Source organism: Desmodus rotundus, chromosome 1 (genome assembly GCF_022682495.2).
Source record: "Desmodus rotundus isolate HL8 chromosome 1, HLdesRot8A.1, whole genome shotgun sequence".
Taxonomy (NCBI): Eukaryota; Metazoa; Chordata; class Mammalia; order Chiroptera; family Phyllostomidae; genus Desmodus; species Desmodus rotundus.
Window position 1 is genome coordinate 206,177,829 of NC_071387.1, and position 144,179 is coordinate 206,322,007.

General features: G+C 38.7%; 1 protein-coding gene across 1 annotated transcript; it reads right to left on the minus strand.

The window, feature by feature from the left end:
• Positions 1-5,066: 5,066 nt before the first annotated feature.
• Positions 5,067-85,539, minus strand: FGF10 (fibroblast growth factor 10). Its single transcript, XM_024571977.4, has 3 exons — positions 83,994-85,539; positions 14,057-14,160; positions 5,067-9,534 (listed from the first exon to the last, which is right to left on the minus strand). Exons 1-3 carry the CDS (start codon positions 84,328-84,330, stop codon positions 9,337-9,339), a joined length of 639 nt encoding a protein of 212 aa, XP_024427745.2. The 5' UTR covers positions 84,331-85,539; the 3' UTR covers positions 5,067-9,336.
• Between the last annotated feature and the right edge of the window lie 58,640 nt (positions 85,540-144,179).

Sequence of the window (144,179 nt, forward strand, 5' to 3'; positions counted from 1 at the left end):
TAAAAATGTATTTCCTGTAATAATCATGTTTTGTATTTCATTCTGTATTTCTGTGCTCATCAGAATATAAACTGGCCAACACTAGTGTGCTAAATGACCACGTGGGGGCCCTTTGACTTGTGAGAAGCGCTGTACCTCGTTTTTTTGATTGCTTTTTGCTGTGTGGTATTTGTTAGGGAAACATCTGCTCACTGTCACATACTTTAGTATCCGATCTCATTGCGTGACATTTTGTTCTGTGACATTTAGTTCCCACTTGGGACTTGGAATTGGAAACCTAAAATTAAGTTCCATTTCCAACATAATAATAGGGAATTGTCCTGGATAATGATGTTTGAGGTTCCCAGTAATGGAATTTCAACATAGCACTTTGGAAAAAAATAATAGCAAATTGTTATCAGTGATTTTCTTTATAAAATACAAATACTTAGGTCCCAGAAACTGTTTGGATGGGATACGTTGGAAGTTTCTTAGTTTTGAGAATATTATTTTTTGCCTTTTGGCCTCGTGGTAAATTGAAGTAGAGTTTGTATACATACACATCTCTCATTTACTGTTGATACTGACTTTATTTTTCCTGTAAGGAAACATTTAGGAACTGGTTTTGTATGTGTGTGAAATGTTGAGTATACTTTACTATCTTTAGGTTATCCACAATGGAATTGTCTGTTATACTGTTTGCTGGTTCTTTCATAACATCAAAAGAGAAAGATTTCAGACCATGGCTATTTTGCCTCTGTCTCATGTTGGCACTCAGCTCAGTGCCCATTGCCTTCGGTTCCCAGCCTGGCCCTAGACTGGCGATCCCATTCTCACTCTCCCATGCTGTTGACACTTGCCAAGCTGGTCCTAAGCATCTCCCTCATTGGTCTGTTCCTTGGAAGCATTGCGTATCCAAACTCTCCCATTGGCTTTGTAAACTCATACACTATTTAAGTTAAAACAAAGGCAACCATCATTCAGAAGAAGGAGTAGCTGGTTTGCTACAGTTTGTCAAATTGTCCCCACCTTAAAAACAAACCAGCTGCACATATGAGATGCCTTGGTCTAGTTCCAGAGGAAACAGACTCTGGGATAGAGATTGGCAGGGAGGAAGTTTGCTGGAGAGTACTCAGGGGGTCAGGGTGGGGAGTGAAGGAAGCAGGGTCAGGCAGAGGGAAGAGAGATGATATGAGATGCAGTCCCAACAAATGTCTTTGTTGACCCCACAGGGGATGACCCCATGGAATTATCCCCGATTGAGCCAAGGGGCAAGGCTTTTCCACCTGACATGGAGCTGTCACTGGCTGTGGATTCCGTGGAGGTGGGGGTAGGGTGAGTCATGCAACTTGCCTTCAGCAGCTAGGGAATGAGTCCTAGGTCCTGAAAGGGGATCAGGGCAGTGTGCCACCCATTTCTCCACAGGATTCTAAACGCTGAATTGCTCTCTTGGAAACACATTCTCAATATAGTCACAAAAGGAGTAAGAATTCAGTAGAAGGTGCCACACAGTGCAGAATACACAAGGTCTCCTTGCCTGCTTTTTGTACCCTCTATTCTTTGTGGGTTGGACAATCACCACTTCCACTGTTGATGAAAATGATGCTTTGTATTAGTTGGTTAAAAAAAAAGGCTGAATAATTGCCAAACTGTTGCTCTACTGAGACATATAACTTTTCCAGAAATGTTCACTCCTTCCTTTCAAGGAAATATTGTAAATCTCAGTCCACAGACAATGCAACCTCCCTACCTGCAGTGAGAAAGCTGTGTCTTCCTGGGTTCTTTCCCTTTATCTCTGCCCGCTGTGTTCTGATGCCTGAGGAAGCCCACCTTTCCGGGGGGTAAACTGTGGTTCAGACACATATTCCCTCCTCTGAGCTGACCCTGAGCCCAGTATCCACAGTGCTGAGAAGTAGGGTTTTAATATGCAGTCACTGATGGTCTGATCAATGGTCAGAAGAAAGAGATAAGACATGAATTGAACCAGATATCTTGTAACAAAGTCATCTCAAGTGAATGTGGAGATATTGAAGGTGACTCAGTCATTAGTTTGTCACATGAAGACATTTTTAAAATAAATGTTCATAACTGACCCAAAAGAGGGCAGAAAATTAGCATGCATTGAAGAGTTATTGCTCATTAGCTGTTATACAAAAACAGTTAATAAACATGGTAATGCTCAATATTTATGACGGTGTCAGGTGTATGCAAGGGTCTCAGTCATTCATTCTTATTTTAAATGAGGCAGCTTTTCAAAGTTTATACTGCTAGAAGCGGCAGAGCAAGAATTAAAAATCATCTCTCTGATGGCAAGAATTAAAAATCATCTCTCTGATGGAAAAAATACATGCTCTTCCTCCCAAAAAAGTACTTATAAAGAGAAATGTGTCGCTAAAATGAAACAGCTTCATTATCCTTAGAATTATATTTCTAAAAAATTGGAAAAATAATTGGGCTGTAAATGGTATCATTTTAATTTTTTTGGTAGTGTGCCCATATAATGGAGGGAAGAGTGGTATTGGTGTCAGGAGACCTGCATTCATTACCTAGCAGTGAGTTCTGGGAAAGGAAACGGTCTGTAAATTTATTATTTATAAAATCGTGGTATAACTTTAGAATGACTGAGATCCACATTTTAACTAAGTTACTGCACTTGGTATAAGAGACAAATTTTGAACAAGTTTTCCAGTGACAGAACTCTGGTGAGCCTCAGAACCATCCTGCGATATTTGGAATGCCGAGAATCCATGGTTATTGGCAGCTCTGACTTAGCATGGAGCTCTCCCACAGTAATTATATTCTGTTGGGGGCCTGCTGGCTCCTTGCTTATTTAACTACCAGTTGTGCAGGATGAGTATGGAAGCTGAGATGGTAAAAAGTGGGGGTAAAATACGGAGCACCGTAGGAATCCTGGAGATTATTGGCTTCACTGGTAAATGGTTAGAGGGAGAATGAAGAAATGAAGAGAGAATGTTTGGCAAATGTGTCTATATTTACAGAAGATCCTTATCCATTTTTAGAAGTGGATTTACTTGAGGTTTTGGAGAAGGAGACCCTTATTATCCAGCTGTCTTGTGGCTTCACACAGTAGGATCCTAGGAATCCCGTTCAGTAATGTATTTGGATTCAAAAGTTGGTTCTGCAATTCTACTGGGAAAATTAAGACTGAAAAGATGGAGGCTGGCATTGTAAATCAGTGTGAGTCGGGGCCCCACCTCTGGTGTGAACGGCCACGAACGGCAGGGGTCAGGACGTCTAACCCACCACAGGCCCTGTGGCTGCATTTTGTATGTGTTTTTTCCCCAATAGTAGGAATGAATAACTAAAATGATTAGAAACCATGAATTTTATCACTGGGGAGTATTTATATTCATGGAGAGAAACATGATTAAACAATATAGACCGGGGCCCTGGCTGGTGTGGTTCAGTGAACTGAGTGCCAGCCTGTGAACCAAAAGGTCACACCGGTTTGATTCCCAGTCAGGGCGCATGCTGGGTTGCAGGCCAGGCCCCCAGTTGCGGGCATACGAGAGGCAACCAATCAATATACCGTTCACACATCGATGTTTCTCTCCCTCTCTTTTTCCCTTCCTTCCCCTCTCTCTAAAAATAAATAAATAGGATCTTAAAAAAAAACAAACTATAAAAAAAGACATAAATAGGAGGCTAACAATAATTCCAGGTACCCAATATTAATTAATTGCCTCCATTAATCTCTGCTAAGATGACTATTCATTTGAAGTAGCTCAAGTAGGTATTAGTCTAAATAAAGTCTACCTTTTCCTTGTGAGTCTCAAGGAAACAGCTCTCACACAGCTATTTGATGTCACCTGGAGTTACAAATGAGGAGAACGAGAAAGAGAAACTCTTCCAGTGAAATGTGCTGATTTGACTACTTGTCAGGAGATCTCGGAGGGCGGGATGCAGAATTCTCCGAGGGAAGATAAGGAGGAATGATTGCCAAACTGACTTAAAAATACTATTAAAAAATTCCTATTTAGTTTCTTTTTTCCTGCATGAGGCTAAGCTTGCATCGATTGTAAAGTGCACTTTACATCCGATAGTCAATTTATCAGGAGAACAAATAAGATATTGTTTGTGTCTTTACGTGATGCCATTTCTGTGTTTCTTTTTCATTTTTCTTAGTAAGAAAGCTCCCCCAGATATTTTCTGATGTAATTTCTGTAGACATTGGCTTATGGCTGAACATTTTGATCATGCCTGTCCCCCCCAAAATGGCTATTGACAAGTCTGGTGTTTAGAGACCAGCTGTTAAATATTTCTAATGTTGACCTGAATCGATAAGTGACCCCTAACCTAAATGTTTCCTGTAACCATACAAAGCAGTCTTTTTCTGATTTACAGTACCTCATGAAATGCTGATTTTAAATCACTCTCCTGAAAGACTTCTCTGAGAATATATGCATTGTTGGCAGCTTAAATTGACCACAGACGCAATAACTAAATCATTTAGAAAATTGTAAGATTCTTTGGGCATTTAAGACATGTGTAAGGTAATTAAACGCAAATTTTAGGAGGGTGAGGCTTTGCCGCACTTGGTTTTGTGCAGCTGGGGCCACTGCCTGAGTTGTGCGAAGGCGTGTGTTCCGTTTACGGTTGTGCGGAGGACACGGGATGTTTTGATTCTCCGTTTGCTGCGGTCACCTCTGGAGGACGCAGCTGCATGTATTAGAACATGACCGTAGACTGGAGGATAATAAAAATATGGTAGATAATACTTGCCACATGAATATATGGTTGACATATGGCTTTCTCTTTGAGTATAGAACTATTGTCCTAGGCTGCTATTATGGAGCTGCCACCTGGAAATGTCCATGATTAGCCACTTAGGAATGAGATTGGCTACCCTGATCTCATTGGCTTGATCATGAATATTCCATTGTAATAATATAGAGGGTTTGCAGAGGCGTTTTCAGTCAATTATTCACTTATAAGGGCATTTGTGTTTTATTACTTTCTAACCAGCAAAAGAACAGAAAAATGCATGTTATAATGTTTTTTTTTTAAATCTCATTGAATGTACACAAGACATAGTAAAAGAGATAAAGCAGATTTTTTCTTTTTATTTTTTTATTTTACAATTAAAAAAACAAATGACATTTCATTTTTAGATTTTATTCTACATGTTGATATACTTGAAAATACTAGTACATACTCTTGGGATAAACTTAAAGAAATACTTATACTGTCATGTTGTGATACAGGTTGATACTTAGTAGAAGGACCACCTTTTTACTTAGTGAAAACTTGCACTCATCTCGATCATTCTGTAAAGTTTGCAGAATTACAGTGAGCCTGGCTCTCGTCAGGGCCCTAGTCTTGGCTTTAAAACAAAACAAAACAAGACAAATCCAATCTTCCCCATTAAAAAAATGCATAATAGAATAAGATCTTGAAATCTCTGATTTGAATAAATAGGTGAAGGGTAATTAGAATTAGTGAGAAATGCAGGATTTAAAGATGGGTACATCAGTAGTCTCATTTAAGCAGATGTAGGTAAGGGCCGTTGTGTGTTTGCACTGCCCAGCACTGCCCTTTGGTCCACCGCCTTCCCTTAGTTCCAATTGCAGAGGGCGCCAAAATCCACACCTTGTCACCCTGGCCACGTTACCGAAGCTTGGTCATCACAATGCCCGTATCCCTTGTCATACGGATTGCTCTAGAGGTTGGTGTGTTATTCAGACTTGGCCCATGTGAGTCATACCTAGGATGTTTCCATTTTAGGGCCTTGAGAAAAGGTTCTGGGTGTTGGAGTTGGAAAGAAGTAAATCGGACGCAAGCAGTAGCCAAGCAAATAAAGCCAATCAGAGATAAGAGCAAAATGAGAGCCTGAAAGGAGGCGGGTCTTAACTGTGTCATGTCCTAGTCCTGGTGGACACAGAGCTGCCCTTTCTGTCCAGTATTCCTTCCAAAATGCCCCCCTTCCTTTTCTTACTGCTTAGGGTAAGTCGCTGAAGTCCTGTGCAGTGAAATAGAAACGAATTCTTCACCAACCTGGTATTTGCATGTAAATATGCTACTTCTAATGAACTCGATGTCTTCCCTGAAATATATCATGGCTTCCTACAGTTATCTGTATTTAAACAAGGATAAGGAAAAGATAAATTTTACATTTGCGGATAAGCATTAACCCTGAATTAACAATATCAAAATCATTAGATCTGTGCAGCATGAATGTTTATCTATTTAAATAGTGTCAACAACCTTGCGTGGGCCCTGGATCCAAGTTATTCTGTATTTTGTTTCCTCTCTGCTTTCCAAATCAAAGTCATTGGCCTGCTCTACCCCCTTGAAATCAGATTTTGCAGCCCCCTGGCTCTCCTCCAAAAGTCTCATTGTTTCACAAGCCATCCTCGTGTTCAATCCATCCTCCTTTGCCCACTGTGTAAACGAGGTGGACCTGAATATATAGGAAAAAATCAAAAGCATTTGGTTGTTATTAGAGTACGGATAGCTGCCTCACACATGTAAAGCATTAAAGAAATCTTACAAATGTTTGAGTGATGTTTTCTCGGTTGTTGTTGTTTGGGGCTGCGGGGCATTAACCACATCCTGCCACACACACGACACAGGAGCGTCTGGCTTTAGTACCAGGCGAGGTTTTAGGCTAATAAAGCAAACAAGGACGATATTTGTGTTTTCCTTTCCCAGCATTTTTATTAATTTATTTAGATGTAACATGCTATACACTGTTCAGCTGTTTGGGAGGTGGGAGGAGGGAGGGATTCTCTATCTTTATGAGGAGTCTCCTTGGGAGCCCGCACTCAGGTGGATGCACGTTTCTGGCTGATGTACCTTGACATTGTGGCAGGGGGCGGGGTTCGGGGAGGACAGTTCCCACAGAGGCAGAGCTCCCAAAATCGTGATGATTTTTTAAAAAATTGTACAATGTTCAGGGCTGGAACTGCTTTTCCTCCAGTAGCACAATCCAGCAGCAAAGAGGACCTGAATTCTGTCTTAATAGCGAGCAAAGATGCCATTTTTAAATGCAGGAGAACCTCATTACTCCTTATCAGACTGTTTCTGCATCTCTTTCAGTGTGTGTGTGTATGTGTGTGTGTGTGTTGGAGGGGGGAGAGGAAAGGGAGATGATTTTTGTTTTTGGCTTCTGCAAGCTTTGATGCATGTTGCTAGAAGTTGTTTTGCTGTTTTGAGTACATAATGAGGACTGTTTACACAGTCTCTGTGGTAATCTAAATGGCTATGTGAAATAGGAACCCCGTTTGTGCCCTATCTGCCATTGCCATGGTCATCCAATACTGTATTGGTCTCATCAAACATTTAACTTGGGTTGTGGGTGGTCCATGTTCATGTGTCAGGTGCAATTATTATTTTAAAATAAAAGACCAAAGGTAATCTAGTTCTGATAGGAATGCATTACACTATAGCTCCCAGACTCAGTTACCAATTCAATTTTAACATGCAGGGTCCAACCGCAAAAATTAAACATTTTTAGTATCTCATTTGTCAAAAAGCAAGTTGGAAGTCAGGTTCCATGAAATGCAACTTAAGCCATAAGCCAAATTACTGCTTCAGATGCATTTCTTTTGAAATCCCAAAATTTTTAAGGAATGAGAAAAATATGACCTTTTATAGGATTACTCTATGGGAAAGTTTCTTAATAAAGCTAATCCTTCAATAACAGATTAACTGGAAGAGCTGGTTAAGCATTGACACAATTAAGTTATGAGAGAAGATCACAAACCACCAGCCTTTCTAAGAGGTTAAACTTTAGTAAAATGACACATTTAGTGAGTCTTTTTTCTTGTACCAAAATATCACGTCCAAACAATAAACAGACCTTTTCAAAACAAGAAATAGGAAGATAAAACTGCAGCATCAACATACTCTTATAGTTATCACTTGAAATACTTAGAACAAATAGTATGTTTCTACATTTTTAAAATCACTACAGACACTGCAAATAAGGCGTATGTATTTCTTTAGCAGAATACAACGTGGTGTACTGTTTCCTATGCCTGCTCTAACAAAATGAATTTCAATACGGTTACATTCTTCAAATTTACAGAAGATAAGTTGTGTTTGGTTGTGTAAAGACTAGATCGTACGGCTGGAACAGGTTTCAGTATATGGTTACACATATACTAGGATACATCTGCTCAGATTAAGCCCCTGGGAAAGTTGCACTTCATACCAGGTTCCTTGAGACCTCCCATGGGGAAGATGCACCACGGGGGGACTTAGCGTTCTAATGTACGAAGACAGCCTCCTCGTCACCTACCACTGTGACACATGACAGGAAATCACTAGTAAATAGTAAGGCTAGGCTACTAAGGTGTACTTAACAATTAATTTTCCTTCTTTTGGTATATTCTTGGAGACCCATTAATGTATTGGAAGAGAAAAGTTTAGCCTTCGGGTCTATCTCTTAGGAAAGGAAGACTTCTGGTCTATTTCTCAGTGATACATTTCTAAATGATGGGAGACACCTGTCACTCAAGCCATGCCACAGCACTATCATACAGGTATGGCTGATGGTTCTCATTGTGGACACGCTGATTAAGTCAACGGATGGCCCACGGGGCACTCACTCTGCTTCTGCAATGTCAGCTCCTAGTCCGGAAGTGTTTGCCGAGTTCTAGAGACGCTTTGTCATGTACATGCATGTGGTGGGCTGAAGAGAAAGAAAAAGCCAATCAGGGGGCAGCTGCTGAGGATACTCTTTAAAACCCCGAAAGATATTTAACATCCTATTAAATAAATAACTTAGAAGGAAATAGAAAGGGATGAAGGCAGAATGCACAAGCATACCATACTATTTGCTTTGTTAGAACAGTTTTACACTAACTTGTGTACATTTTTTAGTCCTATCCAATGCTTCCACGATGCCACACCCAAAGCTCCTTTGGTTGTGCACGTAACATCGCCCAAGAGCTTTCCCGTACGTGCTTGCGTGTCTTACTGCTCATTGCATCATTAGGCTTGAATGGGCAAGGAAGGTCTTTGATATGAGTTCATATTCCATAAATAACTTTTCCAAAGATCATTCAACAGGTTGTTTCATGTCCTTTAAGTTCTATCTCAGATGTTAAAAAACAAAATTCAAGCAAAAACCTAGCTGTAAGGTTGTTCACTTGGGAATAACTTCCATCCCACTTGATCCACCTCTATCTCAATTATAAGGCATGATACAGACTAAATAAAAGAACATCATATGTCAGCAGTGAGTACAAAAACCATCCAAGACTCTCTTTCTTTTGAGCAAGCAGATGTCTGCTGTGCGTCTTTGCCTTTTGAGTTACTGTCTTCGTGAAGAATACCCACTATTCCTGGCCAAAGAGCCTTTGGTTCTGCTGCACCCACAAGCGCCGCCTTCTATGAGTGCACCACCATTGGAAGAAAATGAGCTGAGGTGTTTTTCCTTCGAGTTTTCTGTCCTCTTCGGGGAGCTCCTTTTCCATTCAGTGCCACGTACATCTGCCTCCCATTGTGCTGCCAGTTAAAGGATGCGTAGGTGTTGTATCCGTTTTCTTCTATCCTCTCCTTCAGCTTACAGTCATTGTTAAATTCTTTCTGCAAAGAAAAAACAACAAGATCTTTTATTCCTGTGATGACAATACTTGAATTCATTTGACACAAACCATCTATAGAACCCCAGTTCAAGGCTGTGTTTGCTGTAGACATTTGCTCATCAGTTGTGCAATTAATACACAATGTCTACAACAGAAGAGTAAAACTCACAAGCGTGAAGCAGATTCTATGTTTGAAGGCACATGATTTGTTTTAATGGGCCATCATAACCACATATGGGGCCCCCTTAAACAGCTGGCATGCCTTGAATATGAGATGGTGTAACTGCCTATGACGATTATCATGTTACAAACATGCCACTCACAATATTTGTGATGAGTCAATGATAAAGAATAGTGTCAAAATCTCTTTTTTTTTCAGAGTAATAACTAGGGTGCCTCATGGGAAAAAGGAAATTACACACAAAGGTGGACTTTTCAAGTTTTCAAGCTTTACCTGTAAAGCCACAGTGAATACACCCACATTGACGAGAAAGCGGATCTCAAAGCAAACCACCATAGATCTAGGTAACCACGAGGCCAGGTGGAGGCAGGGGTGTCGTCCTCTCTTCTAAATTCCAGATTTCTCAATTTTGGAAATTATTTACAATTTTCCATAATTTGGAATTTGGATAGGTTTTATTTTGAGATCTAGGAATGATTGAAAGGTAGGAAATGGAGCACCTTACTCTGTAAATTACCATATCAAAGAAATTATAAATATGGTGACTAGCACTGCCTATATTGGATAAGCCCGAAGACTTTGATCTTGGGAAATTCCACTCTATGGCTGTCACGCTTTGGCTTCGTTTCAAGTGACCATGTGTTTCTAAGGGGGTCTTGTGGGACAAGGATTGATGTCTTATTCATTCCATAAAGCCAGGATCTCACTCTGGACTTAATAACAAAGGGAAGGTACCTCACTAATCTCTAGACTCTGGCTTCAAAAATGTCCTCCTTCCCTTCTAGCCAAACTATAATTCTTGAGTTAAGAAGCTCAAGAATTGGGGCTTTTGCTCTTCTGGCTCTGCCTTCTCCATCCAAACCAAAGGCATTAAAGGCAAATTTCAACTGAGGTCTCTACTGGGCAGTTCAAATAGTTTCTCTCATTTTTTGAAGTTTCTACTTAATTTACCATTCCTGAACATATGTATCTTAAATATCCAGGTTTCTGTGGGTTAGATCATAATTTTGAAAATTGTCAGAAACATCCTAAACAGCTATAGTTTATTTTAATGTGGTTAATTTAAATTTTGTTACCTGGAATTAATTTATCCTGTGTGCTTCTCTCGTATAAAGTAATATTTAAAAGTAACATTCAAATGATGATTTGGTTAAAAGTAAAAAAAGGTAGATAGTTTTAGGTAAAGATTTTAATATGATAAAAATTCTGCATTTTTAAATCATTAGTAGGGTTTTTTCCTACTTACTCATCTTAGTTTGCTTAAAACTATGTGGTTTTCAGCCCTGGTAGGGTAGCTCAGTCAGTTAGAGCATTGTGCCGATGTGCCAAGGTTGCAGGTTCAATCCCTGGTAGGGCACATAGAAGAATCAACCAAAGAATGTATTGATAAGTGGAACAACAAATTGATGTTTGTTTTTTTCTCTCTCTCTCTCCCTCTCAAAATCAATACATTAAAAAATAAACAAAACTATATGGTTTTAAAAGCGAAGATTATTTTTTACATGGATATTATATTAATTTCAATATCCTGGGTACAGTTTAGACACTGGGGGGATTAAGATAATTTTAAATAATTTTATATTTGAAACAGCTGTGTATAGAAAAGTAGCAATGGATACTTAATTATTTTTCCTCCCTGAAATAAATGTGTAGGTCAGTGCTTCTTAAAGTGAGGTATACCTGTAGCAGACGCCTCTTTTCAGATGTTTTTAATATTTAGACCACAGCTCAAATGCTATATCAGAATATCTGCAGGAGGGGCCAAGGAACTAGGTTGTTTGTAGCATTTAGGTAAGTCATAAGTAACCTAGGCTAAAGGAAGATCTCAAAGTAGAGCCTTAGTTTAGAAAAAGGTCTTGGATTTCTTTGAGATACCAGTAAATTTCTTCAGCCCTTCCATCATGCCCTTTGAGGGTCTGTTCTGTTTAAATTCAGTTTTATAATTTATTTTCTTAATTCTGTCAATCAAGAGAATACTAATAATACAATAGATGCATTGTTCAGAAAATGAATAATGAAAATATGAGAGATACACATTTTCCAAAAGGAAATAGAGGAAAATACCCAAAAGAGGATAGAATAAGGAGCTGGTTTAATCAATCACTCTGGGTACCTAATTGATATTTTTAAGAAGGCTTATGAAATCAATGGAATTTACCTCCCTCCAAAATGAAGGCAGGAATTACAAGCGTTGTCACATGGCATAAAGAATTATATTAGGTGTGTACTCATGTATTTTGATGATATACACTTTAGATCGGGGTGCCAAACTCATTTTCACCAGGGGCCACCTCAGCCTCATGGTTGCCTTCAAAGGGCTGAATGTAATTTTAGGACTGTGTAAATGTAACTACTCCTTCACAGTTAAGTGAGAGGTCAGAGCTGCCACTGGGTAGAAATGAGGTGCCGGCCTGGATAAAATAAGGTGGAGGCAGGATTCGGCCTGTGGGCCTTGTGTTTGCCACCCGTGCTCTAGATGCTAAGTTCCTATTCCTATTCCATCCTGAAGAGGACATTCAATTTGACGAGATTTTCCACTCAATTTGAAAAGTTATACTTTTTCACCCTTCCTGATGGTAGTAATGCAGAATCACAGGACAGTGCACTATGGTTAGAGAATGGGTTTCTTTCTGAGGCTGGAAGTGGAGAGCAGAGATTGTAATGGGCTGAGCTAGTTGGAGAGGTCGTTAGGTTTGAGCTTTGCATAACTCTGTGGAGTGTGTGGTCCTCAGTGCTGCGAAAATGGCAGAGGACAAGGCAGACCTGCCGTCTTGAAGTTCACCATCTACTTTATATGAGAAGAGAGTCAACTAAAAACATTAATGAGAGAAATACCTGATAAGAGCCATTGCAGATCATTAACATGGGGTAGTGTGGTAGGAAGCAGCCAGGCACCTACTTTAGGTGGAGAGAGAGGATGAAATAATTCATAGACCTCAGAGCTCGGGAGGAAGCAGTACACGCACCGAGCTGGAGCAGAGGAAAGGATGGTGGGAGTGGGAGGAACAGTGTTAAATACTTGTATGACATGGTTAATTTGAGAGTTACTTATTTCTCCTTGGTGTCACCTTTTTAAAAAAGTGTACTTTATCAATTAAAAATGATATCGATCTTTCAATGCAGTTAATTTTTTACATTTTCTCTTTAATCTAAATTCATAGCAGCTGACTTTAAAGCATTGGTCTTGACTGTGTGTATGTGTCAGAATCTCTTTTTACCCAGTAATTCTGGTAGTAGGAGATTAAGGAGGGAACTGGGCACGTTCATTGAAAAAAGAGAAAAAGGCCTCAAAAGTGATTATGATGTGAACCCCCAACTGAAACTACTTTTTAAAACAGTCTATTACTCTTCTAGGCTCCTTACTAGAGCAACATATAATGGAAAATTTAACTAAAATTCTTCTGACTCCCCCTCATCCCAAAAGTATTTACTCCAGCCAAAGGGACTGAACCAAAGTACGTCTGACTCTCCGATTTTAAGTGGACCTGATATGATGAAATACAAAACTATTCTATATCCAGACCAATTATAGAATCAAGTTCCCAGGGTTGGCAACTTGTGGTTGCCAAACCAGTAGCATCGGGAACACCTGGGACCTTGTTCAAGTGCAAATTCTTAGATCCTACCACAACTTACTAATTCAGAAGATCTGGGAATGTGTTTTTATAAATCCAGTGATTTATTAAATCCATACACATACTCAAGTTTGAAGCTGCTGGCACTCCCATCCTATGTTAATCAACAAAATAAGTTTATTTACACATTTTAAAGTGACATTTCTTAATACTTGCTATGGAACACCAAAGCACCCGCTGTCCCAGCTCGACGGCAGAATTAGGCTCCATTGTCTACTGTCTAGGTAAATAAAATTCTGGAACTGATTCAATAGCACATGAAATGACGAGTTTCTGGCTACATCTCCCCATTTCAGATTTTAATGGAATACAAAACATCCGAGTCCCTGTTTTATCTTCAGCTGTAACCCACACATTACATGGTTCTCTACTCAGTTCAAGATCTTTGTTTTCAGTAGTCTTGTCTGAGTCGTCTGCAGTGCCCGTGCCAGTCTGACTCGATGCTTCCGGGAGAGTCTGACCGGTGAGCAATCCAGAGCATGGACTGATGGATGCCAGCGGCAGCCTGTGTGGCACCCTGATGGGTGAACAACAGGGGGGTTATAGAGTTGGGAGAGCTGCCCTGCCAGCCCTTGAAACTCTGCCGACCAGCCCTATTTGCTAGGTACAGAATGATAACAGAGCTATTCAATGTCTGGGGGGAACATTCCAAAGCTCTGGTAGTAATTCACTGCAGTGAATTTTGAAAATAAAAGCAGAATACTTACTGAGCCATAGAGTTTCCCCTTCTTGTTCATGGCTAAGTAATAGTTGCTGTTAATGGCTTTGACAGCAACAACTCCGATTTCCACTGAAGTTATCTTCAGGATACCTAGAACATACAATTAAAAAAGGCCATGCTTAAAGAGTCACATGAAGTTAGCTGAGAGAAAGGAATACCAGAAGAAACTAGTGGGTTTGTTTTTGATAGTTCTAAAATCAAGAGACTTTTAAAAATTGGAAATAAAACCCCAGCCTCTTTCAATGTGTCTAAAAACCCAGAAGCTATATAGAAAAAAAGTAGTAGTTCTTTAAAAGAATTCCCCTGTATTTTACTCTGAGCATATAGGGGAAAATATTGTTTTAATTAAAATGCTTCCTTTGCTAACTCTGCATTTTCAACCCCATAAATATTGAAACAACTCTACTCATCTTAGCCTAGATTTCACAAAAGCTTATCAGAGCACACATCTGTAGTATGGTATTAAATTAAATCTATAGCATATGCCAATAATATGTAAGGTTTACCTCAATCTGTAAAAACAGTGGTAAGCTATTTCTTCTTTGTAGGACACTTAGATAAACTACATATTTTGGCTACATTTAACTGATCAATTTATTTTTGGCAAATGTGTTGACATTTCAAGGTACAGAGAGGCTAATCCCACATCCACATTGTCTTGAAAATAGCAGAATCACTACCCAAGGTTGGGAGAATACCCATCAGCATTTTTAAAGTTTTTTTTTTCTACAAAGAATGGAAAACTGAGGGAACTAGTAACTGATAGAGAAGACACCATTCCCCTTAATACCCAAGTTTTGGTTGTTGCATCTAGAGATCATTTTCTCTGGAAAATTTGTAGGAAACTAGAGAAAAGGCATTTGATAGTCTACTCAAAATATTCACCTATTTTATGTCAAGAAGACCTTGGATACTAACTACCTACTTCTTACTTTATAACTCTTGGGAAAACTTCCTCAGGGTAGGGGAGCAGCGTGGTGATTGTCAAAGGCCTCGGGATCCAGCATGGTTGGGTTTGAATGCTGGCTTTGCATTTATTGGTGCATGACTGGTATAGAAGTCATTAAACTGACTGTGTCTTCATTTCATTTGCAAAATGGACAACAGTAGTACCACCCTCTTATATTGTTGAGACAATCCTCAGTCTTGTTGTGAGGATTAAATCAGATATACATATTAAGTAACTAGAAATTGCTCAGAGCTTAGTGACTTCTATATTATTACTACAAGGAAGTTTTCCTCCAAGAGTTCTAGATTTTGGAACTTCTTCATCAAGTTGGTAGTCCTGAACAGAACCCACAAATTTCTATTCATTTAGCCCATAAAATCTGGAAGTTGATCGTATGTTATCATTCATCATATATTAGCTATCATAAGAAATACCATCCTAAATATGGTTGACAAATTGTGTGTTTGTACTCTTCCCAGTGGAAAACAGTGGCTTGTTCTCCAGACATGAATGCCTCCTTTTCTGTCACAGGTGATAAGCCATGTGCAGGTCAATAGAAATGCTCGAGTTTCCCCATTGCAAAATTGACATAACCACAGAGACATGTGCAGAACTGCACGCCATGGACCATTCTGTCTGGGTATCCTGTAGGAAGCCTCCGACCTAACACAGTACACATTCTTATTAATAGAGTAGGATAGCTCTCGATTGACAAGCTCAAACTATGGAAAGATTGGAAAGGATGAAGGAGACATTATCTATACTTTTAATATCCATTTTCTTTATGCTGGTAGTTACCTTTAAGGTATAAACTCATAAACACATTCATTTGCATATTATAAGAAGTGCTTTCTTGTTTATTGCTTTAATTTTCATAATGGTCCTATAAGGAGGTATTGTTATTCTCAATTGAAGATTTAAAAAAATGGAGGATACTGAGGTTGTATAACTTACACACAGGTCAGTTATGATCGATGCAACATTTATGCCTTGACTTTCAGAATATCTTGCTCTCAGTCTCTGACTATTCTGCCTCTATATCATATTTCCCTGCTCTTTCCTATTCTGACAAGGGAATCCCGTTGGTAAACCATGTGACAAAATGACTCGTTGAGATAATAGTCTTCACCAGGCATTCAACAGAGGACAATGCCTGAGTTTCAGAGAAGGAAATCTAATAGACTTTATAGTTATGTCATAAGCAGAAGTCATAATTTTCACGTAAATCCTCTTTTCTTTTAACTTGCAGAGTGTATTATATTTGATGAACCCTCGAGAAGTAAACCTGAGGTGGTGGCCATTCACAAGTATCTTTTCTAGTTTATGCCTTTTCTTCTCCAGAAGAGAAGCATCTGACCCCATGCTCCCCAGCCATCATTGGGCCATGATGATTTGGGCTATTAGGATAAAAAAGCTATTGTGCCTGATAGTAACTTCCTCCTTAAATATTTTTTCATAGGCACAACAGGGCAATGTAAAAGACAAAACTTTAATAGAACAGATATAGATGGGGAAGCTAGTTTAAAAAATAAATGCCGAGTCCTATTGTTCTCTTTCAGAGAAACAGAATAAGAATATAAAAGGAATCCTAAACATTATCCAGCTAATACGTATTAAACACAAATGTGCAGGGTTTGTGTGAGCTCTCGCTGAAGGATGCAAAGACAAACAAGACACAGTCTTTACTTTCAAGGACTTTTAAAACCGGGTAGGATAATGACACAATTAACTAAAATAATTACAATACAAAATAATACATTAAGTGCTAAAAATGTATTGTCAGGGCTGTAAGTAGTAAGAGGTCATCCTGAAAAAGATACTGGCATTTGAGATGGCCTTCCTGGGGTAGGATTTGAGGGGAAGAATTGAAATGGGTGGAAGTTTCTAGAGTTGAGGGGAATGTTCTGGGCAGAGAAAAGTCAATGAGTAAAGATGGGCCTGAGGAGGGAAGAGAGCTCAGTGTGTGTTGGAGCCACAGCTGGCTTTCCTGCCAGTGGGCCTTCGAGAGCCACTCTCGGTAAAAGGGCTCTGCTTTGCTGAATAACAGCGGTGCTTTCCCAGGTGAGGAATATACTTTTCAGAAAATTAGTTGTGAAATTTGGAAGCAGCTCATAAATGTCAGAGCCTCATGAATTCAGGATCAGTCACGTCTGTTCTTTTTCTCTAAATATTTTAATTCACAATAGATTATAAAGCTCTATAGTTTGATAGCGTTAGTCAGTGTGCTGAAATATATCATGACCAGACAAACGTAATTCACCAACCCTAACCTCTCTAAGATAACTCTTTTTCTTCCTCATGAATTGTTATCAGTGTCCTAAAAAGGTCTAATACATTCTAATGTAGGAAAACCCATTTGCTCCATGAGGCTGCCGTCACATTTACACTCTACACGTCACTGATTATGTGGCCATACCCAAGGGTGTGGGGCTGAATGCTCCAAATGTGGTCTTCCTTTCAGAATCATGGTGGGTCTCATCTCTTCAATTGTGGGCCTTCCTCAAAGTACCTTAGCAATTGCAGCTGTCTTTATTTTTTATTAGAACAGTTCATAGTTCATAATCTGTGCTCAGTATATATTTATTGAACAAATGAATCAATCAGTGACGGGTCCTGTGACTGGCTGAGTACAGGAAGATTGGGCATTCATTAAATGCAGAATTTTTTTAGAGAAGCATATAGTTTCATCAACACAAGGGGATTAACTTTTATGTAGATTAATTTTCCTAGGTTAACTAAAGTTTCACCGCTCTGTGACTTTATTTAAAATAATTTGGAACTTAAATGTTTAAGTTCCCTTATTTCTTTATTCATACATAGAGGTGATCATCAAAATTTAATGTTTCTCTTGATGACTCAGTCATCACAATTAGCTCTGATGCCCTTCTCTGCTGTGAAAATAGAATGCTATCAGGAGCTCCTGAGTACCTACCTTAGAACCAGCAGATAAACTAAATATGTAATCTGATTAGAATTAATCCAAAAATACGGGCAAATTATGGTAAAATTCTTTTCTGAATAAAGGACATGAGGTTTAGTGTGGAAACCCTAATATCTCTTTTTTATAGGTCCTCCCATACATTCAGAGAATGCACATCAACACAAATGTGATGTTAAAATTCTAGGGGAAATATAAAAATATCTAGCTTTAATATCTATCAAAAACTATATGTTTTATCTTTCATGTCTGTGACAAAACAGATGTAATTTTCCTATGTTGTAAAAATTATAATAGATAATTTGCAGATGATCAAGTGGAGTACAATATGGCTTCATAAACATTGGTGTTGACAAAATTAAACAGCAATTATTTCTTTTCAGCTGGTAGTTAGCGCATTTACACCCTGGAATTTGTTTCAAACATGACTCCGCTCATGGCTCTTGACAGGCAAGTGCTACTTTACATTCAGGAAGTCCAGTAGATTCCAGGTTTATTGGATCATGTCCAGAAAAAAAATGTGTAGTAGTTTTCAATATCATAATAATGAGAAATATTGAAAATACCAAATGTTTTCACCTCTCTTTAAAGTGAAACAGAGCTAAATTAAATGAAGCCTCAAAAAAATTATGTGAACTGTCGGACTCCCACACAGCGCAAAGGGCCTTCCTGGACATCGCACTGAGACTTGGGCAGACTTTAGCCTGGCCACCATCTTCACCAGGCCGTGTCCCCAGAGGCTCCCCAGCCCTCATGCTGAGCCTTTCCTTAAGACAATTCAATGCTGCCAAACTGTGGATTGTACATCGCCCCAACCCACCCTGCCCAACCACATTCAGTAGTTCTCCACTTACCCCATTCTGTGATTCTTCATTTCTGCATAGCCTCTAGTCTCTTTTGTCCCACCTGTTTCAATTCCCCATGATCCCTCTTGGTTCCCTATCTATTCTCCCTTACCAACTGCAGCCACTTTTTTCTTAGTTGGAGTTGAGCTCTGTTAATACTGCAGTCTCTCTCCCTTACTGCGGTAGTCTGAACAAAATCTGCTTTGTCGCCTTTAATGAGCATCTGGTGCTGGTTTTTGGTTTATTTGTTTGTTTGCTCGACAATTACGTGAGCTCAGAAAAAATATCATGGATATTATGGAGTAGAAAACTGTCACCAAATTCATGGGTAGCATATGCCCAGTAAAATCTTCCACAAGTGGCGCATGCAAAAAGGAAGAAGAGAATGGGTATTTGTAGACTAGGGAAGGAAAGCACCTACTTGTGTGGTAACCGAACTGTATTTGTATTGCTTAGTTGAAGGACCCCCACGTGCTTTAAACCTGTGTGAGATTGCCTATTTGCTTGACTCAACAATTTCAAAAACTGCATCTAGATCTAGCTGAACTCCCTCGAGTGTCAAAATGTACCTAATTTTCGTATTATGTACTTATTTTCCTCTCATTTCTCTCCACCCTGCTGCCCATGTCTATTTGTCTCACTCTCAATCTTTCTCTCTCTTCCCCCCCGCCCAATGACGCCGGTAATGACCTCACACAAATTTTTAAAGGAAACAGCAGAGTCACATTTCGTATGATGAAATTTATGGAGGAGCTTGGGTGTGAATGAGAGGGAAGAAAGAGGTCTCTCTAAAAGAGCAGAAGACCTTGTCTTAACATCTCAGCTCTGTTACTTAACTAGCTGTGTCGACTTGGGTAAGTCAGTTATACCCCCAGAGTCTCAGTTTCCTTGGGGCTAATTGCCTGTAGCTCACAGGATTGCATAGAATCTCAGTCATGGATACTGAATAGGTATACTTACTGCGTGCTGAATCAGAATGGCTGGCAAGTTCATCAGTCTTTTAGACCAGTGGTTCTCAAACTTGAGCCTGTGTAAGAATCATCTGGAAGGTGCCAGAGAGTTTGACTTTCCAGCAATTTCCCAGGCAATGATGATTCTGCTGGGCCGCAGACCACACACTGTTCTATAAACTATGACTCAGAGACAGAGCAGGCCTTTGACATAAAAAAGTATTGACAGAGACATGTGCAGAGAAGCAGAACCACAAACAGGAATAGACACAAATAGTTGCAGCAGCTTAACATCAAAGAACAATTTTTAAAGAATGTGGAAAGAAGTACTGGGTCTGTGTTATGCTTGTTTTTGATAAGTGTGGGACTTTAACATCTGCATCACTGTGATATCTGGATGTGGAATTTGTTTACAAATATACTACATTGTTTTTTATAGTCAGTTTTTCAGACTTGCAATGAGATTATTATCAGACTCTTTATTTTATTCTCCTTAATAAGAGTGTGGAAGTGTTGGTGGGAGCTTAATTGTCTTCAACTACCCCTTTAAGTATTTTATAGACATTCTTATAGGATAACTGTGTTGACACTAGGAATTAAAGGTGTACAAGGCCTTTAAACTATTCTCAGGCCAAGAAATTGCTATAAATCAGTAAGCATTCACTTGATCGCCAACCCACTATCCAGAATTAAAGGCATACACTTGCTCTAGAATGATCTCACCACCTTTAAAAGGAGGATAGCAGAGTGGGCTAATCATTAATCTATGTCTGGTCTACAATGAACTATGATAGACTCCGGTTGCCTGTTCAGCATAATGCAATAGAGCTATTTAGTTTCTGTATTAGCCACAGTTCTTTCAGATACCCTTGACATTCACTTAGAATTGTGCATAGGAAAAGGACCTGCATTTGCAGAGTATCCTTATCATTTCTACATGAGAAGATATATCTTCCCCACTATGCTAAAGACCAAAACGACCTTTTACATTCTCAACTGGTACTTCAAGTTGTAAAACAAATGCAGTGATTGTTAGCTTTATTGATATGCACAGTGGCATATTCTACAATTAATCTCACCTTAAAGGCTCTTTTAATTGACCATTGTTGTAATTTAACTATCATCATTGATCTAATGTTAAAAGTATCAAAAACTAACCACACACTCTATGAACAATAATCCCTTGTTGTAAATAAATTGTTAAAGTGTGTTAAAGATTAATATTCTGTGGCATCTTTATTGCAAATGAAATGGGACTTGGGTTCTTTCATGTTGATCATTAGTCAACAAATATTTGCATATGACGGTCTCGTGTGTCTCCTTATGACACTGTGCTAGCTCAACGGATGTAGTAAACTCACCACCAGCAGGGACGTTATTTGTCCATTTGACTTGATTGAACCATGTCAAGAAATAGATAAGTATCAGCATTACAACAGTGCCATGTTTTCAAATATTATCTTCTGTGTTCTTAGATTATTTTCACAATGAGACATAAATTACATGTTTCTAAGAATAAGAATTTATTTGAAATTCTTGAGAATTGTCCATAGTAAGTGCTGATATACATATGCCTTGGCTGGCATTGTTCAGTGGAATGAGCACCAGTCTGTGAACCAAAGGGTCACTGGTTCAATTCCCAGTCAGGGCACATGCCTGGGTTGCCTGCCTGGTCCCCAGTAGGGGGTGCTCAAGAGGCAACCACACATTGATGTTTCTCTTCCTCTGTTTCTCCCTCCCTTCTCCTCTCTAAAAATAAATAAATAAAATCATTAAAAAGTAAATTTAATTAACTTACAAAATGAGAAAAGATTGTATGTCTCATTTATATGACATGAATACCTAGAAAAGCTTGTGTGTCCCTGGAGATAGGACCTCTACCCCCAATCCCAATCATCAGCAATCCAGGAGAAAAAAATGCTGGAAATACTTACATGTTTGAGTCATTTGCTATGACTCAAGGTAATTGACATTGGATCCCATTTAAATTTTTTTAATTTATTTCTATTCTTTGCATTTTTTCTGGTGTTCAAGTATAGTGGTCTCCATTTGCCTGCCACCACTTTCCCCCATCCCACCCATCCCCACCTCCTGCCCTCAATCCTCACCCCCTCCCTCGCTGGCCCTGGGTTTCCAGGGGTCCGTGATCACCGCAGGGCATCAGGGGCATACCAAACAATCCCTAGGTTTCATCACACTCGTCTCTGACTCCACAATTTACTAAAACCTAGCTTTATCTTAAACCTCCAATGATCTGAACTTTTCTCACTAAATAAATGAGACTGAGTTTTCCTATTTAGTAATTTTAGTTGATTTTGAGTCTTTGAAATCTGTGCTTTAAAATTACACTGATTAGAAGTTTTGATTGAATATAGTCGACTTCTCAAAATAATTTATATTGACTTAGTCCCTTGAGGAAGGAGGGAGAAAGTTTTGCAATGGACATGCCTCCCAATGCCTCCCAATGCCTCCTTGTCACAGGAGATCTAATTTAGGGAGTTGGTTGGCTTCCATTAGAGCATGACACCTTCCTACTGTCATTCCGAATTCTCTATAGATGTTTCCAGCAGCAGTAACACGGCAAGGGTTTGTCTCTTATGTCTACATGGTTGGTTTTTAAAACTCTTCCTACACAGAATGGCAGATTTTCCTTCCTTCCCCTCGCCACGCTCAGAGAGGAGAGACAAGCCACACAGATTTCCTCAGGCGTGTTCCCCAAATGGGAGATGCAGGGGGTGTAATCAGAATAGGGCCAAAGTGGGGTGTGGCCAGGCTGCCCAGCCCAACAAAACAAAGCAAAACAAGATTTCTAAATTTCCAGAATTTTTTGAAGCACTGATTTCTTTATTAAAAAAAAAAAAACAAGAGGAAAGGCAAAGCTAATAAAGAGCTTTGTAAAACTTTATATACAAATATATTTTCTGATATAAATATAAATTTATCTTTTAAAAAATAATATTTTCAGTAATTACTTGCTGCCTTGCTCCTGACCTTATTACCATTAAAGTAAAGTGTGCTGGGCTTTTCTAAGTGTATCTTCCTCTTCCCTTTCTAAACTCTTCTGCTTTATGCTATTTCTCCCCATCTATCCCACTGCAAAAGTGGCATCCATCCAAGCCTTTTATCTTATTTTTAGAAGATAAACATATATTTGTATAAGAAAATATACTTGTATATAAAGTTTTACAAAGCTCTTTATTAGCTTTGCCTTTCCTCTTGTTTTTTTTTTTTTTTTAATAAAGAAATCAGTACTTCAAAAAATTCTGGAAATTTAGAAATCTTGTTTTGCTTTGTTTTGTTGGGCTGGGTAGCCTGGCCACACCCCACTTTGGCCCTATTCTGATTACACCCCCTGCATCTCCCATTTGGGGAACACGCCTGAGGAAATCTGTGTGGCTTGTCTCTCCTCTCTGAGCGTGGCGAGGGGAAGGAAGGAAAATCTGCCATTCTGTGTAGGAAGAGTTTTAAAAACCAACCGTGTAGACATAAGAGACAAACCCTTGCCGTGTTACTGCTGCTGGAAACATCTATAGAGAATTCGGAATGACAGTAGGAAGGTGTCATGCTCTAATGGAAGCCAACCAACTCCCTAAATTAGATCTGCGACAAGGAGGCATTGGGAGGCATTGGGAGGCATGTCCATTGTAAAACTTTCTCCCTCCTTCCTCAAGGGACTAAGTCAATATAAATTATTTTGAGAAGTTGGCTGTATTCAATCAAAACTTCTAATCAGTGTAATTTTAAAGCACAGATTTCAAAGACTCAAAATCAACTAAAATTACTAAATAGGAAAACTCAGTCTCATTTATTTAGTGAGAAAAGTTCAGATCATTGGAGGTTTAAGATAAAGCTAGGTTTTAGTAAATTGTGGAGTCAGAGACGAGTGTGATGAAACCTAGGGATTGTTTGGTATGCCCCTGATGCCCTGCGGTGATCACGGACCCCTGGAAACCCAGGGCCAGTGAGGGACTTATCCAAGCACCTCTAGGTTCCTTCCAGCCTGAAATAAATAGTTCGTACACATTCTTCCTGGTATACACCGAGGCTCCTGTATACATCCATACACTGTTGGCAGCCAGGCAAAGATTTTACACACCTGCTTAATGTTTCATAGGCTGATTTATCTCGTCCATTACACAGAAACAATTCATCCTAGTGGAGCTCAACCACTGCATTTTATTAAATAAGGAAGAAAAATTCAAACGCCAACATAAAGGGTTGGAGGAATCACTCTCTGGCGACTTTTGCTAAATGGTCATCATGGCCATATATGAGGGCCATATACCCTCAGTGTGTTCCTATAAAGTGTCTGCCACGTTTACTCACGTTCTCATGACTTGCTTTAGGACGACTAAACATCATATAGAATCCCCATTCTCCTCAGTTTAATGAAAGAAATAAAGTGGTTCAGTAGAGCACATCTTGATATTGGGTTTCTGGCAAGAAAAAAACTTACCTGATGCACCGAAGTGTTCACAATGAGCTAAGCATGAACAGCACTCAGCAGTTTAAAATGCTTAATGTGTAGCAAGATTTAAGGTGCAAGCTCAAGGCTCACTTTGCACAGGTGTATTGTAAATTTGCCAAGCTTTCAACACGTTATGGAATAATATATAATCAGCTTATTCACTCTTCCAAGGGTTCTTTCCATAGTCACTTAGAGAGTGAGTAATTATGATACTTGCTAAGAAATACAAATACTACTATCGGTTTGTATATTTTTACTTGTGCAAAAGGCCAACAACCCATATATTTGCCACAGTGAAACATTAAGTTGCCATAGATAAAATAGTATGTTTCTGTAACTCATGATTTTGAAATAAGAAATTCTGCCTTTCCCTGAAAAGGGGAAGTTTAATCAAGACACCCATGAAGATCAGGGTCCTCTGGACTGAAGACCGCCCTGGTTTGGCCACACACCACGGCAGAAGTGACCCTGTACCCTGAGGTGTATGGGGGTGCCTGTCAATGCCACAATACACCGCTGGCAAAGACAACGCATCTCCAAGGTTGGCACTAGGAAGGACAGCGCCACCCATTTCTAATCCCTAGGAAATCACACAGCCAGGATTTTGCGGAGTACACTGGAGGGGATAGTTTCATAGAAACTAAGGTGGAGGTTTTTTTTTCTGGTACTTAGAATTATGTTTTGAGACAGTACGAAAACAAAGATGGAGTGTCGGTGTAAGGGTAAGACATTCCAGCAGAGACAACCCGGGGAAAGCGACGCTGGGCTGGAAAGAGACACTCTTAGAGACTATTACCTTCACCACATGTGGGTGGGAGGAAGGTATTATCCCTTCTTTACGGACAAGCAACTACAGATTGATATTAGACCCAACATATACCCTTTATTGCTCTTGGTGATGATGCATGGGAAATGGAACGTTTGAACTCTTGATGAACATTTTTGTTGTTTCATTAATTCTTAAGTTGATAAGTATCTTTAAAGAAATTACTAGACAAAAAGAATTCTATCTGACTCATGATATCTGTGTTCCCATGGTGGACAAAGACTAGAAATTATCTTGATATTACCTCTTATTTAAAACCAGTGCCTAAATTGGTTCAAAGCAGTGAGTTCTCAAGACAGCGCACAAATACTGTAAGAGAAATCATCTATCTGATCCAATTTTGAATGTGAAAACTGATGGCTAAGGGAACATTATATGTAGGGGGTGGTTTCAAAGAATCGCTTAGTGTTGGGACCAATCCGGAGAGCTTCAAAGAATGTTGAGATGGAGATAAGTGGAAAAATATATATATATTGCAGGCAAATGTTATTTCAGAGTAGCCTTGGTTCAAGTCTTAGCAAGCTGTTCTGAATAAAACGTGCTGAAAGTCCAGCATTTAAGAGTAGAAGATCAATTACAATTACTATGTACTTGAGTTCTCATGAATAGAAGGTATTTCTGGGATCCAGATTCCAAGAAAAAGACATAAAAAGGAAACCAAAACCCACATGTTAATAGGGAAGAAACACTGAGAGAAATAAAATTACTGGACTAATTTGATTTTGTACATCTTGCATTAAAATATGCATTCAAACCATGCTGATTATAAATGTCTCATTTTACTCAATTCATTTTTTTCCAAAATTGTTAAAACCTTTAAAAATTCTGGGGAAAAAAGAACAACATTCAGAGAAAAGTTATCTTAAACTTCTTTGTGTTATATCTCAGTTCAGTTGGATAAAATTCTACTGAGTTTGAAGAAATGTTTCCATTTACATATATTTGTCAAAATTTGAAAAAGCATTTCCCCTCAAAGAAATACACTTTTAATATAATTTAATTCATACAATCAGTTGTAAGAAGGAACTTGAATTGACTTGCTCAATTCTGATAAGCTTGCATTGTCAAATAATTAAGCTCACCTGAAGTAACATGAGTAATTTATAATAATTTATGGTGATTAAAACTTTGGTGCATCAGTATGGGATAGGGAAAAACAGAAGCTACAAAGGACCATAAAAATTTGGAAATAAATTTGTCAAATTACCATCAACATGGCAAAAACAATTCTCAGTAAAGTGTCTGACTTTTCAGCAAGCCAGGTTAATAAATTAATGGAAACATCTATGGAGAAGAATGAGCAACATTCAATAGTTTCATTCAATTGCTCTTTCAAAGGTTTCCTCCTCTACTACTGATTCTACAAGGTCAGGAAAAAACTGTGATTGTGCTATAATTCAATTTAGTAAAAACATTGAAATACTTCAGTGTAGATTATTCTTGGGTAAGATTCAAAGTAAACCCTATTTGTTTTCCTGTAAGTATCTTTGTAAATCGTGTCCAAATAGATGTCAAATTTAGTCTAATATAATTTTAGAAGGGAATATACTCGAAGTTTCCATATTTTATGAAAACAGAATCAGAGATCAGGACCCATTATACAGAATGCATTTCATAGTCATGCTATTAAGTAGGTGCACGTCTGTCTTATACAGACAAATCGGACAGAAAAACAATTTTAAAAATTAAAAAAACCCCTAATCAAACAGAAATAAATACAAGTAGCCATGCCCTTACAAAGTTTAAAAAGATTGATTAAACTATGGGAGACCATGGAAAAAGAACTCAGGATAGAACTGTACTAAGCAGTTTTATGGGTAGGGTACAGCTACTGTGTAGCTGAACTTACTTCCTTATGCATTGATACAAGATCTAGGTGTTTTTATATCAGGGAAAATATTCAGTATGCAGATATCAGATTCTTTTAAAAGTCTAATCTTTGATCACTTGGCAGAAGGGAGGACTACGGTGAAGCAAGAGAAGAGAGAATGTGGCTGGAGGTGGGAAGAGACTCAGCTTGCCCCTAGTGTATTGAAAGCGTGGCTCTTCCATTTCTCCATACGATCCACATGGCAGGTATCCATACAAAATCATGGAACACAATTAATTAGTTTATCTGAAGAAAGTAATATGCAAAGTACCTTTTTCAACTTTGGCAAACTTATTTTCCTCTGGAAAGAGGAAAGGAAAACTAATCTCCATTGGCAGCTATTCCCTCTGTATCTGAACGTGCAAACTCTTCTCAGAGTACTCAGTGGGGTAAAATCAGGAGCCACAGAACACAGAGGAGCACACTACTCTCCCTCCCACCCCCTGTACCCCGATTGGTCTTGCATCCTCAGCATGGTCTCTTGCCTGAAGACTGATGCCTCACATTATTTTGTGTATGTGTATGCAGCTCAAAGATGTGAGCACATACCCTTAGGACTGGTTACCAAATGTAACCCTATAAAAATCACATTACGTGAGCGCCATCAACCAAGCATAAAAAGAGCCACTGTCACTCGTTACAGAAAGAGAAGGAATAAAATGGAGTCCCAAGCCTAAATCCAGAATTATTCTGCTCAGTCCTTCCCTACTAAATTCCACTTGCTTCAACCACAACAAAATTCTAGGACCACTTTGTTCCCCTTCCTTACATAGGTGTGCAATCAGAACCTGTTTGAAAAGGTTTTTAAAAGAAGTACCCTAACCATAAAGCTTCAAGTCTTTGCCTCAGAAGCTTGGTCAAGGATGTCGAGGTAATGCGGTCCGTTGCAAATGTCCAACTATAAACAATTGCTTGTTGACTCTAACTCCCTGATGAGTCTTTTTATCTTGAGTGCTTAACAGCTTTCTGACTGGTGGGAGATCCCATCTTTAGCCCTGTAGCCAACAAACAGCCCCCTCATTCCTCTTTGCTTTCTCAGTCAATGCTCTCAGTCTGAGAGGACGAGAGGACGAGGAAGTCTGTTCTTTATGTCAAGACAGAAAAGCTACCGGGTAGACTACGACCATTTCACGCGCTGCCTTGTTCATCATCCTCAGTTCCTCTGTATTGTTTCTCTAATCTGCCAGTCGACAAAAACAGCCGCTAATAATTATGTTTGATGTACGAGTTATGTGAGCTAATTGCACAGACTTGTGCCACATGTTTTATCCAATTACACCAACTCGATTTCCCAAAAGAGAGCTTCAGAGACATTTTCTTAGCTGTCTTCACACTCAAAACTTCAAGGGATGTGCACTCTATACTGCCAAATGGCTAGACTTGAACGTGGTTTTCACTGTGTTTTTCTTTCACCTTCATTCAACCCCTCCACAGATGCCGGCATCCCTGTAGAGTGAGGATTGTACTACTCATTGGAATCTGATAGGCTTCTTTTTTCAATTGCCCTTGCTAGCTAACTACTGTGTAAGGCAATCTGCATTGGGAAGTCAGATATATTTTTGACTTTTAAGATGAAGCAAAATATTGACACACTAACTCTTTTGGGAGACAAAATTTTCTGGCAAATTTATTAGAGGACAAAAAAATATGAGTTATCTTCCTTGCAAGACACTTGCAAAAAGAAAATATTCTGTACATTTCCTTTATCCCTTACCATAATCTGACAATCTCACGCATGTTAATAAATACTTTTAAACAGTGTAAGAGAAAGGCATATAAGGAAAATTATTTCAAGTAGACTCCCATCCAGAATAACTTGACATATTTGAAGAACTGATGTTACTGAAGATTTGGCTGTTACTGCTAGCAAATAGGTACATTTCACTGATTTCTTTTGACTTTACCAATTCTAGTTTTTATGTGTGTTGAATTATCAGATCTTAATTGGCTGACATATATTGATCATAGGCTTTTATGTTGATATATGTCTTCTCCATCAATACCTCCAATTTAAACCAGCACTCATATCCTCATGAGAATTTAAATTAAAAATACCAGAAAATGGTCATGTACCATATTAGAAACTTTCACTTTCACATTTAGGGCCCAGACCTTATAAATACTGGTAGTTCTGGGAAAATTACTATCTGGTCTCCAACAAAGACAAGCTGTTTGTTTTAGGTGGCAAGATCAAGTCCAGCTAAAGCACCCAACCCTGAAGAAGGGGTAATTGGCGAGATCTTGCTCTAAGACATCTTCAGTCTCTACTGAATCTGAACAGACAACTGTGCCGCTGTACCAAAGGCCTCCTCCTCTGATAGGTAGCCTGGCTTCCCACAGAGACAAGGAGTCTCAGCACCTTTGTATCCCTGGGGGATCTGCCCGTACAAAGCTTGTCTAGGATGAGCTGCATTAATAGTAGTGTCTTCTTGTTATTCTTAAGCTGTCTTTTTATACTTATAAGCTCATACTCATGAGTTAAGCATTTTTGCTACTTCAATATCTGTCTGATCCTTATTCAAAAACTGTAAGTTCTTTAATCTCTTAGTGAGTAAGCTTTTTAGCACTGACGGAAGAATTGGATTTTCAAAAGAAAGTTGGTTCAAAGAGCGTGATAAACAAAGTGCAAGGACCCAGTGGTAGTTGATACTTCTCTTTCTCAACATACGGCTTATGTTACACCTGAGCAGGTGCCCAGCTTTTATGTCCGGGAGCTGTGAGGTTGACTGCTTATAGGGTCTCATTGCCTAATTAATCCTTACTTAAAATTCTCTCAGGTAAATCTCACATGGATGGGAAGTCGGTTTCTGTAGCTGTTTCACCTCTCACCCTGCCACACATCTGGGAAATATTCAGTTTAAAATCAGGTCCAAGTCTTTGGGCATTAACTACCTCAAAACATTTAGATATCACCAGCAATTTGCCTCCACCTCAGAGAATTAAAAGCATATTTGAGATATAAGTATGAGTATACCACTAATATTATAATAATTGAGAGCCATTCTCTTATTATAATGGGGAAAAAGGGATATTATGAGATGGAATGGGTAGGGTAAGGCCAAATCGTTATATTGCTCTTCTAAAATAGCTGCATATACATTTTTATAGGAATGCTAAAATGTAAAGTTTATTAAATGCTACTGTTTTTCTTTATGGTTGTTGTAAAGTTGTTCTGGTAGAGAAAACATACACCCTATATAAATAGTATATAATCTGGTCTATTTTTAGGAAAGTCAAATTTATAATTTAAATTTTTTTAATTATAGATTATGATTACTAGATCAATTCATCAGACATCATTGTTTTTTGCTAAGATCATTGCCTATTGTTTTTTCTAAAATAGAAAAAAAATACTTGGATATTTTACTTCAGACTCTAATCCAGTCTCAGTGACTATCTTTTGCATTTATAGTCTCCATAATTAAAAGTGAGCTTGTGGGTAACTGACTATAAGCAGTTATCGCTGGTAAAATTATGACAGTTGGTTATGGCATCATTTATGAACTGTAGCTAAAAGTGAGAGATGGGAAAATGGGGCATGACTATGAAAATTTATTTGGGAGCTATGTTTAAATTTCTTTGTCAAGGTAGAAATTAAGCAAGATTAGCTGTTCCTTAAAACATTTACATACTAATTTTAGGAGCTTCTTTGTTGCTGGGGTACTTTACAAAGACTTTGCTTCAATACGTTTTTCATCTTGGAGTTTTGCTCAACTACTGGGACTCAGTCTAAGAAACTGCTCGCATTTTACCCATCAACATCTGAATGCTTGCCTACTCATTATATGTGATTTCAGTTTTTATTAAGTAATTGCATTGATAAATAAGAGAAAGAAAAAAAGGCAGAGAAAGTTGAAAATGTAGTTCTTTGTTCTTTCCTTGGTGATTTAGAAATTTTTCCCTTGTGATTTCCATGTTTGGCTCAGTGTTTTCTTAAAAAGCATTGACATTTAAAACATTCTTTAAAAGGTCATCTTGAAGACATGTGAGCAAGTTGTAGTAAGGGTGTTGTATGTGCAATTAGGGTTCCTTTCTTTGTGAAGCCTTCCAGCTTCTCAGATGAATGAGGATCCACTAGCTCAGTTTTCATCGCCTTCTGTGTTCTTTGGGTCTGTGACACAGTGTTGTTGATCCCATTTTGCATGCAAGAAGACATATGGAATCGAGAATTAAAAGCAGTTAACAGCCAAGCTATTGTAACACCCATAACCACAGACCACCAAGAGCAGAAATCATGCTAGCATCATGCTAAAAGGAATGTGAAGCTGTGCCATGGGGCGTTATGGTTACTCAACACTTAGTGATTGGTTGATATTTCCATGAGGACATTTTGGGGCTTGAGCTGAAGACTTCTAGGCTGTGTTCGGATGTAGTGGAGATCAATATAAATAACTGAAGAAAAAAATGACGAATGCCTCTGTTTCTATCTCCCTCCTCTTAAGAAACAATTAACAGTATTAAAACCTGTAACGTGTAAAAGACACGTATGAACTCCATTTTACCTAGGAATACTACAGAGATATGTTTAGCAACTTGTTAAAATCTCTTTCTATTCTTGGTGGGGAATCTGGCTTTGGTTTGGCAAATTGTGAGCTGCATGAATTAGGAAGGGCCAGTTAACCTCTCAGAATCTCCTTCCTCGTCTGTAAAATAAGGAGGTTGCCCCAGAGGTGATTATCAAAGCATTTCCCTGCTTTACAGTTCTATGATCCGTGAACAAGAGCCAGCATTACAATTTAGGATTTGGCACCTGGTTTTATGCTTTGCTAGCACCATAGAACTGCTTATTTCATTAACCTCACATGTTGCCTTTCTCTGTGTAACCTGGTTTGACTTTGCTGTTTTTAGTTTAGAGGAACTAAGCATACTATCCCTTTGGCAACTGCGGGTGGTTCTTAAAAGAACTTTTTATCAAACTTGAAATAAATGGAATGCCTAGTGATGATGCCCTCTAGTGGGTGAAACCATATCTTCCCTAGATATGATAAAGATAGAGCTTCTCAAGCTTCACACAGATCCCCAAGGCAGATGGGTCTCAACGTCTGAATTACCAGCTCCCAGACATTTCAATGCTGCTGGTCCTAGGACCACACTTGGAAAAGCAAGCGTTGGACTGGTGAGTGTTCTTTGGTACATACTTGTTTCCAGTAAGGAAGGAAACATATTCAGCATGTGCTAAGTACTAAGTTTCCAGTTAGTAAAAGAAGAGGAAGAAAGAGGAGTAAAAGAAGGACATGAGGGTAGGAAGGAGAAAAAGGAAGAAAAGGAGGAAGAGGAGGAGGAAATCAGCAGACTGAAAGGGCTCAGGAGGCAACGCCACCCTGCTCATGGTCACCGGCTACCTCCAGAAAGTTTCTAAGTGCAGCCAGGCTTACTATGATGGGCTAGGCTTGCATTCAGACGGTTATGTGTCCTTCTAATATTTTATTGTAGTTTAGTAAAACTTAGTTAACAGACAGGCCTACAGAAAATTAGAACTAGTTGAACCTAAGTCAATTAAAATCACTCTCGACAGAAAATATTCACCGTACTTGTATAATTTATTGTAGAAGTAACCTGCGTTGACGGAACGATGAGTAAATGTGGCCAGGTGCACTGGACTGTTGCACAGTTGGATTTCAGCAGAGTGAATTAAATTTAGCAGCAAACAAAACAAAGAAAAACAAACCAAAAATAAAAAAAGCAAACTATACCTATGTACGTATGTTCAAAGCGCTGTGCTAGGTGCTAAGGGTCTAGACCTAAACAAGGAAGACAAAAGTATTCTTTTCTCTTGAGTTCATTTCACAGAGCGGAAGAGGGGAAATGAATATATGATAAAGTGTAGGAGATTACCAATAGCTCTGATTTATGAGGTTTCACTATGTACTTGACCCTGTGCTAAGCACACTCTGGTCGTTACCTCTATAGCCCCATTGTGCATCCCATTATATACACACGAAAGGTGAAATTGAAGGAGCTCAGAGTCAAGATCCAAACTCTTACATGACATCACATGGGGTAGGCTCTTAACCACGAGATCATGTTGCGTTTCACTGTTTTCCAAAATGCTACCTCCAGTTGACTAAGAGATGAAGGAAGGGAGTGCTTTCCCTCTGCATGATTTGATTTTCGTGTTCTCAACAGCTGTCTCGTTAGTGCAGTGAAAGGAGATGACGCTGAGACTGCCAGTTTGAACAGTAAATGATGTGTGTCTGGGTCCCACTATCTCTGCATTTGTGTTCTATGTGTGGAGATTATGACGGCAGGGAGAGGGAGGAGCTAGCGGGAGAGAAGGCAGAGCCCCCTGTATTTTAGATCTGATTCCTTCACCAGAGCTTTCTTCTCTGACACTATCGCCACTCGGCCTCACTCTCTTCCTTTCCAGAAAAAAATGGTCACAAGCTGCAAAGAAAGGTGGTTTTCATTTCTTTTGCTCTGACAACCAGGAATGGCCACCACTTTTTTTTATAATAGTGGTAAACACTATTTCAAATTTATATTCCCACTGTTTTGCCTCAGTTATCTTGAAGGTTTATGATGTCCCAAATCATTTTTCTGTATGAGAATAGAAATGCCCTATTGCTATGCCCTTAACTAGGTTTTCCAGCTTCTTCCATTTTACCCGATTATGCCAGCACTCTAGGGTACAGGTGGCAAACACAGGGCCCGCAGGCTGAATCCAGCCCTCCACCTTGTTTTATCCAGCCCCGCATCTTGTTTCTATCTGGTGGCAGTGCTGAGCTCTCACTTAACTGTTAAGGAGTCGTTACATTATACAGTCCTAAAATTACATTCGGCCCTTTGCAGGCAACCACAAGGCTGATGTGGCCCCCAGTGAAAATGAGTTGGACACCCCTGATCTAGAGTGAGAATCTATTTTTAAAATACTACTTCTTCTAGCCCTTTCCTTACGTGTGTTTGGAATATTTCTAGGCCTCTTCTACAGATTTATTAAAATCGAATGCCATCATAAGATTTCTTTCAGTTCACTAAAACGTAATGTCTGCCACCTTCTCAACCTGCTACAGAGAGGAATATGGTCACTTCGCACACACAAACACACACACACACACACCCTGAATATAGAAATGCCCCAGAAGCGTATCAGTAGGAGTGCTATTAGAGGTCAGATCAAAGAATGTCAGTAATTTGGATGGGGTGTACACAATGCTTAAATGAAACACCTAGCTTTGTACAATGGGTGCTTTGCCTAGGTTGTCTTCAATTCCAGCTCAATACTCTTTCCACTAGCTCCAGAAAAACGATACTATGCAAAGTAGCTTCCATCTGTGATGGTCATGACGGGAGAACAGGAGAGCTGACATCTGACATTGCTCAGGGTGCTGGAAAAGGAGTATGCTGGCTGTGAACAGACCTGGGAAGGCTCCGTGGAAATCGATCATGAATGCTGGGGGAAATCGTAACTGAGAATGAGGAAGGTCCTGTAGCACAGGAAAACGTTTTCTGTCTCTCTCTCCTAATTGTTTTCATTTGAATACTTCGCCCTATTAATGATACAGGATTTTTCAAGATATAATAATATTTGGTGTAATTTAATCTCTCTCAAATAGTGCCTGATTCAGAATCTAACTGCAGCATAAAGTATGGTGCATAACAGTGAGAATAAGTTAAAAATAGGTATAGTTTGTCTTTTTCTAACCATCAGTTGTAAGGCCTTAGGCCTCCAGGTGGGAATCTGTGGATCACAAAGTAACAATGATTTACAGTGGTCACTCACCGAGATACACTCATGCATCTTAAGGGTGAGAAGAAATGCCTGACCACATCTTCCCTTAAGCAAGTGCTGTTAGATTGGAGAAGTCTCCAGAGTTCTTTTTTTGTATTGAGAAAATCTGATCATTGAAGAGCTTCATGTTGTCTGCATTCTCCAATCCTGTACATAGCTAGTGTTCTACTCAGTATATATCTTAGTATATATTTAATGAAACTCTCTTTTAATATTCAGGATATTTCATCAAAATAAAGGAAAATGTAAACAAAAGCCTTGGAAACTCTACCGGGAAGACACATTCAGATTTTGTGATCACAGAGCTCATGTCAAATATAATTTCTGCCATGCTAAATTTATTCATTGATTAACACCTTGAGGGTGGTTAATAGAGATCAATGCAAGTTCTATTAATTTAGGCCACTATTTGAATTCATTGTTTAATATAGGGATGTTGATCCTGGAAAACAAGGCCTTTGCACAAAGTCACCTGGTAGTTAAGCCATGTGCTTAGACTGCTTCTGTGTCTAGCTCTAATTTTGTTTCCCTCCCTACTGACCACACACGTTAGAAAAGTACAGATTGTGAAAATAACAAAAATGTTCTGTAAGCCACCTTTATAGAAGATGCCATATTACAAATGCATGCCTATTTTAATAACTTATATGACTTGACCTTCATGAATATTAAAAATGTCAGAATATGACTAATGAGTGTTAATAATGATAATGATGCAAATATCCTTGGAACCCATGTTCTTCATCACCTAACTCAGACAGAGAAAAGGGTCTATCTTCAATAAGATAGAATACCACCATTACCGCTGCTGACATTGTAAAATAATTCCCTGTCCTAAAATGGCCCTAGGATCTAATGGTTATATTTGTGAATGTTATTACATTTTCTAAACAGGTAAGCACATGCCGTGTTAATAATCCCAACTTAGTTTTGCAAAAAGAAGAACCTCTGACATTAAAGTATGATAAACAAAGAAAGCTACCATTGAATCCCAAATGAAGTAATACTTAATTAATCATCAGCTTAATAGTATGGCATAGGAAGATGCCTATGGTCAAATGAGATTGATCTAGCAATTCAAATACAGTTTAATATCAGGTAAATTACTGCTACTAGCACAACCAGGATTTAACATTAATCAAGAAGTTTGGGTCAGTGTACTACAGCATGAGACACAAATTAAAAGAATCAGTATTGAAAAGAGGAAGCCACACTTTCATTACCTTCAGATGACAGGATTACCTAAAACACCAAAATACCCTGCAAACCTTAGTTTTTTACGTTGCTTCAACACAAGATTTAGAGTTTTAAATATCAGTTAAAACCACTCTATAAAATAAAATGAAGATCACAAATAAAACCAAAAATAATTACAAGCAAAGTACATAGGACTTATAGCAAGAAACAAAATTTCGAGAGATATATAAAACACATATAAAGACATATGAATGTGATAAACACTTCAGATTTTAAGTTAGTATGTACTTAATGCAATTTCAATGTTTTAATTTGGTAAAGGGACCTTATATTTTATTGGAAGAAATAGTTTTAAAAATCTAATTTCACCTTAAAATACATCGTTTTGAGGCAAACACTTTACTCCCAGATATAAAATATACTATACAGATATAATAATTTAAACAATAATAGTGGTGCAAAGAGATTGATGGGCAGAATAGACAGCTAGGACACTCACTACCCTGCGTACAACATGTTTCTTCAAGCAGAGGGGCAGTGGACAGGTATTCATGAACACGACAGGACCTCACGATACCCGTCAAGTGGCTCGAGACGATGCCCGTTCCACCCTCACTCTCCAACTGTTCCTCCTTGTTCTGCTCCCAGCTGGCTGCGCGAGGGGCGCCCCAAGGACACTCAGGTTGAATATTCTGGAAGGTGTGGCTACTAAATGTCTTCTAAAGGTAAGAGTGTTAAAAATGAAGAGGGATGTGAAATCCATTCTTACAAATATGATTTTTAAACTATTCTTGAATTAAACTCACCAGCAAGTCAAAGCCATGGGTTTTAAAATGGTATATGTTCGTATAAAACAGGTTTCTTTGTTCAGTGTTGCTCTGTTATAAAAACATAGAAAGAATATATTTCACCATATTACACAGTGTCCTCCTTTATGGCTAATTGAGCAGATAATTTGTGATTTTTTAAACATTATTTCTTTATGCCTGTGAATCGTGAATCTCATAACATTACTAAACTTGCCTCTTCTCACCAGCTGCTGAAAACCTAAGAGTCACTATTTATGGTTCACTTCTCATAAATTGTAACAATTGAAGGGTGAAAATTTGTCCTGACTCATTCTTAACACCATCTACATTTCAATTATTGTTTTTCTTTGCTTCATTTTACTTATTTATTTTATCCATTACCTTTTCTAAATTTTTATTTATTTATTTATTTATTTTTAGAGAGAGGAAAGGGAGGAAGGAAAAGAGGGAGACAAACATCAATGTGTGAGAGAAACATCGATTGGTTGCCCCTCACACATGCCCCAACCAGGGACAGGACACGCAACCCAGGCACATGCCCTGACCGGGAATCGAATCCACAGACTTTCGCTTTGTGGATGAAGCTCAACCAACTTAGTCACACCAATCAGGGCTAACCATTATCTTTACATGCTTTCTCAAATAATTTTTAGCAGGGATAAATACATAATGAACAATTATTTAGTATGTCAAATATAATTTATGAATATGATAGCTGAAAAAATCAGAAAAAGATTCATTATAGCGTCCTACGCAATTACCTAACTATTTGGGCAACAAAAGAGTTTTGGTTGGATCCTTTGACAACATCAATAATAAAATCCAAGTTAATGAAAGCATTACCCTTGAAAAATACTACCCAAATATAATCAGCAGTAGAACTACAGGGAAATGCCCGAGTCTCAGGTATGAGAAAACAAAACACAAGCGTGTGCTCTCAAAGTGAAAATTTCAGTTTTCAATACACAAAACACATTTGTCCATCAAGATACAAACTTCATAAAAAAGAAAAGATTTTTAAAAGGTAACATTTTTTACCGTAAGTCTGACAAGATAACCCCAGTCCATTAAGAGCTCATATAAATGAATGAAAAAGAAAAATGGAGAGGGGATAAACGGTGATGGAAGGAGACTTGACTTGGAGTGCAAACACACCGTACAGTGTACAGATGATGTGTTCTGGAACTGCACTCCGGGCCGCGGACCGGTACCAGTCTGGGCCTGTTGGGAACTGGGCCGCACAGCAGGAGGTGAGCTTGAAGGTAATGCGTTCAAATTATCCGGAAACCATCACCCCAACCCGGTCTGTGGAAGAATTGCCTACCATGAAACCGGTCCCTGGTGCCAAAAAGGTTGGAGACCACTGCTTGAAACTGATAAAACTTTATTAACTAATGTCACCCTTCTAAATTCAATAAAAAAGAGAAAAATTAAAACTCCACAGAAAATTGGAAAAAGGAGAAAAATACAATTTAAGAGAAGATACATATAGGTTTTAGGGATACAAAATATTTAACCCTTTACTGAGTAAAAGAAATCCCAATTAAAATAGAAAAATATTTTGCTTACTGACTTAAGATGAAAATAACTAATAACCACTATTGGTATGGGTTTGGTAAATTGCTGATAGGGCTGTAAATTGTAACATTTTTAAAACAAGTAGGCAGCTTGCTAGAATAGCCTTAAAATTCTTATTTCCTTTCACCAAATAATTTCACTTTTAGAAATCCATGCCAAAGAAATAGAGATGCCAGAAAAGGCTCATGCATTAAAAAGTACACAGAACTCATTATATGTAATACGGACATGCTGAAAACCATCAAAATGTCCAACTAAGAGTATGTTTTAAGTAAATATTCTAACATGAAATTGTTATATTTCCACTAGCAGTCATAGAAAATGTTAGAAATAACATTATTTAATAATTTGAGGAATTGCTAATAATGCAAGCTTTAAATATGATACTTGAGCATCACAATTCTATAAAAGCTGCAATTTGATATATATATATATATTTCTACTATATATATATATAATCTCACATATATATGTATCCCAAAGTAGAAAGATAATCTAAAATAACTGATTATTTCTGAGTGGTGACTTTCTTGGTCATTTTTATTTTTCTGTATAAACATCTATTTTCTACAATGAGTATCTACAACTTTTTTTTCTGAGTACAAAATTGATTTTTAGAAAAGATGACTTACTGACTAAAGTGAAGGGACCCGGAAAGAAGTAGGAATTGGGCAGGTCTGTGTACCTCCCCGAGAGTTCCCTCAGCGACAGGAGCGCCCTTTGCCTTCAGAGGCATGAAGGCCACGTCTCGGTGGGATGAGGGGTGCAGATTCCATTCAGATTGACAAAGGCATCTGTCCGGCATTCAGCTTCCGAAGGCTTTGATGTGTTTAAAAGATCAGCGAAGCTTTCCCCTTGCCTCCCCCTCTTGCAGTGCAAGTTCAAAGAAACATTTATTATAAAGAGACTAAATTGTAACGAAAGCCTCTCCCCAGTTTTGGATTACAATGTGAAGTTTATCTATAACTTTATTTATCAGAAATGCCCTAACAGCTGAGTTAAAGTGCCCTTTAACTTTCTTAGCCATTTGTGACTGGTGTGCTCTGTTTCAGTATCAAAGACAATAGAGGCATTTTGCAAGGAATGTAAGAAGATAATGGAGAGAATTAATGTAGAAAAGCAAACTATATTTGGATTGAGATTACCGAACTAGCTATTGTACTTAACAATGAATTTAAAGCGTGCTACGAATGTCAGAATGTGGGTATCTGTTCATGGAAAGTCAAATCAGTGCCTCTAATTTCCTGTCCATTTAGGACTAAGTATATTTAATTTTTAAAAGCCTCTTTCCTTTTGCTATTTTTCTTTCCTAAAAGTGATCAAAGCAAGCAATGAATGTGATTTAAAGAGGTTGTTTTTTAAAAAATTTCCAAAGTATCTCATCTGTCTCAAAACAGCACAAAGAACATCTTAAAAATGTATTTATTTTCACTTGAAGCCTGTGCATCTTAGTTTCTAAGTTGTAAAGTGATGATTCAAATAATTAAATCATTTCAGGATCCAGTAATACAAGTGAGTATAATTAATCCCCCCTCAAAAATGTTACACATATTAACATTTAGTTGGTGTTTAATTTTTAAATGTACAAATAACAACATCAAAAAGCAATGTGGGGTTGAGGAAAATAAAATACAAAGTGCAAAATAAAAATAATTCATATAAGTCATCCTAGAAGAGAAATTATCCTTCTTTACATGAATGGACTATGTTCCGTCCTAGAATTTTCCATGTTGTGTATTTGCTAATTATCTAAAATGCAGCGATAACCTCCTATCACCACTCCAGAGATGAACCAGCGACCTTATTAGGCCCACACTGAGAATTTTCCACTTACTTGTTTTTTCCACTTTGAAATTCTTTAACTGGTGCCCTCTTATCTTAAAGGTTTCCTCTGGCCATTTGACCCCTATCTTTAACATCTCGCTTTCTGCTCTTTGCTCTCCAGCTTCTCACCTCCTTACTTGGGACTGCAGCCTCCCCCTCTTAAGGGCTCCTCATCATCTTGAACAAAGGATTACGGCTCTGGGCCATCTGCTTGGTTCTGTTCCTGCCCCTATCCACACCCAGTTCTTGCCCCTGCAGACTTAGGGCTCCATTCTCACACGCCTCTAAAAATAAGATGCAACCTTGTTCCTTTCCCGTAACATTAAGTTTCTTTCTTCACTACCTGGTTAATAGGACAGACAATGCTAAGAAATCAGAATTTATGGGAGACTGGGAGAGAGGAATTTTAGACTGTAGCCATGTCTTTTCCTCCCGCACCATCTGCCACTACTGCCCAGTGAGCAGAAGTCTCCCACTTCACACCTGTCTACTACCAGTTTGGACCGTTACGGAGGAGTGGCAATAACGAAGAGAGGGAATATATACAAAGGCAGGAGCAGATGAGACCGAAACAGTGGAAGCAAGGCCAAAAGCAGGAGCATGCATCAGCACAGAATTCAGAAGGTGGAATGGGAGTGGCCGAGAGAACCGGAATGACATTCTTGGGTTTGCTTCTTCCCCCGTAAGAGTCATAAACCTTTGAAATCTGCCCCTGTACCCATAAAGCACCCATCTTTTCAGTCTCTTGATGCCCTCCTTTAACTCTTTTTTTAAAGATGTTATTTATTTATTTTTAGAGAGTAGGAGGGAAGGAGAAAGAGAGAAACATCAGTGTGTGGTTGCCTCTTGAGTGCCCCCTACCAGGGACCTGGCCTGCAACTTAGGCATGTGCCCTGAGTGAGAATTGAACCAGCGACCCTTTGGTGTGCAGGCTGGTGCTCAATCCACTGAGCCACACCAGCCAGAGTATAACTCTTTAAAAACCACTCAGCAGTGACCTAATATCAAAATACGTGAGCCGTAATAAACTTCTGAAAGTCCGAGAACATGGCCTATGCAGCAGGCATTAAGATGAGTGTTACTCCCAGGACAGTTCAGTGTTTCTTGATCATGGTGGCTACAGATACCACCTGTCGTCAGTGTGATCGTTTACCTTGTCATTACTCTGACTGTACTGACGTGAATGATTGCTGGCCTGCAGCTCTCACTTGACGGGTGAAGGGTGTCATTAGCAAATATGAAATTTTGAAAGAGAGTGTCTTTTGAGAATTGAGGCTCCAATGGAGTAGCTTTTTTGACACACAGTGTCTTCTCTTTCTAGGATTTAGAATATATCCCTTTGGGTAAATTCAGGAAGGAAATGAGAATTAGCCTTTACCTGGCCCCCCTCATAGTGTGCCCCCACCCTGAATGTGGAAGTAAAAGATACACTCAGCCCAGGAAGGAAAAATCCACTTTTCTATATAAACTAGAAATCAATGTGAGAAACACCCTGGATTAAGGATGGATTTATATAATGATCTGAAAAAATATAGTCCATCTAGTAAGAGAAAAATTTGTTCTAATAAATGTTTCCTTTGCTCCTATTTTTGAGCATCTCTGGGGCCTGTCCAATCATTAGTTTCCAGAATAAGAGTCTGAACATAGATTCTTGGTGAAATATATGGTAATATATACATTTGTTAATCTAAGACATGTTATACTGCATGTTTTTATAATAGAATTTGCTTTTCTATTTATATTATGATGATTTATTGAACATATCTTTTTAGAAATTTGATATATGTAATAAATAGTGGGCTAAATAAAGTTGGTTAGGTTTACCTTTTAGGGAATTGTTAGAAAGGAGAAAGAATTTAAAGTAAAACTACATGCTTGGTTTTACTTGGTTAAGTCATGGATCTGATTTACTGAATAGAATGAAAGACCAGCATAATACGGGTCATTATTTAACATATTTAGACAGACAGACAGACAGAGGTCTGAGTTATTCTCACACCCCCCCACTGCAGCATTAGGAAATAAGGACATAAAACTTACCAAAGTTTGCGAGTAGGTGAGTTACTTGGGACATTGGGCCCAAAACAAAATCTATGAATGTCCACATTATAGGCCACCCTTATTATAAGGCAATCACCTGGGAAGAGATTTCCTGCCATTATTTGAAGACCTAATTCAAGTGGGGCCCTGCCAGGGTTGCTTGGACTGGTCTCTAAGGACCTAAATGTAAGAATAAAGACATTCCTGAAAATCACCTGAAGGGACTGGGACAGTGGATCGATCATAGAATTTGAAATCAGATAGACCTGAACCCCCAGGTCTGTCTTTTATTATTTTGGGTGATATCAAACAGCCCTCTTTCATAACATTTATATAAGAAATAAGTTATCTAATGCATGGAAAGTGTTCAACAAGCAATAGCTATTCTTATTCTTGTATTCTACCTAGTCCAGTAGGCTCTGCAGAGAACCATTGGTGATGAGGGAGGCAGCGTTGCCTTTTCTAAGGTAAGCTTTCAAAACTAGGTCTATATCCCTTCATAAGCCCATTGCACTTTTAATGTTTGTGAATTTAATCCCACTCAGAAGTTGGTGAATTTATATTTTCAGCCCGTGTCACCTGTTGCTGTTTATTTCTTAAATATTTGTCTCCTATATGAAATCATTTTAGCTTCAGGTTTGATCTTCATAAGCACTACAGACAAATCAATGACTACTTGGCAAGTACTGCACATGTATTATTTACTGCAGGGTACAAAGAAGTGGAAGTCACATTCCAGCATCCAGACCAGGGGTGTCAAAACTCATTTCACTGGGGGCCACATCAGCCTCGTGGTTGCCTTCAAAGGGCCGAATGTAATTTTAGGATTGTATAACTATAACTATTCCTTAATGGTTAAGCAAGAGCTTGGTGCTGCAACTGGGTAGAAACAAGGTGCCGAGCTGGATAAAACAAGGTGGAGGGCTGGATTCAGCCCGTGGGCCTTGTGTTTGCCACCTGTGCTCTAGACCTTACTCTTAATTCAGCCACTGAAATTCACTGAGTGCTGTATTAGGCACATTCTGTGAAGAGGCGAAACATTTGTGAAAACTTAATAAAGGTCAGTTATAGATGTCACAAATCCATCCATAATATATGTTTCTAAATAAATAGTATGAACAATCCATTCAGTGGGAGTTTGAGGGAAAAGGATTTTGGATTGGGAAAGTTACGAAAGGTTTTATGGAAAAAACAGACTCCATTATTCAAAGTATTTACTGACTGCCAGCTTTAGGTCGAGCATGCTAGTAAAACCGAGACAGGAGGAGAAAGCCAAGGGATGTTTACAGTAAAGGAAATGAAATTCTTTATAACTTTGCCCACATTGAAGTTCATCTACATGTTAAAAAGGTCAATTACACACTTAGAGATATTCTAGTCATTTAGGTGAGGGACTGTTTCTCCTTAGAGGAGCTCAGTGATGTCTGTCCAACCAAGGATGCCACTTTTTACTATGTTAAGAGCAAAAAAAAAAACCGTGCTGCAAGCAGGCAGATTGGGGCAGGGCTGTGCGTAAGGAAGCAGAAAGAGGGGCGGATCTGGATGCAGGCATCGGGGCCAGGAGGACAAGATTTCTACCAGGAATCTGGGCAGAGAGCAAATGAAGGGACATCCACAGAGAACAACCAGACAGGGGAGGTTGACAACACAGGAGAGGAAGCTGCTTTCCCAGCCCAGGGTCCCCGGGCAGTTCCTGGTCAAGTCTGGTTCGGAGGCTGAACCAAACTTCCCCACTTCAGGCCAATGATGGCACCGCTCAATGGAAGACAGACTGTTAGCAAAATAGCGTTTGGAGCAATTGTACTTCTCACTAGGTTGCTATAAAAATGCAGGATATATTTGAAAATTAAAAAAAAACCCCAAAGATTAAAAGAATGCTTTTTGCCTCCTAAATTTAAAACAAACAAAATAGTCGCAGGGATGTAAAGTACAACATAGGAAATGCAGTCAATAATATTGTGGTAACTCTGTGTGAGGCCAAGAGGGAAGTGGGGACTGGGAATATCGGGGGACGCTCTGTAAAGTACGTGATTGTCTGACCCCTGTGCTGTACACCTGCAACCAACACAAAAACAATGAACGTCAACTGTAATCTAAAAAAATTAAAACAAACAGTGAAAATGTAAAATGTGAGCTGAGTTATAATTTGGGAAAAAGTCATTTTTTCCCCCAAACTAGGGTTGTACTGATCTTTTTCCTGACTCTGACCCAATTCTGTTTCTAGTTACAAATATTTTGTGTTTTCAATACTTAGTATTGAGAGAGTACAAGTGTTCCGTCAGGATGATTTTCTGTGAAACATTTGCTAATAATAACAGTAAGTTTCAGCATTGTTCTGATTTTATGGTGTGTACTGGGTCAGTGGTTTCTAAGGGTCAGTAAAGGAAAGGAAGTTTTTGGACTTTCAAAGGATTCCATTTGAAAAATAACTTTTTGAATTTGGATAAAAGCACTTGTATGCTCTCACTAACTCCCCTGATCCAGGCTACAGTGGTATATATGGTTATTTGTTGGCTGTCTTCTTTTCATATTGTGTAAGAACCCCCAGCCTGTGCACTCGGATGCTTGGAGGACGTCAGTTACTGTGATCCACGGTTACATTCCACACTGTGCATAGCCCAAAGAAGTATCGTATCTCACACATATATATTATTTTTCAAACACACATGGAAATTTTGCCATGATAAAATGATAAATTTCTCAAAGCATTCACACTAGCTTTTCATCATTATGTAAGCATAGTAATTCCATGTGGGAGTCTGCAGAATAGCTTAACCTTAAACATAGTCTTCAACTGACAACCAGTTGGGAATTACGGACATATATTATTTATTTTATCGAAAAATAATGAATGATAGAATGAGCAAATGAGAGGATTTGAAGATACATTGGGGAAAGCATAAGTAAAATGAAACTGAAGATTGTATTTTCTGAGGGCATCAGATTTCAACCAGATTTTTTATTCTTCTGTTTATAAGAATATTAATGCATAAAAATTTTAATGATGATTAACTTCATCTCAGCTCAAGTGAATGACCATTATTATCAGTTTCTGCCCAAACACAGAATCATTCTTCGCAATGTGTTTGGCTCTCTCTCATCTTAAAAACAACTTTCCTTTGACTTCAAGTTTTTTTTCCATCTTTTTCTCCCCTTCTCAGCAAAATACAAGTTGTCTCTATAGCCCCATTTTCTTGCTTTTCATTCTCTTCCTCAACCCCATAAATCGGGCTTCCACTGGGCACTGTACCATCAGGAACCCACAGTTGCCATGCTGCTAAGTTCCAGTGGTGCACCCCCCCCCCCCCCAGTAGCGTTTGAGACAGCTCTTCCTCCATACTACTGGAAACAGTTCTCACTTGTCTTCTGAGATACCACCCTCTCTGGATTTCCCCCTATCTCTTTGGCACCCTTTCTAAGTGACCATTCTATCTTCTGCCCTTGCCCTACTCAATATGGAGATACCTGGTTGACTTTGGACTAGACCCAGGTGTCTACTCTGGCTCCACAGGGATCCCCCAGTTTATGACCTATGTTACACACACATGAGGGTGAAGCCCAGATATACGTCTCTATCCCTGATTTCTAACCTAAACTTGTCAGCTACAGCCTACTTGTCGGTTGACCTTAAATTTTAATAGTGATCCTAGTATCTACACAAATCAAACAGCTGAATTTCTCCCCAAAGCTATTCCTTGCTCCCGTAGGCTTCCCCATCTCAGTGCAATGCAGTACCATTCACTTTCTCTCACTTCTTTACCTCTCACCCCCCATAACAGGGATTTGTTTGTTTTACCTCCAAATTGTGTCTCGACTCTACCACTTTTCTGCAGCTCTGTTCTTAGTGCTGTCCACAGCCATCATTTTCTTCACGTGTATGATGCTTTCATTTTGCCCTCTTACTATCACGTGTCCCCCAAACAAAGTGATTTAAAAAATGTAATTCACATCATGTCATTCATCTATATTCCTTCCCTGGCTTCCTATTAAGTTAGGATAAATGCCAGACTCCTAAGCATGGTCCAGAGAGCCACAATTGACTTGAAACTTTCCCACCACTCTCGCCTTCATGCTCCATTCTCCAACTCTGCTGGCCTTCTTTCTCTTTCTTGATGTAAGTCCTCAGGACTCTTGCAATTGTATCCTGTACCTGAGCTTTACTTCCTATAATTTTGACATGGCTGCCTCTTCTTCATCCTTTAGGTTTCAGTGCAAATATCATCTCCTCATAAATTAACAAATCTTCTAGGAAGAAAGTTTCTTAAAGTAGTTCCATCCTTAAGTTTCTGCAGCAACAGAAATGTTCAGTAATGTAGGCTGTCCTATATGTAATTATTGAGCACCTAAAATGTGGCTAGTGATGTCAAAAAACTGAATAATTTTACCTAAGTTTCACTAATGAAATAATTTAAATTAAAATAGCTGCTTGTGACTAGTGGATACCATATTGAGAATGTAGTTCTAGGATGCATTTAGGTTTTTAAAAAAAATAAAAGCATATTTTTCAGTTTTGAATTTATTAATCTACATTGAAAACATTATTTCTCTTTTCTACAATGTAGACTTCACAGAGCAGGGACATTTTTATTTGTTTGCTTCTATACACTTATTGCCTAGAAGAGGTTCCTGCACGTAGTAGGTACTCAATAAATATTTGCAAAAAAAATGGACAAATGAATGAATGGATGAACTCATCCTCTCTGCTTCTGGCTATAGTTAGCCCTGTGCCCTAATGTCTCTGGTTTAGACTATTAATAAAGTGCTCTCCCTAGACTCCCTTCAAAAACCTGAAGGGATACTCTACGTGAGGGCTCACCCATGGCAAAGCTTCCTTCCCTTGTTGGGAATCACTCCTTAGTGTTTTCTTTTTGTGCATCTTTTATACCATGCCCTCATTTTGATTGCTACATGAGTCTACTATACTTGGTTTCAGACACTGTGAGTCACTTTGCACCGAGCAGCAGCTCTGGCTGTGGCACTTAGTAAGTGTTCCATTAATAATTTTTCATTAAATCCAGCCTGTGTCCTTACTGCAGGGTCCCATTGTACTGGGATGGGGCCATGGGGTGCTGGCTCAAGGCTTTTATTGTTCCTATAGAAAAACAATTTCCTTTTTCTTTCATTTTTCTTATATAAAACAATTTTAGTGTCTGTGTAATATGATTTCATTTATGTTGGGGCCAAGAAATTATATTTTTATTGTATTAAATATAGGAGTCTGCATACAACCATTCTGCAATATATCATTTTTCTTAAGACTGTCATGATTTGGTGCAAAATGCAAATAGAAAATATCTTACAAATATGAGGATGGTTAACAGAAGATCCCAAGGATCCACCTGCCTTCTAGCTGTAACCATGGATGAAGAGGTTAATAAGGCATCGCTAGGCTTGCAGGATTTCTCTAAGGAAAGGTCTTAACTATTTTGAAGAGTTGTACATTTAATGGTGGGTCAGCAATGCTATTAAAACTGTAATTTTCTTTTATGAAAATAATAGGATGCCAATAGTGGGATGAAATATGCTATAAGTATTAAACAAAGCGAACAGTAATGAAACTCACCAGTGGAATTGTCCTGCCATTATTGAAGAAGAACTAGGAACAGAGAAAGTGTAGTATCTTGGTCTGGTTGGGCTACTATACCAAATATCATAGACTGGGTGACCTATAAACAGCAGAAACATGTCGCTCATAGTTCTGTAGGCTGGAAGTCTGAGGTCATGGTCAGGTGAAAGCCCTCATCTGGGTCGCAGACTTCTCCTTGTGTCCTTACATGTGTAAGGGACTAGGGAGCTCTGTGGAGTCACTTTTCAAAGGGCACTAATCCCTTTCATGAGGGCACCAGCCTCATGACCTAATCACCTCCCTAAGTTCCCGCCTACTGATACCATCACCTTTGGGGCTTAGGATTTCAACATGCAAATTTTGAGGAGACACAAATATTTAGATCATAGCAGGTACTTAACATGGGATCTGGACTTTACAATCATTCTGACAGTAACTGTACATTTTGTGTTTACCCTATCCCCTGAGTTGTACAGAAAATTTGGCACAAATTTCAATCACTCCCATCTGAGATAACATAGAACCTGTCATTCTTCCCATTACCTCTGGACGGATTTAGGAGTAGGTTGCCAGACTTAGTGAATAAAAATACAGAATGTCCAATTAAATTTGAATTTCAAATAAACAATGAATGGATTTTTTTTTTTAGTGTCTACATATCCCATGCAATATTTTGGACACATTTATACTAAAAATCATTTATTGTTTTTTTCAAATCATGTTTAACTGGGAGTTCTGCATTTTATCTGGCAACCTTACTTGGGGAGAATTCTGGGAGGTAGTGACTTATGCATCTTTTTATCACCTCTGGATCTAAATTTTTGCATTCACCAAACTGTCAGTCTTGTATGTCCACTAAAATCACAGTCTTACTTTTCACGAATCTTTGTTTCTTTATGAGAATACTGGGTGCACTGTGAGACAGGGCTTCTTTTCTGCAATGGTTTTCATACATATATATGTGTGTGTGTGTATATATATATATGTACACATATATATATCACTATTATTTTGGTGAAGTCATTTTATTTCCCTTGCTGGAATGCAATCTCTTTATCTTGAAATTAAGGTATACTTGGCCTTGTTGTATATGTCGTCTCAGTTTGACTCATTTTGGTTTTGAAAATCATTTGATATTCTAATTTTGCTCTGGTTAAATGTCTTTAGAATACACTGAAAAGCTGTTTGGGAATATGTGTCAATAACTTAAAAAATTTGTATATCTTTTTACCTAAAAAGTCAGCTTTTGAAGACTACAGTAAAGTTGAGTGGTTAACTGCATAGTGTTGGGAACCATATAGACTTAAGTTCAAATCCTAGTATTATCGTCTACTAGCTACAGAAAATGAAAGTCTCGTTTGTTTGTCTGAAGCTTTCAGATACCAAGGATATTAAACTAAGAGAATTATTTTTGAATATTTTTACTCTTGACATGCATATATTTCCTAAATACATACAGTGAATATGTATCTTATATCAATGGTTAAGTAAACCATGAGATGGCTGTAAGTCAGATCTTATAGGAGTCTTAAACTAATATTTATAAATATTTTTAACAACATCAAAAGTGTCCACAAGAAAAACAAAACTATAACCAGAATAAAATATATTATTCTCAGTCTGACATCCACTAGGAGTAGCTGCATAATCTAGAATTACACAATCATAGGTACAGAGAAAGGGGTGAAAGGAAATTGATCAAAATAGAACAGCAGTCACCTGTGGGTAGTGGGATTAGGAGTAATTATGGTATTGAGGCCTCTTTTTCTTCCACATTTCTAACAGTGGACATGTAATACTATTGGCAGTAAGAAAATTGTATGTGTATATATGGAAACATATATGTATAACACATGCAATACATAAGTGACTATGTAATATATAGTCTTAAATTATATATTTGGATTTTATATGTATTTTATATCTCATTTAAGAAATATATTCAGTTTAACATGATCAATAAGAATTCTTGAAAATGAAAGAAGAATATTTTTATTCTATCCTTATTTCATTGCATTAAAAGAAAAACAGTGTCTGGGTTGAACAAAGAGCTTGGGAAATAACTATAGTCATTCTTGGTTTTAATTCACATTTTTAGTGGAAGTGCAGTTATTTTTTTTAAAGAAGAATACTGATTTTAGAAACTTCCATGCTGAGGAAACTTGTTTGTATTTGCATCATTAGGTATTTTAGAAAATAATTACCAATGAAAATTGCTCTATGTATTTTATTGCATTTGCCTAATAATTTTAAAATTAATTAAAATACACAAATATCCATTTTTTGAAATTAATCTTCTCAGGTTAGAATGCTGACTCTGACATTAGTAAATGTTAAATTAGTTAAATTAGTAAAAATAAGCTAATTGAGTTTAGGCCATGCTGAAATTTGAATTATCTTGGATTTTAAAATCTCTTATTCTCTTTTTTGAGAGCAGATAATAATTTATGAGCTTTTAAAAAATTATCTTATTAAAATACACTAATCAACTGCATAGGGCATACTTTAAAGACATAATGGTACCTATCAATTTTCTTAATGAAGCAAAAAAGAGAAAAACTCATGGATAATAGTATGGTGACTGCAGGGAGAGGAGTGGGTGGAGGTGGAAGAGGGCATAAGGGGGATCAATGGTAATGGGAAACAAAATAAAAATAAACTATTACTTCCTTAAAATTAAAATTGACACAATATATAGATAGAATGAAATCATATAGCTTCAGTGTTCTCATCTTATGGAGATAATACTACTCATTTCATAGAGATCTTGTGGTAATTATGGATTAAATTACGCAGGTATAGTACTTAGAACAAAGTCTGGCCAATCTCTCTTCTTGTTAATATTAGTTTCCAGATCTGTAATCCATCCTCCCTCTTCAGCATCCACGAAAAAATCCAATGCCAAGACTTATTTTTATTGACCAGGTGAACTCTCTGTAGTTGTTAGTTTTTCTTTGTTTTGCTTTTTTTCTTATTGAGAACTATATGCTTTGTTCTGTCCCCGCCCCCCTTCATGGTTCAGTAAGGTTAGAGTTAAATGTTACATTTAATAACAACCCCTAACATAGTTTCTAGTAAAACTATTGCAATTGAGCCCTTATTACATAATTCCTATTTGTATTTCCTTATTTCAGTTTTTAGTTTGCATTTACATTTTATTTTAAATTGCTTCAAGTCCTTTAGTAATTACGTAGAAATAAAAAAAAGAAATTCTGAGGGTACTATCTAAATATCATGATGAGTGTGTTTTAGATACCTTCTAATTGGAAGATTCTGTTCATAAAATTGGATATATCTGAATTTTTTTTTCAGCAACAGAAATTGGGAAATAAGGAAATTTTTAGAGGTTTTGTAGACTCTTCCTATTAGCTTTACAATTAAGTGAACTGTCTACTAAGTAAGTCATCATTGGGGAGAAAGAACTTAGTAATTTCTCATGAAGAAAAGGTTCTATTGCCCTGGCTGGGGCGGCTCAGTGGATTGAGCGCTAGCCTGTGAACCACAGGGCCACTGGTTCGACTCCAGGTCAGAACACATGCTGGGTTGCAGGCCAGGTCCCCAGTTAGAGGTTGAGAGACAACCGATACGTGTTTCTCTCGCACATGGATCTTTCTCTGTCTCTCTCTCCCTCCCTTCCCCTCTCTCTATAAATAAATAAATACATATCAGAAAAACTATCTAAAAAGAAAAGGCTCTATTTTATTTGCCTGAATACGACTTAGCTTTAAAGAGCATTTCTAATTTGTCCAGCTAGGTCATATGGTTCTATTTCTGAAATAAAAGGAAATTGTAACAAAGGTAGTTATTTCATAATAATTTGAAGATTGTTTTCTTCTATTTTTGTATCTCACACTGATAGCAGTAGGCCTAGGTAATAAAGCAAAGCTTAGAATAAGATGGTGAATAACAAGCTATAATTCTCTGGGACTCTTTTCCTAGTTTAACTGAAGCAGAGTAAGATCTACCTTGCCTTTTGAAAGTTAGAAAGTTCCCTTTTCTGAGGAGAATACAAGGAAATAGACTGCTTAAAAAAGAACATGGATTTTTAAATTGCATCTCTAGTAACATTGAAATCTTCTTTTCAAGTAAACCTCTTAAATAGAAATTAAAAAATTGGTGGCATGTTAAATGTCCATGTTCTCAGTTCTTACTAACATGTTTTTGCCTAATACAGTTGCATATGTTGCCTTAATGTTGTAATTATTGGCATTCTGCAGGCCAGCTAAAAAAAAGGTATATTTTTGAGTAGAAGTGCTTATTAAGCATTAATATAATATAATCTGTGTTATATTTAATGTATCTTTCCCTGACTCTTCAACTACCTCACCCTCCTAGCCAATTACATTGGCTTTTTAAAGTTAAATAATCAATTTACTCTTAATTCTAAGCACATCTGAGGACCATAAGAGCCCTCAAATTTTGTTTATTGTCCAACAGAGCCATAAACATCACCTAATGGATATACCCAGTCTTTCCATCCTGTTCAGAAGGTGTCTACATAGACCCCAGTCTCCTTATAAATGTTAAAACTGCTGAGAGTGGTGGGGATGCTCGGTTGCGGCACCAGGTCATGTATGGGAACGCATGGGAATTTGTTCCATTAGAAAAGTTATGATGCAGCTGCTGCTTTTCTACTAAATCTGCGGTGGATAAAACCCAGGACTACTGGTTCAGCTACTGCCTGCCCTGAGTCACACTATCTCCTCTCCAAAACACATGTAACATATTAACAGTCTGATAATTAGTGCACATTCCTTTCTGCTCCTTAAAACCTCACTCCCAGATGCGGCTTGGGTCGGGTCTTGGTTTTATTAGCTTTCATGATTCACTGTTGCAATAGCAGTTGCCTTTTCCATTCATTAGGCTTTCTATCTGGCTAGGAGGGTGGATGTAAACTTCGACCCGAAAGAGGCAGTAATGGCATCCTCTTTGCATGTACCCGGTCCCCAGGCGATGATGGGTCAGAGAGGGCAGCAGTGTAGCCACCATCACAGGAAAAGGAAGCTAGGACTGACAAGAACATGATTTGACTTGTCCTTGGAGTGGCAAAGATGGGGTAGGAAAGACGACGATTGATTTAGGAAGCAGAGCCATTGTCCCCCAGGCTCTTCAAAGGCCTGATATTTAAAAAAGAAAACTCTGAGGCACGTGGCCCCACCTAATACTACAAATGCTCTTCCAGAGTGGTTATTTATAGAGAAGTCAAAGTGTATTCCTGTTCTACTTTGGATAACCATGTCTTTGTTGGGGACATGATTCAAGAATGAACAGAAAGAGAACACAGTGCATCGGGATTTGCTATGAATGGACTCCAGTGGAAAAGGAAGTTTGTTGAGAACTCCACAGTGTGGGTGTATCCTGCTCTCTATAGTTACAATCAGCATTAAAATGGAACCACTTCCTAAGAAAGTAGCTAACTAACAAGCATCTCGGATTCCTGAACTCACAACAAAGTGTGACTAATTAGGTGTTAGTGTACAAAGGTGTCATGAAAACAAGGACAATCCAGGGGCCTATTTTATCCTACAGTGCTTTAGCAACACTACAATAATAACAGTAACTACAATGTAGCATAAAAGACTTCTTATGCGCAACTCTGCATGGATGTTATGGGAGTAGGGCTCACTTACATTTAAAGCATCATGATTCAGTTTTCCTAATCTGCATTTGTAAGTAGAATAAATTGAGATAAATTATCTTAAGTGGTACTTTGGGCCAAAAACTCAAAACACATCATTGCCTTTCCCAAGAGGCTTGGTCCACTAATGCTTTAACAAGGGAATGCTGATCAGACAATTCTCTGTGTCAGGAGAGGGTGGGAGGTGAAGTTGTTACAATTTCCCCTAGGAAATCAATGATGAGAATCTAAGGATTGAATTTCAGTTCCATTCCTAAACTTGCACCAACTCTATTGCAGCTCAGCCTTCATAGGTCACCAATAGAGCCAATAGGGACAATAAAAAATATTCTTTGCCAACTTAGTTTTAACAAATCTTGAGAATCAAAATCAATTAGATAATGACCATTAGCAATTCAGTTGAGATTGGCCAACTTCTTCCACTGAAAGAGAGTGGTTCCCAAGGGCAATATCTGGAAAAGGGATCTCGCCCCCTATTATTAACAAAAAGTTGGGTATGTTTCAGTTTATCAAAAAGCCAACTCTCTTTGTCCTCTTTGGGGAAGAGAATTAGACCCAAATTCAACTGAGATTTAAGTCTAAAAGAAGTAATTTTATTAGCAATCTACCTAACACTTTGTTACACAATGCATTCAATGTTGTAAACATGCTTTTTGGCAATCTCTTATTTTAGTTCAGGAACTCGGTTGGAAAACACTGGACAACATTTGGATAATGACAATCTCGTCTTGTCTCTTTGGAGAGCACTAATGTAAACAAAATGAGCTCTTTTACTGGCAGCCAAATGCACTGGAGTTCGTGTCTGTTCCTTTTCTAGTCTCTGCGTCTCAGGGATATCGTCTGAATGCAGAAATGCTCCCTATCTTTACTCCCTGTAAGGATCTGATACGGCACTGTCAACGGCTTTTCAGTCAAACTCTTTGGTGAAAAGTATTTCTCAAGAAAATCATTAATTTATCTGCTATTTTTAAAAGCAGTTCTAAAGCTCTCTGATGCTTTAAATGGAGGGAGTGTCCATGGAAAGGTGTCCAGGATGGTTTTAGTTGTTAGAAAGGCAAGAGGCCCTTATCACACTGAGGCGGTATTACTCAACCGCTGCTCTGAAGAAGCAAGAATGAGGTGAGAGAGAAGAGAATTACACACTTCAGACTAACCAGGTGACCTGGTAACCTTTTCCCCGCAACATACTTGACTTTCCGAAATCTAATGTTTCACTTCTTCCTGCTCCAACGGCCAAAACTTTTAGAAAAAAAAATCTGTTACAAAAAATATGCATACATAGGTGAGGGATGCCATTTAGATCACTAACACTACCTATAATTTCCCAAGATTTTATTGAAAAACAAACATTCTAATTGATTATATAAATGTCTAACCACTCAGTTATCCACCTGGATCTAATATAATATAGAATGTTAACTGTAATTGAAAACTTAAAAAAATAAAGAAAAAATAAATTCTAATGCAATTTGGAAACACGATGAGTTATTTGGCCTTGGCACCCATAAAACTCAAGTCGAAGTAACTGCATGTTAGATCTAAAAGGGGCCAAGGTAGCGATCTACCTCAACCTCCTCATTTTCCTGCGGAGGGAACCTGAACCTGAAAACATCCAATCACATAGCTTGGCAGTGCCAGGGTAGGAAACAGATAATCTTGGACACAGTGTGCATTTATTTTCTCATTAGTTTACAGGTACAAAAATTGATCTATATGTAAGGGACTAACAGTGAACTTGATATCAGAGAAAAGGATGTACTGGAGAATTTCCAGTAGAAATTTTGTTTAACACTTATATGAATTAGCCATCTAATGGCTCTATGAGTGAGATGCTATTAGTATCTATTTTGCTGAGAAATAAAAAGCATCTGAGTTCGGTGACCTGCCGGAGGTCTCCTGCCCTGTTCAATGGTGAAGCCAGGATTCAAAGTCAGTGTTACATCCGTTGTCTTTTATGCTGTTTTGCCTCTCTTTGTAAGGTGCTTGAGGAGTTTAATGACAAAGATGGCAATGTGGAGCAAAATTCTCCTGCCTTCTCAACTTCTTGGCGACTGTAGGTTTCTCTCTATGGCTAAGTATGGTGCATTTTCACGTGTAAGGTTATTTGGACCCTAAAGCTTTGTAATCTTTTCTGCCACAGAGGTACTTAGGAGGCCCTGTAGGAATTGCTCATATTCTTCTATCTCCTTCAGAATTTACCATACCCACTAAATCATATGATGACGAGGCAGAGCCCATGTGAGGAAAAGTGGAGCTGGTGCAGTTCAGAGGCTGGGCAATTTCAGAGACTCAGTAACTTCAAAGTCCAGAGACTTGATGGGAGGCAAAGGCATTTCTGGGTCATCTTAGACCATTGGGCCCCAGTGTGTTTCTGCCCTTCCTTTGTTCGAGACTGAAACAGTTACAGATAAGAGCATTGTGACTCATTGAGAATCAGGAGGCTTCTACACGGCAGAAGCTTCAATGGATAAGGCACAGACCATATACTCCGGGGAGATCTTTCATCTGTGCTTGTTGGCTTTCTTTATAAAACTTCTGCATGGTAGAAAGACTCCCAGCACCACACACGAACTTCCAAGTTCCGGGTAAGCACTGGGCACGCAGCGTGGATGGCTGTGCTGGAGCCCAGAAACTTAAAATGAGAACTGTTCTGTTCCATAGAGGATTTGTATTCCATGCCTTGATCTTCTTGGCTCTTAATGATTTGGCTTACCACGCAGACCTTTGACTAAGCATACGTTAAGCAAACAGAAGGGCTGAGTCAGAAGCTCTAAAAAACAAAAGGACGCTATGGAGCACAGACAGCTCGCTGCTTTCTTGCTCTGCTAATAAAGGGCTCACTCCCTCCAGATTGTTTATGTAGTGTGCATGGAGTGTCAACAGATGTGGGTGGACTGCAAACCCTCAGACGTAATTAACCTCAGGAGCCTCGTCATGCAGTCCCACCTATAATCCACAGGCCAGCCTGTGCCCCAGAAGAATCTCACAGCTAGCTCACCCCAGGATTGCAACATTTCATGAAGGATCTGTGATTAAAGCCAGACATATAGACATAAGAAACCATGTGGTGCATATTATCTCCACACATCAGTTTGAATGGTACATGTTCTACCCATGACAACACTGAAAGTTAGTACATTGTATCTTAAATTGATGTATCTATTTTGAAAGGAAACAAATGGAATTATATAATGAATAGGATTAGCCTCCCAAAATAGAAGATTTCAGAATGATATTCTCCAAGAGGGACTCTTTTCTTTTGTGGTGCATTTGTTTTCAATGCGATGCAATACTCACAGTCCCAAACCTCCAAGCCGCAGCGCTCTCAAAGGCCTTCCAGCAGTGGATTCTGCGCAGTCTTACACCCCCGCGGAAGCCTCCGAACAAGTCAACGTCTTGTGAAGGTGGGGTACCACCATGCATTTCTCTTGAACCATCCACAGTAGCTCACAGAGTGCTTATTTTCTTAGTTTCTCTTTTAATTTGAGAGTTTTCTTTCTGCTTTAGGAAATGTTCTGAACCTGCACATTTTTACATAAGGGATTTTGCAAGGAAAAATTATGTTGACACACATTGGAAAGATAGTAATGCAAGAACCACATGAGTATTCAAAAACACGGACACGTTCTGGATCTTCTAGGGAACATAATCCTTAATTATTCTACCGAGCATTTGGTCATCGTACAGCTTGCCTGGGAAATCACACAGCCTTCCGCATCACTGGGGAGAGGGGAAGTTGGAATTACATAACATCTTTGGGGCCAACCCTGCAGACTGAATCAGAGGGGAGAGTGCTGTTCATTGGACTTCTCAGTGTGCACCTATACAACAGCATTTGCATATGGCCCCTTAGAGCCCCAGATAGCTCGTGCTGGCTAGGTAATAATGCTGGTCTAATTTGGCTGGATGGGAAAACTTGAGTCCATCTTGAAAATGTGTGGTCTATGTTTACCCTGGTGATTGTTTAAACAGGGGTGTCCACCCTGTGGCCCACGGGCCACATGCGGCCCAGGATGGCTGTGAACGTGGCTGAACACAAAATCGTAAATTTACTTAAAACCTTTTTTTTTTTTTTTCCGCTCATCAGTTTTCATTAGTGATTGTGTATTTAGTGTGTGGCCCAAGATACCTTTTCTTCTTCCAGGGTGGCCCAGAGACACCAACAGGTTGGACACCCCTGGTAGAATATACCATCTTCCTGAACTGAATCACCTTCTTAGAATACCTGTAACCCTTAGGAACCCTAAGGGTTCCTCTTTCAAATCATTCCTATCCTCCTAGTCCTGCAAACTACAGAAAGCTTTGCATCTACCACTCTCCATCCAATGTCTGGGCTCATAATGACATTTGGAGAATTTTGAAGTCCAAATGTGAGAATTTATTATTCCACTATTAAATGCTATTATCTTAACCATGTAAGAATCATCTTTAATTAAAACAGATTTTATTTAAGTGTTTAATATATGCTGTATCAGGAAAAGTAGTTTTGAAGGGTAAGGCATTTAAAGTGTTCATGGAACTCTCTGACATTTGAGATTTTCTGATGGCTTTTGCTATGCCTCTTTAGCTTTTCCTGCTGATCCTCCACTGCCCCTTCTCTGTGGCGACCATTCATTCTGCCACACTCACCTGGGCCTGGATCCCTGAACACACTAGCCGCATTTTTATCTTCGTCCGTGGCCACCATCTTGAACTCCCTGCTGTCTCAGCCACTTCTCCTGATTGTGTAATTTTTCCTGGCTTCTTCATGCCTGCCTCTGCATTGATTTTACCTACCATTTTATATGCAATCAATAATTAGGTATTTTTATAGATCCCTATTATTATACTATCAACCTTGTCTCCTAAATGAGACAGTAAGACTCTTACACTTGGGAGCTAGAACCTCATGCCCACAGGTTCTGAATGAAGGTTTGCAGCACATGATAACAACCACTATCACTTCCACTAAAAGGAGCAAGATGCCTCCGGCTGCTCCATCCCAAACTGAATGATTGACAAACAATATTAAGGGCATGGCTTTATCTAGAAAATACTCTGTCCTAATGATATTTTAAGATTTGGATCTTCTATGGAGGACTTCTGCTGATGAAAACATGGACAAACTCCTAATTTTTTCCACCTTACACTTCTAATGTTTTCTGAATAATTGCCTAGTTATCTCATTGACCCATATAAAACATAAACCAACGGGCCCTGAAACGTCTGTGTTAATAGGCACTCCATGTACTCACAGGCAATAATAAAAATCTTAAATGGAAAGATGGCCTTGCAGATGCGACTCTCTTTGTCAAGATTATTCCTCAGTGTTGAAATCCTGACTGGAATGATGACAATGAAGAGTTTGCTAGTTCAGCTAAAAAACGGCTTCTGCTGTCCCACAGAAGCTCTCTGGGTCTCTTTAGCTTGTGGTTTATTGCTTTCTGAGTTCAAAAAAATTTTAAGTTGGAGAAAATAACAGCTGAGGCTTTTCAGACACTCATGAGAAACTTCCATTTTAATGCTGAGGCATCTGAAGGCCACTCAAGGGGTGCACCCATCCCTCTCCTCCCCAAAGGCAATGTCAGAGATTTGAGAATTCTGACAGTCTTCAAGAACTACTGGGTGCATGGAGATGACCCAGAGTGTTAATTAGGAGAGCAAAGCTTGGTGCATCATTCTGAAAACCCAATGAGAGCAAGAGTTCCACTCCAGATGACTGATCATCAAATAAGCATTTGGAAGGGGTCAGAGCATCCGGAATTATCTCTCCAGATAATAGCTCTGTTTAGGAGCTGAGCCAAGGAGGAGAGAGAAGCCTGTCTTGGATAGTCTGGCAAGACTTAGAAACGTTGGACTTCGACAGATTCTTTGTGCCTCACAAACTCATTATTACATTGCACTTAATAAATCTGCATTTGATATTTTCTGTAAGTTTACTTGACATTTTTCACTGATTTTGATTTGTCTGCTCAGCAGTTTTATACTTTCCATTTCCTAAGTACCTGGATACCATTCCTCATTCCTTTCATGTGCATTTGCAAAAAGTCTCTCTCAAAAAATACACACAAAGTCACCTGCTACCACTCTCTCAGCTGCTCCCTTACTAGAAAAGTGATCGGTATTTCTTTTGTCCAAACAAATCCCTTGACTTTATGCTTTCTACTTCCATTTCTGAAGGTCCCTTGAGGGGACTATACTCTTAAAACTCTTACTATACCTGACAATGCACATAGAAGAGGGACAACATTCTGCAGTGATGAGATTGAAGACCTAGCTTGGCCTCATAGCTACTCGCTGTCTTTGTCAACTTTGATAGATTATCCCTCAGTTCTGCTTAAAAATGAAAAAAAAATACATCTGTTTCATAATATTTTTGGTAGAATTAGCTGAGACATATGTAAAGCTTCTATAACACAGCATAGAGCATAGTAGCTATTTTTATATTTCCTCTAATCCGACAGCATTGACATATTTACAGTAGCTTGGTCCTTCGCATTTTGTCATTATTCTCTCTCCCATGTAGACGTATCACGGAGTATCAATGAATGCTATGTGCTAGAGAATAAATACTAAGGAAATTGTATTTTGCTCCCCTAAGTATGAGAAACTGTTTCATCCAATCTGCCCTTATAGGTGCTACTCTCCCGCTGCCCACAAGGTACCTGAACTCTTGGAGGTAGTCTATGTATTCTTTCTCCTCTGCTGAAGAGGTCCTCCCTGACCCCAGAGAAACTTGAATTGACATCCCTCTTCTCTGAGCATTCCTGCCCCAAACTCTTCCCTCTGTTTGTGTCTCCACTTCTCGTTGTTTTGCTGTTCTATAGGGTTTTGTGCTTAGGTGTCTGTCTCTGGTTGCAGACTGAGAGTCCCATGTGGGAGACAGCAGTGACTGATTTGGCTGTCCCCAAAGTATTCCACATGGCCTGTTATGTAGTACGTTCTCAGAAAACATTTGTTAAATAACACCCTGGCCAGTGTGGCTCAGTTGGTTGGATCATCGCCCTGTAAACCGAAAGGTCACGGGCTCGATTCCTATTCAGGGCACGTCCCTAGATTGTGGGTTCTGTCCCTGGTCAGGGCGAGTATGAAAGGCCAACCAATCGATTCCTCTCTCTCTCATCCTCCCTTCCCCTCTTTCTAAAAATTCAATAAGGTGTCCTTGGTTGAGGATAAAAAATTTATGTTTGTTAAACAAAGAATGCATTTCTGAATAATTATGCCCTGTAACTTTTTCAGTTATTCTACAAGAATATCAGTTTTCCTGGAGTTCATTGTGGGGGAAAACAATGGATGAATATAATTGACCAAAAATTACATGTGATAAATAAGTAGTGTTTCACTTGCTCAGATTTCTAAATATCCATCATTTTCTACCCTATTAATAATTTTCAATTTGAAACACAAAAGATAATGGCTCTTGAAGGGAAGACTTGCATTAAAATAACTGATGTATCTTAATTAGACATAATTTTATTTTAATATCTAATTGTGAATGTCATCAGGAAACTTAGATAAATAGAAGTAATAAAATTTCATAAGGAAATAAAATTACTACTTATGGTGACCCAGCAAGGTTCAGCCATTAGATATTCTTAAAATAATAGTGATTTCAAAAAAACATAGAGATTGGAAGGTTTAAAGACATTTCAAATAAAGCTTGACTGCTATAAATTTCCTGTAAGAATTTGGACTGAGAAAATTTCACACAAATTGTCTTATATACTCAACAATTACTAAAAAAGATAAGTTTGTAGAAAAGTAAAAATAGAGTGTGAATGATTTGTCCAGTTCAAATGTGACTTTCCAATAAGATCACTGGCAATATCTTTCTTCACTGATTAATGAGACAATATTACAATATGAATATGAATACAATATGAAGATAGTAATTTTTGGCAACCTGGTATTTTTTCTATGTCATTAGAAAATTTATCATTGACAAAGAAGGTAGAGTGTTACTTTATACATATCCACTTGAAATCACGCTTAAATTTGTAAACAGTCTTGGTCCACTGGAAATTTTAATTATTCTTTTTGTTCTCATTAGTTATCTTCTTGGTTTCCACAGATATATTTTTCTCCTCTCCTTTGTCTCCCCAGGTCTCTCATGTACCCACCACTCCCCAGGTCTCTCATGTAGCCCTGGGTCAGAGGGCAATGAGGCGACAAATTAGCCCCTGGTAATAAACACGACTTCCTCATATTTGAGTTATACTGTAGAATTCATGAAATTGTTCAGAAGCTCACAGCTTCAGACTGTAAAAAGAGACTTCAGGTGCAGACCTGGGCCACAGACTAAGGCTTAGGTGGCTAAGAGACTTCTAAACTCTGTCACATTTCTTCTTTTGCAATTTAAACTTTAAAGAAGCAAAGAAAATCCCATGAACATCTCTTTCTGTGACTCCTCCTGTAGGAAAGATGGAAAACTCCTTTATGATGGGAAACTAAGGGCCTTCACAGCATTAAGGGGAGGTACTGAATGATATCCTTCCTGAGTGGACGGGCACCTTCGTTATCAAGAAGGTGTCAATGCCACAGTCCTCTGCACATTAATATGAAGACACACGTCACGTCTAGGGAATTTCGTGATACCTAACAGTAAGTCGATATAGTTATTCTCCATACACGATCACACTGTCAATCACCTAGCCCATGGCCTATGACAGTAACCTTTTTGTTGTTGTCGCACCTGGGAAAAGGGTATTACTGGTATGTAGTGGCACTTGACCAGGAATCCTGCTCAGCATCTCACAGTTCTCAGGCCAGCCACCCGCAACAAAGAATTATCCAATCTAAAATACCCACAATGTGTGGCTAAGAAACCCTGATCTAGGAGACATACGGTAAGCGCAGCAGCAATATTACTGATTAGACATCAGAGGAAAGGATTCTAGTTTAAGTGCAATATCATCAGTGTGTGCACATATGTGATGAAGACATTGCCACCTGCCCTGCCTAACCGAAAGAGCTGCTGGGAAAACCAAATAAGGTCCTGTATGTAAAATTCCTGCCAACCAAAGGAAGTGTCCAGGTGAATTCAATCATAACATGAATCCCTTTGATTCGAGAAAATTAAGGTAGCAATATAGCAATATAATCTCTGTGGATGGTTTTCTGTAGATGGTTTTAAAGTGGAAAGTTGTAGGATACAAAATCAGCTGTATTTCTAAATACTAACAACGAACTACCTGAAAAAGAAGAAAACTATCCCATTAATGATAGCATCACTGTAAAATATTTAGGATTAAATTTAACAAAGATGAACAGCCTCTACACTGAAAGCAATATGGCCTTCACAAAATAATTAAGACAGTAATACATGAAAAATGTAAAAGATTTTAAGCAGAATATTTAGACTCATTTTTCATGAGGAGGATTCAATACAAAATAAGCTGAAATTAGATAACCGAAGGGTTAAATTAAAATTTTAAATATGCATATATCTAGATATTATATCCAAACACTAGAACTGGCTATTGAGTATGGTAGATTCTCCAATTGTGATGATTATTGTCAAATATCAGTGTGGGTGTGAGATATCTCAAATGACAAAGAGTGTGGTTTCTGGAGGAAGAGTGGAGCTGACCCACATGACCTGGGAAATCTCCTTCCAAACCTACAACCTCTACCGAGACTTTATACTCTGAGATTAGCTGTCAAGAGGCCCTGGCAGGTTAGGTTGTCTTGAAGGATCCTGGACATTGACACCTTCTGGGGTTCTTCAATCAATCAGCTCATTGCAGTCTCTTTATGCCCTTTCCTGGGGGTCAATTCAGTTCTCAAGTAATTTGCCGAGGGAAGAACTTTTCTTGGTTGTTGTTCTTCTTCACAAATTCTGATTCTGTAATGCTATTTAAAAATTCATTTAGAAGAAAACTCAAAATCCCCTTATTGCTCCACAACACTCCTGCTCTGTCAGGCCATGACTAACATGTGCAGTATGCTTGCAGCGAAAATTGTTTTCCCCTAAATATCCTAACACTCAGATTTTCAGTCTCATGACTCTGAGCCTTGATTAAGACACAGGTCAACAGTAAAATCCTGTTTCATCCTAGGAAGTTTTCAGCTCAGGGTATGTGATGGCAAGATCCGCACATGGCAGTTAGCTTCAGCATGGAGAGCCACAAACAGTGCTGCCAGACAGGAAACGTGTGCAGGGACGGGGGAAACTCGCTACAGAACTATTAGCCCAAGTGTGTGGGTCATGTGCAGTGGGCAACGAAGGCAGCGGAGATTTGACTCTTCAAAGTACAGAAATGAACGTCAAGATGAGAAATGTTAAAATTAATGTGTCTTGGGGACAATTTGTCACAGTTGGACAATTTCTGGGCAAATGTATTAATTTTTTCCTCTTTCTGTTAATATTATACCAATCATCTTTGGTTTGATCCTTTTGAAAACTGCTCTTCCATCACTATCATAGTATGTCGATTTTAGCCAATCCTCTGTAAAAGTTCACTTTCACACCTCTCTATCTATTATTTCCTGTGTTGTACTATTTTATTTTTCTCTTCCTCCCCCTAATGGAAGCCAATTGGAATAGTGAGGGCAAAAGGTTATATACACATTTGGCCCCTCCATTTAACATCCTGGTTTATCTTTTATGTTTTGTTGAAAACAATGGTGAGAGGCGGGCAGGCATACCCTACTTATATATATTTTCAATGCAAAAAAGAAAAAAAGTCTTCTACATTTTGGACACATGTGACATCTGAAGTAACTCAGACATGGCAACATTAAGGGAATCCTTGCTTTTTCGCTTCATGTTTAATTGTCCGAGCCAGGAAAGGAGGTGAAGAAAGAAGGCAGGACTTGCATGGGCTGGCACTCTTGAGAGACTGGGCTGGAGTAGGTATGGCTTTCATTATATTTAAGTGAATTAGTCTGTTTCCTTTAAACAGGAGAGATTAACAAGCCACCATGGGCCTGCTGTAGGATTCTGACACTTTTAGTGGCTTGTGACGTATGATTTGTGAATATCAATTTGCCTTCAAAAGTAGAAAGCAAATCTACCATTAGCATGAGGTATGCCAAAAGTTAATTCTAGGTTAGTTTGGTTGAAATTCACTAGGAAAGGCATTTGCCAAGATGAAGAAATAAATCTTTCATTTGATTAGATATTTGGATCATTTTTAAGTTTTCCTTTGGATTTAAAAATGGCTACATGTAGATGGAGGAGTTTTGTAAGAATGACTCTAGTAAAGAGAATACTCCAGGTGTTGAACTTGGGCACTATGGGAACATTAAATAAAAAGAAAAATATCAGCAATTCTAAGTAAACTCTCCCAAAATTTTGCTTTCTTCGTGAAAGAGGATGTCTTTGGGCAGTTTGGCATCATGACAAATATTTCCCAAACCGCAAGAAAACAGAATAAATATTTTTTCTTCATATGTGATTGGGTTGAAAGTATTATCTTCGATATTAAATAAATGACTTAAAGAATTTCAAGCTGAAAAAAATGTACAAAAAGTTTATTTTGAAAATATGTCCAGTTTATCACTCTTTTAAGAGGTCACTACTGGAAAAGCACAGATTTTCTCACTCTCTCTGTTTTTTCGTGGGTTTTTTTTGTCATTGGGAGACAAGACCAAAATGATCAGGAGGCAGATTTTTGCAGCTGCAGGTACAAATTTGTCAATGGTAAGGAGTGATATTCTTCCATCTGTATGTAGGTGAGGTTGAATAAAGAAGGCATAGGATACTACACAAAGCTCTTCTAGCTATACAATTTAATATGCTGATGTACCATAGTGTCCGGTTTGCCTCTGCTTGACTAAAGGATTTCAAAGTAGGCTTGTTTATATTTTATCTTATGGAAAGGCACACTATTACAGTGATTGATGGCATGGTCACTGAAGTCACTCTCACCAGGTTCAAATCCTAGCTCTGCCACTTGATTAACTGGAAGACTTTAGTTAAGATTTTCAGTCACTTAGTGGCTTCAGATTTTCCCATCTATAAATTAGAAGGACACTGACATTCACACCCTAGTGCTGTTTGGAGATGAAATGAGGACACGTATGAACTATTTAGAACTAACCAAGCATTTGATACCATTAGCTATTATTATTTTATCCTATTATAAAGACGGCACTGAAACAGCTGAGACTGTTTAACCAGTTTAAATCAATCATCCGATGCTGCCTAAAACAATCCTTGTTTTTATATCAGTTTAAGAAAAAAAACTACTTCTTCATTCAGTGGAATCTGCCAATATCCAAAAGGATAAACAATGGCCCATGAAGAAGCCATATGTTGATTAAAACTGAACTGCCTCAAAATGTTTTCCATGATCAACGTAGAAAAACAAGGATTTTTATGTAGTCACTCTAAGAGATTGTAGGAATATTACTGAATGCTTCATTTTTAGTATAAAATAAGAATGAACTCATTAATACAACTTATCCAAAGTTCTAATTTTTCTCTTTCTAGTGTCCCGTTCCAGTGCATCACAAAATGTCACTGTTACTAGTTGAAAACTTTGTTCATTCAATTCAAGTGCCAGTCGCTAACTAAGGGCATGGGATTTTAGGAGAGTCTAGAACAGTGTGCTTTTATTCTATAACCACTGTCACCAGAAGGAAAAGCGATATGACAATTGATGGATGGGCTTTTTTGTGTTGAACAGAATAAGTAGTGTTCAATTTCAGATTCTGTAATAGTTCAAATAATTTGAAGTATTCTTTGGAGCACGAAATATTAGGGCAAAATGCCTTTGGCCGGATGCCTCATATACTCATAGCACACAACAGGATATAACAAATAATTTCAAACCCCACGGAGTCTTTTTGGGTTGTGAAAAGCCCAGTCACAGCACTTTCAGTTGGCCGGTGCAATAACCACTTCAGGCTAATAAATTAAGGGGCCCTGGCAGTGGTTACATACTGCTAAACTCAGCAGAACAGATCTTGGTTAATCTTATTAAATGACTTTGAAGCCTTCAGTGCAAAGAAGAAATATGTATACAAAACATATAGAGGAAAAATAAAGATGCATCAGAGGGTGTGCTAAGTGTTTTAATTTTTATTAACGTTTCCAGAGTCACATTCCCCATGACTCGACAGGAGACACTTCCTGTCCTGTAGGGCCGTGCATCTAGTCTTGGGTGTCTTTGGGAGGTGTAAGGAAATGTCAGGGTGCCAGGAGGGGCCCATTTCTTTCCTACCCATGGGACACCCAAGGTGGGCATGGCCGCAGCTTTCCTGCAGGCCATTTTGTCTCAATACCTGACAACAGGGTCATTTACAGGAACTGAAACAGATTTCCACAGCTGAGGGAAAGAACTCACAATACAGAGGAATTCCTCTCAGTAACAGATAAGACGTGAAAGGGCTGCTTGAGTTCAAAAGAACGTTCCCAAGGAAACGATGGAATCTCATCAATATTCCCTGTTCCACGTGTCCAGCTTTGGAAGCTGTGCCACAGACTCGAGTGGTCACGTTGAGGGCCAGGCTCCGGCCAACACTCTTGGGGTTAGAGGCGGTTACACACAAATTCCTGTGGCTTTACAAAAAATAGGGAGGAGTCCCGAATCTCTGAGAGTGTGTTTACACTATTGTCATTCGGTGTAGCATCCAAGCTCTTCCTCCTAAATAGTGGAAGGAGAGCTCTCTGACATGGGGACAAACAGCCAGGTTTAGTAGGTACCTTGCCTTCCCACCCCTCACCCAGATTTAGCATGTTTACAATGGTGAGTTGAAAACTGATCTAATCTCAGATTTACTGGAAAATCTCCTACCAACCAAGAAGTATTTAAACATTAGCATATGTTTTAACTTCAAAAATGACTTCCTCTTTGTACTGGCAGTTTCTCCTTGGCCACAATATGTGTAAGAATGGAAAATCTGTGAACCTGGACTCTGTGTAAGAAATTCATTCTGCCGAACACCTTTGGCCTTTCGTCCCATCACATCCACACTTAACAGTGTCAACTTTAATTTTATTGTTTCTTAGAGGTTGGTTGGGATTAAGAAATGCTTGGGGTATTTATTAAAGCTCAGGTTTCCTTGCATGCACCCCCTTACCCATCCCTCTTCCCCTGAGCAGTACTTCTGGAATAGGACTTTATAACTTGTATTTTAAGCAAACACCCTAGTTATTCTGATCACGTGGCCCACAGACCCAAATTTGAGAAATACCTAGTGCTGGGTATTATCAGCTATTTAAAATCTGGCCTCTTTCTCCATTGGCTTCAAACCTCTCTTCTAAGTACCTGTTAGAGGAGTCTTATTTTTATTTAGAGAAATGGGTAGGGGATGGATCTCAAACTGGAACTCACAACTGTCTCTCAATAGCCATTCCATTGTTAAGAAGTTTCAAAAGCCTCCTGTCAATGTGGAAGGACCTACACTATTTGCCTGGTCTTGGAGAATTTAAGGAGAACTCTTCTTCCACCAGGGCTGGTAGATCAGCCCTCATCTCTAGCTCACTCAAGCTAATCCTGGGTCAGACCTGGTAACCACACCCCTTGCAGCAGAGAGCTCTTCCTGATTGCATCCAGCTTTCCCTGTATCACCACCACAACCTGTCTTCTCAAATTACTGTAGCCCCAGAACTCAGTTTACAATGAATGTGAAAGAGGAAAAGGACTGAGCTCATAACACAACATTTGGAGAGGCCACTGTCAGCCTCAGCTGGAAAAAGTCCCATTGCCCTAAGACAATGCCACACATTCATTTACTGTCTACAACTTCAATAGCCACTCTGAGTGTGAGAAGCTAATTTTCTGTGGAAGGAAAAGCCAGTTTTGGAACCATGCTTTCTTTCCAGGCCTTAAAATTCAAGTGACACAAATAGTCATGATTCTAAATTTTGAGAGTTGCAGTTTTATGGAAGAATTTTTAGATACAAGACGATGAAACGTAGGATGTTACATGGATGTTATCCATAATAAGAGAGGATAGATAGTGCAGGCGTCAAAGAAAGCAACAAAGTACGCTAACTCCAACAGAGTTAAACAATGAAATACTTCAGGAAGGTCACTCACATTTTAATTGTACTAATTATCCATTTATTAAATGGCTCTTCTATCACTCTTAACTATAAAGGATCCCCTTTAGGTTGGAAAGGTTCTCATGGGTTTAGCATGCGACTTCAGGAGAGTGGCTCTTGGACGCATGAGGAGGAAGAGAACAACTCTCTTCAATGCAGACTGAATTTATGACCCAATGAAAAAAACAGACCACTTATATAGTCAGGTTCTGCACGAAACCATCAAAGTCACTCCTTTGTTCTCATAGTGCCCAGCAGCAAATATACTCTGCAAATGTACTATATTTTTAAACAATGTTTTACAGACAGTCATCTAAACTGAACAACTTAGACCAAACTAAAATTTGAGGTTCCGTTACAAGCCTGATACTTTGCTAGATATTTTTGCATAAATTATTCTAATCTTCACTCATCAGCTGGAGGCTCAGAAGCTCAGAGACCTATCTCAGTCACACAATTGATAAGAGGTGGATAAAGTGTTTGAACTCACACCTGTGAATGAGCCACTGCTTAGTACTTTCTATGCTAAGTACTGTTTTGTCATATTATCCTTAATTTGGACCACACAAAGCCGTCATGGGTTACAGTATTAGTTTCCTGTGGCTGCTGTAACAAAACAACCACAAAATTGATGGCATAAAACAGTAGAGACTCCTCCTTTCACAGTGCTGGAAGCCAGAAGTCCAAGTTCACTGGACTGAAATTAAGATGCCGGGGCCCCTAGGGGACAACCAGTCCTTGGGCCACATTCCTTCACTCAGGACTCCTCCTCTGTCTTCAAAGCCAACAAGATAGCATCTTCAGATCCCTCTCTCTGCTTCCATCATCAAATCACCCTCTACCCTCTGTACATCTAGTCTTCCACTGTCTCTATGTTGTAAAGACATTTCTGGTGGTATTTGGATAATCTAGGATAATCTCCTGATTTCAATATCCTTAATTTAATCACATATGTGAAACTTCATGTTTTATATAGTAAAAATTTACTATACTCATATAACAGTCACAAATTCCAGAGTTTAGGACCTGATATCTTCAAATGGCCATTATTCATCGTATTTCAGCCCACCTTCTAGATCCCAGAATTCACATCCATCCCATATGTAAACTAAGTTCACCCCACCCCCAAAAGTTACCACCCATTATAGCAGAAGCTCTAGTCCAAAAATCATTTAAATATCATCAGCTCAAAAACCCCAAATCTCATCACCTAAATAATCTAAATCAGATATGGGTGAGACTCTGGCTATAACCCATCTTGAGGCAAAATTTCTTTATTCTGGGTCTGTAAACTAAACGATAAGGTATCTGCTGCAAAGCACAAAGCTGGGATAGGCACAGTACAACAATTAGAGACATTCTCATTACAGAAAAGGCAGCAAGGAAGGAAGGAAAGCCTTACCAGTCCCAACCAATTTCAAACTCCAGCAGGAAAAATTAAGTTATGTTCCGAGGCCTGGGAATAGTGCGCTGTGCTTGAGGCACCTGGGCCTACAGTTAGGTTTTCTGCCTCCGCACCTGCGGTTCTGCCCTCTGTGTCCAAGGCCTTGTGGTCACCATGGTCCTTCCTTTTGCTTGAAGACTCCATGTGTTTGCAGCTGAATAGTTTCACCAGCTTATTTCCTGTCGGTAGAATTTTGGGAGTCTGAGAGCTTTCTTGCATTTTGTCCTAACTCTGTCTCTTTTGGTCCAAACTGGCAGTGTTTCTGCTGATATAACATTCTGAAAAACTTTGTGTGTCTCCTGGGTATATCATCCCCCTGAGATCTTTCTTTGATAATCCCTATTCCTAGCTTTGTTGGGATGGCTGGGGGAACCCATCAGTCCTATGCCTAATCTTCCAGCACTAGCCTAAGGCCATCCAGCCACATCCTTGGCCTTCTCTTTACAGCACACTTTCTGATGAGTAAACCTCCTAATTTAGCCTCTTTTGCAATCTGGATAGGCTGAGAAATTCACAAATCATCAAGAGTTGGTTCTATTTTGTTTAACACGTCTTTCTTTACTTCACCTCTTTCCTCTCACATTTTACTATAAGTATCAAGAAGAAACTGGGCCACCTTTAACATTTTTCTTGGAAATCTCATCAGCTAAATTTCCAAGGTCATCTCTTTCAAGCTCTGCTTTCCATGCAACTGTACGGCCCAGTTCAACTAAGTGTCTGCCCCATTATGACGGGGATTGCCTTCCCTCCAGTTCCCAGCGACACACTCCCACCAGGAGCACTTTCAACAGTTACATTTCTACCAACATTCTGTTTATGAAGATATACGTATTCTCTAAAGTGACCTGGGCTTTCTCTCCTGTGCTCTTCTCTTCCTTCCAAGCCCTCACCAGAGGGCCTTCAACGTCCATATTTCTACCAGAAGTCTGTTGAAGGCAATTTAGGCATTTTTTTATCTCATGCCTCAACCTTTTTTCAGCCTATACCCATTTTCCAATTCCAAAGCCACTCCATATCTTTAGATATTTTGTCACAGGAGCACCCCCCACTTTGAGTATCAAAATCTATATTAGTTCCCTGTGGCTGCTAAAACAAATGACCAAAGATTGGTGTCTTAAAACAATAGAAATTTATTCCCTCACAGTTCTGGAAGCCAAAAGTCCAGTATCAGTTTCACTGGGCCCAAACCAAGTCGACAGATGTGCCAATTTCCTCCCATTGGGTCTAGAGGGAAAAACTGCTTCTCTCCTCTGCCAGCTTCTGCAGCTCTAGTCCTTGGCTCAGGGCTCCTTCATCTGTCTTAAAAGCCAAAGCATTGTGCCTACAAATCTCCCTTTCTCTGTCTCCATCGTCAAATCCTTTTCTGCCTTCTCCATGTGTTTATCCATTTTCTCTCTCTCTCTTATAATAAGAACACGTGATCCCATTTAATGTCCATGTGGACAATGCAGGATGATCTCCTTATCTCAAGATCCATAACTTGATCACATCTGTGAAAATTTTCTCCTATGGATTAACAGTTACAGGCTCCAGGGATTAGGGGCTGGTATCTCTGGGTGGCTATTATTCAGCATGCTACAGTTGTTATCTCATAATAAGTGTGCACCTGGAATCCAGTCCTTCATCTAGAAAATGGAAAATGAGCATATTGAACACAAATATGAATTATAACTTAGTTCCATACACTCATTTCATAGATTAAGTCTCTAAGGGCAAGATAAAGTAAAGACCTGCCGAGGATCACACGGCAGATACGTCAATGCGGCCAAGACTACGAACCATGTCCATTTACTCCTACTCTTTGCAACTCATTTTTCTTCTCTACATGAATTACCAAAAATCACTCATTTCTTAGTTGTTACTGAATTACCCCGGAACCCAAATGCAGCTCTGAAACCATCCGTAACCATCTCACAGCCAGCCTCAGTCTTAGGATGGAGTCCAGTCCTCATTTATCCTCACTGAACAAAGCCAATAGTAATCTCAGGCGAGTTGGAGAAATATGGGAAACAATCCCTTGCAAGGATTACACACGATTTCCACTCACAAGTTTGTATGAGATGAAGTACTTCTTAACATTCATTTAAGTAATTGATGGCTCTCACTTATTTTCTAAGTTCTCAGAATTATAGGACGTAGAACTGAAGTAAAGTGTTGAAACCTAATTGACTTTAACCATGGTTTTTCAGGTAGGTAGTGTATTAATCATACTTTCTAGGCCAGGTGGCTAAACCAAAGAGGGTCTTAATGACTTCTGTCAAGGATGCAGTTTCCAAGAGCAATTTACCCGATAAATACATAGAAAGGAGCCATTATATGCCAGACACTGTGTTAAGAGCTACATGCAAAGGTCAGTGGGGACACCCAGCCCTCCCCCCTCAACAAGTTCTCTGTGTGTGTGAGGAAATGGCCTGGGCAAATGAATCAAACGTGAGATCGTATTAAAATGTTAGATACAGGGTGTTAGGGAGCACTGGTTTTGGGACAATAGAGTGGTCAGGAAGGCTTCCTAGAGCTGACATCTACCTGACACCTGAAAGGAGGGAGTCCCGGGGATGGATGACCAGGGCAGGAACATCACCCCAGCCAGACTTAATGGTGTGCACAAGTGCCGCAGCTGAGGGAATGGGCACGTTCCGGAACTAAAATGAGCTCAGTACGGCTGTAGTGGGGAGGACTGTAAGAAATGAGGTAGGAGGGGGTTGGCAGGGAACAATCATGACATGCAAAAGAATGTAGCTGGTATTCTGAGGACGTTGAGAAGACACGTGAGTATTTGCCAGGAAACCAGCTGGTTAGATTCGTGCCTCACACAAGCCAGACAGACTAAGACACGGGTGACTTCGTAATGGGTCATTTGAGAATGAATAGCGTGCCATTAATAATATATTGGAACAAGGGGTGCACACTGAGACTGTCCCAGGCACACCAGGGCAGAGGGTCACACTAGCTAAGACTGGCCTCGGTTTGAATTCTGAATCACGATACTGACAATGTTAACTGCAGGCTGGCACCGTAACTGGAAAACCCAATTTTCTCATCTAAACACAGAATGATTACTTTATCCATCTCTGACAACCAATTGATGCGAGCATTCAAGCACTTCGTAACCTATAAAATAAGGTGATAGAACACCAATTTTCTGTCTAAATTGTTTATTATCCCATGGCTTAGATATCTTCTATCACGTGGCATAATGAAAAACAACAGAGTAGTCACGGCACAAAACAGTAAAGAGAGCTAACATTTCTGAGCTCTTAAAATGGGCCAGGCCCTTTACTGGGACCTTTGCATTTAGAGCCTCATTTGTAAATGTACGAACCCCATCCTTCCAACAATGGGGCGGGTGACATTATTATCCTCATTTAACAGTCGCAGAGATCGAGGCCCAGGGAGTAGCTTGTCCAACGCCACATAGTATAGGAACCTAGATTCTACATCAAGAAGTTTGTCCCCAAAGCCCAAGGTCTGGACAGTGGACTCAGGTGCATACAGGCTGTCTTGTTTTGACCCTACTTTGTTTTAAAAGGAACTCGTTAAGCTTCCTCTTTTTGCAAGATGAAGAGCTCTAGTCTCCTTGTTTCTCTTAGACATGTTAGAACAGGAATGACAAGGAAAAATACCCAAGGGCAGCAGGTAATTCTGAAGCCTCAGGAGTTTCTTGGGGACCTGCTGTGAAGGGCAGACCTCTCCCCAGGGACATGCCATGGGTTCACTTCTGCAGTGGGGCCTATTAAATCTTTAAGTTGTGACCATTTAGCAAAGCAGGGATGCTGAGGACAGTGACATTTGCTGCATGTCAGAACAACTAGTCTCACACTCCTGGTATAAAATGAGAACTGTTTTTGTTTTCCAATCAAACTACAATTTTAATGTCTTTAGGTTATGTCAGTTGTAGTGTAGTTTATATTTTTTCCCAAATATTCCTCTGCTTTCTCTTTGTTTACTCTGTACTTCAAAAAGTAAAATAAACAAATAAAGGCCGATTTTAAGTGAAAACCGTGCTAACCCAATATTTTAGCAAAAAAAAAAAGTCCTCAAATCACAGGACATTTACATGCTTCGCTCCCACGTGATAACACATTTCAGGGCATTTTGCTTTGTGTTTCACAACATTCCCACTAGTTTGTCGATTCCACTCCAGCCCTTTGGCCTGCCTGTTGTTTCCTGCAAACCTCATATAAAGTTCTGTGCTTTCCTTAAGGATATGCTTGCTCCTCTCTTTCTATCTATGTCTAGTCCCTTATCCTCAGTGTGACCCTCCTCAAGTCGCTCACCCCTCCCTCTCTTGCAGGTTGCTGGTTTCCTGCCTTGCTTCTTTGTCATGTGGTATAAATGGCCTTATATTACCTTCCAGCTCCCTGTGACATTCTCCTGCCTCTGTCTCTGGATCGCAAACTCTTGGAGGGCATGGGCCAAAAAGGTCACGGTCATGGGGGGAGAAACAAGACACTGAACTGCAGAATTTACTGAAAGCCGAGCAACTGTGATAATCCTGGTTCAAAACCATATCGTAACGTGAAATACTAGATTTGTTTTGAAATAATTAAAAACTGAGTCACTTTCCCTTTTATGAAATAATCCATCTTCTCCCAGTCTCTAACAGTTACCTGTTTTGGCCCTATTTTTGTTCTTTACTTTCTTTTGTTCTGTTCTGTAGTTGAGTCCTTGAACACATTTGTTATCTTCTATTTCTTTTCAGCTCTTCCCTTGCTCCTCAAGTTACTTTCAATTTTCAAATATCTGCAGCTCATCTCTCAGTGAACCAGCTTTTTCTCAAAGCTTCACAACGTTATAAACACTGCAATTCTAAATCTTCAGTAATTTCAGAGGTTCTAGTATTTCCCTTTGTAAAAAAAAATGCCAGGTGTATTCCTCATTCGTGCCTCTTTCTTCAATTCCCATATTTTAATTCCCACTTCGTCAAATCATCTAGTTGCTTTTCTAATGATTTCCCTTCACACAAGGGGAAGCATCATAGTTTTTTTTTTTTTTTACACTGTCCACTTGATGAGGGCTTATGATGCACCAAGCACCATGAAGCTATTACGTGCATTAACTCCAACTTCACCAAACTTCTCACCCTGCCTGGGCTCAGCATGCCTTTTCCATACTTTTGGGGGACACATTAGACTCGCCCCATGGGGTTCCCTCCCTCCCACTTCAAAGGCTTCTCCGGCCATGAGGCTCAGAAGAGTTCCCAATTGTTTTGTTACAGAACCCCCAAATTTTCATCACACATCTGCTTGTCTACTTGCTTGGTGTTTGGCACTGTGGAAGAAGGCTCCGTGAGAGCAGACCGGCATCGTGTTTTTCAGCAGTGTATTTGAGTGTCGCGTGGTATCTGACACAAAGCAGGCACTCACTGAATTTCTGTTGAATGAAGGAATGACCTCATTAAATCTTTACCATGTAGCAAAGAGGTAGGGATTGTGAATATCCTTGTGTTCCTGATGACAACTGGCCCAAGTAATATACTATTCTCTGGCGGCGTGGAGCCTCAAATGCACCCACCCCTGTGTCTCCAAAGCTCATTTGCGATCCAGGCCCGGACTTGGGATCACTTTTGAGTCAAGTCCACACTTTTCGTCCCTCCAGCCCACTGCCTCTAGCAGAAGCTCGCTCGAAGCTCTCCTTCCTCTGATGCCCTGGCTGCGATTACTTCAGCGGGATTCCTTTTAGATCACAGGTTCTCATTTCAGCTCATTTAACAAGCAGTCGAATGCCAAGGCTTGGGTTATATTTCCCTCACACCTTTCTTGTCATGTCAGCCCTTGTGCATTGCGACTCATTAGCTTGATTTCTTCCCTGGGAGTTCAAAACCCTTGTCTCCATCACTCCAGCCAAACGGCCCCTCCCCCCTTCACAGTTGGCCTGAATGCTCCATGGCCTCTTCTGCTTTTCCTCTGGCTTTTAACATCCTAATTATATGCCCTTTACCATCTCTCTTACTTCAGCTTTAAAGCAGTTCTGTAATTTTGTTCATTAAGCATCCCTAGCACTTTTTTTTCATATTTGTGAAATCATAGCCTTCTGCAGAGATATCCAAAAAATCCCCTAATAGTTTGTTTTATTACAATGGTAATGACAGTTATTAATAGCATTGTCTTTAAATATAGGTCACTATCCATCATAAATAGCACGCAGTTTAGCATCCATGTATTACCATTTTCCCCATGTTGTGGGATTTTAATTTTTCTTTTAATAATTTAATCAAAACATCAAAGCTATTTACCATATTGTTCAGACTATAAGATGTGCCGGATCATAAGCAATACCTAGGTGTTAGAGGAGGAAAATAGGAAAAAAAAACCCCTGCTCCAATGCTGCCCTCCGCCCCCACCCAGTGAGCCAGGTAATCTACCTTTGGACTGTAAGACACACCCCCATTTTCCTCCCAAATTTGGGGGGGGGTGTGTCTTATAGTCCGAAAAATATGGTAGGCTATGGAAATATATTTATATCTGTATCACTATATAATTTGAAACCAATTGTAAAAAGAAGGTTGGCATTTAGTTATTATTACAGTGACAACCAATTTAACATATGTAAATAGCTTCTACATATAATAAAAATAATTTGGCAATCAGGGAAAGATGTGAACACAAGTAAGCTTATACGGAATTCTAACTTCTGTTGGCATCTCGAAATCTTTCTAACAAAGATACGCACATGTCTATATTTGGTCAGCCTGGAGTGTGCATTCATGTGTATTGTGCATTTTCCCCCCTTGATAACCACTATTAATGAAAGTATGGGTTTCATTTGAAGGAGGTGTATTTGGCAGGGTTGTACAGAGATGCTTTGTAATATAGGGAGCATTCTGGAAGCTGGAAATATTAAAGACTTCTAAATTAGTATTCATCTTCCTTGAAATAAATGATGACTAAAACAGAAGAGGAATCATTATTTGACTTCCTCAATCATCTTCACTTTCTTCCTCTTATGAGTCCAGACAAATGCAAGAGATAAGGCAATTGACAAAGTAGCTGGTACGTGCTGCGTGTGCTAAAACAATTTGAGAGAAAGGTGAAATGAACCTGCAGGGAGAGTTACTGGGAACAGAACACTGAACCTGGGGCAAAATGGCAGAATGACGATTTAGTCACCAGACAGTCAGCATCCATTCTCAGAAGGTGCTTATCTGTGGTTTTCCGACTTCACTAAAAGGCAAAGCTGTAAGAAATTGGCCTGCATGCTGGGAGAAGGGTGACTTCCATGGCGATCCGAAATTAGAACAGGCTCCCTTTGGAGTCTGTTGAATTTGCTGAAGACTTTTATACACACACTATTAACCATCTATTTTGGATGCTACACACCCAAAGCTGTCCAGGCCACTGGCTCGCACTGTAACATGGGATGCAAAGCATTGATATGGATGAAACCGTATGCAAGGGGTTTACAAGCCAGGGAGAAGGAAAAAAAAAAAAAAAGGAAAGCAAAGGAGGGGAAAATACTGGAGTGGTGGAGGGGTGACAAAGTGTCAGGGAATCTCCAGGCCTCAGAGGCAGGGTTGTCACAGGTGGCCAATACTTCAGAAGTAAAACTGCCTCAAGGCAGAGCTATTAGCACGAAGTTGATGGGCCTTGAGTTGTAAAGACTCTATGAATATGTCAAGTTATCCTGATACAGGGCAATGCCTTGAAAAGGGTTAAGCATGTACTACCATGGACATTTTTCAGGGAAGAACATTAACTCAAGGGCCACAAAAGAAAATAATAATTATAGAAAAATGCCTTTTTTTTAAAGTTCTTAATTTTGTAGTTAACTGTTACTCTGTAAAACTAAATTGCAGTTAAACTGTACTGTTAATAATTAAGTTATAGTGTTGGTTTAATTATTAGGTTATCTTTAGTTCACAATGACTTGACGTTGGGGATATATGGACTTAATATTTTGCCTCTTCCATTCTGATGAACTAAATGATTCATTAATATCTCAATGTCATTGTTCATTGTAGGAAGCATGCCAGACACTCGAAAATTCCTCATTAGTGATAACATACATACTGACAGAGTAGGTATAGGTAAAGCTGGCCAGATTTAGGGTGAAGAATTATGAGGCGAACTATAAAACGAGGCGATGCTTTACTGCCGGCACTATGGGGCTATCACATGGTAATTGGATGCACGTGTTAGCAGCAGTAAACGGTCACTGTCCAGTTGTCCACCTTACATGGGAATCTACTCTGTGTGTCGTCTTTGATTTATTGTTCCAATTAGAACACAACGTTCAAAGAAGGAACACAACTGACCTGATTTAAAAGCCAGGGAGCCTTTAAGACCATTATTTGGTGGGTCACCTGGCTCCCTTTTAGATATCTTAAAACTTGCTATTTGTGTAAAATCTGTGCTAATTAAATACTTGGTTTGAAACCGTATCTGTAAAGCATGACCATTTTGTATTCATTAATTCAGGATCAGAATGTCGCTGGTGGCTTCCCAAGGTCTAGCCTTGTTTGCTTTCACTAACACTAAAGGCACATTTCTAGGTTATCACTTGTTATACTGACTGGCAGGCAGGGGTAAAGTTAACAGGCACTGAAAAAAAAAGTGCCAATTATGAAAAGTAAACATTTTAAATCTGCAACCCCAAGTAACAAATACCATTGGTCAAATGGCAAGTGTAAATGACCTTCCATCATTGCAATATACCATGAGCAATTACAGTACTTGTGCATAAAGGACTTGAGACAAAATGAGGTTCATTACTTTTCTAGACAAATAGAACTGTATTAATTATATAAACATGAATCTTATGTGCCATCATACTGGAAAATTAAAAGAGAACTTTCATTTCTTGGAGGGAAATGCTAATATTTTACTGACTTACATTAAGCAAACATCAACTATTAATGCTGACAAATGTTGGAACAGTAATACTAAAAACATCATCTGAATTACTCTTCATTGCAAAGTTCACAGAATTAATGTTAAGATAGATTAAAATCACTTTGAACTAATACACATGCATTCATCTTCCTTCTGAAGCGAAATAAAGAAGTATCATTTGTCCTACAGTTTTGGATAAGCATATAGACATTTAAGGCTTAGGAAAGATACAGATATTCATAGGCAGCTCATAAATGTAAGGAACATTAGCTCCATTTCAAATGAGCTGTCAACTTTTTTCCCAACATTTTGGCTTGTGGAAAGTCAGACATTGGGATAATAAATGGGGTTTGCCTCTGAACATTAAGGTAATTGTGCAGGAATTTAAAGTGCTCATTCATGTTCTATAAGTTCATTAAACACTAAAAACATGTACTGGAATAACACTTTGTGCTCTAAACTGGATAGTAAAAATGTACAAGAAACATGCATGCAATGGAGTTTCCTTCGCTCTGTAAGACTCGATTCTTCTTTTCCGTTCCATGCTTAAGCATCATTGCGAAAAGCCTGTTCGGAAGGAGTCGTCCATATCTGTGGGTCATAGGTGACCCAAGCCCTAGAGATCGGCGTCTCTGAATTCTCATACGTTAGTATTGGCGTGTGATTTCTGGTTTTTTCATGTTTTTTTTTTCTGGTAGATGGTTATAAATCAGGTTTATGAAGAGGAAACTCTCCATAATTGTGCATTTTTAGTGGATTTATGATAAAGCCATCAAAGTGGAGGGTCCATATGGTAGGAATGCAGTAAAGGTAACAGGACCAGTGTCACGTAAACATTAAATACAGTGCCTTCCGCCTTCATAAATCCTCGATGCTTGTGATTAAATGCTGCCGGTTATAAATTATGCAACCAAGCTCTAGAAACAACCACAGCTTAAATAAGACACCAGTGGAAGGCTTCAGTTGTATACTGGCTTCCTTCCTGGGAAGCTGCTGTGTTATTTTTAGGAGACAATATATGAGTCCCCATTTTCCTCAACAATTGTTTGCTCACTTTATTGAAATTCCTACAGTAAGCCTTCATCTTGATTAAAAAGCAATAATACAAACCTTTAATCCTAAACACTAATCGTTCGTTTTTGTGGGGTAAAGTGCCTTTTTGAATTGCAGATTCATTTTAAAGCTTTTAGTATCTGTCTGTGGATCTATCTATCTTTAGGACTCTAAAGATTTTGCTCCATTTAGATTCATATATCAGAAGTTTCTGCAAAAGCCAAATTTCACACTGGTATTTACAATCAAATTATTTTATTACACATGGAATCAATTAAACATTCCGCTCTCAGCTGTAAACAATTACTATATACAATGACATTCATGGAGTTTTCTTAAATAGTCATGCATTTCTAATGCCCTCTGTTGAAATGAGTGAGATTGATGTACGTGTATTTTGTGTACCCATATGTGATTATATTCCCAAACATAACATCACACACGTTTTTTCACCTAGAGGGTGCCCAGCAGAGTTTGATTTCGTGCAGCCACCTGCAGCAACACCTTCGAGGTAGTTCCTTTCTCTTCCACCATCACTTTGCTCCCGTTCCAATTTAATCTGGAGAGCTGTTAGTATTCCTAGCAAGAAGCAATTATGCTTTTGCATAATTTGTTTTTTTAGAGTTTTGGGGGCATCTAATTCTGATGTGTGGGTATCAGTGTTGCCAGTAGCAGAGAGGTAGACGAAATAAGGAGCGATATTACCATGTAGACTTAGGCTTGAATCTAAGCTCTGCCAAATTCTAGTTGATGACCTTCAATAATTTACTTTTTTTCAGGTTTAGTTTTCATATTTGAAGAATGTGGATAGTTATATCTATGTCATAGGACTCTTATGGGTGTTAAATGAGATAAGGCACATATTACGTATTCAGTACATACTGATTTCTCTATTGTCTCCCATGCTCCTTTTCTGGAAAGGCTTTCCATTTTGAGAATATCTAGCCTTTGTTGTCTCAAGTTGAGGGATACATTTTCTTTGCACTAGACTCCCCTTTTCTCCAAGTGAGGACCATGGGAGAAGCCCACAGCTGTTTTACTTATGTTCAGAAATAAGTCCACCAGTCCCAGTTGTAAGGGGACCTAACAGCTGTATCCAGCCTTCCTAGGAGGCCAGAACTGGAGCCGAGTGGTAATGTTTCAAGGGCAAAGCTCTAGATGTAAAGAATGATAAAACAAACCTAAATGAGCCTGAGCATATCTAGTGACAGACACACCACAGCTATCCTAAATTATTCAGGCTTTCTCAGACTTCTAACAGGGGAAACATAATTCATTTCTGCTCTCCTTTATTTTACTATCCTAGAATGGCTAAGAAGAAAAAAATACCCCCCTGCAAAAAAAAAAAAAAGAAATTATAATAATCACCCAAATTCAGAAGAGTTTCTTTAGCACATGTATATTTTTAGAACCATCCAAATTCTGGGAACCAGCTTTGGAGGTAGAAGTTAAAAATGATTTTGCAATACTTAGGGGTGATTTCCTTACTTCCCTTTTGTTAGCATTTTGTTGGCAAAAAGCCAGTAAAACAGTTGTTTAATTAAGCTTCTGAACATCACAAACATGTAACCTCTTAGATAAGCTGTTATTGTATTTTAGCAGCAATCCTAGGGTCAAAAGTAACAAAGAAAATTAAGCTTCAAATAAGCAAACCTCAAAAGAACAGCTTTGTGTATTGAGAATAATTAATAACTTGTTTAGGAAAATGTTACTGAAATGTGGTTTCTGGACAAGGAACTAACACTCTTCAGAGGTTAGATACCCTAATATTTAACAGGCTACCATTTGGTGGGCGGGCTGGCTGGTTACCCCGTAGGCATGGCAAAAGTTTGTTCACATGTAATTACGGAACATTTAGACAATATCTTAATGATACCATGTAGTTCAGCTGAATCAGTCCAGCTGGAAATTGTAGCAGTGTTCTGATTACCTGGCCACATGTGAAATTAAGGCTTTTTCAACCTCTACTTTTCACGTGCTATGTCCTTATACAGATGTTCTTTAAAAGCCTAAATTATTTACTGCTTGACATTGTTTAACAGAGTGAGACCCTCCCCCTTTCATCTTCAACCACTCATTAAGATTGCATTACTGTATAAGATACTGTAATTTTAAGAACTATTGGTATACTTTATCATCTGGAAGAGATATTAGTATATTTGGACAGTTAGGATGAAAATTTTTCACACTTGTTTCCATGCAATTAAAGTTGTGTACTTTTGTCTTTGCAGATAATTCTTAACTGTGAAAATATAATTCAATCTGTACCCTGGAAATCATTTTACGAAACCATTAATCACACAGTGATTGTTATTTTAAAAATCAGTAATTTAAGTTGCATAAATAAACCAGTGTGGATTGGTCCTCAGCAGCACATCAAAAAGACACTTAACAGACAACAACAGCAAAATCCAGTTAGTGTCAAAAAAAGAAAAAAGAGAGAGAGAGAAAGGTCGCTCAAGGGTTAACACTTAAAAATTTTATTATATTTCTTCGAGGTATCTTTGTGAACTGAAAATACAAAAAAGAATTTCAACCCATGGATATTATCTATTCTAACCTCTCAGCTCACTGTTCAGTGAGGGTTTGTACCACTCCTTCCCCGTCGCCCCACCTGGATAACGCCACAACTAATGAACAAAGTGTCAAGTTTTTGATCAACAGTGACATCTCTATGGAGAGAACCTGATGAATTCAGGCAACAATTGAAAAGATCTTTATCATAAATGACATTATTCCAGCCATTTTCTATAAATCAGCATGGAAAGCATATGTAGGCAATGGGCTTTTCGCATTTTTAGTATTAAACATAGAATGGACTACTTCACAATCCGTACTATTACTTGTAAACATATTGCTAATTTTAGTACATGGCAGCAGCAGCTGAGGAAAAACAGAAGTTAATTTTGAAAGTACATGAGCCCCCTCATACGAAAACGAAGTCTTCGTTCTTGTCCATCTTTATTTAAAAACAAAATGCTAAATTCTGGTTAACTGTCTTTCCCGTTCACACCAGATCCTTTCTGGGCCAAGGGATCTTGAAATGTGGGACCCATGTATTTAAGTGAACTGGCAAACAGGGTTCATAAACAGCTGACACAAAGAAGTCCCTTTAAAAGGTGACTTGAAAGTACCATTGCGATGATGCCAACTGGTCCTTAAAGACGTTGAAATGCCTTTGTCTACTATCGGCAGTGTCGCTGTATCGCCCGGGGACCCTTTCAAACAGCAATCAATGGAGGATGAGTAAGTCTCACCACTTGAAAGTAACTCAGAAAGGAAGCCAACAGTCATCTGGCTTTGCTGGACTGATTCAAGAAGAGACACAGTATCCACCCTCCCCTTCTACTGCTCCCACCCCCTCCCAGCCCACACCCCTGCAAGCAAGAAAGAAGAAAAAGAACCGAAGAAGAAAAGAGAGGGGCAAAAAAGGAAAGAAATGCAGAAAGCCAGGGCATAATTTGAATAAGGAGAAAAACCTCATGCTCCGGGGGTAAACTACAGCCATGGAAACAGACGTATGACTTTTACTTTGAAAACAGAAGAATGACAATGGAATTTGTGTGAGGTCTGTGTGAATGCGGCCCCAGATGTTCCCAATGCTGGAGTAGTAGGGATCTGCAATCTGAGAGGTTTCAGAAGACACAGTACCACGGGCCGCCACAAAGCAGCACAGATGCTGTAGACAACGCAGACAGGAGCATCATGTTACCGAGAGGGAAGGCAGGCCCACGACTAAGAGCGGAGCCGGAAAGCGGACTTCGTGGACTGCAATCACTCAAGCCAACATGAGGGGACCCCCCCCACAGAAAAAAATCAAAACCAGAAAAATGCGTTCGCTCCTATCTAGAGAGGTGGTGGGGTATCGGGATGGGGGTGGGGAGCAAGTGGAATGGACTTTGCTTTCTTAAATAAAGTTGCCATAAAGCCCCTGTAATTGACAGCGGGTAATTATTTTCAGCTTGAGGAAACTGTCCCAAAACTCTTAATAAGATTGCCAGCGAAAAGAAGCAAAATGTGTTTACTCGAGCCATTTTCAGAAGGGCGGGGAAGGGGACCTTTGGATGAGGTAGGGCAGGGCGATGGAGACGGAGGGGCTTCGGTGCGCTGCAACCACTCTCGGGTGTCCTGCGAGGCGAGTGACAAGCCAAGAGACGGGGCAGAGAGGGTGACAGGGAGTGGGGGGTGTGGAGCGAGCCCCGCAGGGAGGGGTGAGGCTGCACAATGTATACACGGGGCGGGGGGGGGGGGGTGATTTAGTGTGAAAGTATTCCACTTAATCATTTTACAGGGGTTGGGGACGTAAATATTTAGCTGGCCACATCTGGAACAGATTTCCCCCTTGCGGGGTGGGGGTGGCTGATTGGAGGGAGGCAGTGCACATTGTTACTTACTGTACGGGCAGTTCTCCTTCTTGGTCCCGCTGACCTTCCCGTTCTTCTCGATCTTGAGAAAGTACTTGGTGAAAGAGAAGAGCTTTCTCCAGCGGACATCTCCTTGGAGGTGATTGTAGCTCCGCACGTGCCTCCCGGCACTGGGGGGAGAGGAGAAGGAGGAAGAGGAGGAGGAAGAAGAGGAGTTGGTGGCCTCTGGTGACACCATGTCCTGACCAAGAGCTTGGCAGGTGACAGGGACGGAAGACACCAAGAACAGCAACAAGAAGCAGCAGCAGCCGCCGCCGGGCAGGTGGGGAAAGGCTGAGGCACAATGTGTCAGTATCCATTTCCACATTGTACTGACACTCTCGGCACTGGAAATTGTCTTATCAGAAGGAACATGCTGGAAGGGTGAGACCTGGTGCGCAGCAGGGAGACAGCTGGAGGTGGCGGCCGCTGGTTAGCTCCCTCCGGGTGCAGATCTGGCCAGCAGGCAATGCACCACCATCCATAACTCCTCGCAAGGGCCGCTGCCTCTCCTCGCTCCCGTCCGGGATCCGCTGGGCGCCCCTGCAGGCTCCGGGGGACAGTGGACCAGGGTGGGTGGCCGCAGTCGCGGGAGCTGCTTGGTGGCGATAGTGCAGTGGGTCACCAGCGCGATCTTCACTCCCCCAGGAGTTACTTTGTTCTCTTCTTCACTCCTTGCTTCACCATGTTAGACAAAAAAAGAAAACAGTCTGAAAAACAGATGACAGCCGGGTGAACGAGACCCACAGCGGCTGGGGCAGCGCTCTGCTCCCGCCCGAGGTCGCAGCCGCGGGTCCCTCTCTGCGGAGCCCCAGCCGCTAGACAGCTCCAACAGTGCGTCCCTCCTCCCGGGCTGTCAGGGCTGGACGCAGCTGCCCGGTCACCGGCCGCTGTCTCTTCTGCCTCTTGCTTTCTCTTTTTGGTGGTGCCTGTGAATGTGAGGTCTGCAGAAAGTCACTTCTTGTTTTGGGGGGACGGCAGTTGGGCAGTTGGTGTTTTGTTTGGCCCCGTGTCCCTCCACCCCCCCCCTCCTTTGGAAAGCCGGCTTGTAAACAGGTTGAAGCCTGGAGTCTAAATGTCAGTGATTCTGAGCCAGAGGTGGGCTCTGCGTCTGCTGGTCAAACCTCATTTGCAGGGTGGAGAAGCAGGGGGAGGGGGTCAAACGGCGGTGGGACATCTGAAACCCCGGGCTGCTGGGAACGCCAGGGAGAGGGAGGGGGGAGGGGGCCGAGAGTGGGGAGCCGGGAGCCGGGGGAAGGGAGCGCGCTGCCTCGGCGGGGGCTGGGGGGCTGCAGGTCCTCTCCCCGCGCCCCAGCCGCCGCCTCCACCCCGCTGCGCCTGCAGCTCCGGCTAATTGCTGCCGAGGCGCCCTGTGCTCCCTGCGCAGGCCACCAGCGCGAGCCCTGTCCTCAGGCTTTCCCAATTTTGCTGCCTTCCAGCCGGAACCAATCCCCTCCGGGGAGCCCCTTTCTCACTTGTTTTCCTGCGTAGGATTTCTTTTCCTTTTTTTTTTTTTTTTTCTTCTTTTGGCAGCGAAGTACTTGAGAGCCACCTGGAGCCTGGTGCTTGGCTGACTTTTTCCCTCCCCCTCGCACTCCCAGAAGGAGGGGAGGGCGGTGGGAGAAATCAGAAGATGCTGAGGACGAACCCCGCAGGCCAGTAGATTATAAACGGGTCGAAGCGAGCACAGAAAAGAGACATAATTAGCTTCCTTTCCTCCTCTCTGCCAGCTTCCAAGGAGGTCTCTGCTTTAATGAGTCACTGATTTCTCCTTCCGCTGCTGGAGTAAAAAGTTCACACTTGGGCCCTCTCTGCCTTTTAAGCTCACGGAGCGTAGAAGTTGCCTCTCTGAGCGCAAATGAAATCGGGGACCCCGAGGATGGACGGATTTGTCATTGCTAACCCGAGTCGTTGACTGCACTGCGCGTGCACTTCAAAGCAAACTCACTTTATTGGGATCGCAAAGATTTAACCACACAATTCGGCTGCTATTGTGCTGTTCTCTTTTCCACGCTGTTTCCTTTGCTCTTTGCCATAGAGGGGCATTTTCTTTTTTCTATCTTCAAATCTAACGTTTTAAAGAGCTGTATTTTACAATGTAACTGCACTACCAGTCTCTTTGGCTTTCTCACGCTCACCAGCCCACCACGCCCTCATCGCTAATAGAAACTTGCGTGAAACCCAGGCATAGGCAAAACCAAGTCCTCAGTTAAGGAAGCCTTGGCCAAGAATTAAAAGTCACAGGAAGAAATACTGTGATCACCCGTTCCAATCTGAGTAAGACACAGCTCCTCCAGGGTCACTTCTTTAAGACTTACTTTAAACTTCGGAAAGCTCTCCTGGGAGGAGTGGCTAAAGAAATACTGGTGTAAAATATTTCTATTTTGTGAAGCAAATGGACTTTTGTGTTAGGTTGAACCGTGTGAAATTGCTGTTTTTTTACCTAAAAACCTGGCAGTTTCATATGGTTGCACCTAATATTTCAGCTGCTTTTCTAAGAGGAAGAATCACTTCAAGGTGAACTTGGGAGTTTACCCTGTACAACTGTAATTTGGAGGAACCTGGTCAGAAGAGCTTGTGTATGTACAAGCCAGAATCCCTACCTACACTGTCAATTTGGCCTCAACCCTCATTGTGAACAGGAAAAGATACAAAGAAGTAAAAAAATCTCACTTTGGAGACAGGCCTCCAGGATGATGGCCCGCTGATGGTGTTTAGTGACCTGAAAAACAACTTTGCATGAATTCTCCTATTTTTTCCTGGGCATTCAGAGCCTTTGAAATAGAAGCATTTAAAACTAGAATCAGAGGTTTCAACTGCATTATTTCTAAGCCATTGCAATGCACATTCAAAAGATTTTGATAATAGGGTGAACACCACATTTAAAAAATTTTTTAAATTTAATATAATTAGCTCTGATTTCCGTAGCTATTAATTGGAGAGTTAAGCAAATAAACAACATACGTCAAACAAATCTTGTTCTTTCATTGCAGCATGGGCGTTTAAAACTGAACTCACAGTGCTAATTTCAATTTTCTAGTTCACAGTTCTCTACTTGAGCTGACAAATGCCTGAAAGACAGTGTAGTGTTCCTAAGGGACTAGAGTTTCAGCCCAGTTGTTCAGCAGAATCCAAATGTTTGAATTGACAACTAATTAAAATTATATGTTTTTTAAAATTATGTCTGATGAAACCATACAATAAAAATTCTGTTGTGAAAAATTGCGAAACACAAGAAGTTATCTGAGGTTTCTCTACACTGGACAGCAACACTATCGATGCCACTTGAGAACCTTTTAACTTACAAGAGACACACCACCCCCAATCCAAAAAGAATCTCTCTCTCTCTCTCTCCTTCTCTGCTCCCCCCCATCTTTCTCACACATATCTATCGACCAACTTTCTGAGCCAGTGGAAGAAGCTGTTCAGATCTTTAAGTTAGAAGTTTTCTGTTGTTACTCTGTCTGAAATTAGGGGAAACACATCTTCCAAACTTCTCCATTAAAAATCTGTTTGCAGCAGGTGCACTGTTTAAAGTTCTAGAGCTCTTTCCCTACTTTTCCGAACGACACGATGACAGGAAGGGCATTTACGGAACGGCCCAAAGGAAAAGCTGACATAGCTTTTTAGATTATATCTCGTTCTTCTTTTTCTTTTCTGTGCAGCCTTTCTTTTACAGCACAGCCGAATCCCTAAATAGTCCACTGCTTTGCATTGTTAGGTCGCCTCTTAGGTTAGCCAGAGAAAGCCTGAGAAAAGTTCCGCAGGAAAGATGCTCTATTTAACGGAATTCAATCTCTCCCAATAGATTTGAATCACTAACATAAATGTATGAATGTAGATTATATCTCTGTAATGAGGCCTGAATCATTCTCAGTTACTTCAAAGGACTGAAACTCTACCTTCCTTTTTTTTGCAGCAATAATCAGGTCTTAATGGGTTCCTTTATTAATTGTTTCTCTGCAGCAATTGAAAAGGACAGTACAAGCTTCAGATTAGAGTGAGACCTACTCATTCGAAAAGGCTGTTTTTCTCTTTTTTTCCACCCTCTGGAAGGCATGCTTTATTTCTATGCCCTAAACAGCTCCAGTAATAGTAGGCTAAATCTTGATTTGGGGGGAACTAGATGTGGCCTTTTGTTAAATGTGATTCCTTGAGAAATGACGGAGGCTTTTAAAAGTGAGGCCAGGGTAGCAGCCATTGAGGAATCTTAAAATGTGGCCATTTAACCCCTGAGAAGCACTTGGCATCTGGGCTTGCAGATCCTTCGGTAGCTTTCCTGTTTGAGCAGTTTATGTTTTAAGTGTGCATTTCCTGGATGCTTTTCTGTACCTGGGCACTCTCTGTGGTTTAGTTATAAGATGTGTGTTCTATTATGTGTGATGTTATCGGCAGTGTCAGTAGCTGATTCAAATAGTAACGAAGTAAGGCCAAAAGCCAGCCAAGCTCTTCTACAAAGTGGGCATGTTCAGGCCTCACTTGCAAAACCCGTGGTGCAGCCCCCATGGGTCCGTTGGTAGGAGCATGAAGCCCAGGATCTCTTTGGATGGGGAAGGTGCCGGTTTGAAGGCCTTGCTGGGGCTCGCAGTCTTCACAGGATGTAGCTACAGATGATGCTTAGAGTCAGTGACATTGGGGGCAAATAAAATAGTGATACCTTATATATTTTTTTAAACTAGGGATATCTAGTGAAAGGAAAAGAGGTCTTAGCTCACAGAGAGTAAATACTGCAATACTTCAAAGCCAGTGGTAATCTTAGCAAGAATTGAATTCACCTCATTCATTTTAAAAATGAATGAACAGGTACACAGGTCAATCAGTGGTAGAACAGAGTTTAGACTGCAGGTGCCAGGCTCTAGGCTGTTGTTCTAATTTCTTTTTAAGCACTGTTCTATTTTTTTTCTTTTTCTCTCTGCTCCCTTTCTCCTATCACTGACCACTCATCATTCTAACATATCTTAGATGCCAGGGTAGAAGTGATAAAAATGTTAGAAGGCTTTTCTTATGGAAGAACAGTATATCTTTCCTGCAAAAGATTAGCCAGAGAAAAGTAATAAAATAATTTAGTATTGAATAATTAAGTACCAGTTGATAAGACAAATAAATAGTGATACGTATTTGGCAAAGGGGGCTATTTTATCAAAGCTTGTGAAATGGAAGCAACTAGAAAGCAATGCATAGCACATATTTTCAGAATATTCAAAGATTTTTTTCTATATAATCTGGATTTATAAGTTCTTCTCTAGAAAATTTATAGCATCTTTTAGAAAAGTAAATTTCTAATTTGATTCTGCTTTCTGTATTCTAATCATAAAGTAGCAGGATATTTCAAAGCATAGGTATGGGTTTAAATATATATATATATATATATTACATTTTCAAATAAGGTAAGTTTTCTATTCCCTACCTTTGTAACACACTTAATGATCTATTATTGAGAAGGAAAAAAATGGTCATGAGGTGAAAAAGATCGTTTGATGGAAAAATAATTCTTTATAAGAATGTTTAAATCATGCAATAAATCACCGAAATTTCCTGGAACTGAACTCTGCATCTTGGCACCAAACACAAACATGTTTGCACCAAGCTGCTGTTTGTCTCCTCCCCAGTGACGGTAAACAGAACCTTCCTCTGACAAAGCGTGAAGTTTCTGAAGAGCTCTGTTTGTTTTCCGTGTTCTCAGCTGTCCCTCTGCAGAGCTACGCCTCCTTTCTCTTCACGCCCTCGGTTTCTTAGTCCTGCGTCCTACATCAAAATTGTAATCGGCCTGGTATCAGTTACAATAGCCATGTTTTTTTATTTAATTGGCAGGTCATAATGTTTTCTTTTAAGTTGCCACAGGCATTGATAGTGTGTTCATTTCTTCATTTGTTTAATGGATCTTTATTCCATTAATGTTGATTGATGCCTGTCACGTGCCAGGTAGGCATTATGCACGAGGCACAGTTTCACCGATAAAAACAACAGAGCAACTTACCTTGTAAAGAACATGAATCAGTGAATAAAATAGGGTTATCTTAGGCCTCAGAAAGCAGATGGGGAGGATTGGGAGGAGAAAGAAGAGCCCCTGAAATTTCTTTCTGGTTCTCCTAGTCTGTACCCAAAGAGCCGAAGGAAACCGTGGCTTCTGTTTTCTGGAGTCATGAAGGATTGAGACTCGATCTTGTCCTGCTTTGTATCCCTGACACTATCCCTCACTGTTTCTGCTGCAGCCTGGGATGTGGGCTGCATCCTTTCTGCCAACTCAATCTAACTTTCTCTTCATTCTTTCTGCTCTCAGACTCCTGGATGCATGTTTTATGCTTTCTAGCATACTATTTTAATCACTCCCCAATGAGTTCCCCAGGCCATCTGCTGTCCTCCATGTCTCCTATTAAAATAGACGTATAATCAAATATAATTTGTCCTGATACCCCTTCTCCCTCTTTGACAAATTGTGCCTCTGTTACACAGCCTTTGATGAAGAAGATGTATTAACTATGAAGTACTGTTAACTGAAATAGGATTGTGTCGGGAGAATGCAGTATTTGCGGTGCTGGTTTTTCTTGGCTCGGTCCCCAGATCCCTTTTCTGCCCTTCCCTGCCCAGCTCTGTGCTGACATTGCTGCATCCCCAGAGTCTTCTGGACAGCTGACATGCAGCTGGTTTTGTCAGTGGGAGAATGGGAGCTTCAGAAGATTAGAGCACAGGAGGAGAAGGAACTCTGGGTATTTCTTCCTTGCCTCCTCCTCTTTGTTTTAGTGCCACTTTTCTGCCAGTGGCTGTCTCTCCCCCATCAACACTTCCCACCGCAGTCCCTGCAAAAATATCTCTTCTCCTTGCCTCTGAAGCTCAAGAAGGGACAACTTCCTCTTTGTTGCTGATCAGCTGACATCATCCCTCCTTTGCTCCTTCCTTTCACCTGCCAGCACCTCTGTAATAGGCAACTCTGCTTGAGTCTCTTCCCCTAAATCCATTAGGTAAATTCTGTGTCTTAGGGCACCAACGACGACAACTGCACATATCTGCAGTAAGTAACCAGTGCAGAGTAGTATGGGTGTATGTGTCTGCAAGCTAACAGGCAGCGTGATTGCATGCAAAGTGCATGCGTGGCATTGAGTGCATGCTCGACATGCTATGTTCTTGGAGTGTATAAAAGATAATAAATGACACACAGCACTTGTCCTCAAAAAACATAATCTAGCATTGAGCTGTGAATTGATTATTGATTATTTTTTGAGTTAGTGAATGATTTTGAGATCTAAAATCAAAGAGTAAGACATTTTGACTGCTAAATAGTCAATAAAATACTTTTACATAAATAACTTTTGTGAAAGAATTTAATAAAGTCAAAATTATGTTCATAACTGACATACATTTGTGGAAAGCTGTAGTAAAAGCTCTATAATAAAATTTTCATTCCCTTTTCCAGTTTCCAATGGAAATTTTTAAGGTTTCTTAATATAATTTTTTACTAATCTTAAAACTCATTAATTTTTTGTGAGTAAATTTGTTACATTAACCTTTGTTTATAGTTTAGAATTAACTGGAGAAAAGAAATTAATAATATTATTTAATAGTCCACTTTGTTTTTATCTAAAGATAATTCTTTAAAATTGGAGATGAAGGCAGCCTTGAATTGTACAGCTCGGCATACAAGCATAGGTATAGTGCCCAATCTGCTAAGAGGAAATACATTTGCAGATAAGTTTGTGGGTTGATGACTGGACAATTCCACACATTTTATAGACAAATGACCTATAGAAATCAATCTAGCTTATAATCCATGGAGCTCTTTCATCATTTCAACTGGTCACCTAAACAGTGATAATATTTTCAACTAGAATTTAACTTCCTTAGTCCTGCTGCCCTTACTTTACAGACAGAAATTTAAAGGAATACATTTGAAAAAGAAGAAGGGATTTTTGAAAGGCCTAGGAAGGTAAAGCAAGCTGCCCAGGATGACAGAGCTGGTAGAGATGAAGTACACTGTGTGCATTCCACCAGAAAATCACAGGAATTTCAGCCTTCACTTACCTAAAGGAGCTAATACACTTGTACAAATAACAGTGACCCCTGCTGAGGCGGTGAGACAGGGAGGGAGAGAAGGAACATTTCAGAATCTCCAAGGCCTTTAGCATGTTGTTTGAAAAATTCTCAGAGTGTGCCTTTTGAAGAGTGGGTCCTCGTGGCTGAGAACATGCGGGGCTCCCCGAATTAGGAGAGCATCTCATCAATCGCTTGAGTCCTAGCTAAGGGGTAAGGAGACTGCTCTCAGGATAATGGTTCAGACATAACATCGTTTGATAGTTAATTTCTGCTCAAGAATCAATACTGGCTCCTTCTTGTCTAAACCATTCTGGCTTTCGTATTTCCTATTTCAGTTATCAGTGGAGGTCTGGGTATTTGGGTTTGTTATAATGAAATTCTATTGGCAGAGGAGGAAAGGACTTAGAAATATTTCATTGACTAACTTGTAAGAAAGAAATATTTTTCCTTTAACCAAAGTCATTTAATTTGTGGGCTGATTAGGGTATATTCTTTTTACTTTATAGCACAAGATAGCAATATTTTCTGAATTCATTTATTTACCTTATTTCAATTTTACTGTTTTATTTCTATTTGTTGAGGTTGAAAATAGGGAAATATATGAGAAATATTTTAATCTCATATTTTCTATAATTTGAAACTCAGTTATGGGAAATCACCTTGCTCTCCTCTCATTCCTATTATTACACATGCGCACATCCACATTTGCACACACGCACACCTTTAAGAACCTCTTTTTAGGCATCTAGTCTTGCTTTCATTGATTGAGAAGTAAAGCCTGTCAAATCATTTGCAATTGATTAAAAAATATTTTTCCACTTTAAGAATGTATTAGTAAGAAGGCCAGCAGCTGAATTGACCCATTTTCATTATTTTTTCCACTTTTATTGAGAAATAATTGATGTTCATCACTGTGTAAGTTCAAGACCTACAGCGCTATAGTTTGATTTACATGTGTTGCAAAATGGTTAACACGATAGGGTTAGCATCCACCATCTCATACAGATACAATGAAAATACAATTTTAAAAATATTTCTTCTTGTGATGAGAATTCTTAGAATCTACTAGTCACTTAACAAAGTTTCTATATATCACACAGCAGTGTTAATGTGTTAACTGTAGTCGTCATGTTAGACATTACAAACCTAGTTTTTCTTTTTCTCAGAACTGGGAGTCGGTACCTTTTGACCACCTTCCTCCAAAGACATCAACAGATTCTGTACTAGTTCAATACTGACTTGTAACAGGTTAATTTTATTTATATGATTAGTGCTGGATTCTGTCTCTTCGAGATCAACTTCCAGGTCCAGAAATACCTGTAGTAAAAGAATTACTTAGCAGAACAGGAAAGGTAGCTCACTGTCATAGGAAAGCAACTATGAATATTAGGTCTGTCAAGGAAGTTTAAGTGTTACAAGAACAGACCTTGAGTTCTTTGTCATTGACACAAAGGTGGAGAAGGACTATTGTCTTTACGTGTATACAGTGAAGTCCACGAAGGTGCAGTCACCTGACCAAACGGCAGAGCCAGAACCTGTGCTCGTCTTTGAACACCATCATGCAGAGAGAAAAGCATCAAATCCCCAAACCGAGCACTTTGAACTTCAGAAATGCCAGGGGGCAAAGTTTGGGGGCATCTGCATTGAAAGGACCTAAGGGATCAGGACAGTGGTACATTTCATTGATGCGGTTTTGTATTTTTCTCTTCCAGGTGCCTGATTTTATTATTTCTTCCAGGAAGTTTTGAGTTCTGAATGTACACTCTGAAAAAACATGTCCTCTGTTTCTTTATTCCTCTCCTAAATGCGGACACTTGCTCTGTGAGCCTGCCTCTTCTGCTCTAATTGGAGCCTGCAACAGTCCCAGGAAAGAGAGCCTTTTTTTCTAACTTGGGGCTGTGCTCTGTGTCAGGTTTCCCTTTTCCTTCTTTCCCTTGGGACGGAGACCTGAGTCCTGAGCTACTTTTGTGCCAGGATGAAAAATAATTTGGTTATTTTCCTTACAAACCAAGGCCGATGGCTTCACATAGGTGCTACATAATTTGTGCAGACAAAACTTTCCAAGCTACTGGAGGACATGCCCAGTGAGCCTCCCCAGTGTCCTGGGGTGAGGATGCTTTACACCAGATCCCAGTCTGCCCACCTAAGACCTGAGGCCTGATGCCAAATCACTTAAAAGTAGAACAAAGAGGACCGTAAGGAAAAAAAATCCCCCATTTGCTCAAGGCTGAAGAGTCAGAATTTAGGTAGCAAACTGTCAGCATCTTCAACTCTGCTTTTGCATTTTGAGTTTGTCAGTTGAAATTTTGTTAACGCATTTTTAAATTAAGTGAAAATTTAAATTAAAACCAACTCAGTAAACCTAAGGACAGAATCTTCCATTATCAAAGTCCAAAATAAAATTGTCCTGAGGTTTAAAAAAATTTATACTAGCAAGGCCAGGGGGAAAAAGTGACTAGTTACTAGTTTATCTTTTGGTAAATAAGCAAGGGAAATGAAATACAGACAGCGAGAAAGCCACATATTTGGTAAAGCTAGAAACCTCAGATTTTTTTTCTTTTTTTAAAAAAAGCAACTTCCAGATTTAGCAATATAAAGTCTAATTAGTTTTGGTACTTAGGAATGTTTTATTGATAAACATGACCCTTTTAGTCCTACTGCAAATATACAAGGATTTATCCACACGACAGCAGATGAATGTTTTAGGGAAGAAATTAATATCTGTATAAAGTTTTGGGAGCCAGTTTCATTTACACCATTTTTTTTTGGTCTTAAAAATATTTGCTTCTGTCATTTGGAGGGAATCCTTGTTTTCCTGTTTGAATTGTCTTTATTACCAAGTGAATTTCCCAAGGCCACTACCCTGAGTGACTGCTAGGGAAAATGGGAAGTTTGTGGCAGACTTGATGTTGGTGGAGCGGGAAGAGAAAGCTCTGTGTCTCCCAGCTCCCATGAGGAAAGGGTAGAAGCTAGAAGTAAATGATAGTTGAGAGGGGATGAGGGGAAGGTGAGATATTCTGTCACGCAGGCCCTCCCACCGTGAGGGCCCAGTGATGCTCTGCTGGCGTGCAAGCAGAGGGGTGCTGATCTGGTCCCCGCCCTCATCACAGCAGCTGTGAGTCTAAGGGCCTGGAGCGGACACACTCTGCTCTTTGGTAGGGAGAAGAGGGCGAGGCCTGTCCTCCATTCCGAGAGTGAGCTTCCTGAGGAAGAGGCTGAACACTTGGGTCAGAGCATGACGGAGAGAACTGTGGCCCCTGTGAGCACATTTTCCATGAGTGACATCTTTAAGACCAGTTCCATCAATCATTACTTAATTGCCTTGTACTATTTTATTTTCAGCACTATTGTATGCATCTTATTACAGTTGGTAAAAAACATGCGTTTGTTTAAGAACAGAGAGAACCTGTAAACAGGAAATTTTTAATGATTTTTTCACTTAAAACAGTTCTAACATTTATAGAATGTGAAGGTGATTTGTTTTAAATTGAGCCATGTTTTGAGACTCAAACCAGTCTGCCTCAGCAGACATTGCGTGTGCTGTGTGCTGCTGAATATTATGTTGGGTTAATTTTCTGGCAGAAGTGTATTTCCTGGGACTGTTTCTTATAGGAAACACAATTTCTCAGCCCTCCCTGTTGAGACGTACATGCTGCTGCCGAATCCCAAGTCTGTCCAGGATGCCAGGGAGATGCAGAATGAGTGACAGGTGCTGATGGCCTGTGTGTTAATTCTCCTGCCAGCAGTGTCATCCACCGTGCTCAAGAGGTGCGGGGAGACTAATTCAAACATTTGTGGGGCTGATACACTTTGTAATTGTTCCATTTTCAGGTGAACAGGAAAAGAGGGAAGAGCACCAAAACTGGAAGTTAGGAAATCTTAAGTTCTTTTCTGCTCCTGACACAGATGATCATGTGGCCTAAGGTGAATGTAAAGGAAAAGGGATAGATACCTTTTGGCTCTAAAATTCCCTAATCTATGAGACCCAAAGTAATGAAAGACGTGTTTTACCACCATGGCAGTAGTAGGAACCGATGACATTTAACACCGACAGCCTGGTCTTATCGCTTGAATTTTTTGTGGAATAATTCTGGAATCATGGAATGATGGAACATGGCCCATCTAATGCCGAATTCTGTTCTCATTTTTCCCCTTTCAGTTGCAGTTGAGACAATGATGGTCCATACAGGGAAACATCACTTGCTTGGGGTTATCTGGGCCCTTAGTTACAGAGCCTGTAGAGCTGTGTGCCCAACTTCCCAAGTTTTTTTTTTTCCACTATACAAATCTTTCCCAGCAAACAGAGTATAAAATTGTTGTTGTTTAGAAAAGTACTAAGTAATAGAGTGAGAAATATAGTAAGTAAATGCAGATGTAACTAAAGGAAACTCTGAAAAAATAGTTTTTTTTAACAATCTTATGCAAATTTATACAGAAACTTTGCCATAAATCTGGGTACTTTAGGATGGGAAGGGGTTGGAAGTCAAGTACATGGTACTCGATTGAGGATAAGAAGTCGGGAGATACTCCTGATGGATGGAGACCACTCTGCATGATTATTTATATTTGTAATATTGAGAGTTGGCAGTCGCAGTGGACAATGGGTGGTTGGTCATTCTTAGCCAATAGAAATTAATTGACAAGGAAATACCAAAAACTGCATGAGTAAGCAGGAAATGATATAATCTTTCACCAGGTAATTTCCAGGAATTTATCCCAAGGAAATAACCCTTGGCTTTCTCTTCTTCTATATGGAAAAATGACTTGATTTTAAATATCAGTTTCACCTTGGAACTGACTGGGCTTTATCCCTGCCCTCTGCTAAGAACACTTCTTTAAACAGACAAGGTTGCTTTTATTGTCACCTGGTGTTTCTCATTTTTAATACGCCCTCTTTGCTTTTTTTAAATGGGAAACTTACTATGGACATTTTAGAAAAGCTTAGTCTAGTGCTTTCCTTTTACCTGTCTGTGTTCTCAGTATGGAAATATAGCACTCTCCATCCTCTAGAATGCTCTTCTTCCTTCTTTATCCCGTGCTTAGGGTTTCCATACCTGGAATTCTTAACCAACACTAATCTCACTCCCATTTCAGTGGTTCTGCAGTTAGATGGAAATGAAAGTGATTTCACTTGATAAGTTTCCCAATCCTGCTTTTGTAAAGTTATCTAGTTCCTAATTTTACCATCACCACATTGCAGTATTCTGGGGCCCGTCGCTGCTGTTAGTCCATGTGAAATGTGTCTCCTGGTATTTTGCAGTGCAGAGGTTTATGTGGCAGACACTACTGGCTGCCTGTTGAGGAACAATACCAGCCTTTCTCTTTGTGATGTAGTCTCTAATGCATTTGGCCAACCCACCCTCCTGGCCAGGTAGATACCTCTCTGCGTAGGATAGCCATTGTCATGCGTGGATGTGGTCACTGGAACTGTGGCGGAGTTTGCGCTTACAAAGTGAGGAGCAAACTGCAGTGATCAGCCAGGTGGGATGATTACAACACTGACAAAAAATCATAGGCATTCTGGTCTGACACCAAAATACAGAGTCACGACTTTGACCATTGGAAAAGGAGGAGCAATTCTGCAAAGCGAAGAGCCAGAGAATGCGAGACCCAAATCCACCGGGTAAGCTCTACATAATTATCTGAAACACATATGTGTGAACAGACTCTAACTAAGGATAAAATAACAGCTGAGACTTGAGCTATTGAAAAATTTGTACATTGAATCCAGTCAAATGAAAGTCAAAGCAATATAACAGAATCCACAGCCTATCACTCCTAATATCCACTAGATAACCCAGATTCACTCAACATGTGAAGAACCAGGAAAACATGACCCTTTCTCAAGAGAAAGAACAGTCCACAGATACCATTACCAAAGTGACCTGGATGTTAAAATTAGCATAGAAGGACTTTAAGGAATTGTACTCTATGAAGTAAATTAATATATAGAAAAATATGCTCACAATGACTACAAAGGTAGGAAATCAAAATAGAGATAAACATTCAAAAAAATCTGGATATGAAAAATACAACAACCTCAATAAAAATATCAATAATAGAATGAAGATTTTAAGCCAAATAGTCAGGGAAACTGAACTAGTTCATTGCAATTACCTGAAAAATAAAGAGGAAAAGAGTTTGAAAACATAAAAAGAAATGCTGGGACTTACAGCATAATATAGTATGTTCTAGCATATGTATAATTGATTTCCCAAAGGAGAGAAAGAAGAATATATGGCAAGAAGAAGTAAGAGGAGGGGAAGAATAAGAATAAGTGACCAAAGTTATGAAAGACACAAATTAATAGATTCACAAAAGCTCAGTGACTTACAAACTCATAGGGACTTAAGCCCTATATCTCTTAAGTAAATTGAATTTTTATAGCAAATTTTACCACAAAGTAAACTACAGGCACAGATGTAGAATTCTTCACTGACGAATTCTAAGAAAAATTAATGAAGAAATAACCCCAATGTTACACTATACTTTTTATGAAAAAGAGGACAAATTGCTCATAAATTATGTTATGAGACTAATAGAAAGTCTGAGTGAGGCATCGCAAACAACAACCACCATAAAACCTTATCCCTTGTGTATTTAAATATAAAATAACTAACAAATATTAGCACAACAAAATAAGAGCATAAAAACATTAAATCTTGACTAAGCAGATTTTTCTTAAGAATGCTCATTTGTTTTAACATTTAAAATATATCTAAGTCACTATGTTAATGTAATAAATAATAAAAATAATATGATATTTTCAATAAATGCAGAGAAAGCATTGGATAAAATTCCACATCTATTTGTAATAAAATTCTTAGCTAACTAGAAATAAGAAGGGATTTCCTTAATCTTATAGAAGACATATGTAAAAATCTATAGCTTATATCATACACATTGGTAAAATGTCAGATATTTCCCCATATAATGGATACAAGTCAAAAATACAAATAGTCATTACTTCTATTCAACATTGGTTGGAGGTTCTAGTCATCAGAATAAGACAAGAAATAAAAATTTTATATAAAGACCAGAAAGGAAAAAATAAAATTATTTTAAATTCACAGATGATATGATTGTTTATAAAGAAAATCCTAAGGAATCTACCCAAAATACTAGAAAGAGTAACTAAATTTGACAATGTTGCAGAGTATTAGAGTAACATGAAAAATCTATTATACTTTTATATGTTAGCAGTTAACACCTGGAAAATAAAGTATAAAGAATTCCACTTGCAAGCATGTCACAATACATATAGAACCTAAGGGTAAATTAAAAGGAGATGTATGAGATCTCTGCACTGAAAAAAACAAAACATTCTTGAAAAAAAAAAAAAGAAGAGCTATGCAAATGGAAAGGTACATGGTTTCAAAATTGGAAGATTCAGTATTCTTAACATGTTAATTCTCCCCAAATTCAACCCCATTGTAAACTCAGCAGACTTATTTGAAAAAATCAACAAATGATTAAAAACGTATATAGCAATTCCAAACCCTAAAATATTTAAAACACTCTTCAAGAAGAACAAAATGGGAGGATTGAAAGACGTGGTCGTTCTGCATAATCACAGCCTGCAACACCAAAAACTGGACCCTGGAACAGATGAGAAACCTAAGAAATAGATCTACACTTACAGGGTGATTTGGTTTTCAAACAAAGTTACCTAAGCAATCCAGTGGGAAAGGAATATCTTTTCAATAAGTCCTGTTGCAATAACTGGGTATCCAGATTAAATTTAAAAAAACTTTATTGAGATTGAGGGTTTTTTGTCTAATATGTAGACAGTTTAGAAATCACTGTGCCATCCTAACAAGTTAAGAGCTGAACAGACTGCTACAATATTTTATGAAAAAAGTAGACAATATGCAAGAACAGATGGGTATGTAAGCAGAGAGATGGAAATTCAAAGAAAGAAAAAATAAATGTTAGAGGACAAAAATACTCTTGACAAAAATGAAGAATGCCTTTGATGGGTTTATTAGTAGATTTGACGTGCTGAGGAAAGACTCGCAGAGACTGTGGATGTGATGATGGAAACTTCCAAAACTATTAAGCAGAGAGAAAAAAAGTGCAAAAATAGAACAAAATATTCAAGCACTGTGGGACAACTATACAATGTATAACATATGCATAATCGGAACACAGGAAGGGAAAAAGAAAGGAACAAAAGCAATACTTAAAGTAATAAATGATTGAAAATTTACTCCAGTTAAGGTCAAATACCAAACCACAGACTCAGGAAGCTCAAAGAATGCCAAGGAGGAGAAAACCTCTAAAATCTATACCTAGGCATGTTATACTCAAGCTTCAGAGAAACCAAAGATAGAAAAAAAAATTGAAAGACGTCAAAGAGAAAGAAATACATTACTTATAGAGGAGCAAAGATGAGACATGATTCTATACATAGAAAACCCTAAAGACTCCATCAAAAGACTATTAAAATCATCAACGACAGCAACAAAACCCCAGTAAAGTTTCAGGATACAAAATCAGTGTACAAAAATCCATTGTATTTCTATATGCTAACAATCAAAGATCAGAAAAAGAAATAAAGAAAATGCCATTTGCAATTTCAACAAAAAGATAAAATACATAGGAATAAACTTAACAAAGAAAGTGAAGGACTTATATGCTGAAAACTGTGACATTGTTGAAAGAAATTGAAATAGACACAAAGAAGTAGAAAGTTTTTGGATTAGAAAAATCAACATACTTAAAAAAGCCCATGTTACCTAAAGCAATATACAGATTTAATGCAATCCCTATTAAAAACCCAATGACATTTTAAAAAAGAACAAAAATCATCAAATTTGTATGGAACCACAAACACAAAGCAAAACTAAGAAAAAAGAAAAAGCCAGGAGTATCACACTTTCTGACTTCAAATTATACTACAAAGCTACAATATTTAAAACTGTGTGGTATTGGCAGAAAAATAGACACACAGGCCAATGGAACAGAACTGAAAGTCAAGAAATAAGCCCACACATATATGGGTAATTAATTTTTGAAAAAGAAGTGAAAACATACAAGGGAGAAAGAAGAGCCTCTTCAATAAATGGTGTTGAGAAAATTGGAAAGCCACATGTAATAGAATGAAACTAGACTGCCATTTGAAATCATACATAAAAATTAATTCAAAATGGATTAAAGACTTAAATATAAGACTCCAAACAATAAAATACATAGAAGAAAATGTAGGTACTAAACTTATGGATCTTGGTCTCAAAAAGGCTTTTGTGAACTGACCCCAAAGGCAAGGGAAATAAAAGCAAAAATAAATGAATGGGACTACATCAAACTAAAAAACTTCTGTACAGCAGAAGAAATCATCAACAAAACAAAAAGGCAACCAACCAAATGGTGATGTATTATGAAACTGTATACTTGAAATATCGACCTGAGGTTTATTGTATTTTTGCTTCCAAAAGCCTGTACCTATAACTACTCAAAAGAGGAATGACGTTCGCTTGTGTGCGAAAAGAGCTACAAGTGCCTGGTGTTTGTTCAGGGTGACAGTGTTGCTCTGGAGCGATGCTCCACCCCAGAGATCCCTGGTGCAATCAAGTTGCAACCTTCTCCCAGAGCAGGGGTGTTGCTGATATTGCCTTCTTGGTTGGCTTTGCTCCCCCTGCCCTGCTTCTCCCACTCTCTTACTGGCTTTTCCTAGGAGCATTTTCTTCATAAATCACTTACAGATGAATTCTTGTTGCTGAGTGTGTTTCAGGGAACTGCAATCTAAGAAAGTTACACTAAGAAATACTGCTGTTAAATTCTTACACTGTCATAATGAATTCTTTAGACCCTCTGTTTTGCTAGGTGACAACAAACTAAACTGTTTCAAAAGATTAATGTCTTAGTGTTCTGTTAAAGTTCTTAGATTTTATATAAATCTGCCATTCATAATTGCTTACTCTGCACCAATGACTTTAGTGGTCAAAACTTAAAATCCTATTTGAAAATTGAGTCGTTAAAAAATATGTTAAAGAAGAGCCAAGATTTATCAGCTTTTTCCAAATCAAGTTTCATTTGTTACTACCTACTTCATATTCCTAGAAATTTTCTCTGGTGTATTTAATTTCTATCTAAGCTAATTTTTAAAGCCAATGTGCTTGCTGTCTGCTCTGTCCTAGGTCTTTTAAACACGCTACTGGTTTATCTCACCCTATACCCCACCTAGAACAAGAGTAGCCAAAGGCAGTAGTATATCCTGATCATTACTTCCTGGTTCCCAGTCCTGACCTGTTGTTTCTTGATGTAGCATTGCTTGGATTTTTGGCTGTCTTGGCTTTGACTCTCAGACTTCTTTGGATTGACAGCACATTTGGACACTTTCTGCAAATTGACCCTTGGCCTATCTTTTTGAACATGAGTGGTTTTTGAACTCTGGTGCTGTGGACCACAGATGCAAGCAAGAGGCACACTGACCTTGTGAGGTGCCCCTCAAACGCCAGCAAGGTAGGCTAGGCTTGTCCAGGCCTTCCTTCAGAGAGGGAGCTGGGGAGTTGCTTCCGTAGGCTTTCCCAAATGTCATTGCTCAACTGGGGTTGTGAAGACTGAGTTCCATGAAACGTGGACTCATGCTTACAATTCTAAAATACATTTGTTTCAGTTGTTTGTTTCCCAGAATCACCTTGAAAATGCTGGTAATCTATTCTCATTAGCTCCAATCTTCATTCTGTTTTTGATTTTAAGAAATCTTCATCAAAGAAATCAGGGTATAAAACCTCCCAGTATTTTGAACTCTATGATATACTTGCAAATTTTAGGGACATAGGCTCTATAATCAATTATGTGAATATTATGGCCCCTTCCATAAGGTGGTTTATAGTCTACTCAAACTAATACTATATTGGGTTCATAAATCAGAAAGTTTCTTTCTCTGAGCCTCAGAGTTATACACATTGGATAAATGAGTACATGAATGGATGAGTGAAGTATTGCCAGTGTTTGCTCAAATTTTATCTCTCATTGAGAATTCTTTCTTTAGCTCCTGTGCCCACATAAATTTCAACCAATATGGCAGGGTGGGAAGGCTCGTCTCAAATGCCTAACAAAGATCCCAGAAGTGTTGGAGTTAAGGTATGAGGTATGACTGGAAGATAGTTTTAAGCATCATGATTACAGATATGTATCTTTTAGAGGATTGAGGAGTTTCCTTTGGGGTGGAAAACTGTGCTTTTTCCAAAATGTTAAAAACACATAGATATATAACTTATGCTTTAGTAGAAGAATCCAAAAGCCAAGGTAGAACGAGAAGCTTGACCCCTTGCAGAATTTTTGTATTCAGCAGCAAGAACTAGAGATCAGAGTAGAGTTGTAAGTCTGGGTGTGGTGTGGTATCCAGGCCGGAAACCAGTCCAAATCTGGCTATGCTAGAAGCCCATGTGGATCCTGGAGACGGGTAGGGCTCCTTGTGTGGACTAGAAGGTCTGTCCGCTATATTCCGAAGCACTGTGGGCTGTGGCAGGCACAGCCAATTATCCTTCAAAGGCTTATGAATTGTTACTGGAAAGTGACTTCTTGAGTAGGTGTCACATTTCCCAGCTTTCCTTGTCACTGGGTATTCCCACGTGACTGAGTTCTACACCATAGACTCTGCTATGAGGTCACAGTGCTACTTCCAGGCCTGGTTCATAAAACTCCCTCATCGTGCTCCTTGCCTTCCTGTTACCTATAAAGTAGACCTCACCCAGGTAACTGTAGAAGCCACATGCTGGAGATGGCAGAACGTTCATCAGGCTAAGTCTATGAATGACAATGTGGGAGATAACTGCCCCACTAACCTGTGGTCCCATCCAGTACTGTTCTATGATCAAGAAAGGCACTTCTGTTGTCTTGAGCCTTAGCCAGTATTGAGTCTACTTGGTATGGCTGTGAGTCTACTGTTACGAGTTTAGATTCCCATCCCATCCTGCAGGGGAACCCTATTCTCTTTCAATTGAGCTAATTAATAAAGTGGGATGGAATGTTGCAAAGGCCACTGGCATATCGCTGCACTGTTAAAGTTGAGAGCATTAATGTGGCCGATGAAAAGGTAAGGATGTGTAATCTGAAGCTAGTTTTCTGAGCTAACCAGGCCTGCAGTGATCGTAACGATAGAGCTTGGATAGAAGACTACTACCTTGGGCAGTTACAATGCAAACTGATGTGGCAGTTCATGGAAGACCCTTCTTGTTGCTGAAGTGGTGGGAAGGGTCGAGGCAGTTGAGTTCTTGAATGACCAGATGGGAAGTTAGAAATAGAAATATTCAGTTACTAATGTTAATGTAACCTGAGGTGCGTCACAGATTGATGAGACATGTGTGCACTGTATTATGCTATCCTATAGTGAGGCACAAAGCAGACATTCAACAAGTGTTTGAATCATCGGATGAATGAGAGCCATGTTGATGATAACTGAAAGCATTTACTGAGTGCACTCTAGTTAAGTAGTCCAACCCTCTGCAATAGAATCAGGCTTTTAGTAAAATCTAGGCGTATGGATCATTCTATTGTTCACAGATGTAGTGAAGTGTCAGAACTTGAAGTACTCATTCAACACTTAGATATTCAAAAATATTTACTGAGCATCTGTTTCATGTATGGCATGGGGCTAGGCACTGTCAATGTGCGGAGGATCTCTGCCTTTGCCTAGGGCTTATTTTTCAGTAAGGAAATAATAAGAGAGATGCTAAATATTGAAATTAGTATGAGAGAAACAAAAAGAGCTACTTAATAGAGAATATCAGGAAATGTGGAAATGAGGAGGGGTCAGGCATGGAAAGAGCATTCTAGACAAAGGGAACAGGAAGCCAAAAAACACTGTGGCAGGAAAAAGTCTGGGACGCTCAAGGAACCTGGAAAAAGCTGGTGTAGTTGGAACCTGCTGTGTAAACAGGGGAGCCGCTTGGTGTGAGATTGCAGATGTTCCTGGAGCCAGATCAGTAAGCACGTACAGGTCTCGGTGAGGATACCAAGGTTTTTTAGTAGAGTTTTACTCTAAAAATAATGAGAAGAAAATGAGTTTTAAGCAGAGCAGTGAAATGATCTGAGACCAAGTGAGGTGACCAGTCAGGAGGTTATGAAGCAAGGAATGATGGTGGCCTGGGCAGGGATGGCAGAGATGCAGAGAAGGGGGTGGCTTCGAGGAACATTTCAGTGGCGGACGCGACAGGATCTATGGTGCTGGTTGAGGGCAAGGGAGAGTCCAGCATGACTCTGAATTTCTCGCACTGTAACTGGGTGGATATTGGGATGATTGGGATGCGTCAGGCGTAGGGTGGAAAATCAAGTGGTCTTTGACGTGTATTTTCTGAAGTGCCTATTGACTAGGCAGCAGAACACCATGACGTCATCACCACCACAATGCTCGCCTTTCCAGGGAAGAGTTGGCGTTCTGGCAGCCTGTACTGTGTGCTGTGCAGCTCTGTTTAAGGTTGCTCATGCGTTTAACTCAACAGGAAAGCAACAGGAAAGATGGATGTGATACGCATACACACACATACACACACATATATCAGGCTGGTTCTGTGTCCCTGCTGACCCTTTCCTAACACACGAAGCTACAGATGTTACGTTCTGAGATGCCCGTCTACATCCCTAACGCCAGCTGTCTCACACGTTAATGTGACCAAAGATGGCGTAGGGAAACCTCTCAGGGGCATTGAAAAGCAGCTCAGTGAATGGGCTTTATGATCAGTATTTAAATTACCAGCCTGTCCCTGTAGGAGTTAACATCTGAGGAGAAAAACATAAATCTTCCTGTGATACAATAAAATTAATTTATTGGATCTGAAATCTATTCCTTAGACCAGAAGTTCTCAACTGCGGCAGACATCAGTGTCACCGAGGGAACTTGTTGAAGGAACGCTGCTCTGGGCCCCACCCCAGATCAACTGCTCCAGATTTCTGGAGGAAGGGCCTGGGCACCTGTGGCTGGTTCTCTTTTGTTCCCCCTCAGGCAGCGACCCTAACGTGCAGCCAGCCTTGAGAACCCTGGATCTAGACGGAATGTTATGCCATGGCAGCCATTGCGCTGAAGCCACCCTCTTAACCTGTCTTGCTGGGTTGGTTCAGTGTTTGTTTAAAAAATAATTTGAATTTGAATGCTTTAGAGTTCACCCCAGGTCCTGCTTCTTTGTGTTACCTCACCTGGCTGCGGTACAGAGACCTTCTGTGTCTCTGTGGGCTTTTGAGCTCATGATCCCTGAATTCTAGACCATGAAGCATTATCATTGAATATATATTACAACTCGAGGTGGAGGGACTGAGAATAGGGACGTGGACTTTGGGAGTGCATGTGACAGCAGCAGTTCGCAGGAGCGTGAGCAAACCCAGGCAGGGGGGCCCTCAGGGAAACATTGACTCTGATCCTTCTAAGAGGCAAGACTTCAAATAGAATCTGAGTGATGGAAATAAATGTTTTCCCTTCCAGAGCTGGGAGAGCAGACAGGTAGCATTGTGATGGGTGAGGTGTCTTGAAATATATATGCTAATGGATTCCTCTTAATTCTTTCATAGCTTGATTAGTTTATCTTAATTGTTTTATTTTATTCTTTTCTTAATGTAAAGATTTATAATTCCCTCCTCCAAATATGTCTCTTTTCAAAATGTGAGAGAAAGAACACTTTTAGCTTTATAGTCACAATGCATTTTACTAGCTACTCCAATAACAATGTTCAGACAACTTGGGTAATTGTTCAATTTTGGCAATGATGTCATCTACTTTTATTGCCAAACTTATTTCTTTAATAGTAGCTAAGTCTTGACTTTAAGTATCTACTTTTGTTGGGATAATCGAACTATCAAAGAAGTAAAGCTCATCTCTAGTTTCAGACTATGAACTTTAAAAGGAGTAATGCCAGAAAAAGAATTTTAAAAAATCAAGTTCTTTCTGAGTAATCGAGGCTGCACTGGGCAATCATCGCTGCTGTTTTCCAGGCACAGACTGGTCAGCAACGCGATTTGTGATAGATGGCTGGTATGCGACCCACTTCTGAGCCCTCCCTGTCATCTCACGAGCCATCCATGGTCACTGTCATTACACTGGTTTTCATGGAAGAGTGCTTTCCAAGGTAGAACAGCATTATATCATTCACAATTAAATATTTCAGCTGAAACGTCCTGAAATGTAAGGGACTGCAAGATAATTTAAAGTAACTGTTTGGCATGCTTGAAATAGTGACGTAAAGATCTTGGTTTTCTGATGATGGTGAAGGAGGTGCTGAATGTTCCAAAACAGGATTGTGTCAGCTCTTAGTTTATTCCCCATCTATTACATAAATTAAGTCTGGTGGGATTATAGTGCAATGAAGAATGTGTTACTTCTATTGTCTAATAGGAAATACATTTTCATTAGAAATGTGTGGTTTTAAATCACTCTTACTAGTGTTTAAAAAAGCTCCAAGGCGACATTGATAAAATGACTTAAAGCAAAGGATGTGAAACCTGGGCAGTTACAAATGTCACAGCTTCCTCATCTGGCCATCATTTGCCATTGTGGTAATACAATGTATCTGAAAACTTTACAAAATTCAAAGCTATTGTTAGTGCTAGCTTTACCTAACATTGTTCACAGAGGTTTTAGTCATATATAATCTCCCTGATTCAGGCTGGTACTTGTCATTAATAACATCCATAGCACTGCCTTATACTGATAAAGCAACAAATTGTATTTTAATGATAGTATTGGCTATAGTTAGTGATTTGGTCATTGTTTTTGAGGATACAATAAGAGTTTCTCAATTTTTAGAAATGTATTTTGAAACCCAGGTTGAAATGATCTATTCTATAATGAATTGTATCTATTGTTTATGTCCCATTTAATCCATGTGAAAGAGCCTAATACAATATTCTTTATGTGGAAAAACTTAAATCATCCTTGGAATTTGGTGAGCTCAGAGCAGCCAAGCCCAATCAATGGCGGAACTTTGGTCTGGTTTGCAAATGGTATCTGACAAAAGTTGTGACTATAATACTTGATATCAGCTCCTTTTCTAGATTGAATGTTGGCAGAAATCATATCTGTTGTATTTCACTTCAAACCAGAAGCTCATGGGAATTCTCAGACAGTTCATTTTATGCTTTTGTTCAACAATCCATATAGAACGAGTCTTCACAATTCTAAAGTATTTTGCTTATAGACTCTTTATTCAATTAAAAATGATTTGCTCTTATAATCAGTGCCTTCCTTCACGCTTAAACATCTCACGAACATTCTCATCAAGCTGGATCTTTACTAGTGTCGTGGCCGTGGCAGCTGCAATAACCTTTTCAAAACAGAGGAAATGAATAATTCATACACTGGAGAATGGGCCCCTCCATAACTGAGTTAATAACTTGTTTTTGAATAGATATTAGGAATCAACAAACAACATTTCATTTTAATTCTCATTATGGTACACGGATATTAATGTCTACTATATGACTCAGAGAGTAAGTCACAGTTATTTACATTTAGGAGTGCAACCTTTCCAAGAAAAGATATTTCCCCCCTACTAAGATTCTTCTGAAAGTTTGGCTTGGGTATTTGTCTATTTAGTCATGATGCATATTGATTAACAAATTCTCTGAGTCTTTATTAAGATTAAAATGCATAATTGGACCATCATGATAGGGTAACCTCTGTCCAGCAGTATTTACAATGTGTACAATATGTTTGGGATTAAGAAATCATTCAAAAGTGCAGTTACATATTCTATTTTCCTTTAAGCTGAAAATTATTTTAAAAGTGTATAAATAAAAACTGACCATTAAAATTCAAATGAATACATCTTTTCATCACATTGCAAATTGGTACTAATAATTAGCTCAAAGAACTGCATTTACATATGTAACTCGATGTCGGGTGTTTCTTTTCATCAAGCGGAATGCTTTAAAAAAAGGCATTTGAAGAGCAAATAATTCTAATGTCATTCATCTAAAGGGCATTTTAAAGAGTACCACAGGCAATTTCCTAGTATCCCATCATTCCTCACCAGAGATCCAGACTTCCAAGAACAAGGTGTTCCCAATTATAAGATGATATGCTAGGATATAAAGAAATAAGGCTGGTATATATTTCTTTTTCATGTCTACATTTTGCCTTTATTCTTTATCATCTTATTATTATTACCTTTATTATTTTCTCAGTCTGTAATAAAACAATAATATTACTAATTTGTTGAGTTAGGGTGAATGAGAAGAATCTCATGGCTGATCATCAGAATGTCCTATAAAGTTTATGTGAAAATATAAGGACTGTTTTTCACTCATAAAAATGTTCATTCACTTCTCTGGGAGTCAGGTAGAGAAACATCTGTATTTTTAAGATGCTGCACAGCCAAGGCAGAGAGTCACTGGACTAGATTATCTAGATCATGAATGATTTAAAAAAGGGAAGATGTAGTGTTATGAATTTTTGTAAAAATAAAAATTTTATTAGCATTGGAAAATAATTTTGAAAGTAAATTATAGTTCATTGCAAGAGACAAAACTCGGTGAGCCAGGTTAAAGGGAAAGTGAATGAAGTGAGGCTGGCTGGTGGGTGGTGGCTCACCATGCTCGAATTTCAGGAGGCAGCAAGGGGGACTGAACACCGGTTTCTGCCAGATTTGGAACGTGATCTGATCAGAAAGTTGTGTTCCCCTAGCAAGAAAGCCCAATAAAAATAGCCTTACATCTTTCATCACCGTGCAGGGTGATTCAGGAGGGTGATTTTGGCAATATGGGGGAAGGAGATTTTAACAACTTCATATAACAACCACCGATTTGTATTGTTAGGCTGAGTTTTAAGTTCATTACATTTATTAATAAAACTTTGTTCTAAGACGGCTTGAGAGCTAGTGTTTATACAGAAAGAACAGTAGCTTAGTATAGCTTAGTATTTCAAGCCAAAACATATACTAAACATTTAATTTGGGTCTGTTGATCTGCGTCTATTCAAACAATAGGTGATAGGAAGTCCTAATGTAACTGTGCAATACCGCACATATATAAAACATGCTATTCTGTGTTAAACAGATCTGTAAAAGACAATTTGCTGGATCATTCTCCATTTTCAGATGATGTACTCCGAATAAAAGCAGCTGAGATGATGACATCACAATAGACTATTAGAATTGAAGGGAAAAATTGAGGGGGGGGCAGCCAGCACAGTCAGACAGGTTTAAAGTGTTATAATCGACATTCAGGAGAGGATTCTAAAGAAGAGGCATTGTGGGGGCGATAAACAATCAAACATAGATGGGGGACATTGCTTTCCAAGGACACTTTTAGGCTAGACTCTTCCAGAAGGGGTGAGGTTTCTTTTTAAACTCTCGGGGAGTCTCTTCAGGCCACGACTAGGCTTCTAACCCAACTGTAAAGACAAAAGAATGTAAAAGAATGAAATGCTCACTGCAGAAAGGTCCAAGTGTAAATGTTGCTGCTGCTGCTGCCGGAGAATAGAATTTGCTATGTACTGAGTGCCATTACCTATACGAAGCCCTTTACCTGTAACAACACTGTGGGGTAGGTGCGTCATTATCTCCATTTTACAGATAAAGAAACTGAGGCATTACTTTACTATTGCATTTAATCAATAAACACTAAGAAGGCATTCGGGAACAGAAAAACATACTGATGAGGAGTTAACTACATAAGGTAAAGACAGTGACACTCCTATTTATGCTTTATTTGCCCTAAAATTTGATTAAGTTAATGATAATTGAGTACCTATTATATACCAGGATTCATGCAACAATCCAGCTACATAAATGGTGGACAATTCAGATGTGGTTCCTAATATTTCTGGCATCTATGATATTATTGGCAAGACATATAATTTTATGTATAATTAATATTTTTTCACTTTTGTTAATTTATAAATTGACATTCGAAGGATCTTAAGAGTCTAGGTAAGAGTCCAGCCTAGGATTTTAAGGTTTTGCTTAATATTTAGGAACTTGTCAGGTCTATAGTTCCCAGTGTCAGTGAATAAAATAATTCTGTTTGAGGTTTTGGTTGTGAATCGGTTTTTATTTTACTTTTAATGTAACAATCTTTTAAGACTTTATAATGAAACCCAAAGTGTAAGACCATGCTTGCAACCAAAGCAACAGCTCATCCCTAATGACCTCCAAGTGGACAAGGACAAAGTACAGAAAACACTTAGAAGCTGTTTTAGAGTTTATCCCAAAACACGCCCACACACACACAGGGTAGGGTAGGCCATAACATCTCTCGGAGTCTGGCAAGGTTTTCAAAAAAGCTGTATTTTTAAAGGGGTTTTGCCTTTATTCTCCTTAATTCTTTTTAAGTTTTGTTTTATTTTTAAACATATATATTGTGTATTCCTTATATTTATCAACAGCCTTGGAAGAAAATTCATTTCTTCCTTTACTATAGATAAATATTGATGATTTCATGTATGTTTGCCCTTAGTTTCCCCCCTCTGAGTATAAACTTGCCAGAAAACATAAAGGATGCTCAGTTAAATTTGAATTTCAGGTAAAGAGTAATTTATGTTTATTACCATAAGAAGTTTCTTTTTATGTGTTAAATCTGGCAAACTTAAAGCAACTTTCATGAACTATCTTTCCACTACCACTTCTTAATTCATTGACTTTTTATTCATGTATTCGACTAACATCTATTAAGAACCAATTATATGTCAAATATTAAGAATAATTTTGAAAACATTCTCATCTTTCCCACACTGAACAAAATATTTATGATTATAAAACCTACTTGGAATATATAGTTTATTGCCCAGTTAAAATTTGTAAATTATTTTATCACTAATAAACTTGAAATGTCTAAATTTATATTTTATCAATCACATTAATCAGTCTTTTATTTTATTCTTCATATGATTGATGCCTTAAGAAGCAGGATAAACTCTTCTATAAACCAACTGGGATTTTTTGTGAGAGAAATTTCTCTTTTTTCCTCATACCGTTTTGTATTACTGTTAAATGCAGTTGAAATGGGTGATACCTCTTGAGATAGTCAAGCGTAGGCTGGCTGCTGTCCCGAGTGGGGATACAGAGATGGTTAGAGCAGGAGGTAGAGTGGTCTCTGACCTTCCTTTCCCCCACGAGTTTCTGTAATACGTAGTGAGAACCTCTTTTGCAGAAAAACATCTGTACACAGAATTCCCTTGGATTCAACACCAATAAACTTCATAAGGATAGTATTAAATTAACTACATGTTTCTTTTTAGTTTAAGTCAACATGTTCTAGTTGCTTATTCTTCTCTTTGAATCATTTCCCACATGAAAACTGAACATAAAAAATTAAATAAAATAAAACTGAAAATTAAGTAGTACTCCAGCATGAATCATTTTAATTAATCCTTACAGTTTTGTGGCATGGGTACTATTGTTACCTCCATTTTACAGGGGTTGAAGTGGAGATTTTAGAAGTCAAGCGGTTTTCCTAAATTCAGAAGTTGAATGGAAGAAGTTCGACTCCACAGTTTCTGGATGTCAATCATCCAGGCCTATCATCTCTCCCAAAGAGTCTCTGTATTAAAAGCTCATGTTTTTCAAAATGTTTTTCCTGTAAAGCTTAAATAGCACCCATACGCAGTTAAATGGATAGAGAGAAATCAGTTGATATATACGACCATTGAACTGAAGCCTAGCAAACATTTATTTCAGATGAAAATTTGGGACATATGAAATAAAATGGGCAAATACAATCTCAGGTTTATAGAGTTTATACTCTTTAAATTTCACATGTTAGAATGCCCTATGATTTTATGTATATAATATATATATATACAAATAAACTCGTGTTTGGGAGCAGCATACACAAAGTGGCCGGAAAAGCTCCAGGCATTGTGTATCCACAACTCCGTGGCTTTATTCCACACGGTTTGTTCTACTCATTCCCTCTCAAGCACTCTGCCTCACTTGTCCACGTACTTCACACTCGTACTTGGGAGCACACCTCCACCTGTTCTGGAAAGTACCTTCTTTCTGAAGCAAGAAGACTTGCTGAAAAGAGCCCTAGAGAGGGAATTGGCAAACTGGGTTCTAGTCCAGGATCTGCCGCCAATGAGTTCTGTGTCTGTCTCTGGCCACATCTCTTCATTTTTCTGGGCCTCAATCCCTCATCTGTAAAGCGAAGGGTCTAGAGCCCGACGACTGTGGAAACAAGGTAACCCACGCTCCCTGCCGTTCAATGATTCGATCTTGTATTTACCAGCTCTACCAGCATGTTCCTAATTCTGCTTAAATACCTCTAGAGCAGGGGTGTCAAACTCATTTTCACCGGGGCCCACATCAGCCTCGTGGTTGCCTTCAAAGGGTCGAATATAATTTTAGGACTGTGTAAATGTAACTACTCCTTAACAGTTAAGCAAGAACTTGGCACTGCTGCTGGGTAGAAACAAGGTGCCAGGTCGGATAAAAGAAGGTGGAGGCCAGATTCAGCCTGCGGGCCTTGTGTTTGCCACCTGTGCTCTAGAGACATCCCATTCTACCTGCTGTGTGAGAAAAGCTTTTCTTTATTTGAACTTTCTTTCTTTGTCTTTCTCTATGTGGTTTCCGATTTTGGTCCCATTTTTGTCCTCTTGAGTGAGCTAGAACCAGGCTACTTACTGTCTCATTTTTGAAGAGGGCCATCCTGTCCTTTGTCCCTTTTACCCTCCTCAAATCTCAGTTCCAGCCTTGCAGCTGGAGATAGTTTAGCCTTCTTCTTGAAATGATTATGACTCTTTAGTTCTCTTGGTCACTGCTCTCGGGACTGGGCTGCTTATCAATGGTGCTCCTCACATGCAGCACCCAGAACAAAGACCAAATGACAACAACCACACAGCTGACACCTAGAGCTTCGACATGCTGGCCACTGTTCCAAGTGTTTTCTGTCTCCATGATTTCCCTTAATCAGTCTAGCAGCATTATGCAGTAGTACTATTGTTACCTACGCAAACACTGAGCAAGAGAGATGAAGCCTCTTGTCCAACAGCATGACATAGCTGATACTGTCACCACCTCAGGTGACAGGGGCTGCAGAGGCCATGAAGTGGGATAAACCGTGTGTTAAAAAATTTGTATTCGAAACATAGTTGCTACACCACTCAACTGACTGTGACTTACCATATTTTTCAGACTGTAAGACATACTGGACCATAAGCCTCACCTAGGTTTTAGAGGAGGAAAATAGGAAAAAAAAAAACCCTGCTCCACCGCCTCCAACCCCCACCCCTCTGCCCAGCGAGCCAGGTAAGCTACATTTGGACTATAAGATGCACCCCCATTTCCCTCCCAAATTTTGGAGGAAAAGTGTATCTTATAGTCTGAAAAATACAGTATATCTCCCATATTCTAGATTTCTGTGAGTATAGGCTAAGACTGAGTTTGGTGCACGTGTTCTAGGAGTGTAGACTTCAGTTTTGAAACTTGTTAATCTATGTATCACACACTGTACAGAACATAAGGATTGTAAGGATAAAAATAAGCCATTCTCTGTCAGGTTGGAAAATGCACATGCAGATAAGGTACCAAAATGTAATGCCGTTAAGTACGGTTAAGATGTTAAGTAAAAAAAAAATTTTTTTTCTAAGATTAATGAGAACACAGAGAACAAATGTAATGAATTTTGTGTAAGAGAATGAGAAATTACTTCATCAAAAAAGTTACATTTGGATAGGTTCTTTAAGGATGAATAAGAATTCATTGGAAAAATTGGGAAAAAATACTTGTCTTTATTAGTTTTCATTAAAATAATATGTCTCAAATCCAGCCAAGAATTAGTATCATTAGCATTCATTAGACAACACTTATGGAAACCACTATTAAAACAATAGGGCAATGTTTGGTCAGTTAGGGTTGTCTAGAACTTTTGTGCTCCTCACGCTTTCACAAACGTTTGTTTAGCAATCTCTAATGAGTATGAAGTATAACCTAAATGGAAACATTTGAACTCATTTAGTAAAATAGGGCGCTATAATATGGTAGCTCCAGCCCGTACTAGCTTCTCGTCCTTCGCACCAATTTTAACCTCCACTTTCTAGAGTGCAGACCATGATCAGGAGAAGCAAGCTGAAGGCTGAGGAGTCTGGTGTTCTCTCCATACTTGTTGACAGGTCAATCTTTTTACAGAGGGCCTATGTCATTGTGTTGTTCTTTGTCTAAAAATATCTTTCCAAACTAGCTTTAGGTGGCTTTCCCAACCTCCATGAATTCTAGAATTCATCAACTTTTTAATATTATTTATGCAAGCCTAGGCTTCTCTTGTTCCTAAGTTATTTTCCTTTCTTTTATTTTCTGTATTTTTTTCATTGATGCCTGTAGCTATATAGAAATACCCTCAGGACTATTTGAGATTGTAGAGTCAGAATATCATTTTTGAAAACTACATCTCATAACATTGGCTTTGGATTTGAGCCATCCTTTTTCTTTAGGCTTTGATCCAGGAAATCCTACCAATATTTCTTGCTGCCTCAGAAGTTTGCCATGTTGAAATCCCTGTTATGTTCCTGCCACGTTTCCCACTACTTTCTGGTAGTTGGTGGCCTTTCTGATCAAAGTGTGGTACATGGACCGGCACCTCCTGGGAGCTTGTTAGAAGTGCAGAATCTCCAGCCCCCACACCAGGCCAACTGAGTCAGAGAGGACATATTAAAAAAAAATCCAGGTGCCTTATAAGTACACTGACTTAGAGAACTGTTGATGACAAGGCAAGGTCACTTCTTTCAAAGGTCTTCTCATTTCCACCCCCCTGACCAAGTCTTCTTTAACAATTAGGTAGATAGACTTGTGGTAGGAAAAAGTTTACTTCAAGGTAAATAAAGAATTTATCAGATAGTTTACATATTAATAAGAACAGACTAAAATTTATGTAGGGGTGATGATGGTCACAGTACAACTCCTTAAATTTTTCATCTCATTTAATCTGCCTGTTGTGACAGTGATGTAGATACCATTATTATAACACCCATTTTGCAGATGAGGAATTTGAGGCCAATATTAAGATCATTGTTTTGCCCAATGTCACCCCGCAGAGCTAGGTTTCAAACTGAGCCCATGTGGCCATAAAACCAGTGCTTTCCATGATGATGTCAAACTGCTATTTCTCTTGATGAAATGAGACTTTTAACAGATTACAGGGAAGTTGAAAATTCCCCACACAATTATATTTGTCTTCCTGTCCAGGTTCAGGCTCTGATTCTTTCAAGCCCCCGCCTCTGCCACCTGTTCGTGTTCCTGCCCACACCCACCTCTCATGCACGTAACATCCCCTGTGAGGGTAATCCAAACACTCTCTTGCTGTCTATTGTTTTAATTGTGAACTGTCCCAAATTTTTCCATAACACACCAGCTCACCCTTAATCCTTCCTGCTTCTGCCCACTCCTAGTTTTTGCCTTGTCTTGATCGTTAAATCTGCCATTCAATACTGTTTTCTGCTCAACTAAGGTCCAGTTTTTTCTTCCAAATACAAGGCCTTTAATTCCTTGGGTAAACACTGTTCTTACTATGACCAGCTTGGGCTTTTACCTTGGGCTCTCCCTAGGCACATGTCCCAAATCACTGGAGTTCTAAGATCAGGAACAAGATTTTCTTTCAGTAACTGGGTGTAGAGCATTCTCTAACATTTACTGTGTTCTCCCCTCTTTTACCTTCACTGAGGTTTTTTTCATGCTAGTAAAAGACTCCAGTTCCACACAAACTCCCATCTGCATGATATGTAGAGTTCAGCTCCATCTTCTTCCAAGGTTTGACTAGAACAAAGTATACAACTTTTTTTTTGTTGTCATAATCATGGTTTCAAACAACAAACCTTAATTTACTATCTGGAATTAAACTCCAAATATTGTTGATACTCTGAGCTCTGAACACAGAGTAGAGTTCTTTTTTTTTCTTTTTTTAAAAATTGTTGTTCAAGTACAGTTGTCTCCATTTCCCCCACCACCACTCCCTCCACCCCAGCCTGACCTTCTTTTTGGTCACTTTAACTATGAATTCTTTCATCTGTACCAGTTGCATAACTTGTTTTATTGTAATGGCGGGAGTCCTTCATTATACCCAGTTTTCTAGTTTTATCTGATAACATTCTCCCTCCCCCGACACTTTGATTCTAAAGTTAGTGTAAACCTGGCAGGCTTCTAGCTGATACTGTGTAATACTCTGCAGTCAGGTGTTCATCAGTCTGGCAGAATAATCCTTGGTGCAGTCATCAGATCCTGTTCTGTTCCTTTATTTATTTAACTAACCATTATTTTGTCAATCTTCTTTCCACCTACAAAATCCCCAACTCTTCCAAAATGGGAGCATAGATGGGACCATGCTATCAATAACCTGTACTTCCCAGCTTGGAGCTCTGATTCTGTTTATTGCATGTATCCCTGTTTCACATTAGAAGTAAGGGAAGGTGAGCCAGAGAATGCCTTCATTTATTGTTCATCTTCAAACTACATTTATTGACTGATCTTTGTTCTGGGTACAGGGCTAGTTAGCAAACAGCTATGTCCCTGTGGACCCCACACTGAGATGATGGCCTTCACTCTAGGAGGAGGGAACAGCTACTGACTGTCCATGTAATTTAAATAAATGGCTCTCTCTGTTCTCCTGTTGCTTCTCTGTAGATCCACTAATTTCTACACCTTTCCTAACTCTAGAGGACTCTTCTGTCTTGTCAAAGAAATATGGCATATTGCCTTCTCTCTAGAAATTATAGATCTCTTCCCAAAGGATCTCTCTGATGGGTCAAATTTCCTTCTCCTACCCTTCTTCCTTTGTGTACTATTCTTCCATTGAACTTGATCTTGGATTGCTTCTACTCATTCAAGACCTCTTCCCTTTCCATTTCCTGCTCCGCTGCTTCTTCCTGTTCTCCAGGAAGTTATTTTCTCTCTCAATCAATGTAACAAAAGATAAAAATCAATTAACTTTTATCTTTTAATTTCACTAATTTAATTTGATTTTGTTGCCTTGTAGATACCAACATAATTTTTTATTACTTCTAGAAAGAAGACTAGCAGGGTCTTTATACTAAATTACCCAACTCCTCCACCCCTAGGAAAACTATATGAGCAAGTGAGTGGAATGTGGGGATCTTTTCAGTGGTGGTCCTAGTGCCTTACCTTCTGAACCTCCTCTGTTAATTTCCTCTGTATATACCATTAGCATGACAGTTTTAAACTATCAAATATTAAATTCAGTCAGGAAATAGAACAGTTAATTAACTTAAAAATACTAATTCTTTCCGCTTGTCTTATTCTTCCTACTTTGCTAAGAGCATAAGCTCTTAGTTGACTCTTAGCATTCCTTCCAGCTATTGAGTGTTACTTTCCAGTGTATGGTACCTGTTTATGGACCACTTAGGCACCATGTGGTTGAAAATTACACATTCCAAATTTAGGACTGATTCTTTAAAGAGAATTTCACATGGTTGAGAGGATGCCATAGGGGCACGTTAAAATCAACAAATGCGGTAGGTACAGAATAGACAGGGAGATGTTAAGAACAGTATAGGAAATGGAGTAGCTAAAATACTTATATGTATGATCTATGGACATGAACTAAGGTGGGGAGGATTGCCTGAGGGAATGGGGGGGTATTAGGTGGAGGAGGGCAAAGGGGGAAAACTGGGACAACTGTAATAGCATAATCAATAAACTATATTAAAAAATATGTAACACACACACAAAAATCAAGAAATGCTTCCTGAGAGACCAGTTTACAGTAACACTTTGTTTCCGAAGAGGAAAATAACCTCTATAAAACCTAAAATAAGATTACCAATGTATTAAATAAACTAAAAATTTTATATGCATTTCTAGTGGGATGTTGATTCATCTCTTTCTTTTCTAATGGCTTTTGTGATGTGTTAGCTCTGAATTCCTTGAAATTACATGCTGTTCACACAACCTGAGGATAGACAATAGCTCCAGAGTGCCTGCATCAGCCGCATGAAGGGTAAGCACGATGCACAGACTAGCTTCTGCAGGACACCTTCAGCTCATAAAGCTGTATATCCAAAATCCCCCTCAGACGTTCTCTTCTTATATGAAAGAAAATGGAAATTACAAAATACCTACATTTAAATAAAATTAAGACTATAACACAAACTGAAGTTTGTGAAAGAACTTTTTATTTTCCCCAGTTGTGGTTTGAAAAACTGGACTGAATTTAGAGTTCCCTGAATCTCTTATAACTTAATTTAAAATTTTTGCTTTTTAAGTTGTGTAAATTTCTTGTGATGTGAAAGGAGTAGTTGAGAATGGAAAATTCTGAAGTGTATGCATGATGGTTTTTACAAAACAGCAAGCATTTAAAATTGGCTTAATGGGGATCTACATGTTTTGCTGGTATAGTTGAAGGTGCATTACATTAAGTCAAAAATGTCATTAAAAGGGAACCAACTGTATGGGAAGATACATTTGCCAACAATACCTTGGACAAGGGTTTGATTCCAAAGTATATAAAGAACTCAGATGACTCCACACCAAGAAGACAAACAATCAAATTAAAAAATGGGCAAAGGACCTGAACAGACACTTCTCCAAGGAGGACATACAGAGGGCCCAGAGACATATGAAAGGATGCTTAGCATCACTAGCCATCAAAGAGGTGCAAATTAAAACCACAATGAGATACCACTTCACACCCATGAGAATGGCCATCATAAGCAAATGAACAAACAAGTGTTGGAGAGGATGCGGAGAAAAGGGAGCCCTAGTACATTGTTGGTGGGAATGCAGACTGGTGAAGCCACTGTGGAAAACAGTATGGAATTTCCTCAAAAAACTAAAATGGAACTGCTTTTTGACCTGGCAAATTCCACTGCTGGGATTATATCCTAAGAATCCTGAAGCACCAATTCAAAGAACCTACGCACCCCAATGTTCATAGCAGCATTATTTATAATATCCAAGTTCTGGAAACAGCCTAAGTATCCATCAGTAAATGAGTGGATCAAAAAACTGTGGTACATTTACACAATGGAACACTACACAGCAGAGAGAAAGAAGGAGCTCCTACCCTTCATAACAGGAAGGATGGAACTGGAGAGCATTATGCTAAGTGAAATAAGCCAGGCAGTGAAAGACAAACACCATATCATCTCACCTATAAGTGGAACCTAATCAATAAAACAAACAGGCAAGCAAAATACAACCAGAGACATGGAAATAAAGAACAAACTGACAGTAACCAGAGGGGAAGGGAGAGGGGGGAAAAGGGGGAAGTGTCATCAAGGAACATGTATAAAGGAACATGGACAAAGACAACGGGTGATGGAGAGTATTGAATGTGGGAGGTGGGGGTGGTTAAGGAGGGAGAGGGTAATAGGGGAAATGGGGACAACTGTAACTGAACAACAGTAAAAAAAATAAAATAAAATGAAGGCAAAAGTTCAGTGGTTCAAACTATGTGTTTGAAAACCACTTTGTGCTTTACAAGAGAAGTCTACCCTCCATTGCCAGTATATGAATAAGTCCAGGATCCAAGTGTCTCCTGTATGAAGTGTTTCTTCACTTTTCCTGTTTTTAAAAAATTAATTTACTTTAAAATTATAGTTTACATGCAATATTATATTAGTTTCAGATTTCAACATAGTGATTTCACATTTATATACCTTATGAGGTGATCACCTGATAAGTCTAAAGTAATCACCTGTCACTGTACTGAGTTACTATGGTATTATTGACTATAGTCCCTCTGCTATAGATTATATCCCTGTGACTTATTTATAACCGGAAGTTTGTATTTCTTAATCCCCTTCCTATCAGTTTTGATACTACTTAGAGAAGTGCCCTACAGTTCACGGTACTCTTCCCCATGAGAAGACTACATCCTGTATAGGTTAATTTACTTGTCCATGGTTATGTAAACAGGATATGGAAGGGTGTATGTGTGCATTCATCTCTGGATTTCAGCTTAACGTCCACAGTTATGGATAATAGCATTAGGAATTTCCATACTCTAAGTAGTTTTGAGGAGATGCCAGACAGCACCTCTGGGGCTAGTGAAGAGGTGGCCAACAGTGTCCATCAACTCTCATCCTCAAGATGACTCTCAGGCTTTGTAAATAGAAGACTGGCACTTGATAATGAGTAGATTTATGTATTTCATGAGCTTTCAGCCTGGTAGGGAGGGTAGTAGCATTTCACCTTTTCTCTTCTTTAAGGAAAGGAGAGAAGCTGCTTCCCAACTCACACAAGAAAGGATTCAAGAGAATCCCTGATAGTAAAAGGCAAGCTTACTCAACAAGGGAACACTAGCATCTCATTCCTTAGTTTAATGTTTGCTGAGCATCAGAAACTTTTAGGTCTACCTCTGGTGTACCAGAGTAGATCATGATAAGAAAGCACTTTGGAGAAATTGGCACTTTGAGTTCAGGTAGAATATATATCCTGGTTCCTACTTATTCTTTGACAATTTTAGGTGTGTGAGTAAGGTTTTAAAAAGCTCCCATTAACAAGGTAGAAGAGATGGCAGCAGGAAAACAGTATTCCTTTCCATTATTTGCCATGAAAATAATGTATGAATCCATGGCCAAGTTGATGTCACAAATGGAATCAAGGGCCAGGGAGATGTTGTGAACAGATATTAGGGGGTAAGTAGGGATAGTGAAAGGCAGCCATGTTGGAGCCATCTTGCAAATATTCCACACAAGAGCATGACATGACAGTGTGACATTGCCTCCATCAACGGCTGGAGGCTATGCAGTGTATTTCCTGCAGCGGAAGATCAGCTGGGGAGGGATGCAAAGGGTCATGGTGGAAGGTAGTTTGGTTCATTCAAAAATTTTCTTTTCCTGTCCTTGGGAGGATCATACATCTGCCCTATCTTCTCTATGTGACTGACTCACTCTGCTAGTGGATTTTAAGCAGAAATGGCATTTAATACTTCTTAATGAAAACTTTGAGTCATCTGATGTTCCTTCTGTAATGTCAGCAGCAGGTCCCAGATTAGGGCTGGCTCTTCCTTATGAGTCCCAGAAGGAAAATGCTGGGAGAAAAGATAATGTTAATCAGCAGAGGTCATACAATGTAAACTAGATATAAACTTTTGTTATTATAAATCACTAAGTTATGCTTGTTGCCACTGCGCAACCTAGCAAAACAGGGCAGATATGGTCACCCAGGAAGGCATCAGTGGGTGAATAGTATGGACATTTTCTGTGCAGGCCTCTAAAAAATTCAGAAGTACATGCCACAAAAGAGTGTGAATTTGGGTGCTTTCCCAGAGGAGTCACCTTTGGCTGCCTGTCAAGATGCTAAATGTATAAGGCTTTTATTTTTCTTCTTCCAATATTCTTTTCCATTAGAAAAAAAGTATCAAAGAATGAAAGATCTAGAGAAAGTATAAAAGCAAAGATCATACCTGGCTCCTCTCTGCTGCAGCATGGTTCAGGCCTGAACTTGGCCGGCAGGGAGAAACTTTATTTGAATGTGAGATGAGAATTGACATTTAAAGTGGATTGGATTAAACTTCATGATAGAAAAATGAGTCTTAGTGAGCAAAATGAGACTCTTTGTATCACAAAACAAATAAACAAACAAACAAAACCCCTAGAAAGGCAGGAGGTCTCTTCAAGGTACCATCAATTGACGAGGAATGGAGTACTAGGCTGAGGTTGGAAAATATCGAGTGTACCTCATGGGGTATAAGTTATTCAATAAACTTGTTACAGTTATGTAGTTTGTCAGTGACAGATTTCAGAATCCTAACTCCAGTTGCAATATTTTGAACATCTAATTCTTCAAGGATAATGTCTATGGGAATTATATTAATCAAATAACAAAAGGCAAACTCAGCTTTCAGAGGTGCATTGTTTGGCAGGCCATACATAGTGTGAGGCACTGTCATGGACATAAGTGTAACATATCTTTCCTAGACACCCTGAATGTAATAATTGGCATGTATTATTACTCCAGGGAGCCAAAGTATACAATCACTGCCAGAAAGGTCTCTATTGCAATTGCCAACAGCTTTTATTTAATATTGTGTTTATCATTTATTCCTTGTTTGAATCTAAAAAGGATCTGATGTGTTTTCATCAGTGTTAACACCAATATTTATAGACCATCTATTAAATCTTTAGTTCCCTTCCAGATGCAAGGGATACAAATATTCCTGTTCTGATCAAAATATTGAGAAGAAACAAGTTATATGTGAGATTACAAGCTACAGAGAAAATGGCAGCAACCTTTAGAATTCACAGTAACGTGGATCTTTGAATTTTCATGCATAAAATTGTGATAACGCCTTCATCTATTTATCTTCCACAATGATTGTTTCATAAAAGGGCAGTCAGCGAAATGGGTTTGCAACATCTCCTTTCTATATGGACATTAATTGAGAGGAAGAACCACTTAAAGTTTAAACCACTTTAAATAACTTTTTTAACGAAACATGAACCAACCAAAACATACTCCTCAAATCCATGTTCCCTGTTTATTACAGCTAATATAATTTTAGATTAGTGAAACATAGGATATGGGGCTTACAGTTTCATATAAAATAAATAACTTAGAGTGCACTGGTGTTCTTTGTGGGATACATGGAGAGAGTACAGTTCTTCTTAGATTTTGTTGGGATTGGACTGTCCTTTAAGAGAGACAATGACAGTAGACTAGAAAGAATGCTTCACAGAAGGCAGGTGGTCTGGGTTCCAGTCTTTCTCCATCCACCTAATAGCTACATGAACTTGGACAGGTTGTTCAGCCTGTCTAGGCCTTAGCAATCTAATCCAAAAATTGGGGTTTTAACTAGATAATCTGTGTTCTCCTTTATGACTTAAAATTCTATGATTCTTACTGAACACTGAGTGGAATATTAAAATCCAATGCACTCATTTGAGATATTCAAGTGCAATTATAATTATATTGAAATTCTTTCTTTTTTGTCATTTATAGGCATTTTATTTACTATTTATTTTATTGCCATTCAAGTCCAGTTGTACTTGAACAAGTATATTGAAATTCTTTTTAAGGAAGAAAACATTATTACCTATGTCCAGAATTTTGTTTATTAACTGTCACACTTACATTTTCTAAAGCAAATACTTGCTAAACAAACATTAACTGCAATGCTCCATTGGGTTACCCGTGTCTGGTTCTCTTTCCATTGGCCAATACTCCGTCTCCAGCAGTGCACTTCTCGCCAAGAGCATTGCGTGGTCATTGACTCTCGTTTTCAACTTTAAGTGCTGCCTCTGCCTGGAGGCCCATTTTGGTATCAGGCTCAAAACCAAAGGTCTGAATTGAAAAGACATTTGTAGGATAAAACCATTTTATTTTCTTCCTTTGCCTAATGATTTTCTGCATTGAGTGTTATAAAAAGTTTATGAATCTTGACCAACAGGACATTCAAAATATGTTTATTTCTCATGCTTATAAATAAATGACAGCTTTGAAGAAAACATATCATCTGGTTAAAACAAAAATAACAAAAAGTTAACATTTTAATTATAAAGTAGGATAATAAACATGCATGCATAGAGCAGCTAGATACCCAGTGAGAAGAGAAAATGTCTCTTTATGAATAGAGAGAGGGTTGAAGAAATTCTGGGCTCATTTATCTATTCAAAATATTTTCTTAGCTTTCATTGTGCCAGATGAACACATGAAAATCTCTTCCCTTAAAGAGTTCAACCTATGGGGAATGAGTGCGTGGGTAGGGAGAGTTGATAAAGGATGAAAAGTACCTTGGTAAACACCACAAAAAATGGAAGGGGAGAAGAATCCAGCAGGGCAGAGACAATGGAAATCTAACTCTACTGTGAAGTAACTCACAGAGCATGAGGTGCCATAGATGTGCCATAATGAATAGCTTAAAATTGCCCAGTAAATGATGGTGGAAAAGCATCAGGCAGACGGCCACCAAACACAAAAACACAGAAGAGCATGTCACAATGGGATAAATGATATGCAGCAAATTTGGAAAGCAGTAATAAAACAAGTGAAGGGGTAAGTGCAGTCAGGACCAGATTAGGCCTCATATATTATGGTGAGACATTGGCGTTTGATGCCATAGACAAGGGGTATCATCCACCAGTTTGAAGATCTAGAGGAGAGAAATATATTGATTGTTTTATTAGTTTTCCAGAACTGCCCTTACAAATCCCATGAACTGAGACAACAAAAACTTGCTGTCTCACAGTTGTGGGGGGTAGAAATCTGAGACCTCGGTGTTGGCAGAGTGATTCCTTCTGAGAGCTGTGAAGAGCAATCTGTTTTATGCCTTCGCCGAATTTCTGGGGAGTTGCTAGCAGTTTTTGGCCTTGTTTGGCAGTAGATGTGTTGTTCCAATCTCTGCCTTCATGTTCACACGGTGTTCTGCCTGTGTGCATGTCCACGTCCAAATTTCCTCTTTTTACCAGACACCCGTCATAATGGATTAGGAGGCCACCCTGCTCCAGTAGAAGCCCATCTTAACTACATCTGCAGCAACCCTGTTTCCAAATAAGTTCACTTTCTGAGGAACTGGGGGTTTCGAATTGCAACACATGATTTTGGGGGAGACAATTCAACCTGTAACAATTATGTTAAACATTTTCAAAAGATTATCCTGGTGGCATTACTGCACCTGGCATTTCAGAAACAAAACTGGTACCAGGGAGATGATGGAGGAATTTCTTGTCATAAATCAAGAAAGAAAATAATGTTGGCTGGAACAAAGGCAGGAGCCACAGACCAGAGAACAGGTTTTAAAAATATTCTACATTGACAGATTGTTGAGACTAATTTTATATAGGGATTGATGGCATAAAAGGAAGCTGGAATTACTCAGTTTTCTAAATTTAGAAAGTGAGCAAACTGTGGAATTATTAATAGAAGAAGGAATGCCCAAGAAGATGGTTTGAACAAAGATCATGAGCTCAGTTTTAAGATGCCTATGGGATGTCCAGGTGGACACATGAAGCAGATAAGAGCACATATGAGTCAGAAGCTCAGGTTAAGAGACACATTTGGAAATCAGAAAAATCAAGGTGGGAACTGATGTTGTGAACAAGTAAGAGAAGTAAAGGAGAAATAAACAAGGAAATTGTAATATTTAAGAGCTGGTTTTAGAAAAAGAAACCCATAATGACTCAGTATGTTCACAAAAAAGTAACACAAGAATCAGAAAAGAATGGCACCCAAGAAACCAAGAAAGAATGATAATTAAAGGAAAAAGTCGTCAGTAGTGTCAACTGTACCAGAACATTCCCGTAATTGAAAATAGTCTATTGGTGATTTTGGAATGAGTAATTTCAATGAAGTATGGGGAGAATAAAATACATGTGCATTTTACTAACTCGAATTCAGTTTATGCCCTCAGTTCAGCCAAATAATAATAATAATCCAAATAGTAATTATCATCATCGTCATTGTCGTCGTCGTCGTCATCATCATCATCATCTAAATAGTGTGGTAAGTCTGCCTGACATTTCACTTGATGAGAATATGTATAAAAGTCCAGCATAAACATAGGAAATATATGGCTTTACTGATCTCCCAATTAGTTTTAGTTTCATTTATTTCTGTAAACTGAGAATCTTGCCATGCTATGTAATTCCCATGTTCTAAGTTAAATTTATAATTTTTGTGCCTCATGGCCCTTGGCCTTCAGGCACAAATAATGTACTTATCAGATATTTAACTAAAACAAAACTAGCCATTCTTTCAACACGGGGAGAAAAACAAAATGAGATGGATTTATAGAGGCAGAGGAAGAGACTTCCATGTGCTATTCTCATAAAGGGTTTGCAGCAAATTTACCTCTCAGATTTTTGCATTATATGAAGAGTTTGGAACTTGGTGTCTACAAATAATTTTATTTTATCTACAAATGGTGGGGTTTATAAGTTGGTGGTGCCAGAGGAGACACAATCAACAAACCTGGAATATTGAGAGAACAAAATGGTAATAAAACTGGTGGAAAAGGCAAAAATGTAATGGAACAAGTACAATAATTAGTTGATTTAAATGAATTGGGTTGGTTGATTGACTCAATAACTTATTGATAATGTTATCCACAGAAGGGAAGTGACATTATCAGCAATAGCATGCATTTTGGGGAACATAGAAGGCTTTTTGTATTATGTCAGAATCACGTTTATATCGTCTGGTGTTCTAACTTCAGCACCCTACCATCAACAGCCGTAGGGTATTACATAGCACTCCTCACTGCCACATCCTTCCTGAGTCTTGGAATCCAAAAACAAAAATAGAAAAGGAAAATATATTTATTTGTTTGTTTTATATTAAAAGCATGTGAGAATCAGTCACTCTGGGACAGTTGAATCCCAGAGGTAAGAACATGGACTAGATGACCTTAGAAAAATCCTTTTTGCTTTTATGGTTCTGTGAAGTTTTAGAGTTTCCTTTTTTTAAGGATTTTTGAAGAAGGACAGATAATTGTGACTACTAAATATTCACTGATAGAATTTATTATGGTATTAAAAAGGTGCTTTAAATTAATTTCCTTAAAAGAGGCATTTGGATGATGGTAGCTGCAGGGGTGAAAAATAGAGGTCAAATTATGGATTTTTGTACTTGTTATAAAGTAATGAAGACTGAGAACGAATGGCTAATTTTGAGTGTAGGAAGAGGTAATATTGGTGTTCCTATGGGAACAATTGGGATCAGATAAGCCAAATATATTCACAACCAGAGTAACAAGAAGGAGGAATTTGTTGCTGTTGAACTACGTAGGCTAACAAAAGGAAAAGGGAAACATCCCAGAGGAAAATAAGGAAAGAATAATTCAGCAACACAATAGCAGTTAAATTAAACACAGGCAAGTTTCATAAAAAATAATCACAAGAATAAAATCAGATCATTTATATATGCTGATAGTTTCTTAATGTTTCTAACCTTCCAGCATGAACATTTATGGCTTTTTGTGGTCAATCAATGAAAGCAACTACTCTTTAAAGTAGGCTTGTTGGAGGAATAGATGGAATATTTCTTTGTAAAGTTAGTGGGACAGAGAGGCACAGTGGAATTTGGTAATATGCTAATGAGCTATTTGTGAATTCCTAGTCTAAGGAAACATTTTGGGGGATATATTTCACTGGCTCACAGCACTCCCAACTCAGTGACTGCTGCGGTACATTTTCTACTCATTGCTGAGGAGACATTAGCACCAGGAAAGGATCAGGGACAAAACAGGAGTAGCTGGTTAGAAGTGCAAGTTTCTCAGACAAAGGTTCACAGAAAAAGAGGAGAAGATATCATGGAGAGATGGACTGTTATGTTTTCATTTTTCCTCGGTAAGAACACCTTTTCCTGCAGTTCGGGAATGACTGAGAAAGTGATCACGAACACAGACTTACCTGTACGTCCCCAGCCTCATCTCATTTCTCCTGCTGTGTGTAAACACATCCACAGATAAACTCTCAGAGAGTCATGGACACTCACACACATGCTTACATTCACGGAAGTTAATGACAAAAGAGAGCTCTTACATAGCTTGGTGCATGGGAAAGGGTTGAGCAAAACGCGACAAGGCCAACAACTTGGAGCTTTGGTTGGGGGTGGGGAGGTTAAAAGATTCAATTTTCCATTCAACAAAGCAACTAGAGATATTAACATGGTCACATTAGCATGTGAGGAACATAAAGAATCTTAAACATTTTTCCCTTCGTCCCGAAGATGACAATGTCTTCCCACTCAGCTCCACCACCTGCCATTGTGGGCATGGGCAGAGTAGTGGAAGCTGCAGGTTGGTTGACTTAATGTCCCTTACAATCCAATTATGTTTTGTTGCCTCTGCCTTAGAATTTGTAATAAGTATAACTTGATTTCCTGACCTTTCTTGCCACTACAAGAGAGCTTATAACACAGCTCAGACTGATAACAGGTAAGTGGACATCTGCTTGGGTCACTTCTTCCCTTGGGGCACCGATCTTATTAGGAGAATGTCATTATAGGGCCATCATACCTACCCTGCAATTCCAGTCACTGGACTTCTTACCCCAGCATAGAGATAAATGCATAGCCAAGGCCCTGGAGTCAAGTTTTCTGTCACTCATCTCTGACTGTAATTCCCAACTGTCATAGGACGATAGGAGATGCATAAAATAGAAAAGGGAAGAGAGGCACAATGGGTAAAAAGGTAAGATTGACATGCATTCAGAAATAGAAATAATCCTTCACTTTGAACTGATATCACATAAGGGCAGAAATATAAAGGAAATTATAAAAATATATAAACTTTTATCCAAAATGCTTGGAGTCAGAGATCTTTCAGATATAGGGTTTTTGGGGTTTTTTTTGAGTTTACAGAGGTAACATTTTTTTTTGTTTGTTGCATTTAGTATTGCATTCTTCTGTAGGGTCCAAATCACATGCATTAATATTTCTCATAGTAATGTAAGTTTAGTTGCACTAAGATGGATCAAGAAGGGTTAAAATGGTCTCATGACAGTTAAATAGAGCATTTGGAAATTAGTCATGAGAAAGAGTTTTGTTCCAGGGTTCTTTGGAGTTTAGATGCATGGACAAGGTACTCCTAATCTGTGACAGCTAAAACCTGTACAGCATTTATATCAGCTGCCCATACATTAATTTTTAAACTCTTACAGCAATACTAAGCGATGGATGCTATGATTATTTCCATTTCACAGATGTAAACACTGAGTTGAAGAGAAGTCATGTAACTTAGTCCAAAGCATCCAGTGAGTGGCTGTGCTGGAATTTGAATACTCATTGCACAGCATCGAATTCTTTGTGCGTAGCTTGCTGTACGCAGCTTGCTGTGCACTTTCCTAGATATAAACATAACAGCACTAAAAGTTGAACCAGGAAACAGACTAGCTAGAATCTCTTTTCTTTTTCTTACATTGCCTCTAACTAATATGTAATATAATTAATTTTATTATAATACCTACAAATAAAAATTGGATTTGTTGTTGGGCAAATGTTTGTAAAAGAACTGTCAGTTCTAGAAATAAAATAAGTATAGAAAGCAGAGAAAAGGGGAGAGACACAGAAAGTAAAAGAGAAAGAGTAAGGAAAGAAGGAAGGAAAGAGGGTAGAAAGGAAGAAAGGAAGGAAGGAAGGAGAAAGTAAGAAAAGAGGGAAAGAAAGCATGATTCATACATCAAATTTGAGATGTGATGAAATATACAGAAGCAAATATATTTGTCTAACCAACATACATGGCAATCAAAATCCACAAGTAAGACTTTAAATTGAAGAATATAGAGTAGCAATTATCTTAAGTAAAGCTAATAAGGGATGGCCTTGAGGAAGATGTGTTTTAAGCCAAGATTTAAAGCAAGTGATAAGGATAGAGTAGCAGAGACAAGGCTTGAAGAAGAGCATAGAAGTGGCCAGCAGGACATGTTGTGTGAGCAAAAATATGTGTGTGAGCAGACAGATTTGGACCCGCTGTCCCTCTCTCCCCCTCCCACAACCCGATAAAAGATGAGAACATGATTATGCAAGAACGACAGATGCGGCATCAATAAGAGGGAGAAAAAATACATGCAGCCTGTGTTATCTAGGATTGATAGACAGGAGGAAACTAATTACTGAGATGTTCAGATTAGTCCACACCATGATGTTTCATCTGTTTAAAAAAAAATAGAACAGAAATAGGTGAAGCAATCCTAAGAATGGTTGGACACCTCTGTAGGAAATCTCTGTTTCTAATTCTTAAGATTTCAAAACTTACAAGGAATTTTGCAAACATGTCTCAGCAGATCTAGAGAATGACAGTGAAAAGGCGGGGAGACACATCAGAAGAAATTATCTTAACGATATAAAGGGTTTAGAGAGGCTTCCCTAACCCTGGGATGAGAAGGCATATTTTATTAAGAGTTGGCATCTGAAGAACAATAAGTTTTGCTGATTAAAATTTTAAGCATAAAAAGATGCTCACACAATTTTTCTCATTATTTTAGTTTTTAAGTCTCAAAACCAAACCACTATAACTCAAAGCCAGCTTAAGTTTTCAAATTAACATTTGCTACCAATTAGTTCATAATGAGTATTTGTCTGAAATGTTTAATGGCCATAAAAAAGCTTTTAAAATTGAAAAACTTTTATGTTTGGGAATTATGTTACCCGCCTAACTTATTAGTACAACAGGTTTGATTGCCCAAAGACTTCATACGGTTTTAAACACGAGGGCTTGGCCCTCCAGCAGGAGGATGGAGCCTCTGGCCCTCTTTACCATCTTGCATAGGAAGTCGTTCAAACAAAGGGCAGATCTCGATTGCTTGGTCCGTACTTAAACCTCACACTAATCCCATTGCCCTCAATAGAAAGTCTGTGTGTGCACTAAGTGTGGGCTGCCCATTCACAGAGCTACTGAGAAAAGGAAATGCCTCTTTATTTCATCCTTAAATCCTTAAGTCCAGTTTTCTTAACATTTTGGTTTGGGGTTTTTTTTTTGGTCTAATTAGTACCTCAAAGAATCCTTCCCTACATTATTGGGGATGCTTTTGAAGTTTCACTATTAAATGCAATGTTTACTCTGTTTTTGTTCTTAGTTGATTAAGATTTTTGTAGTTCTTTTTTTAAAATCACAAATGAGTGACCTTGTTGAATGCAACAGGTATATAACAAACATTAACAAGGTCTTCCAATTTTTCCATCTTAATCCATTCATGTAGTATCCCAGAATAATGAATTGTCTAATTTAAAATTATCCTTGTAGTGTTTAGAAAACCCACTTAGTTATGATTTTTTATTCATATTTTTGAAATTTATTTGCTAATATTTCATTTAGGATTTTTGCATCTACCTATAGCTGACATTTAATTCTGATTGAACATCAGGTTTATACTAGTCTCAAAAATAAGTTGAATGACTTTTCTCATTTTTCCATCAAAGAATTCAAAACTATTAGAGTGAAGTAGGTCGTAGAATTTCCTTATAATTTTTAATCATGTCTTAATCTGTAGTTATGTGTTCTCTTTCCTTTATAATATTTATTCTTTTCCTTTAATTAATCTTCCCAGAGATTTGTTTACATTTTCTAAGATTAAGCACAAAAATGATCTCTAGTGTTACTTTACTTTCTATTTCCTTAATTTATACTCTTGTTTTCCTGCTACTATTTTGGTTGAATTTACCGAGTTTTTCTTTTCTAACCTCTTGACTTTAATGTGGAATCACTATTTTCCCTTTTTTCCTTAAGGTGTTTATTTAAGGCTATAATTCTCTTTTAAATAATTGTTTAGATGCATCCCATGAGTTTTATTTTATACTACTTTCAGTATTTTACATCTATAGGTATTTGACAATATCTTAGTTACTTTTCTTAGGGAAGGAAGAAATTCTCTATTCTTCTAGGTTCTTCCAGGGGTCTACTAATTAAATCAACATGAGATACACTAACAAGAGAAAAGAACCACACACAAACATGTGGGAACACCACAGACATGAGGGAATCAGAGACAGAACGTTGAAGTGAGGTAGCGATGGCCTTGTGAGCTAAAGATGAAGTGAGGCGCCTGCGGGCTTCAGAAGGGTCACGTGCAGGATGGTGAGAGCAATGTTTAGGGATAGTTTTCCCCTAAAGATTTGGGGAAAACAAGAAATTTTTGTGGCAATAACTCATTATGGGCAAGGTCCAAATTTAAGTTCTTTAAGGCAGAGGTAAAAGTTTCTCTTGGGTCCGCAGGGTCTCGATGGCCTTCAGTTCAAATTAACCCACGTGCCTAAGTGGCCCACCTTGGGGAGGCCTGTTCTGAACCGGTTCACTTTTTACCCCATGATTCATTTAAAAAATTTGAAGGATAATATAGTAAGCTTTTTTTATTGTTATACTTTATATATTAACATACGACATGCATGATGACGTATCTCTGGTTTTGTTAAAGCTTCCTTTTTGCTAGCATTTCATCATTTTTTAAATAAATATATAATTTTCAAAAAATGGATGTTCTTTATTTTTAGGACACAAAATCCCACACAAAGCTATTAGATTGATATGTAAATGTATTTTAATGTATTATTCAATTCCTCTTTATATTTATTTATTGCTCTTGAAATGATAACTTTCTAAGAAAGATTTAGGGGGAGTTCTTTTCAAATTGTTTTTATAATGCTATTCACTTGATATATTTGTTTTTTTAATTTTATTTTTCAATTACAGTTTGTATTCTATATTATTTTATATCAGTCTCGGGTGTACAGCATTGTTGTTAGACAATTATATACTTTGCAAAGTGCTCCTCATATACTTTGAGTACCAATCAGCCACCAAGCGTGGTTCTTACGATAGTATTGATTACATTCCCTATGTTGTACTCCACATCCCTGTGACTGTTTTGTAACCACCAGTTTGTACTTCTGGATCACTTCACCCTTTTCACCCCGTCTTCCAACCCTCCTCCCATCTGGCAACCTGTGTATCTATGAGTCTGTGTTTTGTTTGTTCTTTTATTTTGTTTTTTAGGTTCCACACATAAGTGAAATCATATGGTATTTGTCTTTCTCCATCTGACCTTTTTCACTCAGCATATTACCCACTATTCCCTCCACATGTCACAAATGGTCATATTCCATTCTGTTTCTATGGCTAAGCAACATTCCATTGTACATATGTACCATCCCTTTTTTATCCACTGGATATTGGTGGGCACTTGGGTTGCTTCCATATCTTGGCTATTGGAAATGATGCTGCAATGAATATAGGGGTGCATATATTCTTTTGAATTAGTGTTTTGAGTTTTTTAGATATATACCCAGAAGTGGAATCGCTGGGTCATGAGGCAGTTCCATTTTTAATTATTTGAGGACCCTGTATACTATTTTCCATGGCGGTTGAACCAACCCGCATTCCCACCAACAGTGCACCAGGGTTCCCTTTTTTCCGCATCCTCGCCAGCACTTGTTTGTTCATTAATTCGTGGTAGCTATTCTGGTAAGTGTGGTGTGGTATCTCATTGTGGTTTTAATGTACAGTTCTCTGATGTTTAGTGATGTTGAGCATCTTGTCATATGTCTATTTGCCAACTGTATGTCCTCTTTAGAGAAGTGTCTATTCAGGTCTCTGACCATTTTTTTTTTTTTAATTGGGTGTTTGGGTTCTTTTCTGGTGTGGAGTTGTGTGAATTCTTTATAAATTTTATATAGTAACCCCTTATTGGAAATATCATTGACAAGTATGTTCTCCTATTCAGTAGGTTGTGGTGTTGTTTTCTTGATGGATTCCTTTGCTGTGCAAAAGCTTTTTGGTCTGATGTGGTCCTATTTTCCTTTGTTTCTCTTGACTGAGGAGATACATTAAAAAATATATATTGCTAAGAGAAATGTCAGATATTTTCCTGCCTATGTTTTCTTCTAGGAGTTTTATGACTTTGAGTCTTACATTTAAGTCTTTAATCTATTTTTAGCTTATTCTTGTATGTGGTAAAAGATGATGGTCTAGTTTCATATTTTACATATATCTGCCCAATTTTTCCAATACCATTTATTGAATAGACTGCCTTTGCTCATTGTATGATCTTGCCTCCTTTGTCAAATATTAATTGACCATATAGATGTGGGTTGATTTCGGGGCCATCTGTTCAGATCCACTGATCTATGTGTCTGTTTTTATGCCAGTGCCATGCTGTTTTGATTACTATAGCCTTGTAATACAGTTTGATATCAGATAGTGTGATACCTCCAACATTATTTTCTTTTTCCAGATTGCTTGTGGCTATTTGGGGTCTTATGAGGTTCCATGTTAATTTTTGAATTATTTGTTTTTGTTCTGGTTGCCCCTTCATTGTTAAGTAACATGTTCTGTAGCCACCACGTGTTTGTATGTTTTTCAGTTTTTCTCTTGTAACTGATTTCCAGTTTCATACCATTATGATTGGAGAAGATGATTAATAAATTTCAATCTTCTTTAATTTATTGAGACTTGTTTTGTGTCCTAACATGTGGTCTATTCTGGAAAATGTTCCACGTGCACTTAAAAAAATGTGTATTCTTCTACTTTGGGGACAAATGCTCTGAAAATATTAATTAAATTCATCTGGGCTAGCATGTCATTTAAGACCTCTGTTTCCTTGTTTATTTTTTTTCTGGAAGATCTATCCATTGATGTTTATGAATTTTAAAACCCCCTACTATTTCTGTATCACTGCTGATCTCTCCCTTTATGTTTGTCAATATTTGATTTACACATTTAAGTGTTCCTATATTTGGTGCATAAATGTTTACAAGATTTATATCCTCTTGTTGGATTGTTCTCTTTATCATTATTGTAACGTCCCTCTTTATCTCTTATTATAACCTTTTTAAAAATATAATTTATTGTTTATGCTATTACAGTTATCCCAGTTTTTTCCTCTTTACCCCCCTCCACCCGGTATCCCCATTCCCACCAGCAATCCCCTCCCTCAGTTCACATCCATGGGTCATGCATATAAGTTGTTTGGCTACTTCATTTCCTATACTGTTCTAAGTGTCCCCCCGTCTATTTTGTACCTACAAATTTGTGCTTCTTAATCCCTACACCTTTCTCCCCATTTTCCCCCTTCATGCTCCCAACTGGTAACTCTCTGAATGATCTACATATCAATAATTCTCTTCCTGTTCTGCTTGTTTGCTTAGTTTATTTGGATTCAATTATTTATTGTTGTGAATTTATTGCCATTTTAATGTTCATTATTTTTATCTTTTTCATATATAATTCTCTTTAGCATTTCATATAATGGCTTGGTGATGATGAACTCCTTTAGTTTTACCTTATCTGAGAAGCACTTTATCTACCCTTTTGTTCTAAATGATAGCTTTGCTGGATAGAGTAATCTTGGTTGTAGGTCCTTGCTTTTCATCACTTTGAATACTTCTTGCCAGTCCCTTCTAGCCTGTAAAAGTTCTTTTGAGAAGTCAGCTGACAGTAGGTAATTGCCTACTTTTCTCTTTCTGCTTTTAGGATTCTCTCTTTATCTTTAAATTTAGGCATTTTAATTATGATGTATCTTGGGGTGGTCTTCTTTGGGTCCAGCTTGTTTAGGAGTCTCTGTGCTTCCTGGATTTGTATGTCTATTTCCATTACCAAATTAAGGAAGTTTTGTTTCATTATTTTTTCAAATAAGTTTTCAATTTCTTGCTCTTTTCCTTCTGGCACCCCTGTGATTTAGATATTGGTACATTTATAGATGTCTCAGAGGTTCCTAAGCCTATCCTCATTTTTTGAATTCTTTTTTTCTTCCTGCTGTTCAGATTTAATTATTTTTTTTCTTCCTCGTGTTCCAAATCGTTGATTTGATTCTTGACTTCATTCTCTACTGTTGGTTCCCTGTAGATTTTTCTTTATTTCACTTAATGCAACCTTCATTTCTGCCTGGGTCTTCTTTATGTCATTGAAGTATCCAATGAGTTCCTGGAGCATCCTGATAACCAATATTTTGAACTGTGCATCCAGTAGGTTGCTTATGTCCATTTCATTTCAATCTTTTTCTGGAGTTTTGTTCTGTTCTTTCATTCGGGCCATATTTCTTTGTCTCCTCATTTTGATAGCCTCCCTGTGTTTGTTTCTGTGTCTTAGGCAAAGCTGCTTTGATTCCCTGTCTTAATGTACCTGTTAAGTTTTACGGGGCAGAGCCTTAGGGTGGGGCACCTGGTGTTACAGCTCTGTTGCTCTGTGTGGGGGAGGGCCTGCAGAGGGAACAATGCTGCTGCCTGGCCTCTGGAGTTTTGCCTGAGAAGAAGCTATCTCTCCACTCACACTTCACTGTCTTTGCATATGCCACCAGTGCCCTTCCAGCTGTTGCCCCGGTGCTGAATCCCAGAGGGGTGGTCTGTGTGAGTTCTAAGTCTGTTGTGGGCCCTTTAAGAGGGCACAGTTTCTTCTGCCAATCCAACCCCCACTGGATTTTACAGCCAGAAGTTATAGGGATTTATCTTCTTCGCACTGGGACCCTGGACTCAGTGGTCTGGACAAGGCCTGGGGTCCCTCACTCACAGGGTATCCTTCCCATTTTTTATTTACCACATGTGGATGTGAGACCATACATTCCCATTTCCATGCCTCTCCAGGACTCTGAGCCTCTCTGAGTCTCTGCCCTTCATACCCGTCTGGGTGAATGTGGTTTCTTGAAGTTCTTGGATGTTGGACTTCTACACAGCTCGATTTTCTGACAATTCTGGGTGATGTTTGTTTGTAATGTAGCTGTATTTTTTGCTATAGTTGTGCACAGAGGTGAGCTGTGTTTACCTATGCCTCCATATTGACTGGAAGTATAGCCTTTGGTTTAAAGTCTACTTTGTCTGATACAAGTATTGCTATCCCAGAAATTTTTTGTTTCCATTTGTATAAAATATCTTTTCTATTTTTCTACTGTCAGTTTGTGTGTATCTTTTGGTGGATCTCTTGTAGACAGAATGTACAAACATACAGGTCCTGTTCTTTTATTCATTCAGCTATCCTATGTCTTTTGATTGGAGTTTTTAATTCGTTTACATTTAAACTGATTATCGATAGGTACACACTTACTGCCATTTTATCCTTTATAATTATGTTTCTCTTTTTTTCCTTCTTTTTCTTTAAGTCCCTTTAGCATTTCTTGTAATACTGGTTTGGTGGTGATGAACTCCTTTAGCTTTTTCTTGTCTGAGAAGCTCGTTATTTTTCCTTCAATTTTAAATGATAGCCTTACTATGTAGAGTAGTCTTGGTTGTAGGTCCTTGCTTTTCATTACTTTGAATATTTTGTGTTAGTCTCTTCTGGCCTGAAATGCTTCTGTTGAGAAATCAGCTGACAGCCTTATGGGAGCTCCCTTGTAGGTTACTAACTGTCTTTCTCTTGTGACTTTTAAGATTTTCTCTTTATCTTTCAACTTTGCCAATTTAATTATGATGTGTCTTGGTGTGGGCCTCTTTAGGTTCATCTTGTTTGGGACTCTGTGATTCCTGGACTTGTGTGTCTTTTATCTTCTTCAGATTAGTGAAGTTTTCAGTCATTATTTCTTCAAATAGGTTCTCAATCCCTTTCTCTCTCTCTTCTCCTTCTAGTACCACTATGGATGTCGTTATCTGCTTGATGTTGTCCCAGAGGTTCCTTAAACTATCCTTAGTTTTTAAATTCTCATTTCTTTTTGCTGCTCAGATTGGATGTTTTCTGTTACCTTGTTTTCCAAATCACTGAATCAGGCATTCACTTTATAGAATTTGCTCTTGATTCCTTCAAGTCTATTTTTCAATTCTGTGTGTTATTCACCTTGGACTGTTTTTATGGTTTTCTGGGTTTTTTATGCTTATTATCTCTCTGTTTAGATTTTCACCAACATTATCCTTTCTTCTGCTATGTTTCTTGAGCATCCTTTTTATCATTGTTTCTTGTTATTTCTTCCTTTGGCTCCAATTTCTTTCTGTGAAGGTACATGCTTTAGTAAATTATTTCAGCAAGGGTCTTGACCAGTAAATTTTTAATGTATTTTTATACCCTAAAGTGTGCTTCTTTTACTCTATTCTTGAATTGGAAATTAAAATATATATATACAGCAATTGAGTTATAAATATATAATAAATAGCTCAGTTAAAAGTTCAACTAAATACATCTAAATAGATAATCAATTAGAAGGTCCTGAGGCCATCACTGTGAATGTAGTTAGTGCAGAAAAGCTGACGAGACTTTCCACATGTGACAAAATGAGCACAGAAATAATGGCAAAGCATTTTCCAGGATTTAAGAAAATTACATTACTTGATATATCTGTGAGTGGATTTGTTTAAATTACTCTGCTAGCTTTGGTGTGACCTTTCTAGATAAAGAAACATGTCTTTATTAAATCATGAACATTTCTATGTCTTTTTCCCGAATTAATTTTAAAAATCAGTGTCCTGTTTTTGATTTATGGATTTCATTTCATCCTTTACCTCTTGCTAGTTCTCAACCCGATCAGGCTCGTTCCCACCCCAGAAAGGAAGCATTTTAGCAGATCAGATCCAGTTTTTGTATTCTATTCTCAGTGTGTTGTTTCTGGGTCATGTATGTGGGGTGAATTTGAGCTCCACATTTGCTTATGACTCAGTTTGGAGTTTTGATTTGTCCCCAGTGACTCTGTCTCTTCTTATAGATTGCTATTGTGGGGAGGGGAGTACTCAGTTCTGAGTTAAATTCCTGTGTTGGTGGAGAAGTGTTTCTGGTCCTTGTTTATGGTACAGTTGCTATCTGCTTCTCAGTATTGTGGGGGTCCCTGCTTGTCTGCTGGGGAAATGTTCCAAGATTTCCAGTGGATGCCTGAAACCAGAGATAGAAAAAAAATACACACACACACACACATACACACATACAGGGTTTTTAAAATACGTACATATCTTTTTCACTTAAAGAAAGTACTTTGTAGCTTTTCTTTAACATATCTGAATTGCAAAGATCACTACTCTTGTGCTTTGGGGCATCATTAAGTAAAATCAGGGAGACTCGTACACAAGCACTGCAACACCACAGCAGTTGATCCGGTAACCTAGACAGCTACTCAGGGGCCAATGGCTGGGAGGGCCTACGGTGTGGATGCTCTGGACAAAGAGGTAATTAGTGTCCTGGGTGGTGCAGAGAATGACGGTGTAAGAATTCATCATGCTCCTCGGAATAGTGTGCCATTTAAAACTTACAAATTATTGATTTCTGTAACTTTCCATTTAATGTTTTTTGACTGCTGTTGACTATGGGTAACTAAAAGCGTGAAAAGTGAAATTGCAAAAGGAGGTGGGGGAGCTACTCTCCTCAGATGACCTGTTCCGGGTCGCTGCGCTGCCAACGATTGTCACATAGACCTCTTAAGATTTCACTGACCGTGCCAGCTCCCAAGCCTCAAATATGGTGTAATTACCAATTTGCTACAGATTTAAGATTTCTCTTCATTTCTTACATGGAGAATTTGTTCTTTTTTGTTCTTGTCCAGAAGTTCAGCTTTATTAAAGATAGGTTTCTTGCACTTGGCTAGTTATTGTATGTACTTGAGGTGCTTGGTGAATTTTGTATCTGCATTCTTCCATATTGATCTATAGTTCCTCTAATAATTTAATACTCAGTAATACTTTTATTTTTCAATCCCAATAGTAACCATAGTTTGTTTTTATAGATTATTTGAACACCCTTGTATTTTCTTTGTACTTTTTCTATATCTTTGTCCACTCCATTTCTTAGACATGTCTTCTCTGTGCTTTCTACTTTTCTGCAAACCTCCATTATTTAGGGTCCAACCCAGATCCACCCACCTTTCTTCCACCTTCTAGCTGCAAATGACCTATTCTTCCATGAAGTTCTCACGGCTTTAATGATCTATAGACTTCATTCTCCACTTATTTAATGTCAGGTGTTTATTTTCCTTTCATGCATATCTAACTTTGCTCTTTAGTCTGTGACTTCATAAGAGAGAGAGTATGGGTTTTAATTTCTTATTTTTTTCTTTTAGCTCCAAGGTCTATAGATTGTACGGTTTTATTTAGTGGGCTCTCAATAAATATTCAATTCAATAATTGCATCTCTCACTGTGTTCCAAGTCCAGAGCACATATTAGATTGTCATTAACCATTTAGGTTAATGTTTATTAAGTGAATAAGCAAATTTTCTTCTCTGCCATCTTGGTGTAGAAAAAACAATGTGGCTTAGAGTTACGATATCTGGGTTAGAAATCTACTTCTGTCACCTAGCTTAATGATTCTGAGCATCTCAATTAGCTTTAAAAGGTGTCCTTTTCCTCATTAATAAAAGTGAATAATAATATATATTTCATAGTATCATTATGAGAATGAATGGCATTAACACTTTTTGAATTAACACGGAAGACAATGTTAGTTGCTTGCTGAAAAGTTCAAATAAATAAAGCATGATAAAAATATTAGAAAGAGGGACAGAGTATTTTGAGTAAGATGGGAGAATTGTAGGGGGGAAGAAATGCAAAGGAATAAAAATATAAATAAAAAAATTAGAAGAATTCCTAGACTGAAAAACTGTAGAGAAGGAAAAATATAAATTCTTAAGACAACTATAGACTGACTGGAGTAGAAAAATATAATAAAAAAGAATAGCACACTTAAAAAGATTGTATGACATAAGCTACAAATGGTTGAGATTCACAAAATTAATAAGAAAAAACAACTTAAATATATTTGAAAACTGTTCTTTTGCTTCAACATCAAATTAACTGTCAATAAGGAATTCTTTTTGGGTACCAGGTTTTATTTTTATTAATTCTCCAAAATAATTTTAGAGGTAAGATTGTTTTGTAAATATAACCTGAGATATAATAACTAAAATTCTTCTATTACCCTGATTCATTTCCTTTCATGTTTTAACTTTAAAAATAAATGTATTTATTTATATATGTATATGTGTATTTACATATAAATGTAACTTTATATTCAGTTACATTTCAATATTACTGTTACATCCATAGAAGACAGAGTTTTTTCTTACAATGCAATCTCATTTTTCCTGTGCCTAATCTATACTAGTAAATAATCAAATCATCCCTGAAGTTATGACCTTTTGGTTCTTAATATAACTGTAGTTATATATAACTGTAGTTTGGTGCTGCAGTAATTTGACTCACAAATATAGGTTGATCACCACCAAGAGATACAAGAGGTGGAAATGAATCTCAGCCTCCTCTGTACAAACAAGCCAGTAACGCCTGTTTCAAAAGAGCACAATAGACACTGATACTAGAGGAAATCAGAACAAGAGGATCTTTGATTCATTAAATCCAATATTAAAGCATAGTAATTTCAGTGTAAGCCACTTAATTCACAGACTGCGTTTTAGAGTCCATGAGAGAGCCCACAACTACTAGAAGAACACTGAGGTAGGGTATGCCTTTCCATGTAGTGATTTAAAAGCCTGGCCTAGTAAAATGAGAGTAGTAGACAAGAACGTGACTATGTAGTTCTTGAACCTGGCTAGGTTCAAGTACTACCTGGGGTCGAATCCTGCCACCAATGCTTATTAGCTCTGTAACCATAGGAAATTTCCCAGCTTCTCTGTGCATTCATTTTGTTGCCTGTAAAATGGGGAAACTGTGAGTGGCTACTCACAGGTTTGGTATGAGAATGAAATGTGTGCATATGGATAAAGTGCTGAGAGGAATGTTTGATACATAGTAAATGCTCAAAATAATTACTTGTGATTAATATTATGAACTCCATTCTTCTATCTCTACCATTGTATAATTTATTTAACATCTCTGAGCCTTAGTTTTCTTCTTTTTAAATCAAAGAAATACCTCAGAAGCTATTAAATGTGATAATACACATAAAATGTAGAATAGTAACCAGCTCAATAGATATTAATGTAAAAAAATAAACATTGAGGTCTGTGTACTTAGTACAATATTTTTTTGATTTTTACATAATATATTTTATTGATTATGCTATTAGTTGTCCCATTTTCCCCCCTCTATTCCCCTCCGCCCTGCATACCCTCTCCCACCCACATCCCCCCGCCCCTTTAGTTCATGCCCATGGGTCATACAGATAAGTTCTTTGGCTTCTACATTTCCTATACTATTCTTAACCTCCCCCTGTTGATTTTCTACCTACCATTTATGCTACTTATTCTCTGTACCTTTCCCCCCTCTCTCCCCCTCCCACTCTCCTGCTGATAACCCTCCATGTGATCTCCATTTCTGTGATTCTTTCCTGTTCTAGTTGTTTGCTTAGTTTGCTTTTGTTTTTGTTTTAGGTGTGGTTGTTAATAACTGTGAGTTTGCTGTCATTTTTACTGTTCATATTTTTTTTCTTTTATTTTCTTAGATAAATCCCTTCAATATTTCATATAATAAGGTCTTGGTGATGATGAACTCCTTTATCTTGACCTTATCTGGGAAGCACTTTATCTTCCCTTCCATTCCAAATGAAAGCTTTGCTGGATAGAGCAATCTTGGATGTAGGACCTTGCCTTTCATGACCTGGAATACTTCTTTCCAGCCCCTTCTTGCCTGCAAAGTTTCTTTTAAGAAAGCAGCTGACAGTCTTATGGGAATTCCTTTGTAGGTAACTGTCCCCTTTTCTCTTATGGCTTTTAAGATTCTCTCCTTCTCTTTAATCTTGGGTAATGTAATTATGATGTGCCTTGGTGTGTCCCTCCTTGGGTCCAGCTTCTTTGGGACTCTCTGAGCTTCCTGGACTTCCTGGAAGTCTATTTCCTTTGCCAGATGAGGGAAGTTCTCCTTCATTATTTGTTCAAATAAGTTTTCAACTTGTTGCTCTTCCTCTTCTCCTTCTGGTACCCCTATGATTAGGATGTTGGAATGTTTAAAGATGTCCTGCAGGTTCCTAAGCCTCTCCTCATTTTTTTGAATTCTTGTTTCTTCATTCTGTTCTGGTTGAATGTCTCTTTCTTCCTTCTGGTCCACACCATTGATGTGAGTCCCAGTTTCCTTCCCATCACTGTTGGTTCCCTGTACATTTTCCTTCATTTCACTCAGCATAGCCTTCATTTTTTCATCTAATTTGTGACCAAATTCAACCAATTCTGTGAGTATCCTGATTACCAGTGTTTTGAACTGTGCATCTGATAGGTTGGCTATCTCTTCATTGCTTAGTTGTATTTTTTCTGGAGCTTTGATCTGTTCTTTCATTTGGGCCTTTTTTTTTGTCTTGGGGTGCCTGAGCCACAAAAGGTTAAGTGCCTAAGGCAGGTTCTGCTGAAAGGACCGATGCACCCGACTGTCTCGGAACATGCAGGTAAAAATGCTGTAAGAACTTGTCCCCGTGTAAAAAGTCTACCCGCATCCACACAACTGCGGTTCCTCGGAAAAAAGCACGTTCTCGGTGGAAGGGATCACTGCTCTTTTCTTTCCAAGTTTTCCGCCTGCCACATTCCTTCCCTCCTTATTACAATATTAATCATAATATAATTGAGTTCTTGGTAATCTAAAACAACAACGTAAATCACTTGAATGTGTTTATCACATTCCAAAGATTCTAAATCCTGAGTTTCAAGAATAACCTTAGAACACTGGAATAGTAATCAGGAAATCTAACTTTTGGCTTTGATTTTTCTATTCTTTATGTGAACTTGGACAAATTATTTAGACTTTCTGGACTTTGGTGTCATTGGTGAAGTGAAGGGCTGGGTCCCTTATTCCATTTTGGGGGCAGTATTTGATATATCCTGTCTCCTGGGTGGATTTTCAGTATGCATTTCTACCTGTGATGCCATGTGCTCTACATACATCTTTAGTGACATTATGTGTGGGAAGTTTTTGTTAGCCTAAAAATTGCTTCCTTAAAAAAATAAATTTTCAAGTGAAATTTTGGGCTCTTGCCTTCCCACCTCAACCACAAGAGTTATATG

Bases quoted from the DNA above. Each gene is read 5' to 3' on its own strand.
- FGF10 (XM_024571977.4), bottom strand. From the start codon at position 84,330: ATGTGGAAATGGATACTGACACATTGTGCCTCAGCCTTTCCCCACCTG. The intron at 14,161-83,993 runs GTAAGTAACAAT...TGTATGTTCTAG, and splicing joins GAAGGAGAACTGCCCGTACA to GTATCCTGAAGATAACTTCA. The intron at 9,535-14,056 runs GTAAGTATTCTG...TTTTCTTTGCAG, and splicing joins AGGGGAAACTCTATGGCTCA to AAAGAATTTAACAATGACTG.